Raw genomic sequence first — 126,467 nt, 5'->3', positions numbered from 1 at the left:
AATTATCATTTGCAAGCTCATGCAACTTGGAGTCGCGGACCTGTCCCCATCCTGGTCCCAAGACAATACAACAACGACAGGTAATGTAGGATGCATTTGGCCTTCTTATTTGTTGTCTGTCAAGGGATGTTTTAACTTGTTTGGTACAGGAGGGGCAATCTCACATGGAGTTATAGGTAACTGGTCCCATGGTACATAGGTGACGCGTCGCGTAATGAACTCACCTTAACCTGTGGCAGTGTCTTATTTTAAAAGTTGAAATAGTTGAAATATTTGCCCAACAAATGTTTGCCGGATTTTCTGCTCTCAGCTTATTGTTATAGGTGCGCGAAAATATTTATGTGGGTAGGCCTATAAGGTCATTGGTAGCCTATAGCCTAGTTCTAGGGCTAACCTTGAAAATCGATTAGCATACTATTGACTTAAACGATATGGGAACAAATGGAAATAGTAACGTCGCCAAATCGTACACTTGTGACATGAAGGTGAGAAGTGTCTCTGGATTGGATTTGCTTTGATGTCCCCCTCCACGCTGCTGTAGACTAGAGCTAACAGGTGGTTGAGCCAAGGGTGAGCTTTGCATCGCAAAGTCAACACCTTTTTCAGTCGGAATTTTGACCAGAACGTGACCTCAATAAATCATCGTTTCTCGCCTGAGATTCGTGTTTCCATGGCAATGAGCGGCTTTGATCTCCGGAAAAAGGCCACTGAGACATAGGTGAGTAGAAGTTGCTTTGGCACGTGCTTTTCAACCCGGTTAAAAATGCAATTGGCAACTTTTCCAGAGAAAAATGCCACTTATAAACTTGACTATGGACCATGGATATAGGTCTAAATGGTTTCATAACATGAAATTGTTTATTTACTAATAAGTTTATATTCCAATGGAATGTTTTTTTTAATGAATAACCATTTTTACAAAAATATCATTGCATTCACAACTAAAGTCTTACCCAAGCTGAGACCATTGTGTAGAGATTGTTTTGGAGTCTGTGAGAGCTGGTATGGTATATCTACAGCCTCTATTGAGTACCTGGATAGATAAATAATAAATGTCATAGCATTCTCATCTCTAATTGTAAATGAACAGATAGAGGAAAAGCCCACTTGTGACACCGGTGTAGTGAATTCAATAGTTAGCCCAAATGGGATTCGAACCTGTCACTGTCAGTCCAGTAACACCCTCAGGCCTCTACAGTGTCTTCAGAAAGTATTCACACCCCTCGACTTTTTTCACATGTTCTTGTGTTACAGCCTGAATTTAAAATGGATTAAATAGAGATTTTGTGTCACTGGCCTACCCCATTCTGCTTTTAGAACATTTATTAACATTCCCTCCGTCATAATCACCAAACGTCCTGCCCACCGGCACACTAAATTGAAATTTCCTTTGATTTAACTTCTGGCTTCTCATGGACTGTTTTTGTGCAACACAAATGGGCTACAATAGGGAGCAACGCTAGTGTATTACATACACCCGCGTTGCTAAAAGCAGTTTTGATCCCACCATTCCATGTGATGGTGTTCGTTTGTTATATTTATTAGATGCGAATGTCAAGCGAACATCGAACTTCAAGACAACTTCACAGCAGTGTTGTTCATAAATCAGCATCCATGGGGACAACACACTGGTTGTTATCCTAAATTAACACAGGGGGGAGACAAAACTCTACAAGGATCAGAAAAGCATTCTATCTTTGAGTTTTGTTTCTTCAATAATGTGCATAGGTTGAATGAGCCTGTATGTATGGCTGCGTTTACAAAGGCAGCCCAATTTTGATCTTTTGCACAATTACTGGCAAAAGAGCTGATCTGATTGGACAAAAAAACAATTTGTGAAAAAAGATCATAATTGAGCTGCCTGTGTAAACGCAGGCATAGGCTGGTATTTCATAGTGATTTCAGCTCATTCCAGAGCCTCAAACCAAACTGCTTTATTGGTGGTACACACATTGTAATCCCCAGCAAAATATGTCAACACCCCAGGCCATGACCCCTGTTGGCTTGAGAGCTCTTTATCCCATTAACAGTCAGTTAGAGCTGGGCAGCTCTGTGAGAAAAGTGAGGTCACTTTTAATACCGATTTCATGTCAGGTCAAAGAGCCTACATGTTGATAGTGTGATGTGCTGTGCTCTGCAGTATGAAGTTGTTGATATGATATGAGCCATTGACATCATCACACTTTGTATAGTATCCTCTTTGCTTTATGAGCTTGAAGAATCACATGATAAGTAAATTATTCTTGTGAAATAAGGGCATTTAAAAATGTATTTTAGTGAAAATGATTGAAGTTAGTAATTGCATTAAATGTCAGTTGCATCTGGTATTGGGCTGTGCTCCAATCAGGAAGGAGGCTGGACTCTCTGGCTCTCCTTTCTACTGCTTTGAGTTTTGTTATGAATGGCGTGTATCTCACACGTGTCAACAGCTTGACACCATGTCTTCCTTTGTGCTCCAATTTACTGCAGCACAACAGAGTCTGTTGGGTTAGAAGAGGGTCCCCCCGGTCTATAACAGAGGGAAATAGAGGGGAAAGGGTACCTGTCCCCTCTCTCTCTGGTTCTCTTTCTCATGCTAATGCACTGCTGGACCTGGGGCACCATCTGCCCTCCCTGAGGGCTGGGGCCCCAACCACTCCAGACGGGCCCTTTTTGTTGCTGTGAGTCCAGGCAGAACCTGCCTGCAGGTAACTATACATCAGGTGACTGAGACAGGGGGGCGCTCTAAAACTGAAGAGAGGACAGCCAACTCGCGTGCATGCCCCTGTTCTAAGGGCAACAGTTTTCCTTTCATTCACTGCTTTGCTTTATGATTTTGTAGTGCAGAGCCGTGCGGGAGCCATTCACCGTCCGTCCTCATCCATTTTATGTGAAGTAGCATAGTAGCTACTAGGAAACACTGGAGTGGCATCTAGTTGCAGAGCACTAAATGCTCAGCATTGTTGAAATAATCTTTTTGGTATGTTTCATAGATAAATCATGTTAGTACTATCATTTGGATGGGTCAGCTGTAATGATCTATTCTATCACTATATCGTAGCTATGTCCAGTGTCATGGCTTGCTACTGCTTTGACTGGTCAAAATGAGATAGATGTTTATATTATGTTCATGCTCACACTCAAAGAAGACATTCAAAGCTTTCGTGGCCAATTTGTCCAAATCAATTTATTTAAGTGATTACCTTAACTTTTCCCCATCTCCTCTATTTCATTTCCTGTCGTTGGTGTGTGTCGTTGGTGTGTCTCGTTGGTGTGTGCCGTTGGTGTGTGCCGTTGGTGTGTGCCGTTGGTGTGTCTCGTTGGTGTGTGTCGTTGGTGCGTGTCGTTGGTGCGTGTCGTTGGTGCGTGTCGTTGGTGCGTGCCGTTGGTGCGTGCCGTTGGTGCGTGCCGTTATTGCGTCTCGTTGGTGCGTCTCGTTGGTGCGTGTCGTTGGTGCGTCTCGTTGGTGCGTGTCGTTGGTGCGTGCCGTTGGTGCGTCTCGTTGGTGCGTGTCTTTGGTGCGTGTCGTTGGTGCGTCTCGTTGGTGCGTGTCGTTGGTGCGTGTCGTTGGTGCGTCTCGTTGGTGCGTGTCGTTGGTGCGTGTCGTTGGTGCGTGTCGTTGGTGCGTCTCGTTGGTGCGTCCCGTTGGTGCGTGTCGTTGGTGCGTCTCGTTGGTGCGTCTCAAACGTCTCGTTGGTGCGTGTCGTTGGTGCGTCTCGTTGGTGCGTGTCGTTGGTGCGTCTCGTTGGTGCGTGTCGTTGGTGCGTGTCGTTGGTGCGTGTCGTTGGTGCATCTCGTTGGTGCATCTCGTTGGTGCGTGTCGTTGGTGCGTGTCGTTGGTGCGTGCCGTTGGTGCGTCTCGTTGGTGCGTCTCGTTGGTGCGTGTCGTTGGTGCGTGTCGTTGGTGCGTCTCGTTGGTGCGTGTCGTTGGTGCGTGTCGTTGGTGCGTCTCGTTGGTGCGTCTCGTTGGTGCGTGTCGTTGGTGCGTCTCGTTGGTGCGTGTCGTTGGTGCGTCTCGTTGGTGCGTCTCGTTGGTGCGTCTCGTTGGTGCGTGTCGTTGATGCGTCTCGTTGGTGCGTGTCGTTGGTGCGTTTCGTTGGTGCGTCTCGTTGGTGCGTGTCGTTGGTGCGTGTCGTTGGTGCATCTCGTTGGTGCATCTCGTTGGTGCGTGTCGTTGGTGCGTGTCGTTGGTGCGTGCCGTTGGTGCGTGCCGTTGGTGCGTCTCGTTGGTGCGTCTCGTTGGTGCGTCTCGTTGGTGCGTCTCGTTGGTGCGTCTCGTTGGTGCGTCTCGCTGGTGCGTGTCGTTGGTGCGTCTCGTTGGTGCGTGCCGTTGGTGCGTGCCGTTGGTGCGTCTCGTTGGTGCGTCTCGTTGGTGCGTGCCGTTGGTGCGTCTCGTTGGTGCGTGTCGTTGGTGCGTCTCGTTGGTGCGTGTCGTTGGTGCGTGTCGTTGGTGCGTGTCGTTGGTGCGTCTCGTTGGTGCGTGTCGTTGGTGCGTCTCGTTGGTGCGTGTCGTTGGTGCGTGTCGTTGGTGCGTCTCGTTGGTGCGTCTCGTTGGTGCGTGTCGTTGGTGCGTCTCATTGGTGCGTGTCGTTGGTGCGTCTCGTTGGTGCGTGCCGTTGGTGCGTCTCATTGGTGCGTGTCGTTGGTGCGTCTCATTGGTGCGTGCCGTTGGTGCGTATCGTTGGTGCGTGCCGTTGGTGCGTCTCGTTGGTGCGTGTCGTTGGTGCGTGTCGTTGGTGCGTGTCGTTGGTGCGTCTCGTTGGTGCGTGTCGTTGGTGCGTCTCATTGGTGCGTGTCGTTGGTGCGTCTCATTGGTGCGTGCCATTGGTGCGTCTCGTTGGTGCGTGCTGTTGGTGCGTCTCGTTGGTGCGTGCCGTTGGTGCGTCTCATTGGTGCGTGTCGTTGGTGCGTGTCGTTGGTGCGTCTCGTTGGTGCGTGTCGTTGGTGCGTCTCGTTGGTGCGTGCCGTTGGTGCGTCTCGTTGGTGCGTGTCGTTGGTGCGTCTCGTTGGTGCGTGTCGTTGGTGCGTCTCGTTGGTGCGTGCCGTTGGTGCGTCTCGTTGGTGCGTGCCGTTGGTGCGTCTCGTTGGTGCGTGTCGTTGGTGCATATAGTTGGCGTCTCTCTCTTCCATTTCTTGTTCGTGTGTCTCCACCTCTTGTCCCGTCTCTGTGAGGGCAGTGCTCCAGCAGGTGCGGCAGAGAGAGAGCGTCTCTGAGAGAAAGGTCCCAGCTGGCAACATTAATTAATCACCCCTCTGTTGATCAGCCTCTGATTGGGGATGTTGGTCACACTCTGTCACTGTCTCACTTTGAACTTCCTCAAGCTTATGTGCTGTGTTATGTTAGTCCTCATGCTTTTGCTGTTTGGAAAAAAGATTTGAACATATTAACACAAAATCTGCACAACATTAGACTCAATCTTTTGTTTCTCTGTATGCTATTCTGTTGGATTGTGCTTGAGAGACAAATATAAATATATTATGTTAGAAAAAATGATAATGAATTATGACAGATCATGACCAATCTAGATGGTGTGCGTTTTCATAGGGAGCTCCTGTGTATTTGTTTAAGCAGGCCTCCAGACCAGATGGACAGGCCTCCAGACCAGATGGACAGGCCTCCAGACCAGATGGACAGGCCTCCAGACCAGATGGACAGGCCTCCAGACCAGATGGACAGGCCTCCAGACCAGATGGACAGGCCTCCAGACCAGATGGAACCAGTGAACTTGTTATTGTACCCATGCACAGCTCTATGGCGAGCAGATTATGCATTGCCGTTGGATCTGAAAGCATTGCCATGTTCATTTGCAAAACTTCCATTGAAAAAGTTGCTGCTGGCTGCATTGAGAGTTAGTTATTGAACTGGCTTACCATAAGGAAACAAGGCAGCTTCAGTGAAAGCACACAATAGGCCAGCTGTCAAGGGGAGGGGCTTCCTTAGGCCAGATCCATCATGGATAGGGCCTTGGTGTTGGGCCCTGTGTGCTGATAGGTGCACCGTATGAATTTATGCACCTCTATGCTAGCAGGCACACCACGGGCTGATTAATATTGACACACGGCTTGATTGAGGGCAGGCAAGTGAGCAGCGGGGTGGAGGGGTGCAGCTGGGTACATTCAACACATAAATGAAGGCTTGAGAAAAGAGACAGGGAGGAGCATCTTATAGTGTAGTATTTCATTCTTAAGTCTAGTCTTCAACTCAGCAGAGTTTGTAATATGAGGATACACATCTGGAGATGAATGTCTCTCCTATCATAGTTACTGCCTCTAGAGATATGGTACTGTTTGCTGATGTAATGAAATAATGGCATAGGCCTATATATTGGAAACCTACAGTACCATCGGAAAGTATTCAGACCCCTTGACTTTTTCCACATTTTGCGAGGTTACAGCCTTATTTTGAAATTTATTACATAAAAAAAAAAAACATCAATCAAATCATATCAGGTGTCATGCTTACAGTGAAATGCTTACTTACAAGCCCTTAACCAACAATGCAGTTTTAATAAAAAATACTTAAAAAAAATAATTAAAAGTAACAAATAATTATTTTTATTTTTATTTTTATTTCACCTTTATTTAACCAGGTAGGCCAGTTGAGAACAAGTTCTCATTTACAACTGCGACCTGGCCAAGATAAAGAAAAGCAGTGCGACAAAAACAACAACACAGAGTTACACATGGGATAAACAAACGTACAGTCAATAATACAATAGAAAAATCTGTATATAGTGCGTGAAAATTAAGTTTGGAAGGAGAGTTTAAAGTCTAGCCAGACACCTAGGTATTTATAGTTGTCCACATATTCTTTGTCAGAACCGTCCAGAGTAGTGATGCTAGCCGGGCGGGCAGGTGTGGGCAGCGATCGGTTGAAGAGCATGCATTTAGTTTTACTAGCATTTAAGAGCAGTTGGAGGCCACGGAAGGAGTGTTGTTGAAGCTCGTTTGGAGGTTCGTTAACACAGTGTCCAAAGAAGGGCCAGATGTATACAGAATGGCGTCGTCTGCGTAGAGGTGGATCAAAGAATCACCCGCAGCAGTAAAATAACAATAGCGAGGCTATATACAGGGGGTACCGGTACAGAGTCAATGTGCGGGGGCACCGGTTAGTCAAGGTAATTGAGGTAATATGTACATGTAGGTAGAGTTATTAAAGTGACTATGCATAGATAATAACAGAGAGTAGCAACAGCGTAAAAGGGGGGGAAATGCAAATAGTCTGGGTAGCCATTTGATTAGATGTTCAGGAGTCTTATGGCTTGGGGGTGGAAGCTGTTTAGAAGCCTCTTGGACCTAGACTTGGCGCTCCGGTACTGCTTGCTGTGCGGTAGCAGAGAGAACAGTCTATGACTAGGGTGGCTGGAGTCTTTGACAATTTTATGGCCTTCCTCTGACACCGCCTGGTATAGAGGTCCTGGATGGCAGGAAGCTTGGCCCCAGTGATTTACTGGACCGTACGCATTACCCTCTGTAGTGCTTTGCGGTCGGAGGCAGAGCAGTTGCCATGCCAGGCAGTGATGCAACCCGTCAGGATGCTCTCGATGGTGCAGCTGTAGAACCTTTTGAGGATCTGAGGACCCATGCCAAATCTTTTCAGTCTCCTGAGGGGAATAGGTTTTGTCGTGCCCTCTTCACGACTGTCTTGGTGTGCTTGGACCATGTTAGTTTGTTGGTGATGTGGACGCCAAAGAACTTGAAGCTCTCAACCTGCTCCACTACAGCCCCGTCGATGAAAATGGGGGACGTGCTCAAGTCCTCCTTTTCCTCTAGTCCACAATCATCTCCTTTGTCTTGATCACGTTGAGGGAGAGATTGTTGTCCTTGCACAACACAGTCAGGTCTCTGACCTCTTCCCTAGGCTGTCTCATCATTGTTGGTGATCAGGCCTACCACTGTTGTGTCATCTGCAAACTTAATAATGGTGTTGGAGTCGTGCCTGGCCATGCAGTCTTGAGTGAACAGGGAGTACAGGAGGGGACAAAGCATGCACCCCTGAGGGGCCCCAGTGTTGAGGATCAGCGTGGCGGATGTGTTGTTACCTACCCTTACCACCAGGGGGCGGCCCGTCAGGAAGTCCAGGATCCAGTTGCAGAGGGAGGTGTTTAGTCCCAGGGTCCCTAACTTAGTGATGAGCTTTGAGGGCACTATGGTGTTGAACGCTGAGCTGTAGTCAATGAATAGCATTCTCACATAGGTGTTCCTTTTGTCCAGATGTGAAAGGGCAGTGTGGAGTGCAATAGAGATTGCATCATCTGTGGATCTTTTTGGGTGGTATGCAAATTGGAGTGGGTCTAGGGTTTTTGGGATAATGGTGTTGATTTGAGCCATAACCAGCCTTTGAAAGCACTTCATGGCTACAGACGTGAGTGCTACGGGTTGGTAGTCGTTTAGGAAGGTTACCTTTGTGTTCTTGGGCACAGGGACTATTTTGGTCTGCTTGAAACATGTTGGTATTACAGACTCAGACAGGGAGAGGTTGAAAATGTCAGTGAAGACACTTGTCAGTTGGTCAGTGCATGCTTGGAGTACACGTCCTGGTAATCCGTCTGGCCAGGCGGCCTTGTGAATGTTGACCTGTTTAAAGGTCTTACTCACATCGGCTGCGGAGAGCGTGATCACACAGTCGTCTGGAACTGCCGATGCTCTCATGCATGTTGGAGTGTTACTTAACTCGACGCGAGCAAAGAAGTAATTTAGCTTGTCTGGTAGGCTCGTGTCACTGGGCAGCTCTCGGCTGTGCTTCCCTTTGTAGTCTGTAATAGTTTGCAAGCCCTGCCACATCCTACGAGCGTCAGAGCCGGTGTAGTACGATTCGATCTTAGTCCTGTGTTGACGCTTTGCCTGTTTGATGGTTCGTTGGAGGGCACACAATACCCATATTGACAAAGCAAAAACTGGTTTCTAGAAATTGTTGCTAATATATATATTTAAAAAAAAAAAGGAAATATAACATTTACATAAGTATTCAGACCCTTTACTCGACTACAGCCTTGAGTCTTCTTGGGTATGACGCTACATGCTTGGCACACCTGTTTTTGGGGAGGTTGGATTGGGAGCGTCGCAACACAGCTATTTTAAGGTCTCTCCAGAGATGTTTGATCGGGTTCAAGTCCAGGCTCTGGTTGGGCCACTCAAGGACATTCCGAGACTTGTCCCGAAGCCACTCCTCTTGGCTGTGTGCTTAGTGCCGTGATCTTTTGCCCCAGTCTGAGGTCCTGAGCGCTCTGTAGCAACTTTTCATCAAGGATCTCTCTGTATTTTACTCCGTTCATCTTTCCCTCGATCCTGACTAGTCTTCCAGTCCCTGCCGCTGAAAAACATCCCCACAGCTTGATGCTGCCACCACCATGCTTCACCGTAGGGATGGTAACAGGTTTCCTACAGATGTGATGCCTGGCATTGAGGTCAAATAGTTCAATCTTGGTTTCATCAGACCAGAGAATCTTGTTTCCCATGGCCTGAGAGTCTTTAGGGGCCTTTTGGCAAACTCCAAGTGGCCTGTCATGTGCCATTTACTGAGGAGTGGCTTCCGTCTGGCTACTCTACCATAAAGGCCTGATTGGGGGAGTGCTGCAGAGATGGTTGTCCTTCTGGAAGGTTCTCCCATCTCGACAGAGGAACTCTAGAACTCTGTCAGAGTGACCATCGGGTTCTTGGTCACCTCCCTGACCAAGGCCCTTCTCCCCCGATTGCTCAATTTTGCCAGGTGGCCAGCTCTCGGAAGAGTCTTGGTGGTTCCAAACTTCTTCCATTTAAGAATGATGGAGGCCACTGTGTTCTTGGGGACCTTCAATGCTGCAAAAATGTTTTGGTACCCTTCCCCAGATCTGTGCCTGGACACAATCCTGTGTCGGAGCTCTACGGGCAATTCCTTTGACTTCATGGCTTGGTTTTTGCACTGACATGCACTGTCAACTGTAGGACCTTATTTAGACAGGTGTGTGCCTTTCAAATTCATGTCCAATCAATTGAATTTACCAAAGATGGACTCCAATCAAGTTGTAGAAACATTTCAAGGATGATCAATGGAAACAGGATGCACCTGAGCTCAATTTTGAGTCTCATAGCAAAGGGGCTGAATACATATGTAAATAATGTATTTCTGTTTTGGTGTTTTCATAAATTTGCAGAAAATGTCTACAAACGTTTTTTTGTCATTATGGGGTATTGTGTGTAGATTGATGAGGATTTTTAAAAATCAATTAAACAATAAGGCTGTGATGTAACACAATGTGGAAAAAGTCAAAGGGTCTGAATCCTTTGCAAAGGCGCTGTATCTCCAAAGTATATTACATTTTCAGAGCAGAGAAATTAAACACAGTAACAACAACAACAACAACAACAAATATCACACTTATTCATAATTGCATGCTCTTCAGTAGAATGTATTTTTCTTATTATTATACATTTTTTGTACTGTATTTCCCCAATTTTGTGATATCCAATTACAATCTTGTCTCATCACTACAACAATGGGCCCGGGAGAGGTCAAGTCATGTGTCCTCCGACACATGACGCACCAAACAACACTTCTTAACACCCGCCCGCTTAACCCGGAAGTCCACTGCCCAAATGTGTCAGCGGAAACACTTTTCAACTGACAACTGAAGTCAGCCTTCAGGTCCCTGGCCCACCACAAGGAGTCACTAGAGCACAATGAGCCAAGTAAACCTAACCCGGACAACATTGGGCTAATTGTGCGCTGCCCTTTGGGACTCACAGTCGTGGCACAGCCTGGGATCAAACCTGGGTCTGTAGTGTGGTCTCAAGCAATGAGATGCATTGCGTTAGTCCACTGCGCCACTCTGGAGGCCCAGTAGAATATCTTTTGACATAGTTTGATTTCAGTTGTTGAATATGTAAACTATGGATGCTATAATGATAGTGGTGCCGTCAACTAGGTTATACATCTACTGTATTTAAGCAGTCCGATTGTGGCATATGTGCTCAATAGTCTTTTGACAGAGATAATAGTTTTTAGTTGGTCTATATTACTGTCTGTTTTGTGTTTGCTGTCACAATGCCAGACAAATCCTAAACATCTGTTCAACATGTATGGAGAGTGTCTCTCTAAACAGTAATTCTGCAGCTGGATTATGAAAATGGATGTTTTCAACCGTCTTATTTGAATCAGTTTGGAGGGTATTTCATCTTTAGACATCAGATGTACAAGAGAGCAGATCAAGAAGCAGTTCATGTTTTCTGTTTAGAGATGGATGTCCAATCACATACTTGTCAGAGGGGATTTCAGTTTGCAGTTCTTCTCATAATGCCACATATGGTGTTGACGTGACATAGTGCTCTCTCTCTCTCTCTCTCTCTCTCTCTCTCTCTCTCTCTCTCTCTCTCTCTCTCTCTCTCTCTCTCTCTCTCTCTCTCTCTCTCTCTCTCTCTCTCTCTCTCTCTCTCTCTCTCTCTCTCTCTCTCTCTCTCTCTCTCTCTCTCTCTCTCTCTCTCTCTCTCTCTCTCTCTCTCTCTCTCTCTCTCATACACACACACACACACACACACACTCACTCACACAGTTGCATACACACCCCTCCCCCCGGGTCCCAAGTGTCCACTCAACAACTCCCCCATCCCTACTTTACATTCAAAGGTGCGTCTCATAACCACCCTCTGAGCAGCACTTGAGATCTCCTTGTTGAACGAACCGTATTGCAGTAGGATATGCAACTACCCACCACACCAGTGATCCATTTCTAATACATTGTTTGGTACTAGGCTTGACTGATGTCTGCTCTGGCTGATGAAGTAGACTTTGTCTGTTACTGACAACAAACTACGTTCAAAGCTGCCTGGTTAGACTTTGAAAAGGTAATATGCACTAGAATCTCGTCTACTTATGTCACCAAAGGCCAAATATTCCCCTTGAATAGAATGACATGAAATTAAAAGGTCCCCATTGTTTTATGAGAAACATTGTCTTAGTCTAAAGCTGGATTTACACTCAATTCAGTTTGCAAGGTGGATTATGATGTTGATGATTGCCTAGAGTTATTGCTTGAGAATTTCCTTTGCAAGTAGAGGGAACAGCAACGAGTGACCAGGGTACATTAGAATTGGGGGGAAATCTTATGAGGCGTCCTGCCTAGGCTGTAGTTAGCATTCTCCTCTATGCCTTCCATAAAAGACAGAACAGAGGACTGGTGGTGTGAGTCCCCAGGGCCTGGAGCGGTGGGCAGAAGGACAGCTCTGTTGACTCTGGTAACGTTGGGCTGGCTGAATTATTCGGGCATCACAGCGGGCAGCCTTGTGAAGAGCAGGTGTTATCTCCATCACTAAACTCCAGGACCATGCAGGAGAAGCTCATCCCTCTCCTAGTCTCTAGGCCTCATTGTAGGCATATGTACAGTTGAAGTCGGAAGTTTACATACACCTTAGCCAAATACATTTAAACTCAGTTTTTCAACAATTCCTGACGTTTAATCCTAGTAAAAAGTCCATGTCTTAGGTCAGTTAGGATCACCACTTTATTTTAATAATGTGAAATGTCAGAATAATAGTAGAGAGAATGATTTATTTCAGCTTTTATTTCTTTCATCACATTCCCAGTGGGTCAGAAGTTTGCATAGACTCAATTAGTATTTGGTAGCATTGCCTTTAAATTGCTTAATTTGGGTCAAAAGTTTCGGGTAGCCTTCCACAAGTTTCCCACTATAAGTTGGGTGAATTTTGGCCCATTCCTCCTGACAGAGCTGGTATAACTGAGTCAGGTTTGTAGGCCTCCTTGCTTGCACACGCTTTTTCAGTTCTGCCCACAGAATTTCTATAGGATTGAGGTCAGGGCTTTGTGTTTGCCACTCCAATACCTTGACTTTGTTGTCCTTAAGCCATTTTGCCACAACTTTGGAAGTATGCTTGGGGTCATTGTCCATTTGGCAGTCCCATTTGCGACCAAGCTTTAACTTCCTGACTGATGTCTTGAGATGTTGCTTCAATATATCCACATAATCTTCCTCCCACATGATGCCATCTACTTTGTGAAGTGTACCAGTCCCTCCTGCAGCAAAGCACCCCCACAACATGATGCTGCCACCCCCGTAATTCACGGTTGGGATGGTGTTCTTCAGCTTGCAAGCCTCCCTGTAACGGCTGTCGAAGTCGTTCTCCTCCTCAGACGAGGAGGAGCATGGATCGGACCAACACGCAGAGTGGAAAGTGGTCATTATTTAATGAACGTAAAACAGAACACTTACACATACAAAAACAACAAACGTGACAAAACCGAAAACAGTCCCGTGTGGTAACGAACACTGACACGAGAACAAACACCCACAAAACACACGTGAAACCCAGGCTGCCTAAGTATGATTCTCAATCAGGGACAACGATTGACAGCTGTCTCTGATTGAGAATCATACCCGGCCGAACACAAACATCCCAACATAGAAAATCAAACATAGACAAACCCACCCCAACTCACGCCCTGACCAACTAAATAAATACAAGAAAAGGAAAAACAGGTCAGGAACGTGACACTCCCCCTTTTTCCTCCAAACATAACGATGGTAATTATGGCCAAACAGTTCTATTTTTGTTTCATCAGACCAGAGGACATTTCTCCAAAAAGTACGATCTTTGTCCCCATGTGCAGTTGCAAACTGTAGTCTGGCTTTGTTATGGCGGTTTTGTAGCAGTGGCTTCTTCCTTGCTGAGCGTCCTTTCAGGTTATGTCGATATAGGACTCGTTTTACTGTGGATATAGATACTTTTGTACCTGTTTCCTCAAGCATCTTCACAAGGTCCTTTGCTGTTGTTCTGGGATTGATTTGCACTTTCCACTCCAAAGTACGTTCATCTCTAGGAGACCGAACGCATCTCCTTCCTGAGCGGTATGACGGCTGCGTGGTCCCATGGTGTTTAAACTTGCGTACTATTGTTTGTACAGATGAACGTGGTACCTTCAGGCATTTGGAAATTGCTCCCAAAGATGAACCAGACTTGTGGAGGTCTACAATTTTTTTTCTGAGGTTTTGGCTGATTTCTTTTCATTTTCCCATGATGTCAAGCAAAGAGGCACTGAGTTTGAAGGTAAGCCTTGAAATACATCCACAGGTACACCTCCAATTGACTCAAATGATGTCAATTAGCCTATCAGAAGCTTCTAAAGCCATGACATAATTTTCTGGAATTTTCCAAGCTGTTTAAAGGCACAGTCAACTTAGTGTATGTAAACTTCTGACCCACTGGAATTGTGATACAGTGAATTATAAGTGAAATAATCTGTCTGTAAACAATTGACGGAAAAATCACTTGTGTCATGCACAAAGTAGATGTCCTAACCGACGTAGGAGATTGCCTAAGGCTGTGCTTCATTAACATTAATTAATTCTCTCTCATTAAGCTGTAATTTTGCTCCATATTGTTGAGTTTACACCTTTATTCAGATATTCTGACTGTATGTCTTAAGGCCTGGTTTTGCCCAAGTGTAAAGTTCTCACCTGTTGCCCAGAGAGAGTAAGACATGCAACGTGGGAAGTAAGGATACAAATATGGAAGGGTTTTTCTGCAGTTGTGAATTGTTAATAAAAGTAACTTGTGTGAAACATTACTCCAAAAAGCCCTCAGATATATCAATCAAATGTATTTATAAAGCCCTTTTTACATCAGCAGATGTCACAAAGTGCTTATACAGATACTTAGCCTAAAACACCAAAGACCAAGCAATGCAGATGTAGAAGCTCAAAGTGACAAAAAACTTATCATGAAGTATCAGGTTTTCTATTGAAGATAAGATGTATTCCTTTTAGTTTGTGCACTTTAATGTGGATGTGTACATATAGAAAGAATATTACATGGAGTTTTTGGATAATTTAGGGATGACAGTGCTTTCAGAAAGTAGTCACAACCCTTGACCTGTTCCACATTTTGTTGTGTTACAGCCTGAATATAAAATGGATTACATTGAGATGTTGTGTCACTGGCCTACACACACAATACCCCATAATGTCACAAGGAATGACGCTGGAGAGACGAAGCAGGTATGGGGAGTAAAACATTTCATAAATAACAGACATGGAAGGAGACAGGAACAGCGTCAGCAAACTAATACTAAAGAATAAAACAATACAATGCAGCAGCAGGGAACAGAGCTGGGAACTGACACATATAGGAGAGGAAATGAACAGGTGATGAGTGAGTCCAGGTGAGTCCAGCAGCAGGGAACAGACACATATAGGAGAGGAAATAAACAGGTGATGAGTGAGTCCAGGTGAGTCCAGCAGCAGGGAACAGAGCTGGGAACTGACACATATAGGAGAGGAAATGAACAGGTGATGAGTGAGTCCAGGTGAGTCCAGCAGCGGGGAACAGAGCTGGGAACTGACACATATAGGAGAGGAAATAAACAGGTGATGAGTGAGTCCAGGTGAGTCCAGCAGCGGGGAACAGAGCTGGGAACTGACACATATAGGAGAGGAAATGAACAGGTGATGAGTGAGTCCAGGTGAGTCCAGCAGCAGGGAACAGAGCTGGGAACTGACACATATAGGAGAGGAAATAAACAGGTGATGAGTGAGTCCAGGTGAGTCCAGCAGCGGGGAACAGAGCTGGGAACTGACACATATAGGAGAGGAAATGAACAGGTGATGAGTGAGTCCAGGTGAGTCCAGCAGCGGGGAACAGAGCTGGGAACTGACACATATAGGAGAGGAAATGAACAGGTGATGAGTGAGTCCAGGTGAGTCCAGCAGCAGGGAACAGAGCTGGGAACTGACACATATAGGAGAGGAAATAAACAGGTGATGAGTGAGTCCAGGTGAGTCCAGCAGCGGGGAACAGAGCTGGGAACTGACACATATAGGAGAGGAAATAAACAGGTGATGAGTGAGTCCAGGTGAGTCCAGCAGCGGGGAACAGAGCTGGGAACTGACACATATAGGAGAGGAAATAAACAGGTGATGAGTGAGTCCAGGTGAGTCCAGCAGCGGGGAACAGAGCTGGGAACTGACACATATAGGAGAGGAAATAAACAGGTGATGAGTGAGTCCAGGTGAGTCCAGCAGCAGGGAACAGAGCTGGGAACTGACACATATAGGAGAGGAAATAAACAGGTGATGGGTGAGTCCAGGTGAGTCCAGCAGCGGGGAACAGAGCTGGGAACTGACACATATAGGAGAGGAAATAAACAGGTGATGAGTGAGTCCAGGTGAGTCCAGCAGCGGGGAACAGAGCTGGGAACTGACACATATAGGAGAGGAAATAAACAGGTGATGAGTGAGTCCAGGTGAGTCCAGCAGCGGGGAACAGAGCTGGGAACTGACAAATATAGGAGAGGAAATAAACAGGTGATGAGTGAGTCCAGGTGAGTCCAGCAGCGGGGAACAGAGCTGGGAACTGACACATATAGGAGAGGTAATAAACAGGTGATGAGTGAGTCCAGGTGAGTCCAATAAAGCTGATGCATGTAACGAGGGAAGGCAGGTGTATTTAATAGATGGCAGGAGTGCGTGATGCAGGGCAACCTGGCGCCCTCAAGCACCAGGGGCAGGGAAGAGCGGGAGCAGACGTGACACATAATGTCAGGACTAAAAATTTGCTTAACAAGTCACATAATAAGTTGCATGGACTCACTCTGTGTGCAATAATAGCATGTAACATGGATTATTTTTATGACTACCTCATCTCTGTACCCCACACATTCAATTATCTGTAAGGTCCATCAGTCGAGCAGTGAATTTCAAACACAGATTCAACCACAAAGACCAGGGAGGTTTTCCATCGCCTCGCGAAGAAGGGCACCTATTGGTAGATGGGCAAAAAAAATGTAAGCAGACATTGAATATCCCTTTGAGCATGGTGAAGTTATTAATTACGCTTTAGATGGTGAATCAATACACCCAGTCACTACAAAGACACAGGCACCTTTCTTGACTCTATTGCCAGTGAGGAAGGAAACTGCTCAGGGATTTCACAAAAGGGCCAATGAAGAGTTTAAAACAATTAAAGAGTTTAATGGCTGTGATAGGAGAAAACTGAGGATGGATCAACAACATTTTAGTTACTCCACAATACTAACGTAAATGGCAGAGTGAAAAGAAGGGAGCCTGTACAGAATAAAGGTACACTGCATTCTGAAATTATTCAGACCTCTTCACTTTTTTTTTGTTACCTTACAGCCTTATTCTTAAATTGATTAAGTTATGTTTTTTTCTCATCAATCTACACACAATACCCCATAATGACAAGTGAAAACAGTTCTTTTTTTTCAAATATATAAAAAAATAAAATGAAAGATCACGTTTACATACGTATTCAGACCCTTTGCTCAGTACTTTATTGAAACACCTTTGGCAGCGATTACAGCATCGAGACTTCATGTGTATGACACTACAAGCTTGGCACACCTTTATTTGGGGAGTTTCTCCCATTCATCTCTGCAGATCTTCTCAAGCTCTGTGAGGTTGGATGGGGAGCGTCGCTGCACAGCTATTTTCAGGTCTCTCCAGAGATGTTCAATCGGGTTCAAGTCCGGGTTCTGGCTAGGCCACTCAAAGACATTCAGAGACTTGTCCCGAAGCCACTCCTGCGTTGTCTTGGCTATGTGATTAGCGTCACTGTCCTGTTGGAAGGTGAACCTTGGCCGCATTCTAAGGTCCTGAGCACTCTGGAGCAGGTTTTCATCAAGGATCCCTCTGTACTTTGCTCCGTTCATCTTTCCCTCGATCCTGACTAGTCTCCCAGTCCCTGCCGCTGAAAAACATCCCCACAGCATGATGCTGCCACTGCCATGCTTCACCATAGGGATGGTGCTAGGTTTCCTCCAGATGTGACACTTGGCATTCAGGCCAAAGAGTTCAATCTTGGTTTCATTTGATTTCTCATGGTCTGAGAGTCCTTTAGGTGCCTTTTGGCAAACTCCAAGCGGGCTGTTAGTTGCCTTTTTACTGAGGAGTGGCTTCCGTCTGGCCAATTTTAGAATTAGGCTGTAACATAACAACATTTAGAAAATGTGAAGGGGTCTGAATACTTTCCGACTGCACTGTATTCCAAAAAATGCATCCTGTTTTCAACATGGCACTACATTAATACTGCAAAAACATTTTCTGACTTTTTGTCCTGAATTCAAAGTATTATGTTTGCAGCAAATCCATTACAACACATTACTGAGTACCACTCTCCATATTTTGAAGCATAGTGGTGGCTACATCATGTTATGGGTATGCTTGTAATCGTTAAGGATTGGGGAGTTTTTCAGTTTTTCAAAACACAAGGCCAAATATACACTGGAGTTGCTTACCAAGACGACACTAAATGTTCCTGAGTGGCCTAGTTACAGTTTTGATTTATATCAGCTTGAAAATCTAGGACAAGACTTGAAAATGGCTGTCTAGCAATGATCAACAACCAACTTGACAGAGTGTGAAGAATTTAAAAAATTTGCAAATATTTAACAATGTTTAAAATGTGCAAATATTTAACAACCCAGATGTGCAAAGCTCTTAGGGACTTACCCAGAAAAGACTCACAGTTGTAATCGCTGCCAAAGGTGATTCTAATATGTATTGACTCAGGGGTGTGACTACTTATGTAAATGAGATATTTGTGTAGTTCATTTTCAAGAAATTAGCATACATTTCCACAAACACGTTTTCACATTCACTATGGGGTATTGTGTGTAGATGGGTGAGAAAAACAATCCATTTAATCCTTTTTGAATTCAGGCTGTAACACAACAAGATGTGGAAATACTTTCTGAAGAGCTGACCTCATTTGACGCTTCGTGTGTAATCTCTTCAATACCCATACACACTGACAGAGGATATTTTGGTTCCCCTGCTAGTGACCATGGCTGCAGCATGGGTATCAGTCACATGTCAGCGTGACAACATTGTCTGTTACTGTAGATGGGTAAACCCAGACCACAGTTTGGGGATTTAATATGTAGTGTTAAAATACAGTATTAAAGCTTTAAAGACAAACTACTAAAATGTTATCCCCTATAATCTACTGTATAGACTATAGACTGATGGCTCCAGCCCTGACTGCCACTGACCACACCCTTCAGACCAGCTGGCCCGTAAAGTACAGCTTCTAGATATAGCATACAGTGTGTATATAGAGTAGATTGTATATAGAGTATGTCCATTATTGATATAGTCAATACTATTTATATTTAGTTATTATAGTCATTTTGTTATAGTTAATATACTGTAGTTTCTACATCAATTGGATAGATCCAAACATTTCACATTCAGTCTTTCTCACACCCCACCAACCACCTCCCCTCTCAGATCTGTGCTTCGGTCAGCCTTATATTTGGGTGAGTGGAGAAGTACCTTTATCAGTTGTGTCTCTATGATTGACTCCAAAATGGTTGTGAGATGGAGCTGAATGTCATATTGCTGTCACCAAACCACCCATTTACTCATCCTGGGTTAGACCAGTGAAACATTGACTCAAATCACACCGTGTAATGTATGAATTTTCCTGTCTCACTCGATTGAACCTATAATTGGCAGGGCCCAGTTTTTCAAAAGTTATCTATCTGGATTTCGGCTATCGGGTAGGATTAAATGCATAAAATAGTATTAATAGAACTGGAGTCCCCATTCAAGTCAGTGATTTGTCTGTTCTATGCAATCTATTTCTATCCGATAGTCGAAATCCTATCCGATAGTCGAAAACCATATAACTTTTGAAAAACTGGGCCCAGGTTATCATTATGTCCTACCTCATTAAACACATTTTAGACTGAACCATAATAAGTTGATTTACCACATTGAGATATTTAATTAAGCGGAAAGGCCGTGGGGGGGGGGGGGGGGGGGGGTATAGGGACAATATACCACGACTAAGGGCTGATCTTTCGCAAGGTGCAGCACGGAGTGCCTGGACAGCCCCGAGCCGTGGTATATTGGCCATATACCACAAACCCCAGAGGTGCCTTATTGCTATTATAAACTGGTTACCAACGTAATTAGAGCAGTAAAAATAAATGTTTTGTCATACCAATGGTATACGGTCTGATATACCATGGCTGTTCAGCCAATCAGCATTCAGGGCTTTAACCACCCAGTTTATAATTATAAATACTGTATATGTGTAAAGATCGATGCTGGAGACGAGAAGCAAGTACAGGGAGTGAAAATTTACTGGAAAATGGACATCAAACCAAAACAACAACAGCGCCTGGACAGGGGGAACAAAATGACATAACGACAATAATGCTGACACGGGGAACCAGCTGAGGAACAGACAGATATAGAAGGGCAATCAACAAAGTAATGGAGCCCAGGTGAGTCCAATATTGCGCAGCTGCATGTAATGATGGCGACAGGTGTACGTAATGAAGGGCAGCTTGGCGCCCTCAAGCGCCAGGGAGCGGGAGCAGGCGTGACAATATATTGGTTTCCTGACTTCTACACATCACACTTCCATCTAGGTCTAATAGGCTGCGTTTACACAGGCAGCCCAATTCTGATCTTTTTTCCACTAATTGATCTTTTGACCAATCACATCAGTTCTTTTCACGTCAGATCTTTTTTTAGAGCTGTTCTGATTAGTCAAAAGACCAATTAGTGGGGAAAAGATCAGAATTGGTCTGCCTGTGTAAACGCAGCCATACAGCCTCTGGCATGGATCCTATGAGGAAGAGGGGAGTGAGCCAACCCTGTATTATCTGTGTAAAGCATTCCACTGAGAGCTAAAAGAGGATCAAGGGTTTCAGTGATATCTAACCAACCCATCTATCTAACCGGCCATGGCGGAAACACAAAGCTCCACTCCACCTAAAGATAGAAGAGTCTTTATTATGTGGGGAAACTAGTCCTCCCGCCCATTCAAATACAACCTGTCACCCTCTCATGCAAATACCTGGTCTCAGCAGTCCTTCCCAGCTCCCCCATCCCCTGCAGCCATGCAAATTAGACAGGTTTAGCATTTAGGAGGGGCCTGCCCTGTGCAGGGGAGGGCCTCAGACAATAGCCTTCCTCCAACCTACTGGGGAGTTAGTATGAGTGTGGATGTGGCCCAGCCAGTAATGACACAGTGTTTGCGTCTCATGGTTAAAACATGGGGCTCTGTTAAAGGAGTCCCCCGTCCTCCTGCTGGGCCGACAGGCTGGGGTAATGTTGTAATCATATCAGTCTGAAGACATGCACACGCTACTATCTGTAACTATGTGATTTGTGCCACGTACATAGTACATTCAAAGTTAGAATAATATGTACACAGCCCCTTGTTCTGCAATACTAACATAGGTCTGGCTGTTAAAACCTTGACCCCTTTATCACACGTCTGTGTATTACGTTTGTGTAGGAATGATCATGTCTGTATCTGAAATGGTTCAATGTTAAGTCTGAAAGTCTGAGAATGAAGTACAGTGCGTGCTGACTCCACTTGGCAGAGGGCACAGGCAGTAGATTACCCTACCCATTAAGCTGTAGATAGTAGTAACCTGCAATACATTAAACCCACTATGCTCCTCATTAATTGTACTTCCCATCATTCTCCTTTCCTGTAGAGGCTATAAGAAGGTTAGACACTTGGGACCTGATGATCTGCCGGCCTGCACTATTACCCCATTACAATCTACTGCTACAAAATTCTTCATCGTGGAACATACGTACAGCCCTTAGCCGTGGTATATTGGCCATATACCACAAACCCCCGAGGTGCCTTATTGCTATTATAAACTGGTTACCAATGTAATTAGAGCAGTAAAATACATTATTTGTCATACCCGTGGTATACAGTCTGATATACCACGCCTGTCAGCCAATCAGCATTCAGGGCTCGAATCACCAAGTTTATAATATATTATACTACACTAAACTATACTACAGAGTATTATGTATTATGTAGAAACATTGAAAAAACAACTACAACATATTATTGAACAATTCAATAACAGATTCATAGTGTAGCCTAAATATGACCATCAAATTTTCATTGCTTTTTAGAATACTGTAATAGTATTTTGTCCCAGCAAAGTTAATAATCCAGAGTGATTGCGTTTTACATAACATAAGCAGGCTTTGTTAGCAGAGCTCCTCCTCCAGAATAACTGGGGAAATCCTTGAGTACCCCGCAGCGAGGGTTGATATTTTCACACACACCATCGCAGAGCAGGTTTTTCCCCGGACAGCTAAATATAGGTCCCTGTGGATCAGAGTGTCACGCCCTGACCTTAGTATTCTTTGTTTTCTTTATTATTTTGGTTAGGTCAGGGTGTGACGAGGGTAGTATGTGTTGTTTTTGTCTTGTCTAGGGTTTTGTATGTCTAGGTGTGTGTGTCTAGTCTAGACATATGTAGGTCTATGGTGGCCTGGATTGGTTCCCAATCAGAGGCAGCTGTTTATTGTTGTCTCTGATTGGGGATCCTATTTAGGTTGCCATTTGCCAGTTTAGGTTTGTGGGTTATTGTCTATGTGAAGTTGCATGTCTGCACTCATTGTTTATAGCGTTCACGTTAGTTTGTTTAGTGTTCTTCGTGTTCAGTCTTCTTCTATTAAAAATATGTATTCACATCACGCTGCGCTTTGGTCTCCTCACTACAACGAACGTGACACAGAGGGAGGCTAGTGCCTGGGGTAGAGGTAGTGGGAGTATAGTGCTGTACCACAGCAGTGTCTTGCTTTCCACCAGCAGCACTATATACCCAACAGGCAAATTTCAATTATTGCTCACATAATTGTCACTGCATTACCCCTGTAACACATATTTAATAGTCCTATCACGGTACAGGCTCTTGTATTTAAGCAGCGGTGCAGTGCTTCCTCAGCATCCATTACACTACATTATACTAAACTATACTATACTACACTATACTATAATATACTATACTACACTATACTACGCTACAGTATACTATACTACACTACACCACAATATTACTCCAAACTACACTGCACTACACTGTAAAAAACTGCACTGCACTATACCACACTACACTAACCTTCACTATACTACACTACACTAAACTTCACGGCACTAAACTTCACTGTACGATACTACACCACACCAAACTAGACTACACTACACTACACTGCACTATACTACACTACAATACACTGCACTACACTATAGTACACTACACTATAAGTGATAATGCCCGAGAAGCCGGTGTTTGGAGGATATATTGGCTAGGGTGTTGTTAGGACCGAGACAAAGTCAGAGGTTGTTCAGAGGAGCTAGCCAACAACACAGCTAACACAATCACTTCAAACTGAAGTTAGAAAGACTGCAAACTAACTGCACTTTGTTTCATTTGACCTTTTTTCAATTGACGTTTCTTTGTATATTTCCATAAAAATGATGCCAGCTTATTCATGATTTCGACTGGTTGAGAAACGCTACCTGCCTGTCTGTCTCGTCCCGATTCCCGACACGTTCATTACTATGGGACAACTGGAGATTGAATTTAAATTTTGAAATAATGTTGCAAATGTCAGAGAGACAGAAAGCAAGGTTTATACAAATCTCTGCTGTTGAAAATGAAATGTTAGTCTAAAAGAAATGTGAGATAATGTCTAAATGCTTTTTATAGTGGAGATCAAGTTTATAAATTGGCTGGGCTGATGAGACAGTGGATTGCGCAGTCAGATGAAACAGAGTAAATAGGCATTTTAACGTCATAGATTTAGCAGGTGGTAACTTGTGCAATAAACACTGTCTGGAATGGGATTTTAACCAATCAGTATTCAGGATTAGAACCACCCATTGTATAATACACTGCACTGCACTACACTACTGTCACGTTCTGACCTTAGTTCCTTTTTTATGTCTTTGGGTTAGTTTGGTCAGGGCGTGAGTTGGGGTGGGTAGTCTATGTTCTTTTTTCTATGTTATTGTATTTCTGTGTTTGGCCTGGTATGGTTTTCAATCAGAGGCAGCTGTCGATCATTGTCTCTGATTGAGAATCATACTTAGGTAGCCTGTTTTCCCGATTTTGGTTGTGGGTGTTTATTTTCTGTGTCTGTGTTTCACCATACAGAACTGTTTCGGTTGTTTGTTCGTGTTTTTTTTGTTATTTTTGTTCCGTGTTCATGTTGATTTATTTAAAATCTAATTATGGACACTTACCACGCTGCACACACTTACCACGCTGCACATGTAGAATCCTCTGTGGAAATGGTTTTAAATTTAACCAAAATGTTTCTACCTGGAACAAAGCAGGGTTCTTCAAAGGGTTATCCTATGGGGACAGCCGAAAAAACTTTTAGATTCTAGATAGCACCTTTTTTTCTAAGTGTGTACATTACCCTACACTACACCACACTATAATACAACCCTTCTGATGCTAATATGCTTGCCTGGTGAGCAGAAGCAGCGGAGGGTTACCATAACAACCTGTGGTTTTAGCTATTGGCAGATTCAGGATTGGGTAGGTTACCTAGGGGTTAAGAGAGTTGGGCCAGTAACTGAAAGGTCGATGGTTTGAATCCCTGAGCCGACTAGGTGAAAAATCTGCCAATGTGCCCCCGAGCAAGGCACTTAACCCTAATTGCTCCTGTAAGATGCCCTGGATAAGAGCGTCTGCTAAATGACTAAAATGTAAAAATGTAACTTTCTAAATGTCATTCGTTACTGTCCAAAATTGTAATTAGTAATGTAACTTTTTGATTACCCAAACTCAGTAACGTAATCTGATTACTTTCAGTTATTTTTGGATAACTTTCCCCTTAAGAGGTATTAGAAGAAGACAAAAAGGATCCATCAAACACATTTGGTGTGTCGTCATAGTAGTCTCTGACTTGCGGTCAGACTCACTCAGGTGGAACAAACCTAAACTTGCGGCTTTTTTTCAATGCTGAATTAAATGTAATTGAGAAAACAGAACAATGTCAATGTTTTTTTTCTGAGTTTAAATTTTTTATTTATTTATTTTTTCACCTTTATTTAACTAGGTAGGCTAGTTGAGAACAAGTTCTCATTTGCAACTGCGACTTGGCCAAGATAAAGCATAGCAATTCGACACACAACACAGAGTTACACATGGAATAAACAAAACATACAGTCAATAATACAGTAGAAAAATAAGTCTATATACAATGTGAGCAAATGAGGTGAGATAAGGGAGGTAAAGGCAAAAAAAGGCCATGGTGGCGAGGTAAATACAATATAGCAAGTAAAATACTGGAATGGTAGATTTGCAGTGGAAGAATGTGCAAAGTAGAAATAGAAATAATGGGGTGCAAAGGAGCAAAATAAATAAATAAATACAGTAGGGGAAGAGGTAGTTGTTTGGGCTAAATTATAGATGGGCTATGTACAGGTGCAGTAATCTGTGAGCTCCTCTGACAGCTGGTGCTTAAAGCTAGTGAGGGAGATAAGTGTTTCCAGCTTCAGAGATTTTTGCAGTTCGTTCCAGTCATTGGCAGCAGAGAACTGGAAGGAAAGACGACCAAAGGAGGAATTGGCTTTGGGGGTGACCAGTGAGATATACCTGCTGGAGCGCGTGCTACGAGTGGGTGCTGCTATGGTGACCAGTGAGCTGTGATACGGCGGGTCTTTACCTAGCAGAGACATGTAAATAACCTGTAGCCAGTGGGTTTGGAGACGAGTATGAAGCGAGGGCCAACCAACGAGAGGGTACAGGTAGCAATGGTGGGTAGTGTATGGGGCTTTGGTGACAAAACAGATGGCACTGTGATAGACTGCATCCAGTTTGTTGAGTAGAGTGTTGGAGGCTATTTTATAGATGACATCACCAAAGTCGAGGATCGGTAGGATGGTCAGTTTTACGAGGGAATGTTTGGCAGCATGAGTGAAGGATGCTTTGTTGCGATATAGGAAGCCGATTCTAGATTTCATTTTGGATTGGAGATACTTAATGTGAGTCTGGAAGGAGAGTTTACAGTCTAACCAGACACCTAGGTATTTGGAGTTGTCCACATATTCTAAGTCAGAGCCGTCCAGAGTAGTGATGCTGGACGGGCGGGCAGGTGCGGGCAGTGATCGGTTGAATAGTATGCATTTAGTTCTACTTGCGTTTAAGAGCAGTTGGAGGCCACGGAAGGAGAGTTGTATGGCATTGAAGCTTGTCTGGAGGTTAGTTAACACAGTGTCCAAAGAGGGGCCAGAAGTATACAGAATGGTGTCGTCTGCGTAAAGGTGTATCAGAGATACAAATGAATCCCATAAATAATCCTCTAGTTTGGGTGAATAGTAGAGAGAACGTACAGCATGAGGGCCAGGTTACATTGTCTCTTCACATCCTCCAGATGTTCAGGCCACTTTGCTTTTGGTGATGTTATGAGCCCCATGATGAACCCTGTTCCAGTCTAGTGTTGTTAGAGCTGTGGGCTTCTCCTCTGACTCCTCCTCTAACACGGACCCAGCGACCCCCTCACTCAGTGTTGTCATGATGTCATCCCTCATGCACTGTAGCCTGGTGACTGTGGTTTGGGCTGTTGGCAGTGTTCTGGCACTGGGTTTTTGGCTACTGTGTGGCTGCTGTTAATTTGGCAGTGGTGTCTTTACTTTAGGCAGTGGAGGTTGTGGAGGCTGCTGGCAGAGAATGCCCTGGTGACTCGTAGCTCTTGTAGAGAGGGTCAATTCCAGAGAGCTGACTAGTGCTCATTACTTACTGTAACCACAGAGGGATATTAGCTCACTACTCTGTCTCATAGAGGATATTTATAGGTTTCATTACATAAACCTGATAAGCAGCTCGGTTATGCAGATAAATCATCCCCCTGATAATGTCTGCAGCAGGCTGACCTCTAACCTGTCGGCTCCATGACCACAGCTTTCACCACTCACCTTCACCAGACGCTGTGTCTCTACTAGCACTGGTCTGCTGCTTCATCATGTCCTCAGGGCTTCGCAGATATATACCGATAGAAATTAGATGAGAGTATTACATCTCAATGGCTAGGGCCTAATACCTCACAGCATTCATGTGGCAGAATAATGGCAAATCAGTTGGATCAGGGCTGTATTGGAATCATTTAGTCATAATGGAAAATCAGTTGGGTTCTAGTTCTAGTCGGTATTAGATAGAATGTCGCAGCCCTGCCTGCCTGTGGGGAAAACAACCTGTGGTTACCTAGGTTACCCCAATTTTATTGTTGTCTGCTTGTTTTAGTCAATTACAAAACTATGTTTTTAAAAAGTACAACATGTCTAAAAATGACTTTGCCTGCCCCCGAGCATTCTCATTACTTCAAAAAACATAATATTGTAGGGCTTCCCTCATGCTTCTTTTCATGTCGGCGCTACTTCCACCTGGTACGGCAACTGCACCGCCCGCAACCGCAGGGCTCTCCTGAGGGTGGTGCGGTCTGTGCAACGCATCACTGGGGCACACTGCCTGCCCTCCAGGACACCTACAGCACCCGATGTCACAGGAAGGCCAAAAAGATCATCAAGGACAACAACCACCCGAGCCACGGCCTGGTCACACCGTTATCATCCAGAAGGAGAGGTCAGTACAAGTGCATAAAAGCTGGGACAGAGAGACTGAAAAACAGCTTGTATCTCAAGGCCATCAGACTGTTAAATAGCCATCACTAGCCAGCTTCCACCCGGTTACTCAATCCTGCACCTTAGAGGCTGCTGCCCTATGTACATAGATATGGAATCACTGGAACACTTTAATAATGGAACACTGGTCCCTTTAATATTGGAACACTGGTCACTTTAATAATGGAACACTGGTCCCATTAATAATGGAACACTGGTCCCTTTAAAAATGGAACACTGGTCCCTTTAAAAATGGAACACTGGTCCCTTTAATAATGGAACACTGGTCCCTTTAAAAATGGAACACTGGTCCCTTTAAAAATGGAACACTGGTCCCTTTAATAATGGAACACTGGTCCCTTTAATAATGGAACACTGGTCCCTTTAATAATGTGTAGCAGGTTCAAGGGTGTGGGGTTTCCACGTCACTGTTACGATCGATGAGGAAAATGAGTGAGGAGTCAGGCGCAGAGAGCAAAGGATACGGGGAAAAACCACACTTTAATGTCCAACCAGAAGTACAACTGGTAACGTCAAAACATTGGCGTAAAATCCACTCCACTACAGTACACACTGGAAATAATCCGGACAGTGAAAAACCCCATCAAACACGAAACACCTCATACAAAACAGAAGACAAGCCCGCACAAACAGAAGCGGGCTAAACGAACTTAAATAACACCACCCTAACAACCAAACAATGAACAGGTGAAAACAATTAGACAAAACCAAACGAAAAGGGAAAAAGGGATCGGTGGCAGCTAGTAGACCGGCGACGACGACCGCCGAGCGCCACCCGAACAGGAAGGGGAGCCACCTTCGGTAATGCTCGTTACAGTCACCAAGTTCAATAACCAAACACACACAAGGAGCACAACTAGAAGGCAAATGGGGAGTTTATTAGGGAGTTTTGCACACTGGGGAAAAGGGGAGAAGTCACCAACCATTTTACAGTCCACAATCTGTTCTCATTGTCCGTTCCGTTCTCCAGGGGTAATCCTAAAACTTGGGTCCTCAAGCCAAGGCTCGGGGGTGGAGCCAGCGGGCTGCAAGATATCTCCCTTCAATAACCACTCCCCTCACCTCTCCCTGCTGTCTGCCACAAATTGAACACTCGTCCATTTAAAAATGGAACGCTTGTCCCTTTAATAATGGAACACTAGTCCCTTTAATAATGGAACACTAGTCCCTTTAATAATGGAACACTGGTCACTTTAATAATGGAACACTGGTCACTTTAATAATGTCTACATACTGTTTTACTAATTTCATATGTACATACTGTATTTTACTGTATTCTATTCAATGCCACTCCACTCCTAATATTTATATTTCTTAATTCCATTCTTTTACTTTTAGATTTGTGGGTATTGTTGTGAATTGGTAGATACTACTGCACAGTTGGAGCTGGAAACACAAGCATTTCGTAACACCAGCAATAACATCTGCTAAATATGTGTATGTGAGCAATACAATTTGATTTGATTTCCTAGCAGCCACGTGAGTGAGTGCTAGCTAGCTACTAACCGGAACATTAAGCTAGCCAAGACCAACAACACAAATAATCAGACTATACTCACAAGTAGTGAGTGGAGTTACAAACAGACTATACTAAACAAGTTAAATGTCTTACCTGTTATGAAATGTTTTCCACACATAGCTACGTGTAGCCTACTTGGACACCGGGTCCCAACATTTCCCACTCTCCCACACAGAATAGTTATTTGTGGTATGATTTTATATGCTGCATATTTGGGCGGCTCTGTCTTGGCCACCACCAGGGGAGATATGTGTTGTTAATATGCTGTTAGAGCAATGCCCATATTGTCTGTCATGTGTCATGTCTTCACTGTTAGAGTGAAGAACAGTCCTCATTTTGTACGCAGTGTATACTGAGATGGTAATAGGTTTAGCACGTATTATCTTTGTAGCTAACATATTTCACAGAGCACAATATAAACAATAAATTATTGTTCTTGTTCTATATTATAACTCTGTAACTCTGCTTCCTGTTTACGAGCAGAAGCTCAAACAGGAAGTACCTATGACTCACTCTGTTGAGAAATGGTCATCAGATTTAGAGATTATGCTGCAGGACTGCTTTGCTAGTGCTGATTGGAATATGTTCCGAGACTCCAATGATAACATCAACGAGCTAACCACCTCCGTCACCGGCTTCACAAGGAAATGCGTCAGCGTTTCACTGTCCCCACAGTGAAGGTTTGCTGCTTCCCCAATCAAAAGCCATGGATTAACACTGAGTTTGGCGCTAAACTAAAGAAAATGGATACCACACACAAGGCCATCGCAGAAAACCCTGAGGCTATGGCTGAGGACAGGAACAAGTACAAGAAGTCCCTCTACGACCAGGGTCATCAAAAGGACAATATAGGAATAAAGCAGAATCATATTACACAGGCTCCGACACCTGTCACATGTGACAGGGGCTTCATTCCATTATGGATTACAAAGGAAGACCAAGCCGTGATCTTCCCAACGGTGCGTCTCCACCAGACAAACTCAAAGCATTATATGCACGCTTCGACAATAACAACACCATACCATTTGTGAGGCCCCCCACCGAACCAGAGGACTGGGTGATCTTTCTCTCTGAGGCCGACGTCAGTAAGGTCTTTAATCAGGTCAACACTCGCAAGGCCGCGGGGCTGGACAGTATTCCAGGGCGTGTTCTCAGAACATGCGTAGATCAGCAGGCAGGCACATTCACAATAATCTTCAACCTCTCCTGGTCCCAGTCTGTAATCCCAACATGTTTAAGATGACTATCATCATTCCTGTTTCCAAGAATTCTAAGGCTTCATGCCACAATAACTACCTGTATGTAGCACTCACATCTGTAATCATGAAGTGCTTTGAGAGGCTGGTTATGGCACACATCAACTCCATCATCCCAGACACCCTAGACCCACTCCACATTGCCCTCACCCACCTAGATAAGAGGAATACCTATGTGAGAATGCTGTTCATTGACTACAGCTCAGCGTTCAACACCATCTCGTCACCAAGCTTAGAACCCTGGGACTGAACACCTCCCTCTGCAACTGGATCCTGTACTTCCTGACGGGCTGACCCCAGATGGTGAGGATAGGCAACTTCACCTCCGCCGCACTGACCCTCAACACAGCGGCCCCACAGGGATGTGTGCTTAGACCCCTCCTGTACTCCCTGTTCACTAGACTGCGTGGCCACGCACGACTCCAACACCATCATCAAGTTTGCTGACGACACGATGGTGGTAGGCCTGATCACCAGCGACGATGAGACATCCTACAGGGAGGTGGTCAGTGACCTGGCAGGGCGAGCATGCCCTCATCCACATTAGCAGGGCTGCAGTGGAGTGGGATGAGAGCTTCAAGTTCCTCGAGGTCTAAATCACTAAGGACTTAAAATGGTCCACACACAGTAGTGAAGAAGGCGTGACAGCGCCTCTTCCCCCTCAGGAGGTTGAAAAAGTTTGGCATGGGACCTCAGAAAGTTCAACAGCATTGAGAGCATATTGACTGGCTGCATCACTGCTTATAATGGCAACCGCACCGCCCTCGAATGCATAGCGCTACAGAGGGTGATTCGGACAGCCTAGTACATAACTGGGGCTGAGCTCCCTGCCATCCAGGACCTCTATATCAGGCGGTGTGAAAGGATGGCCCGGAAGATTGTTGAAGACTCCAGCCACCCAAGCCATAGACTGTTTTCTCTGCTTCTGCAATCAAGTCTGATACCAACAGGCTCCTGATGTCACACCCTGATCTGTTTCACCTGTCTTTGTGATTGTCTCCACCCCCCTCCAGGTGTCGCCCATCTTCCCCATTATCCCCTGTTTATTTGTACCGATGTTCTCTGTTTGTCTGTTGCCAGTTCGTCTTGTCTGTCAAGTCAACCAGCGTTTTTGTATCAGCTCCTACTTTTCCCCAGTCTCTCTTTTTTCATCCTCCTGGGTTTGACCCTTGCCTGTACTGACCCTGAGCCCACCCGCCTGACCACTCTGCTTGACCCTGAGCCTGCCTGACCACTCTGTTTGACCCTGAGCCTGCCTGTCGTCCTGTACCGTTGCCCCTGTTGCTGTAATAAACATTGTTTCTTCGACATGGTCTGCATCGACATGGTCTGCATCGACATGGTCTGCATCGACATGGTCTTGCCCTCCAAGTCAACAAACAGATTACCGACCATTTCGAATTCCACCGCACCTTCTCCGCTATGCAATCTGGTTTCAGAGCTGGTCATGGGTGCACCTCAGCCACGTTCAAGGTCCTAAAAGATATCTTAACCGCCATCGATAAGAAACAATACTGTGCAGCCGTATTCATTGACCTGGCCAAGGCTTTCGACTCTGTCAATCACCACATCCTCATCGGCAGACTCGATAGCCTTGGTTTCTCAAATGATTGCCTCGCCTGGTTCACCAACTACTTCTCAGATAGTTCAGTGTGTCAAATCGGAGGGCCTGTTGTCCGGGCCTCTGGCAATCTCTATGGGGGTGCCACAGGGTTCAAATCTTGGGCCGACTCTCTTCTCTGTATACATCAATGATGTCGCTCTTGCTGCTGGTGATTCTCTGATCCACCTCTACGCAGACGACACCGTTCTGTATACTTCTGGCCCTTCTTTGGACACTGTGTTAACAACCTCCAGACGAGCTTCAATGCCATACAACTCTCCTTCCGTGGCCTCCAACTGCTCTTAAATACAAGTAAAACTAAATGCATGCTATTCAACCGATCACTGCCTGCACCTGCCCGCCAGTCCAGCATCACTACTCTGGACGGTTCTGACTTAGAATATGTGGACAACTACAAATACCTAGGTGTCTGGTTAGACTGTAAACTCTCCTTCCAGACTCACATCAAACATCTCCAATCCAAAGTTAAATCTAGAATTGGCTTCCTATTTCGCAACAAAGCATCCTTCACTCATGCTGCCAAACATACCCTCGTAAAACTGACCATCCTACCGATCCTCGACTTCGGCGATGTCATTTACAAAATAGCCTCCAATACACTACTCAATAAATTGGATGCAGTCTATCACAGTGCCATCCGTTTTGTCACCAAAGCCCCATACACTACCCACCACTGCGACCTGTACGCTCTCGTTGGCTGGCCCTCGCTTCATACTTGTCGCCAAACCCACTGGCTCCAGGTCATCTACAAGACCCTGCTAGGTAAAGTCCCCCCTTATCTCAGCTCGCTGGTCACCATAGCAGCACCCACCTGTAGCACGCGCTCCAGCAGGTATATCTCTCTGGTCACCCCCAAAACCAATTCCTCCTTTGGTCGCCTCTCCTTCCAGTTCTCTGCTGCAATTGACTGGAATGAACTACAAAAATCTCTGAAACTGGAAACACTTATCTCCCTCACTAGCTTTAAGCACCAGCTGTCAGAGGAGCTCACAGATTACTGCACCTGTACATAGCCCATCTATAATTTAGCCCAAACAACTACCTCTTCCCCTACTGTATTTATTTATTTATTTTGCTCCTTTGCACCCCATTATTTCTATTTCTACTTTGCACATTCTTCCACTGCAAATCTACCATTCCAGTATTTTACTTGCTATATTGTATTTACTTCGCCACCATGGCCTTTTTTTGCCTTTACTTCCCTTATCTCACCTCATTTGCTCAGATTGTATTTAGACTTATTTTTCTACTGTATTATTGACTGTATGTTTGTTTTACTCCATGTGTAACTCTGTGTTGTTGTATGTGTCGAACTGCTTTGCTTTATCTTGGCCAGGTCACAATAAATGAGAACTTGTTCTCAACTTGCCTACCTGGTTAAATAAAGATGAAAAAAAAAGAAAATCTGGGTCTTACCTTATCCTGATACCTAAACAGCTTCTATCCCAAGCCATAAGACTGCCGAATAGCTAACAAATGGCTACGCAGACTATCTGTACATATTTTAAATTGTAAATATTTTTTTATTTTTTTATATATATATTTTTTGTCTCTATGCACATTCACAGGACTTTACAGTCACGCACACTGACACTCCAACACATACATAACATGCACACACATTTATACTGACTCTACACACACACACACACACACACACACACACACATACAATCTTAATTTACACTGCTGCTACTATGTTTATCATAGATCCTGATGCCTGGTCACCTTACCCCTATACCTATCTACCTGGAACTGACCCTGTATGTAGCTACTGACCCTGGAACTGTCCCTGTATATAGCTACAGACCATGGAACTGACCCTGTATATAGCTACTGACCCTGGAACTGACCCTGTATATAGCTACAGACCATGGAACTGACCCTGTATATAGCTACTGACCCTGGAACTGACCCTGTATATAGCTACAGACCATGGAACTGACCCTGTATATAGCTACTGACCCTGGAACTGACCCTGTATATAGCTACTGACCCTGGAACTGACCCTGTATATAGCTTACTGACCCTGGAACTGACTCTGTATATAGCTTACTGACCCTGGAACTGACCCTGTATATAGCTTACTGACCCTGGAACTGACCCTGTATATAGCTTACTGACCCTGGAACTGACCCTGTATATAGCTACTGACCCTGGAACTGACCCTGTATATAGCTTACTGACCCTGGAACTGACCCTGTATATAGCTACTGACCCTGGAACTGACCCTGTATATAGCTTACTGACCCTGGAACTGACCCTGTATATAGCTACTGACCCTGGAACTGACCCTGTATATAGCTTACTGACCCTGGAACTGACCCTGTATATAGCTACTGACCCTGGAACTGACCCTGTATATAGCTACTGACCCTGGAACTGACCCTGTATATAGCTACTGACCCTGGAACTGACCCTGTATATAGCTACTGACCCTGGAACTGACCCTGTATATAGCTACTGACCCTGGAACTGACCCTGTATATAGCTTACTGACCCTGGAACTGACCCTGTATATAGCTACTGACCCTGGAACTGACCCTGTATATAGCTTACTGACCCTGGAACTGACCCTGTATATAGCTACTGACCCTGGAACTGACCCTGTATATAGCTACTGACCCTGGAACTGACCCTGTATATAGCTACTGACCCTGGAACTGACCCTGTATATAGCTACTGACCCTGGAACTGACCCTGTATATAGCTACTGACCCTGGAACTGACCCTGTATATAGCTACTGACCCTGGAACTGACCCTGTATATAGCTTACTGACCCTGGAACTGACCCTGTATATAGCTACTGACCCTGGAACTGACCCTGTATATAGCTACTGACCCTGGAACTGACCCTGTATATAGCTACTGACCCTGGAACTGACCCTGTATATAGCTACTGACCCTGGAACTGACCCTGTATATAGCTACTGACCCTGGAACTGACCCTGTATATAGCTACTGACCCTGGAACTGACCCTGTATATAGCTTACTGACCCTGGAACTGACCCTGTATATAGCTTACTGACCCTGGAACTGACCCTGTATATAGCTTACTGACCCTGGAACTGACCCTGTATATAGCTTACTGACCCTGGAACTGACCCTGTATATAGCTTACTGACCCTGGAACTGACCCTGTATATAGCTTACTGACCCTGGAACTGACCCTGTATATAGCTTACTGACCCTGGAACTGACCCTGTATATAGCTACTGACCCTGGAACTGACCCTGTATATAGCTTACTGACCCTGGAACTGACCCTGTATATAGCTACTGACCCTGGAACTGACCCTGTATATAGCTTACTGACCCTGGAACTGACCCTGTATATAGCTACTGACCCTGGAACTGACCCTGTATATAGCTACTGACCCTGGAACTGACCCTGTATATAGCTACTGACCCTGGAACTGACCCTGTATATAGCTACTGACCCTGGAACTGACCCTGTATATAGCTACTGACCCTGGAACTGACCCTGTATATAGCTACTGACCCTGGAACTGACTCTGTATATAGCTACTGACCCTGGAACTGACCCTGTATATAGCTACTGACCCTGGAACTGACTCTGTATATAGCTACTGACCCTGGAACTGACCCTGTATATAGCTACTGACCCTGGAACTGACTCTGTATATAGCTACTGACCCTGGAACTGACCCTGTATATAGCTACTGACCCTGGAACTGACCCTGTATATAGCTTACTGACCCTGGAACTGACCCTGTATATAGCTTACTGACCCTGGAACTGACCCTGTATATAGCTTACTGACCCTGGAACTGACCCTGTATATAGCTTACTGACCCTGGAACTGACCCTGTATATAGCTTACTGACCCTGGAACTGACCCTGTATATAGCTACTGACCCTGGAACTGACCCTGTATATAGCTTACTGACCCTGGAACTGACCCTGTATATAGCTTACTGACCCTGGAACTGACCCTGTATATAGCTACTGACCCTGGAACTGACTCTGTATATAGCTACTGACCCTGGAACTGACCCTGTATATAGCTACTGACCCTGGAACTGACCCTGTATATAGCTTACTGACCCTGGAACTGACCCTGTATATAGCTACTGACCCTGGAACTGACCCTGTATATAGCTTACTGACCCTGGAACTGACCCTGTATATAGCTTACTGACCCTGGAACTGACCCTGTATATAGCTTACTGACCCTGGAACTGACCCTGTATATAGCTTACTGACCCTGGAACTGACCCTGTATATAGCTTACTGACCCTGGAACTGACCCTGTATATAGCTACTGACCCTGGAACTGACCCTGTATATAGCTACTGACCCTGGAACTGACCCTGTATATAGCTACTGACCCTGGAACTGACCCTGTATATAGCTTATTACTGTTTCCTGTTCTTTTTATTTCTTATTGTTTTTCTTCTACATTATGTTATTTTTAATACTACATTGACATTGATTACTGCATTGTTGGGTTTAGAGCTGACAGGAAAGGCATTTCACTGTACTTGTGCACGTGACATTAAAACTTGAAACTTTAGTTCATCATGGAAAACTCTTTGTTTGCTTCCATGCTGTCCCCTTTGTCTTCTAACTGTTTCATCACCAGTCATCTCTCAAAGGTACCCAACTCCTCATGCAATGTACTGCTAATGTTTCCCCCATAGACTTACCCTCTCTTAGACTGTAAGTCAGTTAACCACATCTCACTTTGGTCAAAATCATTGTAATGCATCACAGTACTGTCTGTCATGTCTGCCTGTCTGTCTGTCCTGTCTGCCTGTCTGTCTGTCCTGTCTGTCCTGTCTGTCTGTCTGTCCTGTCTGTCTTTCATTACCACAGGCTCAGTGCTGGGTTTGGTTACAGCTAGCTATAGGAGGTGACTATGAGGAGAGAGAGTGATGAGAGCTTACTAATTGGATCAATGAGAGTATAATTACTTTGGTTTCAGGCACAATCAACTGAGTGGGGCTTGTCCTGCATATACCGTAATGAAAGTATTTTTTGCTGTCTCTCGCAGTTTCTCTAGGAGTTATATTATCTGTGTTATTATTATAATTCACAGTGGCTGTACGGTTTTCACCTTTGTCCCCACAGTATACAGTAAGTATCAACAAAACATGTATATGCCTGGTAGTTGAGAGCAAGATTGTTTTATTTCCTGCTGTTAGTACATGTAAATTCAGTTTCAGTTTAGTTTGATAGGTTTTTCTTCTTCTTGACTTCTGCTTTTAGTTTTAAAATAGCCTTCATTGAGACTGTAGGGGGACAGACTAAACCCCCTTCATCTCTCTGCCTCAGTGCACTAAAAGAAATGACTGCATGGTACTGTCAAATATAAATCAAACATGGGTTCTGGTATTCTCAGATTCTCTCAGGATTAAGCAGCTCTCTTTTAGTCTTTCTAAACAGCTCATTGTAAAACAGAACCTAGTCAGTTAGTTTAGTATTAGGTAATAACATAACCAGGATATAAGAGTTGCAAATGATGTCACCAGTGTTTTGCCTGTGTTTGTGTATCTCAGTGTTAGTAGGATGAATGGGCTCATTCTCCATAGAAAGCTCTCAGCTATTTGCCTTAATTATCTACAAAAATCAATCACCAAGGTCTTAGAAACAAAGCAGACTTTGAAAATAAATGCTCTTCTCAATATATTTAGAGTCCCTTTTGGTAAGTCATGGATATAGGTATGGATCAATCCTTCCGCAGCCTATGTGTTGTCAGGATTTGGCCAGGATTGTTCAGGTTTTGGTCACTAGATGTCCCCATTGCACCTTTTTTGAACCTTTTGTTTTTTCCTTGCTCTAATTATTGTTTGCACCTGTGTGTCGTTCCCTTGTTGGTATTTAAACCCTGTGTGTTCCTCAGTTCTTTGCTCAGTGTTTGTATGTTAGCACCCAGCCCCAGCCTTGTTGTGAACATATATTTATCTTATTGGATTTTCCAGAGGTTCTCTGGTTTAGTTCTTGTGTATTTTTTATTAGTCTTTTGAGGTTTGTTTTTTCCCTGCTGTTTTTACCACTTTGTGGAGTTTCTTTGTATTTTGGAGGATATCCATTTTTTGCCTCTTGGCTTTATTTTGGACGTTGTGGATTTATATTCTTTGCCTGAAGATCTTGTTCTTTTATTAAACCACCATCTCTAGTACTGCTGAGTCTGCCTCATCTTCTGGGTTCTGCCGACTATTAGTGACTGTTTCTCACACCGGGTCCTGACATGTGTGACATCATATTGTGAAGTCAAATATAAACCTCAGCCTATTTTACCATGCAGTGGTTTTGTTTTCTAGAATCATTATTCTTCATTCTTACGAGACAACTCAACATTTCTGGGATTCTGATATTAAAATATTTGGACAAAATCATAATTTCTCCTTCACGCCCAAAATAATGAGAATAAATGACAAGGCGATCCCCTAAATAGGTTCTATTATGTCCCACTAGTGGGGGTTTCCGTAAGGATCAGAAGGTGGAGAGGTGCCTCTCCATGGCTCTGTCCTCCATTTGAGTGAACATTTGAGTGAACATTTGAGTGAACACTGTCAAAGAACAGGTTCATATTCACCAACGAGGAATCAACATTACATGGGTTGTCACGACAACCAGCCATAATTCAGAATGCCTCAGTTAGGTCTCCACCTCAGGCAGAAGAACTAGCCTTGAGATCTGAGCAGATGCTGAGACAGCCAGCCAATCACAGGTGAGCAAGGGGAAAAAGATGACATCATAGGCAAATTAGGGCAAATTAAGTGAGTCTGTGGTTTGTCGTCACCGCCCCTCCAGGAAGCCAGAGAGGGATAAATAGCAGCTGTATCACATTCAAGGATACTCGCACTGCTCCCAGGGCAGGTCTGATGGTTTTGACTAGCAGAAGTGTTTTTTCGTAGGATGTTAGGAGAACTTACACAGCAGGTTAAGAGAATTAACGTGGCAGGTTAGGAGACGTAGGTTAAGGTTAGGAAACATTTTAGGGTTAGGGTTAGCTAAAATGCCAAAATGATCCCTAACTTGACTCAAAAATATCTAGCTACAACCACACCTGCCCTGAGAACAGTGTTGGTTTCCACTAATGTGATTTCGCTAAATGGCATCCATCCATCAGAGTCTAGTTAAGCTTCCACCACCCTCAACAAAACACCAAATGATGGAATTTCTCGTGGAAGAATGATGTCGCATCCCTCCAATAGAGTTCTAGACACTTGTAGAATCTATGCCAAGGTCCATTGAAGCTGTTCTGGTGGTGGCCCAACACCCTATTAAGACACTTTGTTTTTGTTGGTGTTTCCTTTATTTCCAGTTGTACCTATAGATGTAGGATCTTAATTTGAGCCAGTTTGCTACAGCAGGAAAATAATCCTGCAGCAACTTGAAATATGAATTATTATTGATTGTAAATATTGACATTTTTGTAGGGGTTTATACATTTTTCGTTAGGGAAAATCAAGTCTGAAATGTCTAAGTGGAAATTACAAACTACAGAAGCCTTTTTCAACCTCAAATACACTACACATTTTACATTTCCTGCATTGCAATAAAGTTCTCCTGCAACTGGGTGATCAAATTAAGATCCTGCATATGTACCTCTGTCTAGGGGACAACTACAGTCCACTATGGTTATATTCCACCACAAGACTGGCAGGGTCCAGGAACTGTAAAACAAACAGTCAACACATTTATGCAGCATGATATTGAGACCATTTGAAATGCAACCTGATATTGTGGAACTATTATCAACTGAGTGTTAATCAATGAAGGTCTAATTCCTGTCATGAGAAAGGTAGGTAGGTGTATATAGGTACTGTAACTGCATATTATGTTTCTGTTACGCCTTGATAACATTTGAACATTTTAAGTGTAATAGACAGATTAAAGTAAAAACTAGCAAAATAAGAAAGAGGAAAATATTTTAGCCATTCAGACTTGAGAGTGTTAGGAAAAAAAGATAGATATGGAAATATAATCCAACCTTCCTCCTCTCTCGCTGAGCTGGTTTGGTCTGTCAAACAAAAGACCAACTCTGTCTGCCTCTCTCCCTCTCTGCCTCCTCCCCCAGAGCTGCTGCCTTCATTAACATGTACCCTCCCAGCCAATGGGCTGAGCAGGGCGGATGACATCATGGGCTAGGGAACAGTAAGCAGCCAGTGAAGAATCCAGCCTGCCAAACAAGACTGAGTTTGGGGTCAGGAAACCGGTCTGACAAGAGAATGGCAATCCTGCACGTAAACTGTCAATAGGACTGTATATTTGAGGATGAACCTACCAGAACACTGGATCCAAAGTCGACACACCGAACAAGAGAATGTCAAGACATATTTCAGGTAATCTCTTGTCTGTGTTTGCAATAGAGGATGTGGATGGCAGAGGGAGGGGGGTGCTTTGTAGCCTTCTTTCTCTTCCTCCCTGCATTCTGCCCTGCTGGAGAGGAGGAGGAGGAGGGGGAGGCAGCAGCTGTGTTGATCTACCTATCACTGTGAGAGGGAGAGAGAGAGAGAGAGCGAGAGAGAGAGAGGGAGAGAGAGAGAGAGAGAGAGGGAGAGAGAGAGAGAGAGAGAGAGAGAGAGAGAGAGAGAGAGGATGCCTGCATCAGTGGATTGGCTTTAAATGTCGTTACTGGCCAGCACAATGTTATCAACCCCCGTCCCCTCCATCCTTCCCTGGATTTTATGGACCCCCTGTGTTTCACAAAAAGCATCTTTGTTGATGTGAGAGTCTGAATCATTGGCGTTTGTCAGGGCCGTGTGTGTATGTGTATGTGCGTGTGGGCGCGAGCCAGCCCTGTAGCAGAGCAGCAGCTGCAGTGGTAACACAGTAACAAAAAGAGGCAATGCTATTTTGGGTGGTGAGGTGTGAGACGGATGGCGGATGGATCTGGGGTGTAGATGCTGGGGATAGATGGGGAGTGATGGATCTGGGGTGTAGATGCTGGGGATAGATGGGGAGTGATGGATCTGGGGTGTGGGTGCTGGGGATAGATGGGGAGTGATGGATCTGGGGTGTAAATGCTGGGGATAGATGGGGAGTGATGGATCTGGGGTGTAGATGCTGGGGATAGATGGGGAGTGATGGATCTGGGGTGTAGATGCTGGGGATAGATGGGGAGTGATGGATCTGGGGTGTAGATGCTGGGGATAGATGGGGAGTGATGGATCTGGGGTGTAGATGCTGGGGATAGATGGGGAGTGATGGATGGTTATTATGTGCACAGGGACAGCCCTTTGTTATCAATGGGATGCTGCCTCTGGACCCACTTTATTTAGGGAGGTTTTTAAAGAGATGATATATGTTGTTTCTCTCTCCACATTCAGACACAGAGAGCAGTGGCTCTGTCTGTCTCCTGGTTTAAACATGGATGTGTGGAGCGCTTTCATGGCTGCCCTGCCAGCTGGGAGATATACAGCGTCTAGTCACCTGACTGAGATGAGGATGGGGGCGGGGAGGAAGTGTGGGTGGGGGCTGCTCCTGTGGGAGCTGAGTTATCCTGCCTCAGCCTCACTGAGGGAGGGAGGGGTATTGGGTCGGTCAGTCATCCAACCATTCTATCCATCACACTGGGCTACTGTTCATTTACACGCTGGCGTCAGAGCAGGATAGAGTAGGGCTGAGAGGACGAGTGAGAGATTCCACCTCTTCCTAGTAGCACAGTCATCCCCATGTTTGTGTGAAGCACAGCCTTCTGGGAAACCTGTTCCCTGTAGGAGAAGAATGCTGGGAAGGTGTCTGGGTGATGGCGGAGATGGGAAGGTGTCTGGGTGATGGCGGAGCTGGGAAGGTGTCTGGGTGATGGCGGAGCTGGGAAGGTGTCTGGGTGATGGCGGAGCTGGGAAGGTGTCTGGGTGATGGCGGAGCTGGGAAGGTGTCTGGGTGATGGCGGAGATGGGAAGGTGTCTGGGTGATGGCGGAGATGGGAAGGTGTCTGGGTGATGGCGGAGCTGGGAAGGTGTCTGGGTGATGGCGGAGCTGGGAAGGTGTCTGGGTGATGGCGGAGCTGGGAAGGTGTCTGGGTGATGGCGGAGCTGGGAAGGTGTCTGGGTGATGGCGGAGCTGGGAAGGTGTCTGGGTGATGGCGGAGCTGGGAAGGTGTCTGGGTGATGGCGGAGCTGGGAAGGTGTCTGGGTGATGGCGGAGCTGGGAAGGTGTCTGGGTGATGGCGGAGCTGGGAAGAGGAGGATGTGGGAATGGAGAAGGAGTAATAGAATGAGGGAAGGTGCTGTTCCCTGTGCGTGTGGGATGTGGTGTGTGTGGGTGCGTGTGTTGAGCTGTGGTGTTGATACAGACATCAGGAGTGTTATATCTATTAATATCCACCCATCCAGCCCAACACCTGCTCCATCTCTCTCAACTCTTCACTCACAACAATGGCACAGAACTAAAACAGCCTCTAGACCTTACATTTCCTCATTGTTGTTATTTTCTATCAGCATGGCCCATAAAATTAGGAACCACTTTAGCTATTGAGAGGATCCTGTGTGTGTAAGAGGTGCAAGGCCTCTCATTGCATATAAACATAGATCCAGCTCCCCATTCTAATTCCCTCTATTTTATTTTAATCTGTCAATGTAGAGCCATAGAAACATTGTGATTATAACAGCAGTTTATTAACAGTATTATCTAGTCTAGTGGAATTGAAGACCTGTTATATCATGACGGTCCTCAGGTTGTTGCTGGGTGACAGACAGAGACAAACAAACAGACAGACAGACAGACAGACAGACAGACAGACAGACAGACAGACAGACAGACAGACAGACAGACAGGCAGACAGGCAGACAGGCAGACAGGCAGACAGGCAGACAGACAGACAGACAGACAGACTGACTGTGTTTTTGGCATGTAGCAGAGGGAGGAAAGACAGGAAGAGATGCTGTGTGTAATAGTCCTTCAGAGAAGATGTGTGTTTCTTGTCTGTCTGGAGTCACATTGTCTGATCCAAGATCAGAAGTTGGCTCTGTCACATCGTTCACTGTGTTGGCAGTCTGGAACACTGGGCCTTATAGGACACATGCATTATCTATGGATGCACCAGCTCTCTCTCTGCTCATACAGATAGACTTATGAGGTTAGGGTTTTATTCCCACCTGCCTGACTATAATGGGCATTATTGAAGAGAACTAAAGGTTAAAGGGCTGTGAGTATGAAAAATGAGCTACGCTGAACCCTTGATTACATACAATACCTGTAGGCAATATATTAATGGATTTGTACCCTGTTCTGACTGATTATAGTTGCCTGTTAAGACCCATCGGCTCTAGTAAGTCAGTGCTTTATATTCCACCCTAGTCCTGAAGCCATGGCTATTCATTTTCTGTTGGACTGGTGGAGATCTGGATAATCAAGACCACCGGTTTCCTCATCCAAACAGTGATGAGGGGTGTGTGCTCGCTCGCGCGCGCGTGTATGTGTGTGTGTGTGTGTGTGTGTGTGTGTGTGTGTGTGTGTGTGTGTGTGTGTGTGTGTGTGTGTGTGTGTGTGTGTGTGTGTGTGTGTGTGTGTGTGTGACAGTGAGGGAGAGGTGGGGGCGTCATAATTGATGTGTAGAACTGAGAGGGGTGCTGCTGAGGCTTATCCCCACAGGAGGGAGGCCGTGTAGAGAGGGGCTTGATAAGGAAATGGATGGATGACCAGACCAAGGAGAGGAGAGGAGAGGAGAGGAGAGGAGAGGAGAGGAGAGGAGAGGAGAGGAGAGGAGAGGAGAGGAGAGGAGAGGAGAGGAGAGGAGAGGAGAGGAGAGGAGAGGAGAGGAGAGGAGAGGAGAGGAGAGAGGACATTAGAGGAGAGGAGACGACAGGAGAGGCGAGAGGACAGTATAAGAGAGAGGAGAGGACAGCAGAGGCGAGAGGACAGTAGAGGAGAGGAGAGAGGACAGTGGAGGAGAGGACGGTAGAGGAGATGAGAGGAGAGTAGAGGACAGTAGAGGAGAGGAGAGAGGACAGTGGAGGAGAGGACGGTAGAGGAGATGAGAGGAGAGTAGAGGACAGTAGAGGAGATGAGAGGACAGTAGAGGAGAGGAGAAAGGACAGTAGAGGAGATGAGAGGACAGTAGAGGAGAGGAGAAAGGACAGTAGAGGAGATGAGAGGACAGTAGAGGAGAGGAGAGAGGACAGTAGAGGAGATGAGAGGACAGTAGAGGAGAGGAGAAAGGACAGTAGAGGAGATGAGAGGACAGTAGAGGAGAGGAGAGAGGACAGTGGAGGAGAGGACGGTAGAGGAGATGAGAGGACAGTAGAGGAGATGAGAGGAGAGTAGAGGAGAGGAGAGGAGAGAGAAGAGGACAGAAGAAGAGAGAGGACAATAGAGGAGAGGAGAAAGGACAGTAGAGGAGAGGACAGTAGAGGAGAGGACAGTAGACGAGAGGATAGGAAAGTAGAGGGGAAGACAGTAGAGGACAGGGTAGAAATGAGGGCAGTAGAGGAGAGAGGACAGTAGAGGAGAGGAGAGAGGACAGTAGAGGAGAGGAGAGAGGACAGTGGAGGAGAGGAGAAGAGGAGAGGAGAAAGGAGACAACAGTAGAGCAGAAAGACAGCAGAGGAGAGGATAGGAGAGGAGAGGAGAGGACAGTAGAGGAGAGGAGAGGACAGTAGAGGAGAGGAGAGAGGACAGCAGAGGAGAGGAGAGAGGACAGCAGAGGAGAGGATAGGAGAGGAGAGGACAGTAGAGGAGAGAGGAGAGGACAGTAGAGGAGAGGAGAGAGGAGACAACAGTAGAGCAGAAAGACAGCAGAGGAGAGGATAGGAGAGGAGAGGACAGTAGAGGAGAGAGGAGAGGACAGTAGAGGAGAGGAGAGAGGAGAAGAGGAGAGGAGAAAGGAGACAACAGTAGAGCAGAAAGACAATAGAAGAGAGGACAGCGGACATTAAAGAGAGGACATTAAAGGAGAGGAGAGGACAGTAGAGGAGAGGAGAGGACATTAAAGGAGAGGAGAGGACAGTAGAGGAGAGGAGAGGACAGTAGAGGAGAGGAGAGGACATTAAAGGAGAGGAGAGGACAGTAGAGGAGAGGAGAGGACAGGACAGTAGAGGAGAGGAGAGGACATTAAAGGAGAGGAGAGGACAGTAGAGGAGAGGAGAGGACATTAAAGGAGAGGACAGTAGAGTAGAGGAGAAAAGACAGTAGAGGAGAGGAGTCCACTGACTGTCAATGCTTTGTGCTCAAACCCAGCTCAGTACTCACTGAGCAGCAGTAACAATCTCCACCCAAATAAACATAACATCTCCTGACAACAGACTATCAAGGCCCACTGTTGCAGCTGAACACAAAGGTCCACTCTCTGGCTCAGGTTGCAACGCCTGGGATTGGATAAGGAGGTTGCAGGACACCTTTTCACTTTTCACAACACTTCCAGCGTGCAGTTCCATGGGTCTCACCCTCATTGACACCTCACACCTTCAGGCCTGACTGTCCACATTAACCACATACTGTTTGCTCCTCATGTGTCACAGCTATTTCAGTAGCCCCTGGCTGCAACCATCACATAGACAACACATAGAACATATACAAACTAGTGGTCAGTTATTTAAAAAAGATATATATATATATTTCACCTTTATTTAACCAGGTAGGCCAGTTGAGAACAAGTTCTCATTTACAACTGCGACCTGGCCAAGGTAAAGCAAAGCAGTGCGGCACAAACAACACAGAGTTACACATGGGATAGACAAACATACAGTCAATAACACAATAGAAAAGTCTATATACAGTATGTGCAAATGTAGTAAGATTAGGGAGGAAAGGCAATAAATAGGCCATAGTGGCGAAATAATTACAATTTAGCATTAACACTGGAGTGATAGATGTGCAGAAGATGATGTGTAAGTAAAGATACTGGGGTGCAAAGGAGAAAAAAAATAACAATATGGGGATGAGGTAGTTGGGCGGGCTATTTACAGATGGGCTGTGTTAAGGTGCAATGATCGGTAAGCTGCTCTGACAGTTGATGCTTAAAATTAGTGAGGGAGATATGTCTCCAGCTTCAGTGATTTTTGCAATTTATTCCAGTCATTTGCAGCAGAGAACGGGGGAAGGCGGCCAAAGGAGGAGTTGGCTTTGGGGATGACCAGTGAAATATACCTGCTGGAGCGCGTGCTACAGGTGGGTGTTGCTATGGTGACCAGCGAGCTGATATGAGGTGGGGCTTTACCTAGCAAAGACTTATAGATGACCTGGAGCCAGTGGGTTTGGCGACGAATATGTAGCGAGAGCCAGCCAACGAGAGCATACAGGTCGCAGTGGTGGGTAGTATATGGGGCTTTGGCGACAAAACGGATGGCACTGTGATAGACTACATCCAATTTGCTGAGTAGAGTATTGGAGGCTATTTTGTAAATGACATCGCTGAAGTCAAGGATCGGTAGGATAGTCAGTTTTACGAGGGTATGTTTGGCAGCATAAGTGAAGGAGGCTTTGTTGCGAAATAGGAAGCCGATTCTAGATTTAATTTTGGATTGGAGATGCTTAATGTGAGTCTGGAAGGAGAGTTTACAGTCTAACCAGACACCTAGGTATTTGTAGTTGTCCACATATTCTAAGTCAGAACCGTCCAGAGTAGTGATGCTAGACAGGCGGGCGGGTGTGGGCAGCGATCAGTTGAAGAACACGCATTTAGTTTTACTTGCATTTAAGAGCAGTTGGAGGCCACGGAAGGAGAGTTGTATGGCATTGAAGCTCGTCTGGAGCTTTGTTAACACAGTGTCCAAAGAAGGGCCAGAAGTATACAGAATGGTGTCGTGTGCGTAGAGGTGGATCAGAGAATCACCAGCAGCAAGAGCGACTTCATTGATGTATACAGAGAAGAGAGTCGGCCCGAGAATTGAACCCTGTGGCATCCCCATAGAGACTGCCAGAGGTGCAGATAACAGGCCCGCCGATTTGACACACTGAACTCTATCTGAGAGGTAGTTGGTGAGGCAGTCATTTGAGAATCCAAGGCTGTTGAGTCTGCCCACAAGAATGCGGCGATTGACAGATTCGAAAGCCTTGGCCAGGTCAATGAAGACGGCTGCACAGTACTGTCTTTATCGATGGCGGTTATGATATTGTTTAGGACCTTGAGCGTGGCTGAGGTGCATCCATGACCAGCTCTGAAACCAGATTGCATAGGGGAGAAGGTACGGTGGCATTCGAAATGGTCGGTGATCTGTTTGTTAACTTGGCTTTCGAAGACTTTATAAAGGCAGGGTAGGATAGATATTGGTCTGTAACAGTTTGGGTCTAGTGTCTCCCCCTTTGAAGAGGGGGATGAAGGCGGCAGCTTTCCAATCTTTGAGGCTCTCAGACGATATGAAAGAGAGGTTGAACAGGCTAGTAATAGGGGTTGCAACAATTGCGGCGGATAATTTTAGAAAGAGAGGGTCCAGATTGTCTAGCCCAGATGATTTGTAGGGGTCCAGATTTTGCAGCTCTTTCAGAACATCAGCTATCTAGATTTGGGTGAAGGAGATGTGGGGGAGACTTGGGCAAGTTGCTGTGGGGAGCGCAGAGCTGTTGGCCGGGGTAGGGGTAGCCAGGTGGAAAGCATGCCATACGTAGAAAAATGCATATTGAAATTCTCAATTATTGTAGATTTATCAGTGGTGACAGTGTTTCCTAGCCTAAGTGGAGTGGGCAGCTGGGAGGAGGTGCTCTTATTCTCCATGGACTTTACAGTGTCCCAGAACTTTTTGGAGTTTGTGCTACAGGATGCAAATTTCTGTTTGTGAAAGCTAGCCTTTGTTTTCCTATCTGCCTGTGTATATTGGTTCCCAACTTCCCTGAGAAGTTATATATCGCGGGGGCTATTCGATGCTCATGCAGAACGCCACAGGATGTTTTTGTGCTGGTCAAGGGCAGTCAAGTCTGGTGTGAACCAAGGGCTATATCTGTTCTTAGTTCTACATTTTTTTATTGGGCATGCTTATTTAAGATGGTGAGGAAAATACTTTTAAAGACTAACCAGGCATCCTCTACTGACGGAATGAGGTCAATATCCTTCCAGGATACCCTGGCCAGGTCGATTAGAAAGGTCTTCTCGCTGAAGTGTTTTAGGGAGCGTTTGACAGTGATGAGGGGTGGTCGTTTGACCTCGGACCCATTACGGACGCAGGCAATGAGGCAGTGATCGCTGAGATCCTGGTTGAAGACAGCAGAGGTGTATTTAGAGGACAGGTTGGTCAGGATGATATCTATGAGGGTGCCCGTGTTTACGGATTTAGGGTTGTACCTGGTAGTTTCCTTATATTATATTAGCTTGCGGTAGTCTATTCATAAACATACAAAGGCTTGTCCCAGCTAGCCAACAGGTTAGTTGTGGCCTGGCTGCTTGTCCAGTCAGTCACTGCTGTTTGTGTTGACTGTGTGTGCTGTACTACCTCAGGACAGGTCAGGATGGGGGTTGGTTGGTGTGTGTAACCCAACGCATGGGGCTTATCTTACATCACCTCAGCCAACTCCTAACAAAAGCTCCAGAAGACCAAGCGCCTTGTCTCTGCCTGCAGCTTGTCAGCTGGCCACCAGAAATGTGATATTACATACAAATAGACCTCCATTCGTCCGTCTACTTAGGATAGTAATTGGTCTTTGAACACTTTGGGCTCTATTTTAACAAACCTAACACAATGGTCAATCTAAGTGCAGGAGGTAGCGCTATAGGTTCAGTAGGGTGTTAGAAATATTTTTGCTATTGACACTGTCACAGTTATCATCGCACTTGCTGCCGTTGGCACGAAAGGGCTGGGTTTTGATGAATAAACACGTTGTGGATGTGTCGAGGCTTGGCCCCTCACTGGCCAATCAGAACGAGCTCCATGTGTCACGTTCCTGACCTGTTTTCTCTTGTTTTGTATTTATTTAGTATGGTCAGGGCGTGAGTTGGGTGGGTTGTCTATGTGTTGTTTTCTATGTTGGGGTTTTGTGCGTTCGGCCTGGTATGATTCTCAATCAGAGGCTGCTGTCAATCGTTGTCCCTGATTGAGAATCATACTTAGGCAGCCGGGGTTCACGTGTGTGTTTGTGGGTGTTTGTCTTCCGTGTCAGTATTCGTGCCACACGGGACTGTTTTCGGTTGGATTCTATTTGTTAATTTGTTTCATTGTAGTGTTCAGTTAATTTTATAATAAATTATGGACACTTTCCACTGGGAAAAAACATTAGTGTTATATGTTTCTAAATACAAAGTATACAGGCACCAAAAGCACACTAGGCTATTCTTGTTCCATGTTCATATGGTTCATATGGTCAGTGTGCATCACAGCTGGATAGGCTGCGTTTCCACTGTCTAAACTCATGCCATAACCAACTGCATTATGCTAAAACCAGCTATTGCTTGGTCTTAAATATCCCTCTCAGTGCTGCCTGAAATCAGCACCATGAATCATGCTTTTAACACACCTCAAATACTTCCACACCGCCTATCTGAGCGCAAGCCAGCTGATATAAGACACGTAATTGCCGAACATGGCGTTAGGGCTGGAAAATGCCAGTGCCGCCTTAACACCAGCCGAAAACTAGAGCCCTTTGGTGCAGACGACCGCTGGGCAATGTGCTCTGCCAGAGTGGAGGAGGGAAGTATTGGTGTATGCTTTGGTCCGAGTGTAGTAGTAAAGTGGCCTAGTCTTAAGAAGTGTGCCTACTCCAGTGTTATAATGTAGTGTGTGGAGCTGTAGTGCTGCAGTGCTGTCAGAGCCACGTCTATGTACTGGATTAGCATGGAGGCCTGAGAGCCATCTGGCCATTTTGCCTGAGAGAGGGGGAGGTGGGGTGAGGAGGGGGAACACTCACACACTTACACATTGAAATATGTAAATATGTAATATCCTCTGTAGCTCCGTTGATAGAGCTTGGCGCTTGGAATGCCAGGATAGTGGTTTAGATTCCCTGGACCACCCGTACGTAAAATGTATGCACGCATGAATGTAAGTTGCTTTGGATAAAAGCGTCCGCTAAATCGCACATATTATTATTATTACTTTCAAATCCTCAATGTTCACTTTCAGGGTTAGATTTAGAGTTTCAGCAGGGCTCCCTGAAAATAGCTCATTGATCATCTGAAACTAACACTGTTATGAGACAGACTTCTCCAACAGGTCAGTGGAGCCTGAGACAGACAGACAGACAGACAGACAGACAGACAGACAGACAGACAGACAGACAGACAGACAGACAGACAGACAGACAGACAGACAGACAGACAGACAGACAGAGACAGACAGACAGACAGACAGACAGACAGACAGACAGACAGACAGACAGACAGACAGACAGACAGACAGACAGACAGACAGACAGACAGACAGACAGACAGAGCAGAGCAGAGCAGAGCAGAGCGGTCCCTGAAGCTGTCTGTCTGTCTGTGGACGATGCTCAAACTAAACTCTGACGATGATGGTTACTACAGGACTCTTTTAGGAAGCACTCTTCCTCTGGGCCTGTTGTTCAGAAGGAGCATATGTCTCTTGGCCTATAGTCAGACACCTGAACCCAGATAGAACATATCAAAGAGCCACAGGTCTGGGTTCGTGGTATGTGAGCAGAGTGTACAAGAGTTTTGTCCACATGCCAAATAGCTAGGTCTGTTTTATCAATCAACACACACACTATGGGGGTTGGGGTTGCTATGGTGAAACGAGCACCATAGCCAATTGTATAGGCAATCCCACAATACTATGTAGATTCACAGTGTGCTAAGAACACTCCATCATTTGTAGAATCTTTGAAAACCAAAGAATAACCCACTCCTCAAAGAGGCACCATATGGCCATAGTCGAATACACGCAAGCATACATGCATGCCTGCACACACACACACATGCACACGTGCACACACACACATACACACACACACATACACACACTCAATGTATACCTCTGTGTATTTTGGATCTCAGTAAGTACAAGCCTCCTCCCCAAACAGCTGTGTTTGTGTGATTACCAGTATCACGAGTCTACAGTGTTACTCATGGACAGATAACACTACTGACCCAGAAGAAATGCCAGGAATGATTATTGTTGTATTATTGTTGAACGGTCATTGGGTGTAGAGACAATACTTATACTAACACTCACACTTGACTTTTTCCCCTCCCTCCCAGCACCAGTAGTGGTGTGTGGGTAAAATCACTGAGGAAGCCAAGCCAAGCCTGTAAAAAAGCCATATTACAACCTATGTTGGGGGGTGTTTTGCTGCACCAGGACAACCCACAGTTGAGCTCAGCTCAACGCTGATTGGCTAATTCTTTATCATTTTCTTATCAAGGGAGGCCAAACGCTTGCTGGCATCAATCAATCAAATGCTACGGCGGCAACATGTTCTACTCTTTTGATCCAGACAGCATCAGATATATGGGCTACACATACTGAGACAGAGGGGTGCTGTTTCACTGTCCAGACAGCATCAGATATATGGGCTACACATACTGAGACAGAGGGGTGCTGTTTCACTGTCCAGACAGCATCAGATATATGGGCTACACATACTGAGACAGAGGGGTGCTGTTTCACTGTCCAGACAGCATCAGATATATGGGCTACACATACTGAGACAGAGGGGTGCTGTTTCACTGTCCAGACAGCATCAGATATATGGGCTACACATACTGAGACAGAGGGGTGCTGTTTCACTGTCCAGACAGCATCAGATATATGGGCTATACATACTGAGACAGAGGGGTGCTGTTTCACTGTCCAGACAGCATCAGATATATGGGCTACACATACTGAGACAGAGGGGTGCTGTTTCACTGTCCAGACAGCATCAGATACATGGGCTACAAATACTGAGACAGAGGGGTGCTGTTTCACTGTCCAGACAGCATCAGATATATGGGCTACAAATACTGAGACAGAGGGGTGCTGTTTCACTGTCCAGACAGCATCAGATATATGGGCTACACATACTGAGACAGAGGGGTGCTGTTTCACTGTCCAGACAGCATCAGATATATGGGTTACACATACTGAGACAGAGGGGTGCTGTTTCACTGTCCAGACAGCATCAGATATATGGGCTACACATACTGAGACAGAGGGGTGCTGTTTCACTGTCCAGACAGCATCAGATATATGGGCTACACATACTGAGACAGAAGGGTGCTGTTTCACTGTCCAGACAGCATCAGATATATGGGCTACACATACTGAGACAGAGGGGTGCTGTTTCACTGTCCAGACAGCATCAGATATATGGGCTACACATACTGAGACAGAGGGGTGCTGTTTCACTGTCCAGACAGCATCAGATATATGAGCTACACATACTGAGACAGAGGGGTGCTGTTTCACTGTCCAGACAGCATCAGATATATGGGCTACACATACTGAGACAGAAGGGTGCTGTTTCACTGTCCAGACAGCATCAGATATATGGGCTACACATACTGAGACAGAGGGGTGCTGTTTCACTGTCCAGACAGCATCAGATATATGGGCTACACATACTGAGACAGAGGGGTGCTGTTTCACTGTCCAGACAGCATCAGATATATGGGCTACACATACTGAGACAGAGGGGTGCTGTTTCACTGTCCAGACAGCATCAGATATATGGGCTACACATACTGAGACAGAGGGGTGCTGTTTCACTGTCCAGACAGCATCAGATATATGGGCTACACATACTGAGACAGAAGGGTGCTGTTGCCCTCGCTCGGATGGTTTCTCTGGTGAGATTCAGCCACTTGTGAATTGACAGAAAAATCTGAAAACACAGAGAGAAATTAAAGATACATTTTTAAATGTATTTATTGTTCAAATATTTGGAAAAGCCTGGCTTCCCTTTGGCAACCATGAATAAACGCCACAGATTACCACTGACTTTGCCCATAGTTAATTTATTCCTACTAGTACTGACTTTGCTGATGGCTATGTACTTACTATGACTGAGATACAGTTGAAGTCGGAAGTTTACATACACTTAGGTTGGAGTCATTAAAACTTGTTTTTCAACCACTCCACAAATTTCTTGTTAACAAACTATAGTTTTGGCAAGTCGGTTAGGACATCTACTTTGTGCATGACACAAGTAATTTTTCCAACAATTGTTTACAGACAGATTATTTCACTTATAATTCACTGTATCACAATTCCAGTGGGTCAGAAGTTTACATACACTAAGTTGACTGTGCCTTTAAACAGCTTGGAAAATTCCAGAAAATTATGTCATGGCTTTAAAAGCTTCTGATAGGCTAATTGACATCATTTGAGTCAGTTGGAGGTGTACCTGTGGATGTATTTCAAGGCCTACCTTCAAACTCAGTGCCTCTTTGCTTGACACCATGGGAAATCAATCACAGAACAACAGCAAAGGACCTTGTGAAGATGCTGGAGGAAACAGGTACAAAAGTATCTATATCCACAGTAAAACGAGTCCTATATCGACATAACCTGAAAGGCCGCTCAGCAAGGAAGAAGCCACTGCTCCAAAACCGCCATAAAAAAGCCAGGCTACGGTTTGCAACTGCACATAGGGACAAAGATCGTACTTTTTAGAGAAATGTCCTATGGTCTGATGAAACAAAAATAGAACTGTTTGGCCGTAATGACCATCGTTATGTTTGGAGGAGAAAGGGGGAGGCTTGCAAGCCAAAGAACACCATCCCAACCTTGAAGCACGGGGGTGGCAGCATCATGTTGTGGGGGTGCTTTCTGCAGGTACGACTGGTGCACTTCACAAAATAGATGGCATCATGAGGCAGGAAAATTATGTGGATATATTAAATCAACATCTCAAGACATCATTCAGGAAGTTAAAGCTTGGTTGCAAATGGGTCTTCCAAATGGACAATGACCCCAAGCATACTTCCAAAGTTGTGGCAAAATGGCTTAAGGACAACAAAGTCAAGGTATTGGAGTGGCCATCACAAAGCCCTGACCTCAATCCTATAGAAAATATGTGGACAGAACTGAAAAAGCGTGTGCGAGCAAGGAGGTCTACAAACCTGACTCAGTTACACCAACTCTGTCAGGAGGAATGGGCCAAAATTCACCCAACTTATATGTGGGAAGCTTGTGGAAGGCTACCCGAAATATTTGACCCAAGTTAAACAATTTAAAGGCAATGCTACCAAATACTAATTGAGTGTATGTAAACTTCTGACCCACTGGGAATGTGATGAAAGAAATAAAAGCTGAAATAAATCATTCTCTCTACTATTATTCTGACATTTCACATTCTTAAAATAAAGTGGTGATCCTAACTGACCTAAGACAGGGAATTTTTACTTGGATTAAATGTCAGGAATTGTGAATAGCTGAGTTTAAATGTATTTGGCTAAGGTGTATGTAAACTTCTGACTTCAACTGTATGTGATTGTCCCACCTAGCTATCTTAAGATGAATGCAATAACTGTAAGTTTAGCAGACACTCTCTGGATAAGATCATCTGCTAAATTACTAAACTTTTTTTTTAAATTGTATACCTTTTGGTTAATTTTGCATCAGAGAAGCAAGTGCAAGACTTCTAGATGGTCAGCAGGTTAGGGATATCGCTATGCCCTTAAGGGAAGAGTTAATTGCACACATACTTACACACTCTCGCACACACACTAGATACTCACACACACTCGCACACACACTATCTTGCACGTGCACAAACACACACACACAGACGCACACGCCACATCCCACCTGTCACCTGTTCTTAGCTGCTGTTGAACTGTGGCTCATTGTGAACCTAATGGGCGTCTAGTGGCTGTAAGCAGAGCAGGCTCAGTATCCCAGCAGCACCTGGAGGAGGAGGAGGTTGGGACTCTGGAAGGAAGGGAGGTGAAGCTTATAGAGACAAAGGCTTATTCGGTATATGAGTCGGAGGAAAAGACAAATCAGAATCACATGGAGTCAATTATCTGTTGATTTTCAAGGAGAACTCCAGACAGCAAGAAATAAGCTTCATCTAAGAGCATACTTGTTTGTGTACATTTCCCTCTAATATTACCGTATCTCTGCTGTCACTGCACTGTGTTCCTAATTAACTAACATAATGCCTGACTGTCAGTTAAAAAAAATAAAACTATACCCTAATCAAAACTTAGATCAGCTATGATATAGCTGCCCTCAGTGGATCAGTGTGAACCTCTAGATCTCTATCTTGTGACTGGTCCCTCTATTGCCCTTGTCTCTGTCAAAGAGAGTCCTTGTTGTCAGTTCAACCCAGGATGGTTTTCTCTCTGTAGGTTCAAGTGAAGAGGGGGGTCAAATTATATTTTCATTCCTTCCATGACATCTGCGGAACAACTCTCAGAGGCTGCCTGGTTTCCATGGTGACCTTGAAAGGGAAATCACGCGAGATGTGAGTGTTTGAGCTGTAAAGAGAAGACATCTGCTGTGGTTTTGCATGTGTGTGGTGGTCTGCTCTCTGCTGTGGGCCCTCCTCTGTGCTGGGAGGAGAGAACGTGGGGAGGGAAGCCTGTTGTTTTGACACGGCTGCTTATAATTTATAGGCTTTCAACTAATGTGTGAAGAGAGCCAACAACTACAGGTTAAAGCATACTGCCTAATGGAAAATAAACCTGGAAAATATCTTGCAGCTCTCACAAAACCAATACATGCTAAACCAGTTATAATTTTAAAAGATAAAGATACAAAAGTGGTAATTGGAAACAACAACGAGATCAATTACAATTTTAAAAAATGTACATTTATATTAATCATAAAACAACAGTGGTATGGATCCTACAGCCTTCTGAGACTCAACAACCCTGAAGCAATTATCAGCAGACAAACAATTATCACTAAAAACAGAGATCACCCAAAATAAATATGAGACACTGTTAAAACATTTGCACAGAGAAAAGCACCAGGAATGGATGGCTTTCCCATACAATTATATTCAACATTTTGGGACAAAGTAGCCCACCTATTTACACAAATGACAACACACATGACACTCAATTCAGTACTTCCTAGTTCCATGTATCAAGTAGTTATCTAGAGAGTCCCCTGCTGATTATAAGTTTAATAAATTGTGACAATAAAATAATAACAAAGTCTTACCAGACTTGATACAAATCAATCAAACAGGGTTTATTAAAAATAGACACTTACAAACAAATGCAAGAACATGTTTCAGTTTAATACAATGCTCAAAAAAACAAGATATAGATTCATCAATAATGGCTGTTGATGCCGAAAGGCGTTAGACCATCTTGAATGGCCTTTTCTTTTCAAAACTTTGGAATCTTTTAACTTTCCAGTTGAAATAATACATTATCTGACGAAATCACTTTAGAAAGGGGCACAAGACGGGGATGTCCCCTCTCCCCCTCCTGTTTGCACTGGTAATTGAACTGCTTGCAGAAGAATAAGACAATACCCAAATGTAACAGGTATCAGTATTGGTAAACATTTATATAAACTAAACTTATTTGCAGATGATTTTTCAATATTGGTCAGGAATAGATCACATGCACATTTGTGGCCTGCTGGAGGTCATTTTGCAGGGCTCTGGCAGTGCTACTCCTTGCACAAAGGCGGAGGTAGCGGTCCTGCTGCTGGGTTGTTGCCCTCCTACGGCCTCCTCCACGTCTCCTGATGTACTGGCCTGTCTCCTGGTAGCGCCTCCATGCTCTGGACACTACGCTGACAGACACAGCAAACCTTCTTGCCACAGCTCGCATTGATGTGCCATCCTGGATGAGCTGCACTACCTGAGCCACTTGTGTGGGTTGTAGACTCCGTCTCATGCTACCACTAGAGTGAGAGCACCGCCAGCATTCAAAAGTGACCAAAACATCAGCCAGGAAGCATAGGAACTGAGAAGTGGTCTGTGGTCACCACCTGCAGAATCACTCCTTTATTGGGGGTGTCTTGCTAATTGCCTATAATTTCCACCTTTTGTCTATTCCATTTGCACAACAGCATGTGCAATTTATTGTCAATCAGTGTTGCTTCCTAAGTGGACAGTTTGATTTCACAGAAGTGTGATTGACTTGGAGTTACATTGTGTTGTTTAAGTGTTCCCTTTATTTTTTTGAGCAGTGTATATTTATGTTAGCTCACCACCAAATACAAAAAAGGACAGACATTTTTCACAGCACAGGTAGCATGCACAAAGCCAACCTAACTAACCAAGAACCAACCAAACTAACCAAGAAACAACTTCATCAGATGACAGTCTTATAACATGTTATACAATAAATCTATGTTTTGTTCGAAAAATGTGCATATTTGAGGTATAAATCAGTTTTACATTGCAGCTACCATCACAGCTACCGTCACAAATAGGACCGAAGCAGCCAGAGTAATTACAGACACCAACGTCAAATACCTAAATACTCATCATAAAACATTTCTGAAAAATCGATGGTGTATAGCAAATTAAAGACAAACATCTTGTGAATCCAGCCAATATTTCCGATTTTTTAAGTGTTTTACAGCGAAAACACAATATAGCATTATATTAGCTTACTACAATAGCCTACCACACTACCGCATTCATTCATCAAGGCACGTTAGCGATAGCAATAGGCACGTTAGCGATAGCGAATAAACCAGCAAAAGATATATAATTTTTGACTAACCTTGATAAGCTTCATCAGATGACAGTCCTATAACATCAGGTTATACATACACTTATGTTTTGTTCGAAAATGTGCATATTTAGAGCTAAAATCAGTGGTTATACATTGTGCTAACGTAGCATCTTTTTCCCAGAATGTGCGGATATTTTTATGGCACTCAACTATTCTGACCAAATAACTATACATAAACGTTACTAAAAAATACATGTTGTATAGGAAATGATAGATACACTAGTTCTTAATGCAATCGCCGTGTTAGAATTCTAAAAATAACTTAATTACGACATCCAGCTTAGGTATAGCGAGAGAGTACCCAAAATCTGGGCGCAAACGACTATTTCACATGTTCGACAGATATATGAAATAGCATCATAAAATGGGTCCTACTTTTGATGATCTTTCATCAGAATGTTGTACAAGGGGTCCTTTGTCGGGAACAATCGTTGTTTGGATTTAGAATGTCCTCTTCTCCAGTCAATTAGCACGGAAAGCTAGCAAAGTGGAGCTAAGCTCTCCTTCCTGAACAAAGGCACACAACGCAACACGCCTAACGTCCCGAATAAATTTCAATAATCTAATAAAACTATATTGAAAAAACATACTTTATGATGATATTGTCACATGTATCAAATAAAATCAAAGCCGGAGATATTAGTCGTCCATAACGACAGCTTATCAGAAGGCAAATTCAGGTCCCTTCACGCGCTCTCCAGAAAACAGGAAACTGGTGACACGTCATGCCGAGAGCTATTATTCGACCCCAGATCAAGTTACACACTCCATTTCTTCTCTCACTGCTTGTCGACATCTAGTGGAAGACGTATGAAGTGCATGTATTCTAATAAATATCAAGGACCTTTATAGGCAGGCCGTAGAACAGAGCATCGATTTCAGATTTTCCACTTCCTGTCAGGAAGTTTGCTGCAAAATGAGTTCTGTTTTACTGACAGATATCATTCAAACGGTTTTAGAAACTAGAGAGTGTTTTCTATCCAATAGTAATAATAATATGCATATTGTACGAGCAAGAATTGAGTACGAGGCCGTTTGAAATGGGCACCTTTTATCCGGCTACTCAATACTGGCCCTGCAGCCCAAACAGGTTAATAAGTGACAACAAACAACAAGTATATAAAGATCATTTTATCCCATTACTCAACAATATGAAAGCAGATCTAATTAAATTGAATAATCTTCCCATAAATCTTACAGGTGGAATAACCCTCTTAGGAATGGCATGGCTGCCAAAGTTTTTGTATTTATTTTAGATAATACCAATTACCACACTTAAGACATTCTTTAAAAAAGTATACTTGGCCATAACAAACTGTATATGGGCAAATAAAATTAATAGAATAATAAGGAAAGTCTGAGGGTGGTCTGAGGGTGGTTTTAACCTTCCAAACTTGGAATTGTATCAATTCACTACCCAAGGCTTTTACTTGCGACAAATAGTTAAATGCACTAAAGAGGAACAGCCAAAGAGCAGTGCATAACTGTCCTTCATGGATATATTAATAGTTTATAGAAGAGGAATGTGAAACCATCCCCAGTAATATCTCTGAGACTAGGTGGGCCATGCAGGCAGTAGTCATTGGTGTGTGTGCTGACTCTCTGTGGGGTTTTTGACAACGTGTACATTATTATTTCTGTCAAGATGTCATATTCTAATGTGGCAACCGTGATGCTAGGCCAGCCGAGCAAGACGAAGAAGGCCAATTTAATAAGACATGTTAGGCTCAGCAGCTCAATTCCTCACATCCCCATTTCTACTTTTCTGCCTTTTTTCACAGCTTGTGGTCTTAAGTGAGCATCATGGGATCATTTTAGACATAAACAATTGAAAAAAGACAGTTGTTTGTTGCTTGCCCCTGTATATTTAAAAAAATGTTGGATGGGATCAGAGAAACTGGAGATGCTCCTTTTAGGGGCAGTGCATTAACACAGTACAGAGTACACTGCCTGCCTGTCTGCCTGCCTGTCAGTCTGCAGAGCGACTCTGCCCCTAAATAGGTCAGTGTTTTATACTACAGACAGTGAAGGATAAGGAATGTCTTGGCGCCCGTGAAACGTCCATCTTTAGTGGTCTGACCACTCGGCAGTCCTGGAGCCATCCATTAGTCAGGTGACTAGCAGGGGACCACACCCTTGCGGGAGGGAAAGGAAAGGAACTTCCTGCAGTTAACCTGATGATGACATCATGCATGTACTCCAGAGATATAGTTAACTAACAATGCACATGCTTTTACTTTATATATACGGCACAGGAGGTTGGTGGCACCTTAATTGTGGAGGATAGGCTCATGGTAATGGCTGGAGCGGAATCGGTGGAATGGTATCCAATACATCAAACACATGGCTTGCATGTGCCATTGCATTATCATGCCATTCCATGATCTCCGCTCCAGACATTATTATGGGCCGTCCTCCCCTCAGCAGCCTCCACTGATATACGTATCCTTTCACTTCTAGTGCATTGATTCTAGCTCCCAGTGCTGACAGTATAGTGAATTGTACGTTCCCTGATGAATAGATAGAGTACTCATGGCATCATAGAGTCTGCTTTATGTTACAGAGCCCAATGCCTGAGGTTGTTAACATAAATCATCAAATTCATGAATATGCCCTATGGCCTTCAAAGTGGTGTAGCCTTTATGACGGGTTCCTTGTAGAGTACCATGAGGTGTCATTGATGAAGCCCTGTCGTCCTGTCTCTGTGGAGGAATACTGGGATGCATTCATACGTCTTGTTTAAATGAGCTGCGTGCTGAAGCCTCTGAACATCCTCTGATTTGTTGATGCAAGCACTGATTGTTCATTCCACCTTGTCTGCGAACCAGATTGGGACCTGATTGGTCTGTGTTTTTACTGTAGTGGTCATATCTGGCCCGCGTCTGGGTTTTGTATAATTATATATATACATACAGTACCAGTAAAACGTTTGGACACACCTACTCACTCCAGGGGTTTTCTTTATTTTTACTATTTTCTACATTGTAGAATAATAGTGAAGACAACAAAACTATGAAATAACACATATGGAATCATGTAGTAACCAAAAAAGTGTTTATCAAAAGTAGCCACCCTTTGCCTTGATGACAGCTTTGCACACGCTTGGCATTCTCTCAACCAGCTTTCCCTGGAATGCTTTTCCAACAGTCTTGAAGGAGTTCCCACATATGCTGAGCACTTGTTGGCTGGTTTTCCTTCCCTCTGTGGTCCAACTAATCCCAAACCATCTCAATTGGGTTGAGGTCAGGTGATTGTGGAGGCCAGGTCATCTGATGCAGCACTCCATCACTCTGCTTCTTGGTCAAATAGCCCTTACACAGCCTGGAGGTATACATTGGGTCATTGTCATGTTGAAAAACAAATGATAGTCCCACTAAGGGCAAACCAGATGGGATGGCATATCGCTACAGAATGCTGTGGTAGTCATGCTGATTAAGTGTGCCTTGAATTCTAAATAAATCACTGACAGTGTCACCAGCAAAGCACCCCCACACCATCACACCTCCTCCTCCATGCTTCACAGTGGGAACCACACATGCAGAGATCATCCGTTCACCTATACAGCGTCTCACAAAGACACGGTGGTTGGAACCAAAAGTCTCAACTCATCAGACCAAAGGACAGATTTCCACCGGTCTAATGTCCATTGCTCGTTGTTTCTTGGCCCAAGCAAATCTCTTCTTCTTATTGGTGTCTTTTAGTAGTTGTTTCTTTGCAGCACTTCAACAATGAAGGCCTGATTCACACAGTCTCCTCTGAACAGTTGATGTTGAGATGAGTCTGTTACTTGAACTCTGTTAAGCATTTATTTGGGCTGCAATCTGAGGTGCAGTTAATTGCCAATTTCTGAAGCTGGTAACTCTAATGAACGTATCCTCTGCAGCAGAGGTAACTCTGGGTCTGTCACGACTTCCACCGAAGGTGGCTCCTCTCCCTGTTCGGGTGGTGCTCGGTGGTCGTCGTCCCCGGCCTACTAGCTGCCACCGAACCATTTTTCCTTTTCATTTGTGTCTGTCTGTTTTGTTTACACCTGTGTCCTATTAGTTAATTTCGGTGGGTTTATTAACCTCCGCTGCCTGCTACTTCTTTGTGCGGGATTATTTACTGTTGTTGCTCTGTTAGGGGTGCGTGTTTGCGCCACCGGGTTTTTTTTCTCATGGTCGTTGTACCGTTTGGACTGTAATTAGGAGTAGAGGTTTTTCCTCCTTGTGTTACGTTACTTCCCTGTGTGTGGCGACTTCGTTGGGTGTGTTTCCCCACCTGTTGTTGTTGTGTTGGGACTTCCAATAAACGATTGTGCTACTGGGACTTCCTTGCTCTCCTGCCCCTGACTCCTGCACCTACCTCTTCTTAGGAGGCACCTAACAGCGTCTTCTTTTCCTGTGGCAGTCCTCATGAGAGCCAGTTTCTTCATAGCTCTTGATGGTTTTTGCGACTGCACTTGAAGAAACTTGCAATATTCTTGAAATTTTCCAGATTGACTGACCTTCATGTCTTAAAGTAATGTCAATAATGTCAGTCCGTTCCACTCCGACATCGCTCGTCCATATGTATATAGTCTTAATTCATTCCTACTTAGATTTGTGTGTATTGAGTATATGTTCTGTAGTTTGTTAGATATTACTTGTTAGATATTACTGCACTGTTGGATTTAGAAGCACAAGCATTTCGCCACACCCGCAATAACATCTGCGAATCATTTGTATGTGACCAATACAATTTGATTTGTTTTGATTTAATGATGGCCTGTCATTTCTCTTTGCTTATTTGATCTGTTCTTGCCATAATATGGACTTGGTCTTTTACCAAAAATACCAACCCTACCTTGTCACAACACTACTGATTGGTTCAAACACATTAAGAAGGAAAGAAATTCCACAAATTAACTTTTAACAAGGCACACCTGTTAACTTATTCATGAAGCTGATTGAGAGCATGCCAATAGTGTGCATAGCTGTCATCAAGGCAAAGGGTGGCTACTTTGAAGAATCTCAAATATAAATCTATTTTGATTTATTTAACACTTTTTTGGTTACTACATGATTCCATATGTGTTATTTCATAGCGTTGATGTCTTCACTATTATTCTACAATGTAGAAAATAGTAGAAATATAGAAAACCCCTGGAATGTGTAGGTGTGTCCAAACGTTTTACTGGTACTGTATGTATATATATAATTATACAAAACCCAGACGCTGGCCAGATATGACCACTACAGTAAAAACACAGACCAATCAGGTCCCTATCTGGTTCGCAGACAAGGTGGAATGAACAATCAGTGCTTGCATCAACAAATCAGAGGATGTTCAGAGGCTTTTGACTGGTACTGTATATATATATATACAGTGCATTCGGAAAGTATTCAGACCCCTTGACTTTTTCCACAATTTGTTACGGTAGAGCCATATTCTTAAATGGATTAAATATTTTTTTTTTCATCAACCTACTGACCTACCTAATGACAAAGCAAGACAGGTTTTTAGTCATTTTTTCAAATGTATAAAAAAATAAAACTGAAAATGTCACATTTACATAATTAGTCAGACCCTTTACTCAGTACTTTGTTGAAGCACATTTATCAGTGATTACAGCCTCGCGCCTTCTTGGGTATGACGCTATAAGCTTGGCACACCTGTATTCAGGGACTTTCTCCCATTCTTCTCTTCAGATCCTCTCAAGCTCTGTCAGGTTGGATGGGGAGCGTCACTGCACAGCTATTTTCAGGTATCTCCAGAGATCTACAGACAATTCCTTCGACCTCATGGCTTGAGACCTTATATAGGCAGGTGTGTGCCTTTCCAAATCCAAATGTCCAATCAATTGAATTTACCACAGATGGACTCCAATCAAGTTGTAGAAACTTATCAAGGATGATCAATGGAAATAGGATGCACCTGAGTCTCATAGCAAAGGGTATTTTAGTTTTTATTTCTTTTTTGCAAACATTTCTAAAAACCTGTTTTCGCTTTGCCAAATACAGGTGTGCCAAGCTTGTAGCATCACACCCAAGAAGACTCAAGGCTGTAATCACTGCCGAAAGTGCTTCAACAAAGTACTGATTAAAGGATGCACCTAAGTCTCATAGCAAAGGGTCTGAATACTTATGTAAATAAGGTATTCATATTTTTTTTATTTTCTTTATTTTTACATTTCTAAAAACCTGTTTTCATTTTGCCAAATACAGGTGTGCCAAGCTTGTAGCATCATACCCAAGAAAACTCGAGGCTGTAATCGCTGCCAAAAGTGCTGAGTAAAGGGTCTATGTAAATGTCATATTTCAGTTTTTTTCACGACTGGGCAGGGGTGCAGCCATGGGTGGGCCTAGGAGGGCATAGGCCCACCCACTTGGGAGCCAGGCCAACCCATTGGGGAGCCATGCTTGGCCAATCAGAATACATTTTTCCCCAGAAAAGGGCTTTATTACAGACAAAAATACCAAATCTGAACCTACACTGTATATACAAAAGTATGTGGACACCCCTTCAAATAAGTGGATTTGGCTATTTCAACCACACCAGTTGCTGACAGTTGTATAAAATTGAGCACATAGCCATGCAATCTCCATAGACAAACTGGCAGTGGAATGACCTTACTGAAGAGCTCAGTGACTTTCAACGAGGCACCGTCATAGGATGCCACCTTTCCAACACGTTATTTGGTCAAATTTATTTACACACAGCGCGTAAACATCGTCTGTCCTCGGTTGCAACACTCAGTACCAAGTTCCAAACTGCCTCTGTAAGCAACATCAGCAAAATAACTGTTAGTCGGGAGCTTCATCAAATGGGTTTCCATGGCCGAGGATCCACACACAAGCCTAAGATCACCATGAGCAATGCCAAGCGTCAGCTGGAGTGGTGTAAAGCTCTCCACCATTGGACTCTGGAGAATGAATCACGCTTCACCATCTGGCAGTCCAACGGTTGATTCAGGGTTTGGCGGATGCCAGGTGAACGCTACCTACCCCAATGCATAGTGCCAACTGTAAAGTTTGGTGGAGGAGGAATAATGGTCTGGGGATGTTTTTCATGGTTCGAGGTAGGCCCCTTAGTTCCAGTGAAGGGAAATCTTGATGCTACAACATACAATGACATTCTAGATGGTTCTGTGCTTCCAACTTTGTGGCAACACTTTGCGGAAGGCCCTTTCCTGTTTCAGCCTGATAATGCCCCCGTGTACAAAGCCAGGTCCATATAGAAATGGTTTGTCGAGATCGGTGTAGAATAACTTGACTGGCCTGCATAGAGCCCTGACCTCAATCAACCCCATCGAATACCTTTGGGATGAATTGAAACGCTGACTGCGAGCCAGGCCTAATAGCCCAACATCAGTGCCTGACCTCACTAATGATCTTGTGGCTGAATGGAAGCAAGTCCCCACAGCAATATTCCAACATCTAGTGGAAAGCCTTCCCAGAAGAGTGGCGGCTGTTATAGCAGCAAAGGGGGGAACCAACTCCATATTAATGCCCATGATTTTTGAATGACATGTTTGACGAGCAGGTGTCCACATACCTTTGGACATGTAGTGTATCATAGATGTATGTTTCACAAGTTTGGATAGCACAGTACAGTACATTAAGTAGAGCATATTAGTACAGTACAATACAGTACAGTACAGTACAGTAAAGTAGAGTATAGTAGAGAAGAGTAGAGTCGAGTATACCCTACTTTACTGTACTGTACTGAACTCTACTGTAATGTACTGAACTTTACTGCACTGTACTGAACTCTACCCTACTATACTCTGCTGTGCTGTGCTGTATTGTACTGCACTCTACTGTGCTCTACTGTGCTCTGCTGTGCTGGGCTGTGATGTCCAAACGTGTGAAATATGAGGATAATGAAATTCATAATTATGTAATACAGATCAGAGCCTATGATGTAATTCCGTACTGTAATTCCGTTACCGGATGTGAATCCACTTCCCTTTACTGTATTTCAATAACCAAAATAGATTTGTTCAAACTCAAGGTGACATATTTAAGCTTAAGTATAAGTTGAATTGATTTGCACCAAGGAAAACAAGTGTTTAACAACAATACAGATAAAAACACATTTAAAAAATAAGCAGTGTGCAGGTGGGGTTGGAAGCCAAAGGGCTTATATGAAAACCACATCACAAAAAAACGATATATACAATACATAAGTACACAAATAAAAAAGGTTTGTTAAAACAGATAAAATAATGATAAATGTAGCACAGTACATGTCATAGCTGAAACCCCATTCTTTCTGCAGACATCTTTGAATCTTAATTCAGAGCAGATATTAAACTGTTACTGTAATTCCGTTACTTAAGTTTGCCTCTGCACAGTTCTTTCACTAAATTTGTTTTTGTAAATGTTTCAGTGGAACTTGTTAAAAGTAGTCCTCGTGCATAGAGTTGAATGGTTTGTTAAACTTTTTAGTCAATGGCTTTTGTTTGGCCTACATTTTAAAGTGGAATTGCCCTCATGTTAGGTTAGAGAAATCAGTAGATATTTTCTGATCAAAGATACCAACTAGCATTAGCCACTCAACACCAGCTGATTTTGTTGGGCTGGGAAATACAAACTAAGTTCAATTCACTTCAAAGCTTAATTTCAGTATTTTAGCATTACTCTAAGCTATTCCCTGATGGTGTGCAGGATAACCAGACTGCAGGGCGGTAGACAGACCCTCCCGTAGTCTGTAAAAGTGAATCTAATGACATCTCACTCCTCGTGGGGAGACTAACACAATCAAACAGAAGCCCTCATATGCTTTCAGGTATATCCAGGAAAACTGCATATAAAAAAAGGTATATCCAGAAAAAGTCACCAATACCTAAACAAGTGCAGGAGGAAGCTTTGTGTTGACTGTTTCAGTCCTCCAGGAACACGGCTACTTTAGTGTATTATCACTGAAAACGCCTGAGGATGTAACAAACTCGCCATAAACACCTACATATAGGCTTCTAATCAACACATATATACACACACTAACACACACACCCGTTTGTTTACTATCGTTGTGGGGACCAAACAATTGATTCCCATTCAAAATCCTATTTTCCCTAACCCTTAACCAAACCCTGACGCTAATTCTAACTCTAGCCCTCACTGAATTCATCTTGTTTTACTATCCTTGTGAGGACCTCTGGTAAAACCAAAAACACACACACAGATATTTGATGTCTCAAAAGCTCCTTCTACCTCTATATATGAGAGATTTCCCATGGTCCGGGAGTAAATCCTGTGCTGCCTGCTGGTCTTTGTCCACTAATGTAGGTCTCCAGTCTGAGAGGCTGTGTGCCGGGCCCTGATTCAGAGACTGTTGGACTCTACATCACATGATGGGCCTCAGGGCGAGGCTATGAAAAGATCCTAAGATGGAGGATGGAGGGATTGAGGATGAAAGAGGGGATGAGAGATATGAACATGTACCCCAGCTCTCTCTCTCTCTCTCTGTCTCTCTTTATCCCGTTGTGATTTCACAGTCGAACAAAGCATTTGGACATCAATAGCACAATTCCAGCACCATATGGATCATTAGCTCGCATCCTTCTAACAGCCTGAGAAAAATGTGCTGTCATATTGAAGGTTGCTCTTCATTGACTTTTACTAGTTTACATTGAAGAGGGAATTACCGTAATCTGTTGCTGTTTTCTCATCATCTTAATCTGTAGTGCACAGGGTTGACCCTAACCTTCACTTAACCACATTTATCCTCTCTGAGCCTTTCAGATGACTTTCCCATCTTCATCTGAGTGCCCTCTCCACATTACCTAAATAGGCCAATGTTCCTGATGAAGTTGGAATCCCTAACTCGGGGGCTGCTTTACTGCAAGCTGCAAGTCTGGCTCACTGTTCTGTATGCTGCTTCTATACCTACAGGGCCCACTGTTTCCTATGCAGAGCATGCTCTCGTCAATCTCATTATATTACCCTGGTCCTGGTGCTCCAGGAGAGGGCTCCCTAAAGCCTGCAGCTGGAATAATAATGGAACAGAGCAGCAGAGAAAAACAAGAACCTCTACCCTAACTGGGCACTACCCTAACTGGGCACTACCCCAACTGGGCACTACCCTAACTGGTCCCTACCCTAACTGGGCACTACCCTAACTGGGCACTACCCTAACTGGGCACTACCCCAACTGGGCACTACCCTAACTGGTCCCTACCCTAACAGGGCACTACCCTAACAGGGCACTACCCTAACTGGGCACTACCCTAACTGGTCACTACCCTTACTAGTCCCTACCCTAACTGGGCACTACCCTAACTGGGCACTACCCTAACTGGGCACTACCCTAACTGGTCACTACCCTAACTGGGCACTACCCTTACTGGGCACTACCCTAACTGGGCACTACCCTTACTGGGCACTACCCTTACTGGGCACTACCCCAACTGGGCACTACCCTAACTGGGCACTACCCTAACTGGGCACTACCCTTACTGGGCACTACCCCAACTGGGCACTACCCTAACTGTCCCCTACCCTTACTGGGCACTACCCTAACTGGGCACTACCCTAACTGGGCACTACCCTTACTGGGCACTACCCTAACTGGTCACTACCCTTACTGGGCACTACCCTAACTGGGCACTACCCTAACTGGTCACTACCCTAACTGGTCCCTACCCTTACTGGGCACTACCCTAACTGGGCACTACCCCAACTGGGCACTACCCTAACTGGGCACTACCCTAACTGGTCACTACCCTAACTGGTCCCTACCCTTACTGGGCACTACCCTAACTGGGCACTACCCTAACTGGTCACTACCCTAACTGTCCCTACCCTAACTGGTCACTACCCTTACTGGGCACTACCCCAACTGGTCACTACCCTAACTGGTCCCTACCCTAACTGGGCACTACCCTAACTGGTCACTACCCTAACTGGTCCCTACCCTAACTGGGCACTACCCTAACTGGTCACTACCCTAACTGGTCACTACCCTAACTGGGCACTACCCTAACTGGGCACTACCCTAACTGGTCACTACCCTAACTGGTCCCTACCCTAACTGGGCACTACCCTAACTGGGCACTACCCTAACTGGTCCCTACCCTAACTGGGCACTACCCTAACTGGTCACTACCCTAACTGGGCACTACCCTAACTGGGCACTACCCTAACTGGGCACTACCCTAACTGGTCCCTACCCTAACTGGGCACTACCCCAACTGGTCACTACCCTAACTGGTCCCTACCCTAACTGGGCACTACCCTAACTGGTCACTACCCTAACTGGTCCCTACCCTTACTGGGCACTACCCTAACTGGGCACTACCCCAACTGGGCACTACCCTAACTGGGCACTACCCTAACTGGTCACTACCCTAACTGGTCCCTACCCTTACTGGGCACTACCCTAACTGGGCACTACCCTAACTGGTCACTACCCTAACTGTCCCTACCCTAACTGGTCACTACCCTTACTGGGCACTACCCCAACTGGTCACTACCCTAACTGGTCCCTACCCTAACTGGGCACTACCCTAACTGGTCACTACCCTAACTGGTCCCTACCCTAACTGGGCACTACCCTAACTGGTCACTACCCTAACTGGTCACTACCCTAACTGGGCACTACCCTAACTGGGCACTACCCTAACTGGTCACTACCCTAACTGGTCCCTACCCTAACTGGGCACTACCCTAACTGGGCACTACCCTAACTGGTCCCTACCCTAACTGGGCACTACCCTAACTGGTCACTACCCTAACTGGGCACTACCCTAACTGGGCACTACCCTAACTGGGCACTACCCTAACTGGTCCCTACCCTAACTGGGCACTACCCCAACTGGTCACTACCCTAACTGGTCCCTACCCTAACTGGGCACTACCCTAACTGGTCACTACCCTAACTGGTCACTACCCTAACTGGGCACTACCCTAACTGGGCACTACCCTAACTGGTCCCTACCCTAACTGGGCACTACCCCAACTGGGCACTACCCCAACTGGGCACTACCCTAACTGGGCACTACCCTAACTGGGCACTACCCTAACTGGTCACTACCCTAACTGGTCCCTACCCTAACTGGTCCCTACCCTAACTGGGCACTACCCTTACTGGGCACTACCCTAACTGGGCACTACCCTTACTGGGCACTACCCTTACTGGGCACTACCCTTACTGGGCACTACCCTAACTGGGCACTACCCTAACTGGGCACTACCCTAACTGGTCACTACCCTTACTGCAACCGAGGAGACATGCCTTGAACACACATTCTAAATCGCTGGCCCAAATGCCTCACATATTGACATTTAGGACAGAGATGCCTGAGAGAATGTTGTGTGAAATGTAACATACACCATAGTGTAATGGAACACAATGTAACAGACACCGGAATTGTGAGCTATGTTCCTGAAACATGTAGTGCCATAAACATTGATTGATTTGAATGTCAGTGTTTCTATATCTGGGAGTGTCTGTCTGAACTGAGGCTGGGCTGAATCTCGGATTATCATGTTACACAGGCAGAATACTATAAATAAGCTTCAAAATACAGTATAAACTGCAGTAGTTCATGATGTTACATGAGAATATGTGTCAATCAGGGATGCAAGGGTTTGACTATGCTGAGGACTAGATATTCTGTTTACAGATGATGCCAGATGAAGTCAGATGTGTACTGGTGGATTTATCTCCTCCTGTATGAATGTAAGTCGATGGGCTGCAGTCTATATACTGTACACTTTCTTGTCAGTTTCTCTCCATCAGTTTGGCAGACAATTGGAACAGCATCTCAGCAAAGATGTTTAATCTACTTAGTGCAGAGCTTCTGTTGAATGTAGTCATTTAGATTTAAACATGGTTTTGTAGCTAGATGTTTTCCAGGCTGTGAGTCTTGGGATTGGAAAGTTTTTTCTTTGGCACACGGCAGATCTAAAACATTACACAGAGTAGTTCCTGAACACAGAGGCCTTCCTTCAAGAAAAAGATTAGGAATCAGAGAGTGGAACTATGACAGGAAATTGTAGGTTTATGTAGAGACAGATTATGGGATATTGTGCCCCCCTGGAGCTCAGAGAGAGCTCTTCTTGTGACCCATGGGGATTTAAACACGCTGGCTAGAGGCTGCTCATGCCTCTACTGACAGCAAACATTACACAGTGAGGGGGAGAGAGACAGCCGTTCAAAGGCTTTATCTTGTGGCGTTATGTTGAACTCCTGATGAAGTCTAAGGCAACTCATATGTGTTACAGCATTTGTACTCACGTTCAAAACCATTACCAACGTTCCTCACATTTCTTGATTCAGTTATTGAGATTGAAAATCCGTCTCTAAATGGGGGCTGGATGTTGATGGATGTTGGATGTTGATGGATGTTGGTGGATGTTGGATGTTGATGGATGTTGGTGGATATTGGATGTTGATGGATGTTGATGGATGTTGATGGATGTTGGATGTTGATGGATGCTGATGGATGTTGGATGCTGATGGATGTTGGATGTTGATGGATGCTGATGGATGTTGGATGCTGATGGATGTTGGACGTTGATGGATGCTGATGGATGTTGGATGTTGGTGGATATTGGATGTTGATGGATGTTGGATGTTGATGGATGTTGGTGGATATTGGATGTTGATGGATGTTGATGGATGTTGATGGATGTTGGATGTTGATGGATGTTGGTGGATATTGGATGTTGATGGATGTTGGTGGATATTGGATGTTGATGGATGTTGGTGGATGTTGATGGATGTTGATGGATGTTGTTGGATGTTGATGGATGTTGATGGCTGTTGGATGTTGATGGATGCTGATGGATGTTGGATGCTGATGGATGTTGGACGTTGATGGATGCTGATGGATGTTGGATGTTGTTGGATGCTGATGGATGCTGATGGATGTTGGATGTTGATGGATGTTGGACGTTGATGGATGTTGATGGATGTTGGACATTGATGGATGTTGGATGTTGATGGATGCTGATGGATGTTGGATGTTGATGGATGTTGGACGTTGATGGATGTTGATATGTTGTAAGCCTGCAGTGTGCAGAGGGAGTTGTGGACCTGTAGGCAAGGCTCTCTTCTCCTTTTCCAGTTTGATCCTAAGAATCTCTTAATTCATGTTTTATTATAGCACCATGCTAAACTTCCCTCTCTCTTGTTTTTCTTTCTTCCTAGGAGATTGTGAGTGTCACTAAAGATGTCCGATAGAGTCGATATTGAAGAGAAACCGCCAGCCCCTCCCTTGAGAATGAACAGTAGTCCCCGAGACTCTTCAACAGTGAATCACGGCTCCAAACCTCTCCCAATGGCTCCTGAGGAGAAGAACAAGAAGGTCCGCCTGCGCTCCATCTTCCCTGGAGGAGACAAGAGTGAGCAGACAGCTGCATATCACACTTTAATGTAGAACTAGAGTCCTGCATGAGCTTGTCCTGACCTCATGACCTAAACAGGAAAAACAAGACCTGGAGTTGTTTTGAGTTTCCAGGAAAACTGTGTGCCCGAGACATCACCACTGGCTCACGAGGTCCATTGACAACAAGGAACCCGTTGATCAGTGATAGAGTAACATCACAATTTTATGAGGGTTAGGAGCCCTCTCTAAGTTATGCAATTTCAGAAAGGGGTATTGTATTTATATTTAGCTCCACCCTTGGCAAAGAGTGAAACAATCGGAGTTATATCAAAGTTGCTAGAGACATATAATCCGTGTAAAGACAGTTCTTGTTCTAAAAATATTTTTATTCTCTGCTCAGGAATAATACGACACTGATTTGAAAATGTATCTCTTTAAAAGGTCGGTGTACTATGTATCAGAACTAGATCTGAATGTTCTTTTTGTTTTCTCCCGTGCAGCGAACAAGAAGAAGGAGAAGGAGCGTCCTGAGATCTCCCTGCCCTCAGACTTTGAGCACACCATCCATGTTGGCTTTGATGCTGTTACAGGGGAGTTCACTGTACGTACATCTTTGACAGATCAACGTTCCAGTAAATATATTTCAACGTTATACGGTACATCACAGACAAGGAAGGTGTACAGTGAAGGTTTTGAGTATACCCTTAAATGGCCCATATTACCACTGCGTGTTAAAAATAACCAAGACATGAACATTTGTGCCATGGTAGCTATGAAGTCACAGAGTGGATCTGACCTCTGACCTATGACCTGTGACCTCTCTCCCCCAGGGCATCCCAGAGCAGTGGGCGCGGCTCCTTCAGACCTCCAACATCACCAAGCTGGAGCAGAAGAAGAACCCTCAGGCCGTGCTGGACGTGCTCAAGTTCTACGACTCCAAAGAGACAGTCAACAACCAGAAATACATGAGCTTCACCTCCGGAGGTATGAACACACAAACACCAGATGCTGCTGTCTGTGTTTCAGATCATCTCTCTGCCTTACATTTCTGAATAATTGAGTTAGTGGAAATATGCTGCTGTGGTGAGCAAAAGCTTTGAATATTTATTGAAGAGTCTACAGTACATGCGGTCAGATCCACTCTGTGACCTCATAGCTACCACGGCACACTTTTTCATGTCTTGGTTATATTTAACTGTCAGTGTGTTGTCATCTTGGTTATATTTAACTGTCAGTGTGTTGTCCTCTTGGTTATATTTAACTGTCAGTGTGTTGTCCTCTTGGTTATATTTAACTGTGTCATCTTGTTTATATTTAATCGTCAGTGTGTTGTCATCTTGGTTATATTTAACTGTCAGTGTGTTGTCCTCTTGGTTATATTTAACTGTCAGTGTGTTGTCCTCTTGGTTATATTTAACTGTCAGTGTGTTGTCCTCTTGGTTATATTTAACTGTCAGTGTGTTGTCATCTTGGTTATGTTTAACTGTCAGTGTGTTGTCCTCTTGGTTATATTTAACTGTCAGTGTGTTGTCATCTTGGTTATATTTAACTGTCAGTGTGTTGTCATCTTGGTTATATTTAACTGTCAGTGTGTTGTCCTCTTGGTTATATTTAACTGTCAGTGTGTTGTCATCTTGGTTATGTTTAACTGTCAGTGTGTTGTCCTCTTGGTTATATTTAACTGTCAGTGTGTTGTCCTCTTGGTTATATTTAACTGTCAGTGTGTTGTCATCTTGGTTATATTTAACTGTCAGTGTGTTGTCATCTTGGTTATATTTAACTGTCAGTGTGTTGTCATCTTGGTTATGTTTAACTGTCCGTGTGTTGTCCTCTTGGTTATATTTAACTGTCAGTGTGTTGTCCTCTTGGTTATATTTAACTGTCAGTGTGTTGTCATCTTGGTTATATTTAACTGTCAGTGTGTTGTCATCTTGGTTGTATTTAACTGTCAGTGTATTGTCATCTTGGTTGTATTTAACTGTCAGTGTGTTGTCATCTTGGTTGTATTTAACTGTCAGTGTGTTGTCATCTTGGTTGTATTTAACTGTCAGTGTGTTGTCCTCTTGGTTATATTTAACTGTCAGTGTGTTGTCCTCTTGGTTATATTTAACTGTCAGTGTGTTGTCCTCTTGGTTATATTTAACTGGCAGTGTGTTGTCATCTTGGTTATATTTAACTGGCAGTATGTTGTCATATTGGTTATATTTAACTGTCAGTGTGTTGTCATCTTGGTTGTATTTAACTGTCAGTGTGTTGTTGTCATCTTGCTTATTTAACTGTCAGTGTGTTGTCATCTTGGTTATATTTAACTGTCAGTGTGTTGTCATCTTGGTTATATTTAACTGTCAGTGTGTTGTCATCTTGGTTATATTTAACTGTCAGTGTGTTGTCATCTTGGTTATATTTAACTGTCAGTGTGTTGTCCTCTTGGTTATATTTAACTGTCAGTGTGGTGTCATCTTGGTTATATTTAACTGTCAGTGTGTTGTCATCTTGGTTGTATTTAACTGTCAGTGTGTTGTTCTTTTGGTTATATTTAACTGTCAGTGTGTTGTCAACTTGGTTGTATTTAACTGTCAGTGTGTTGTTGTTAATGTAAGAGAATGAGACGTCTGGCAATGATTCCTTTCTCTTTCAGACAAGTCAGCACAGGGATACATAGCAGCCAACACTCTGGTAAGTGCTACTTCATTTCAAACATGTTCTTTTCCTCTTAACAACTCATTAGCATTTATTGAAAGAGAAACAAATATGAGCGTATACTCTGTGTAGTGCTCTCTTGTCAGCTGTAGTGTGCTCTGGAGTTTTAGTTAGCACTGTAAGCCAGACTGCGTGTTCTCGCTGGGTCCATTAACATGACCTCATATGACTGTCTCAGAGTCTAACCGTCCCTTTTGGGAATCAGCCAAATGACTGTCTCTGGGCTGTGTCGCTGTCAGAGTAATGTTTCATCGGTGGACTGAGAGAGAAGACTCTCAGAGGTCGTGTGCACTCAACTGCATTCACTCTTTCTGTCTGTTGGTACTTTACCTCTGGCTTGGGTGTGAAGAGTTGGCACACAGAGGCCTTTTCTCTATGATGGTTTTGTTATGTCTGGAGATGGCTCGTTTTCCCAGGCGGTGGCGCCGGCCTGCTGACTCCCAGCACTCTGATGGTCCTGATGAAGTGTTGATAGAGCAGGTGACACACCTCTCAATAAGGAGCTGGTTCAGAACCAGGCAGTAGGTACCACTCCTCTCAATAAGGAACTGGTTCAGAACCAGACAGTAGGTACCACTCCTCTCAATAAGGAGCTGGTTCAGAACCAGGTAGTAGGTACCACTCCTCTCAATAAGGAGCTGGTTCAGAACCAGGCAGTAGGTACCACTCCTCTCAATAAGGAGCTGGTTCAGAACCAGGCAGTAGGTACCACTCCTCTCAATAAGGAACTGGTTCAGAACCAGGCAGTAGGTACCATTCCTCTCAATAAGGAGCTGGTTCAGAACCAGGCAGTAGGTACCACTCCTCTCAATAAGGAGCTGGTTCAGAACCAGGCAGTAGGTACCACTCCTCTCAATAAGGAACTGGTTAAGAACAAGGCAGGAGGTACCACTCCTCTCAATAAGGGGCTGGTTCAGAACCAGGCAGTAGGTACCACTCCTCTCAATAAGGGGCTGGTTCAGAACCAGGTAGTAGGTACCACTCCTCTCAATAAGGAGCTGGTTCAGAACCAGGTAGTAGGTACCACTCCTCTCAATAAGGAGCTGGTTCAGAACCAGGCAGTAGGTACCACTCCTCTCAATAAGGAACTGGTTAAGAACAAGGCAGTAGGTACCACTCCTCTCAATAAGGAACTGGTTCAGAACCAGACAGTAGGTACCACTCCTCTCAATAAGGAACTGGTTCAGAACCAGACAGTAGGTACCACTCCTCTCAATAAGGAACTGGTTCAGAACCAGACAGTAGGTACCACTCCTCTCAATAAGGAACTAGTTCAGAACCAGACAGTAGGTACCACTCCTCTCAATAAGAAACTGGTTCAGAACCAGACAGTAGGTACCACTCCTCTCAATAAGGAGCTGGTTCAGAACCAAACAGTAGGTACCACTCCTCTCAATAAGGGGCTGGTTCAGAACCAGGTAGTAGGTACCACTCCTCTCAATAAGGGGCTGGTTCAGAACCAGGTAGTAGGTACCACTCCTCTCAATAAGGGGCTGGTTCAGAACCAGGTAGTAGGTACCACACCTCTCAATCGGTCAGCACTCTGATAAACTGTATGTATCAAATCAAAGTTTATTTGTTGCTTGAACAGGATACAACAGGTCCTACAAACTGTTTCTCAACAATGCAGTGTTCAAATACCAGGTCAGATTTCAACAGATAGAAAGGAATTTTCAACAAATCTAAGAATAAATACTCACAAGGAGTAAAACACACAAGAATGTACACTGTGTACAAGGTCGCTACCAGTATCATATCCATGTGCAGGGTAACAGTGGTAGGTACCATATGATGGCATTAAGTCAATGTGCAGGGTAACAGTGGTAGGTACCATATGATGGCATTAAGTCAATGTGCAGGGTAACAGTGGTAGGTACCATATGATGGCATTAAGTCAATGTGCAGGGTAACAGTGGTAGGTACCATATGATGGCATTAAGTCAATGTGCAGGGTAACAGTGGTAGGTACCATATGATGGCATTAAGTCAATGTGCAGGGTAACAGTGGTAGGTACCATATGATGGCATTAAGTCAATGTGCAGGGTAACAGTGGTAGGTACCATATGATGGCATTAAGTCAATGTGCAGGGTAACAGTGGTAGGTACCATATGATGGCATTAAGTCAATGTGCAGGGTAACAGTGGTAGGTACCATATGATGGCATTAAGTCAATGTGCAGGGTAACAGTGGTAGGTACCATATGATGGCATTAAGTCAATGTGCAGGGTAACAGTGGTAGGTACCATATGATGGCATTAAGTCAATGTGCAGGGTAACAGTGGTAGGTACCATATGATGGCATTAAGTCAATGTGCAGGGTAACAGTGGTAGGTACCATATGATGGCATTAAGTCAATGTGCAGGGTAACAGTGGTAGGTACCATATGATGGCATTAAGTCAGTGTGCAGGGTAACAGTGGTAGGTACCATATGATGGCATTAAGTCAATGTGCAGGGTAACAGTGGTAGGTACCATATGATGGCATTAAGTCAATGTGCAGGATAACAGTGGTAGGTACCATATGATGGCATTAAGTCAATGTGCAGGGTAACAGTGGTAGGTACCATATGATGGCATTAAGTCAATGTGCAGGGTAACAGTGGTAGGTACCATATGATGGCATTAAGTCAATGTGCAGGGTAACAGTGGTAGGTACCATACGATGGCATTAAGTCAATGTGCAGGGTAACAGTGGTAGGTACCATATGATGGCATTAAGTCAATGTGCAGGGTAACAGTGGTAGGTACCATACGATGGCATTAAGTCAATGTGCAGGGTAACAGTGGTAGGTACCATATGATGGCATTAAGTCAATGTGCAGGGTAACAGTGGTAGGTACCATATGATGGCATTAAGTCAATGTGCAGGGTAACAGTGGTAGGTACCATATGATGGCATTAAGTCAATGTGCAGGGTAACAGTGGTAGGTACCATATGATGGCATTAAGTCAATGTGCAGGGTAACAGTGGTAGGTACCATATGATGGCATTAAGTCAATGTGCAGGGTAACAGTGGTAGGTACCATATGATGGCATTAAGTCAATGTGCAGGGTAACAGTGGTAGGTACCATATGATGGCATTAAGTCAATGTGCAGGGTAACAGTGGTAGGTACCATATGATGGCATTAAGTCAGTGTGCAGGGTAACAGTGGTAGGTACCATATGATGGCATTAAGTCAATGTGCAGGGTAACAGTGGTAGGTACCATATGATGGCATTAAGTCAATGTGCAGGGTAACAGTGGTAGGTACCATATGATGGCATTAAGTCAATGTGCAGGGTAACAGTGGTAGGTACCATATGATGGCATTAAGTCAATGTGCAGGGTAACAGTGGTAGGTACCATATGATGGCATTAAGTCAATGTGCAGGGTAACAGTGGTAGGTACCATATGATGGCATTAAGTCAATGTGCAGGGTAACAGTGGTAGGTACCATATGATGGCATTAAGTCAATGTGCAGGGTAACAGTGGTAGGTACCATATGATGGCATTAAGTCAATGTGCAGGGTAACAGTGGTAGGTACCATACGATGGCATTAAGTCAGTGTGCAGGGTAACAGTGGTAGGTACCATATGATGGCATTAAGTCAATGTGCAGGGTAACAGTGGTAGGTACCATATGATGGCATTAAGTCAATGTGCAGGGTAACAGTGGTAGGTACCATACGATGGCATTAAGTCAATGTGCAGGGTAACAGTGGTAGGTACCATATGATGGCATTAAGTCAATGTGCAGGGTAACAGTGGTAGGTACCATATGATGGCATTAAGTCAATGTGCAGGTTAACAGTGGTAGGTACCATATGATGGCATTAAGTCAGTGTGCAGGGTAACAGTGGTAGGTACCATACAATGGCATTAAGTCAGTGTGCAGGGTAGCAGTGGTAGGTACCATATGATGGCATTAAGTCAGTGTGCAGAAACAAAATGTTCTGCCACTAATATCACTAGTGAACACCTTGCCATCTCTACGTCAGAAGCTAGGGATTGTCATCAGCAGGAAGTCCGCAAAACATCATTTGTGTCTCATCACCCATGAAAATCTCTCCTCAGTTGATATGTGAGGATCCATTCATCTGTAGTGGTCCCCTGTTCTCTACTCTCCCCATCTCTCTGTAGTGGTCCCCTGTCCTCTACTCTCCCCATCTCTCTGTAGTGGTCCCCTGTTCTCTACTCTCCCCATCTCTCTGTAGTGGTCCCCTGTCCTCTACTCTCCCCATCTATCTGTAATGGTCCCCTGTCCTCTACTCTCCCCATCTCTCTGTAGTGGTCCCCTGTTCTCTACTTTCCCCATCTCTCTGTAGTGGTCCCCTGTCCTCTACTCTCCCCATCTCTCTGTAGTGGTCCCCTGTCCTCTACTCTCCCCATCTCTCTGTAGGGGTCCCCTTGTCCTCTATTCTCCCCATCTTTCTGTAGTGGTCCCCTGTCCTCTACTCTCCCCATCTCTCTGTAGTGGTCCCCTGTCCTCTACTCTCCCCATCTCTCTGTAGGGGTCCCCTGTCCTCTACTCTCCCCATCTCTCTGTAGTGGTCCCCTGTCCTCTACTCTCCCCATCTCTCTGTAGTGGTCCCCTGTCCTCTACTCTCCCCATCTCTCTGTAGGGGTCCCCTTGTCCTCTATTCTCCCCATCTTTCTGTAGTGGTCCCCTGTCCTCTACTCTCCCCATCTCTCTGTAGTGGTCCCCTGTCCTCTACTCTCCCCATCTCTCTGTAGTGGTCCCCTGTCCTCTACTCTCCCCATCTCTCTGTAATGGTCCCCTGTCCTCTACTCTCCCCATCTCTCTGTAATGGTCCCCTGTCTACTTTCCCCATCTCTCTGTAGTGGTCCCCTGTCCTCTACTCTCCCCATCTCTCTGTAATGGTCCCCTGTCCTCTACTCTCCCCATCTCTCTGTAATGGTCCCCTGTCTACTTTCCCCATCTCTCTGTAGTGGTCCCCTGTCCTCTACTCTCCCCATCTCTCTGTAATGGTCCCCTGTCCTCTACTCTCCCCATCTCTCTGTAGTTGTCCCCTGTCCTCTACTCTCCCCATCTCTCTGTTGTGGTCCCCTGTCCTCTACTCTCCCCATCTCTCTGTAGTGCCCCCCTGTTCTCTACTCTCCCCATCTCTCTGTAGTGGTCCCCTCTCCTCTACTCTCCCCATCTCTCTGTAGTGGTCCCCTGTCCTCTACTCTCCCCATCTCTCTGTAGTGGTCCCCTGTCCTCTACTCTCCCCATCTCTCTGTAGTGGTCCCCTGTCCTCTACTCTCCCCATCTCTCTGTAGTGGTCCCCTGTCCTCTACTCTCCCCATCTCTCTGTAGTGGTCCCCTGTTCTCTACTCTCCCCATCTCTCTGTAGTGGTCCCCTGTTCTCTACTCTCCCCATCTCTCTGTAGTGGTCCCCTGTTCTCTACTCTCCCCATCTCTCTGTAGTGGTCCCCTGTCCTCTACTCTCCCCATCTCTCTGTAATGGTCCCCTGTCCTCTACTCTCCCCATCTCTCTGTAATGGTCCCCTGTCCTCTACTCTCCCCATCTCTCTGTAGTGGTCCCCTGTCCTCTACTCTCCCCATCTCTCTGTAGTGGTCCCCTGTCCTCTACTCTCCCCATCTCTCTGTAATGGTCCCCTGTCCTCTACTCTCCCCATCTCTCTGTAGTGGTCCCCTGTCCTCTACTCTCCCCATCTCTCTGTAGGGGTCCCCTTGTCCTCTATTCTCCCCATCTTTCTGTAGTGGTCCCCTGTCCTCTACTCTCCCCATCTCTCTGTAGTGGTCCCCTGTCCTCTACTCTCCCCATCTCTCTGTAATGGTCCCCTGTCCTCTACTCTCCCCATCTCTCTGTAGTTGTCCCCTGTCCTCTACTCTCCCCATCTCTCTGTAGTTGTCCCCTGTCCTCTACTCTCCCCATCTCTCTGTAGTGGTCCCCTGTCCTCTACTCTCCCCATCTCTCTGTAGTTGTCCCCTGTCCTCTACTCTCCCCATCTTTCTGTAGTGGTCCCCTGTCCTCTACTCTCCCCATCTTTCTGTAGTGGTCCCCTGTCCTCTACTCTCCCCATCTTTCTGTAGTGGTCCCCTGTCCTCTACTCTCCCCATCTCTCAGTAGTTGTCCCCTGTCCTCTACTCTCCCCATCTCTCTGTAGTGGTCCCCTGTCCTCTACTCTCCCCATCTTTCTGTAGTGGTCCCCTGTCCTCTACTCTCCCCATCTCTCTGTAATGGTCCCCTGTCCTCTACTCTCCCCATCTCTCTGTAGTGGTCCCCTGTCCTCTACTCTCCCCATCTCTCTGTAGGGGTCCCCTTGTCCTCTATTCTCCCCATCTTTCTGTAGTGGTCCCCTGTCCTCTACTCTCCCCATCTCTCTGTAGTGGTCCCCTGTCCTCTACTCTCCCCATCTCTCTGTAATGGTCCCCTGTCCTCTACTCTCCCCATCTCTCTGTAGTTGTCCCCTGTCCTCTACTCTCCCCATCTCTCTGTAGTTGTCCCCTGTCCTCTACTCTCCCCATCTCTCTGTAGTGGTCCCCTGTCCTCTACTCTCCCCATCTCTCTGTAGTTGTCCCCTGTCCTCTACTCTCCCCATCTTTCTGTAGTGGTCCCCTGTCCTCTACTCTCCCCATCTTTCTGTAGTGGTCCCCTGTCCTCTACTCTCCCCATCTTTCTGTAGTGGTCCCCTGTCCTCTACTCTCCCCATCTCTCAGTAGTTGTCCCCTGTCCTCTACTCTCCCCATCTCTCTGTAGTGGTCCCCTGTCCTCTACTCTCCCCATCTTTCTGTAGTGGTCCCCTGTCCTCTACTCTCCCCATCTCTCTGTAATGGTCCCCTGTCCTCTACTCTCCCCATCTCTCTGTAGTGGTCCCCTGTCCTCTACTCTCCCCATCTCTCTGTAGTGGTCCCCTGTCCTCTACTCTCCCCATCTCTCTGTAGTGGTCCCCTGTTCTCTACTCTCCCCATCTCTCTGTAGTGGTCCCCTGTCCTCTACTCTCCCCATCTCTCTGTAGTGGTCCCCTGTCCTCTACTCTCCCCATCTCTCTGTAATGGTCCCCTTGTCCTCTACTCTCCCCATCTCTCTATAGTCCATTGTTCTGTAATGTTGTGTGGGTCTGTGTTCAGTAAATCCTTCCATTTTCAACCTTCACATTCAGAACCGACTGCTGTCGTCTGGGCCTCCTGTCAGCCATAGAACCTGCAGTGCATTATTTGACAAGGTAACTCCTCCATATTCCTTTCCACATGCCTCTACATTGGCTGAACAATAAATGGAACCATGTTGAACTCCTAATGTTGTTGATGCTGGGTATGCCCAGATATGCAGGCTCTATTGGATGGACATGAACATGACTTACCATCTGCCAAATGTTTGAGATATTAGAGACCGCTTCACTCTCTTTTAAGTGTAATGGTTTCTCTATTTCACCACTTGTCGTAAGCAGCTCCTTAAACAATTCCAAATGGCCCATGTTTAAAACTGTCAGGGCTGAGCGCTTGCCTAAGAGGGCTATTATGATCTTCAAAATCCTGCATGTCTGAACACGTGTTCTTCACTTCCTTCCTCACAGAGCCAATATGTCCCTGCTTTAGATCTGACTGCATGGCCCAGTAGAAACGTGCTATCTCGCGCTGCTTATCATTAGCCAGCTAGCCTCTCATCTCCACTGCCTTCTCCGGCTCTGTGTATGCTGTGAATCTGGGGCTGTCTTCAGAACACTGACCCCTATTATCCCTCATGGTACCGCTTAAACCAAATCAACTTCCACTGCTAAGCAAAGAGCTGCTGGCTTGGCACCAATAGCCCGCAGCTAATCACCACTACTGCTATGCTGTGCTGTTTTGGATATGTTTTACCATCTACGTTACATGTTTAGGCTAGGGATGGATGAAATCTATCCCACTGTACAGTCCAAGTGGTCACCCGGATGCTGGTGTTTATGATGGAGTACAGGAGAGAGTGACTGGCTTTGCATAGCACTCTGATCCACCATCAGAATGGGTGTGTGACGTACTGTACGGCTGCTTTTAGTGGCTCTGGTTGGAGTTTGAGTGTTGGGTCAGGGGTTGGTTTGCTTGGCTCTCCAGGTCCAACTGTATGCTGTAAAATGCTGTTCTATGAGCTGTCACTGAAACACATCACGACAGAGAATGTTAGCCATGTTCTAGCTGTTAGGGATCTATACCTCAGCCCATATGATCAGAAGCCTTTCTAGTACTGTAGCTTTCTTGTTCAAGGCCCGTATCCACAAAGGGTCTCAAAGTAGGAGTGCTGATCTAGGGTCAGTTTTGCCTTTTAGATAATTATAAATCATATTATATGGACAGATCCTAGATTTGTGGATAGGGGCCCAGGTTTAATCAAGTGGATCATGTTGGATAACTATATTCCTGATTACACTGTGGAATAAATGTAATATTTATGTTTTACCCTATCTTATTTCACAGCTGAGCACCCTGTTGTAATGGTATGGTCTTAGGAGGTGTCTATTGTCAGCATGGACGTGCCTTATTACATGGAACATTAGGAGTCCCTGGACAAACCATTTACAGTAATAAAGGTGACGCAGCTGTCCCAGCGTTTCAGATTGTCACAGTCCAATGTACTACAGACCTCCTCACTGACACCTTGTTTTACACCTCAGAGTGCAAAGACATCCACAGAGCCCCCTATAGCACTCCCTGTGTCAGAGGAGGAGGAGGAGGAGGAGGACGAAGAGGAGGAGGATGACGATGATAACGATGAGCTACCACCCGTCATCGCACCTCGACCTGAGCACACTAAATCTGTGAGTCACCCTGAGGTTATGAACAATGATTTAACACAATGTTACAGATCTAAGACTTAGGAAGACTAACAGTCTAATCACCTCAATAACTCAACTCAGTACAGAGTTGTACAGTATGCTTGTTGTCCTGCCCCTCTCTGACTGGGTCCTGCCCCTCTCTGACTGTGTCCTGCCCCTCTCTGACTGTGTCCTGCCCCTCTCTGACTGTGTCCTGCCCCTCTCTGACTGTGTCCTGCCCCTCTCTGACTGTGTCCTGCCCCTCTCTGACTGTGTCCTGCCCCTCTCTGACTGTGTCCTGCCCCTCTCTGACTGTGTCCTGCCCCTCTCTGACTGTGTCCTGCCCCTCTCTGACTGTGTCCTGCCCCTCTCTGACTGTGTCCTGCCCCTCTCTGACTGGGTCCTGCCCCTCTCTGACTGTGTCCTGCCCCTCTCTGACTGGGTCATGCCCCTCTCTGACTGTGTCCTGCTCCTCTCTGACTGTGTCCTGCCCCTCTCTGACTGTGTCCTGCCCCTCTCTGACTGGGTCATGCCCCTCTCTGACTGGGTCATGCCCCTCTCTGACTGTGTCCTGCCCCTCTCTGACTGTGTCCTGCCCCTCTCTGACTGTGTCCTGCCCCTCTCTGACTGTGTCCTGCCCCTCTCTGACTGTGTCCTGCACCTCTCTGACTGTGTCCTGCCCCTCTCTGACTGTGTCCTGCCCCTCTCTGACTGTGTCCTGCCCCTCTCTGACTGGGTCATGCCCCTCTCTGACTGTGTCCTGCCCCTCTCTGACTGTGTCCTGCCCCTCTCTGACTGTGTCCTGCCCCTCTCTGACTGTGTCCTGCCCCTCTCTGACTGGGTCATGCCCCTCTCTGACTGTGTCCTGCCCCTCTCTGACTGTGTCCTGCCCCTCTCTGACTGTGTCCTGCCCCTCTCTGACTGTGTCCTGCCCCTCTCTGACTGTGTCCTGCCCCTCTCTGACTGTGTCCTGCCCCTCTCTGACTGGGTCCTGCCCCTCTCTGACTGTGTCCTGCCCCTCTCTGACTGGGTCATGCCCCTCTCTGACTGTGTCCTGCTCCTCTCTGACTGTGTCCTGCCCCTCTCTGACTGTGTCCTGCCCCTCTCTGACTGGGTCATGCCCCTCTCTGACTGGGTCATGCCCCTCTCTGACTGTGTCCTGCCCCTCTCTGACTGTGTCCTGCCCCTCTCTGACTGTGTCCTGCCCCTCTCTGACTGTGTCCTGCCCCTCTCTGACTGTGTCCTGCACCTCTCTGACTGTGTCCTGCCCCTCTCTGACTGTGTCCTGCCCCTCTCTGACTGTGTCCTGCCCCTCTCTGACTGTGTCCTGCTCCTCTCTGACTGTGTCCTGCCCCTCTCTGACTGGGTCATGCCCCTCTCTGACTGTGTCCTGCCCCTCTCTGACTGGGTCATGCCCCTCTCTGACTGTGTCCTGCCCTTCTCTGACTGGGTCATGCCCCTCTCTGACTGTGTCCTGCCCCTCTCTGACTGGGTCATGCCCCTCTCTGACTGTGTCCTGCCCCTCTCTGACTGGGTCATGCCCCTCTCTGACTGGGTCATGCCCCGCTCTGACTGTGTCCTGCCCCTCTCTGACTGGGTCATGCCCCTCTCTGACTGTGTCCTGCCCCTCTCTGACTGTGACTGTCATGCCCCTCTCTGACTGTGTCCTGCCCCTCTCTGACTGGGTCATGCCCCTCTCTGACTGTGTCCTGCTCCTCTCTGACTGTGTCCTGCTCTTCTCTGACTGTGTCCTGCTCCTCTCTGACTGTGTCCTGCCCCTCTCTGACTGGGTCATGCCCCTCTCTGACTGTGTCCTGCCCCTCTCTGACTGGGTCATGCCCCTCTCTGACGGTGTCCTGCTCCTCTCTGACTGTGTCCTGCTCCTCTCTGACTGTGTCCTGCCAATCTCTCTGACTGGGTCCTGCCCCTCTCTGACTGGGTCCTGCCCCTCTCTGACTGTGTCCTGCCCCTCTCTGACTGTGTCCTGCCCTTCTCTGACTGTGTCCTGCCCCTCTCTGACTGGGTCATGCCCCTCTCTGACTGTGTCCTGCCCCTCTCTGACTGTGTCCTGCCCCTCTCTGACTGGGTCATGCCCCTCTCTGACTGTGTCCTGCCCCTCTCTGACTGTGTCCTGCCCCTCTCTGACTGTGTCCTACCCCTCTCTGACTGTGTCCTGCCCCTCTCTGACTGTGTCCTGCCCCTCTCTGACTGTGTCCTGCCCCTCTCTGACTGGGTCCTGCCCCTCTCTGACTGTGTCCTGCCCCTCTCTGACTGGGTCATGCCCCTCTCTGACTGTGTCCTGCTCCTCTCTGACTGTGTCCTGCCCCTCTCTGACTGTGTCCTGCCCCTCTCTGACTGGGTCATGCCCCTCTCTGACTGTGTCCTGCCCCTCTCTGACTGTGTCCTGCCCCTCTCTGACTGTGTCCTGCCCCTCTCTGACTGTGTCCTGCCCCTCTCTGACTGTGTCCTGCACCTCTCTGACTGTGTCCTGCCCCTCTCTGACTGTGTCCTGCCCCTCTCTGACTGTGTCCTGCCCCTCTCTGACTGTGTCCTGCTCCTCTCTGACTGTGTCCTGCCAATCTCTCTGACTGGGTCATGCCACTCTCTGACTGGGTCATGCCCCTCTCTGACTGTGTCCTGCCCCTCTCTGACTGGGTCATGCCCCTCTCTGACTGTGTCCTGCTCCTTTCTGACTGTGACTGTGTCCTGCTCCTCTCTGACTGTGTCCTGCTCCTCTCTGACTGTGACTGTGTCCTGCTCCTCTCTGACTGTGTCCTGCCCTTCTCTGACTGGGTCATGCCCCTCTCTGACTGTGTCCTGCCCCTCTCTGACTGGGTCATGCCCCTCTCTGACTGTGTCCTGCCCCTCTCTGACTGGGTCATGCCCCTCTCTGACTGGGTCATGCCCCGCTCTGACTGTGTCCTGCCCCTCTCTGACTGGGTCATGCCCCTCTCTGACTGTGTCCTGCCCCTCTCTGACTGTGTCCTGCCCCTCTCTGACTGTGACTGTCATGCCCCTCTCTGACTGTGTCCTGCCCCTCTCTGACTGGGTCATGCCCCTCTCTGACTGTGTCCTGCTCCTCTCTGACTGTGTCCTGCTCCTCTCTGACTGTGTCCTGCTCCTCTCTGACTGTGTCCTGCCCCTCTCTGACTGGGTCATGCCCCTCTCTGACTGTGTCCTGCCCCTCTCTGACTGGGTCATGCCCCTCTCTGACGGTGTCCTGCTCCTCTCTGACTGTGTCCTGCTCCTCTCTGACTGTGTCCTGCCAATCTCTCTGACTGGGTCATGCCACTCTCTGACTGGGTCATGCCCCTCTCTGACTGTGTCCTGCCCCTCTCTGACTGGGTCATGCCCCTCTCTGACTGTGTCCTGCTCCTTTCTGACTGTGACTGTGTCCTGCTCCTCTCTGACTGTGTCCTGCTCCTCTCTGACTGTGACTGTGTCCTGCTCCTCTCTGTGTCCTGAACCTCTCTGACTGTGTCCTGAACCTCTCTGACTGTGACTGTGTCCTGCTCCTCTCTGACTGTGACTGTGTCCCGCGCCTCTCCTGACAGATCTACACCCGCTCTGTCATCGAACCCTTGGCGCCTCCCGCCCCTGTGAAGGAGGTCACAACCCCACCGGAGTCCCAGGTCCAGCCGGAGAACACGTCCAGCACTCTGTACCGCCACACCGATCGGCAGAGGAAGAAGTCCAAGATGACAGACGAGGAGATTCTGGAGCGACTGAGTATGTTGTCTCTCTGTGGATCTATGGAGCATGGAGAGTCCCATAGAGATTGTGCTGTGACTGTACTGTGATGTGTCCAGACTTCTCAGCTCTAAACCCATCCTACCGCAGTGATTAGTGTGGGCTGCTCACTAAGCCACAGATTACAGCCTTAGGACGGCCAAGCGCCCCTCTATAGTCAGAGTACTGCTCTCTCTGCAGTGTCCTCTCTGCAGTGTCCTCTCTGCAGTGTCCTCTCTGCAGTGTCCTCTCTGCAAAACAGAGTGCCCCTGACCAAAACATCAGCAGTGCTCTACTGTGCAGGACAACCTCCCAGCATGCAGCAGTGTATTTGGCTTCAGTACGAGGCCCCACAGCAGGCGACATCCCTGAATGGCGTGGGCAGAGGAGCGTGTGTGTAATGCAGGGTTGCCCTCTCCATGGCCGTGCTGTGTGTGTGTGTGTGTGTGTGTGTGTGTGTGTGTGTGTGTGTGTGTGTGTGTGTGTGTGTGTGTGTGTGTGTGTGTGTGTGTGTGTGTGTGTGTGTGTGTGTGTGTGTGTGTGTGTGCGAGTGCGTGTGCGTGCGTGCGTGCGCGCGCGTGTGTGTGTGTGTGCGTGTGCGTGTGTGTGTGTGTGTATGCATGCCTCAGTCTGACCTAGAGACACTCTCCACTAATCACCTCTCTCTGTTCTCCCAGGGAGCATTGTGAGTGTGGGGGACCCCAAAAAGAAGTACACACGCTTTGAGAAAATAGGACAAGGGTAAGTCCACCTTCAATCCAAATCCACCAGCTACTTACTGCCTCTTATTGGAACAAAGTAGTCTTTGGTAGTCAGCCCAACTGAGAGAAAGACAGACAACGCCTCACTCAGGAGTGACCAGAGACAGAGATGAGAAAAAGAAAGAGGTTGAAGGGTCTGAGAGATAAATAGAAAGGAACTTTATTCAGACATGGCTGCAGGCCAGATGAGCTCAGCCTGCTCTCTCTCTCTCTCTCTCTCTCTCTCTCTCTCTCTCTCTCTCTCTCTCTCTCTCTCTCTCTCTCTCTCTCTCTCTCTCTCTCTCTCTCTTTCTCTCTCTCTCTCTCTCTTTCTCTGATTCTCTCTCTCACTCTTTCTCCCTCCTTCTCTCTCTCTCTCTCTCTCTCTGATTCTCTCTCTCACTCTTTCTCCCTCCTTCTCTCTCTCTCTCTCTCCTTCTCTCTCTCTCTCGCTCTCTCTGATTCTCTCTCTCACTCTTTATCCCTCCTTCTCTCTCTCTCTCTCTCCTTCTCTCTCTCTCTCGCTCTCTCTGATTCTCTCTCTCACTCTTTATCCCTCCTTCTCTCTCTCTCTCTCTCTGATTCTCTCTCTCACTCTTTCTCCCTCCTTCTCTCTCTCTCTCTCTCCTTCTCTCTCTCTCTCGCTCTCTCTGATTCTCTTTCTCACTCTTTCGCCCTCATTCTCTCTCTCTCTCTGATTCTCTCTCACACTCTTTCTCCCTCCTTCTCTCTCTCTCTCTCCCTCTCTCTCTCTCTCACTCTGTGATTCAAACTCTCTCTCTCTCTCTCTCTCTCTCTCTCTCTCTCTCTCTCTCTCTCTCTCTCTCTCTCTCTCTCTCTCTCTCTCTCTCTCTCTCTCTCTCTCGCTCTCGCTCTCTCTCTGGGGGGGCTGGGGTGAGCTTAGCCCTGACATCACCACTCCCTCCACATCAGACCTGAACACAACAACAGCAGCAGCCAGCTTCCTCCAGCACTGTCTGCTTAGCTTAACACACCCCTAAGGGCTCCCCTGATCAATGTGGGTGATAACGACAGACAATCTGCACACACTGTCTATAAATTAAAACAGCTGTGCACAAGGATATGAACACTAAACTGTGGTTTCTCACAGACCTCTCTGATTAAACCCACAGGGAAATGTTACCTGAGGATGAGAGCAGTTAACAAATCCTGAGCTCAGTGACCTTAGCCACCTCACACTCCATCACCTCTGGAGATCACATGAGAAGCTTCCTGATGAGTCAATGATCAGTGTGGATTGGTTCCACAGCTACCTAACAACAGAGCATTACCTGGCCGGCTGCAGCGCATCAGTGGCTGGGTCGGGATACGCTGCAGGAACACTCATTCATTATTCATACACACTCACAATACAATGGTGTAGCCTGATGGTCTCAGGGAGGGAGGGAGAGAGGGAGGGAGGGAGAATAAAGAAGAGAGAGGGCAAGGAGAACAGAGTGAGGGACAGACGTGAGAGAGATGTGTGACTTGACTAAATCTCTGGAGTGTGACTTGTAAAATGAGTCTTCCACTTCATTCTGTATAAGGTCAATCTGTGAGAACTCATTATCAAAATGAAGCCATTCTGCTGCAGCAAAACAGACTGTAGTCAAAAAGACTTCTGGGGTGTTATGAGAATGGGAAGGTTTAGTGATGGATACAGGGAAGGCATGGGTTACTGGTAAAGTTAATGCAGTGGAAACTAGGCTCAAGGTCAGGGTGTGGAACCAAACAGTAAACCAGACTCCTGGCAGGGGACTCTATCTGTTCCTGGTTACAGCATTCACCATGGATCTGTGTTATGTTCCTTCAGCATTCACCATGGGTCTGTGTTATGTTCCTTCAGCATTCATCATGGGTCTGTGTTATGTTCCTTCAGCATTCACCATGGGTCTGTGTTATGTTCCTGGTTACAGCATTCACCATGGATCTGTGTTATGTTCCTTCAGCATTCACCATGGGTCTGTGTTATGTTCCTTCAGCATTCACCATGGGTCTGTGTTATGTTCCTTCAGCATTCACCATGGGTCTGTGTTATGTTCCTTCAGCATTCACCATGGGTCTGTGTTATGTTCCTTCAGCATTCATCATGGGTCTGTGTTATGTTCCTTCAGCATTCACCATGGGTCTGTGTTATGTTCCTTCAGCATTCACCATGGGTCTGTGTTATGTTCCTTCAGCATTCATCATGGGTCTGTGTTATGTTCCTTCAGCATTCACCATGGGTCTGTGTTATGTTCCTGGTTACAGCATTCACCATGGGTCTGTGTTATGTTCCTGGTTATAGCATTCACCACGGGTCTGTGTTATGTTCCTTCAACATTCACCATGGTCTCTGTGTTATGTTCCTGGTTACAGCATTCACCATGGGTCTGTGTTATGTTCCTGGTTACAGCATTCACCATGGGTCTGTGTTATGTTCCTGGTTACAGCATTCACCATGGGTCTGTGTTATGTTCCTGGTTATAGCATTCATCATGGGTCTGTGTTATGTTCCTGGTTACAGCATTCATCATGGGTCTGTGTTATGTTCCTGGTTACAGCATTCATCATGGGTCTGTGTTATGTTCCTGGTTACAGCATTCATCATGGGTCTGTGTTATGTTCCTGGTTACAGCATTCACCATGGGTCTGTGTTATGTTCCTGGTTACAGCATTCACCATGGGTCTGTGTTACGTTCCTGGTTACAGCATTCATCATGGGTCTGTGTTATGTTCCTGGTTACAGCATTCACCATGGGTCTGTGTTATGTTCCTGGTTACAGTATTCACCATGGGTCTGTGTTATGTTCCTGGTTACAGCATTCACCATGGGTCTGTGTTATGTTCCTGGTTACAGCATTCATCATGGGTCTGTGTTATGTTCCTGGTTACAGCATTCACCATGGGTCTGTGTTACGTTCCTGGTTACAGCATTCATCATGGGTCTGTGTTATGTTCCTGGTTACAGCATTCATCATGGGTCTGTGTTATGTTCCTGGTTACAGCATTCACCATGGGTCTGTGTTATGTTCCTGGTTACAGCATTCATCATGGGTCTGTGTTATGTTCCTGGTTACATCATTCATCATGGGTCTGTGCTATGTTCCTGGTTACAGCATTCATCATGGGTCTGTGTTATGTTCCTGGTTACAGCATTCACCATGGGTCTGTGTTATGTTCCTGGTTACAGCATTCACCATGGGTCTGTGTTATGTTCCTGGTTACAGCATTCACCATGGGTCTGTGTTATGTTCCTGGTTACAGCATTCACCATGGGTCTGTGTTACGTTCCTGGTTACAGCATTCATCATGGGTCTGTGTTATGTTCCTGGTTACAGCATTCGTCATGGGTCTGTGTTATGTTCCTGGTTACAGCATTCACCATGGGTCTGTGTTATGTTCCTGGTTACAGCATTCATCATGGGTCTGTGTTATGTTCCTGGTTACATCATTCATCATGGGTCTGTGCTATGTTCCTGGTTACAGCATTCATCATGGGTCTGTGTTATGTTCCTGGTTACAGCATTCATCATGGGTCTGTGTTATGTTGCTGGTTACAGCATTCATCATGGGTCTGTGTTATGTTCCTGGTTACAGCATTCATCATGGGTCTGTGTTATGTTCCTGGTTACAGCATTCACCATGGGTCTGTGTTATGTTCCTGGTTACAGCATTCACCATGGGTCTGTGTTATGTTCCTGGTTACATCATTCATCATGGGTCTGTGTTATGTTCCTGGTTACAGCATTCCTCATGGGTCTGTGTTATGTTCCTGGTTACATCATTCATCATGGGTCTGTGTTATGTTCCTGGTTACATCATTCCTCATGGGTCTGTGTTATGTTCCTGGTTACAGCATTCATCATGGGTCTGTGTTATGTTCCTGGTTACAGCATTCACCATGGGTCTGTGTTATGTTCCTGGTTACAGCATTCATCATGGGTCTGTGTTATGTTCCTGGTTACAGCATTCATCTTGGGTCTGTGTTATGTTCCTGGTTACAGCATTCATTATGGGTCTGTGTTATGTTCCTGATTACAGCATTCATCATTGGTCTGTGTTATGTTCCTGGTTACAGCATTCACCATGGGTCTGTGTTATGTTCCTGATTACAGCATTCACCATGCGTCTGTGTTATGTTCCTGGTTACAGCATTCACCATGGGTCTGTGTTATGTTCCTGGTTACAGCATTCACCATGGGTCTGTGTTATGTTCCTGATTACAGCATTCACCATGCGTCTGTGTTATGTTCCTGGTTACAGCATTCACCATGGGTCTGTGTTATGTTCCTGGTTACAGCATTCACCATGGGTCTGTGTTATGTTCCTGGTTACAGCATTCATCATGGGTCTGTTATGTTCCTGGTTACAGCATTCACCATGCGTCTGTGTTATGTTCCTGGTTACAGCATTCCTCATGGGTCTGTGTTATGTTCCTGGTTACAGCATTCCTCATGGGTCTGTGTTATGTTCCTGGTTACAGCATTCACCATGGGTCTGTGTTATGTTCCTGGTTACAGCATTCACCATGGGTCTGTGTTATGTTCCTGGTTACAGCATTCACCATGGGTCTGTGTTATGTTCCTGGTTACAGCATTCACCATGCGTCTGTGTTATGTTCCTGGTTACAGCATTCCTCATGGGTCTGTGTTATGTTCCTGGTTACAGCATTCCTCATGGGTCTGTGTTATGTTCCTGGTTACAGCATTCACCATGGGTCTGTGTTATGTTCCTGGTTACAGCATTCACCATGGGTCTGTGTTACGTTCCTGGTTACATCATTCCTCATGGGTCTGTGTTATGTTCCTGGTTACAGCATTCACCATGGGTCTGTGTTATGTTCCTGGTTACATCATTCATCATGGGTCTGTGTTATGTTCCTGGTTACATCATTCATCATGGGTCTGTGTTATGTTCCTGGTTACAGCATTCCTCATGGGTCTATGTTATGTTCCTGGTTACAGCATTCACCATGGGTCTGTGTTATCATCCTGGTTACAGCATTCACCATGGGTCTGTGTTATGTTCCTGGTTACAGCATTCATCATGGGTCTGTTATGTTCCTGGTTACAGCATTCATCATGGGTCTGTTATGTTCCTGGTTACATCATTCATCATGGGTCTGTGTTATGTTCCTGGTTACAGCATTCATCATGGGTCTGTGTTATGTTCCTGGTTACAGCATTCCTCATGGGTCTGTGTTATGTTCCTGACTACAGCATTCATCATGGGTCTGTGTTATGTTCCCTTGGAGCTCATACAGAAATGGAAGCATCATAAAACAAAGAGACGTTCAGTCAGGTTTAAACCTGACACTGTCCCAGGATGTACCCGGGCTGGTGCCTGTGGTTTCTTGCCCAAAGGCAGATTGCAAGGTGGTTGAATACAGAAGCATGTCTCTGCCCTCTAGCATTCAGAGGTTTACAATGTCAGGGCAGAGAGGGGGACAGGTTACTGTACCCCAGCCAAGCTTTTCTTCTTTTTACATTGTAGTCATTTAGCAGATGCTCTCATCCAGAGCGTTAAGTACCTTGCTCAAGGGCACATTGACAGGTGTTTCACCTAGTCAGCTTGGGGATTCAAACTAGCGACCTTTCAGTTACTGGCATAATGCTCTTAACCACTAGGCTACCTGCCTTCAATTTACTGTAATCTGTGTCTGTCTAATTAAAATGATGCTCAGGCTACTGTAGAGGGACTATCAGATCTGTGATTCCCCTGGAGCCCCAACACCCCAGTGGCACAGGGATCACAATAACACACCATTTACAGTACATATACTGTACATGGGACAGAACAGACACTTTGCAAGGAATCATATTGTACATGTTAAAAAGGGTACTTCAAACACACTGTACACTTGGTGGGTTCATATGCCAGTCATGAACTGTATGCATTACAGACTTGGTACTGTACACACAAGTCATAGACTAAACACATCACAGAGTGGTGAGCACCCCACACACTCTCCACATGTAACTTAGACACACCACACACTCACAGCAGAATGAGCTCCTGACATTCTCTACATATGCAAGTGATATAATGTGCACATTATAGACTGTAGGGTCTTAAATCATGCAAGACATTTATAGATAAAAGAGAGGAAAGGTCATCTTATTGACATGGTAATTACTCCTATTAGTTATTACTGACCCAGGGACACTAGTGCTGCCTTTTCCAACGGCCAATGGTCAATGCTGCCCTCTGGTGGCCAAATGAAATGGTTCTTGATCATTTATGAATGGAAGCCATAAAACTGCTTGTATTCAAATACATTCTGTAATTGTTTCTTTGAAGGAAATTCTTGTGTTAATAAAAAAATTGGCAAATGTCCTCCAGGCTCTTGAGAGTTGGCATAACGCTAATATTATGGAGATAGGTACCGTGGAGAGACAGGTGAGAGTTGGCATAACGCTAATATTATGGAGATAGATACCGTGGAGAGACAGGTGAGAGTTGGCATAACGCTAATATTATGGAGATAGGTACCGTGGAGAGACAGGTGAGAGTTGGCATAACGCTAATATTATGGAGATAGGTACCGTGGAGAGACAGGTGAGAGTTGGCATAACGCTAATATTATGGAGATAGGTACCGTGGAGAGACAGGTGAGAGTTGGCATAATGCTAATATTATGGAGATAGGTACCGTGGAGAGACAGGTGAGAGTTGGCATAACGCTAATATTATGGAGATAGGTACCGTGGAGAGACAGGTGAGAGTTGGCATAACGCTAATATTATGGAGATAGGTACCGTGGAGAGACAGGTGCTGGAAGGAGCAAACAAGAAAGGCCTTTTACTGTACTTGTGGACATGACAATAAAAACTAGAAACATGAAACTTTGAGAGCTTGGGTGATCTGTTCTAACTCCTTGCATGAGGACTTGTTTCTATGTGGAACTAATGCGTTATTCTCTTGTTTCCTCAGGGCATCTGGCACTGTGTACACAGCCATTGACATTGCTACTGGCCAGGAGGTAAACTAACTTGACTACCACAGTCACTTCAGAAAATCATCCACATCTTACGTCTATCTGTCACCCTACTGATAGCCTTCTCTTCTGGCACATTAACTGTGTAATGTATCAGAGCACTGAAGACACCGTGTTGTGTCCTGTTTATGGTTGTTCCTCTGTCAGGTGGCCATCAAGCAGATGAACCTCCAACAGCAGCCTAAGAAGGAGCTGATCATCAACGAGATCCTGGTTATGAGGGAAAACAAAAACCCCAACATAGTCAACTACCTGGACAGGTGAGGCTCACACACTTACTGTGGTTGCTGATGGGGAGAACCACACGTATAACAGCTACTGTAAATATGACCATCTCATGCAATGACTATACTTCATCTCTCTCTCCTCTGTCTGTAGTTACCTGGTAGGGACTAGTATACTTCATCTCTCTCTCCTCTGTCTGTAGTTACCTGGTAGGGACTAGTATACTTCATCTCTCTCTCCTCTGTCTGTAGTTACCTGGTAGGGACTAGTATACTTCGTCTCTCTCTCCTCTGTCTGTAGTTACCTGGTAGGGACTAGTATACTTCATCTCTCTCTCCTCTGTCTGTAGTTACCTGGTAGGGACTAGTATACTTCATCTCTCTCTCCTCTGTCTGTAGTTACCTGGTAGGGACTAGTATACTTCGTCTCTCTCTCCTCTGTCTGTAGTTACCTGGTAGGGACTAGTATACTTCATCTCTCTCTCCTCTGTCTGTAGTTACCTGGTAGGGACTAGTATACTTCATCTCTCTCTCCTCTGTCTGTAGTTACCTGGTAGGGACTAGTATACTTCGTCTCTCTCTCCTCTGTCTGTAGTTACCTGGTAGGGACTAGTATACTTCGTCTCTCTCTCCTCTGTCTGTAGTTACCTGGTAGGGACTAGTATACTCCATCTCTCTCTCCTCTGTCTGTAGTTACCTGGTAGGGACTAGTATACTTCATCTCTCTCTCCTCTGTCTGTAGTTACCTGGTAGGGACTAGTATACTTCTTCTCTCTCTCCTCTGTCTGTAGTTACCTGGTAGGGACTAGTATACTTCATCTCTCTCTCCTCTGTCTGTAGTTACCTGGTAGGGACTAGTATACTTCATCTCTCTCTCCTCTGTCTGTAGTTACCTGGTAGGGACTAGTATACTTCGTCTCTCTCTCCTCTGTCTGTAGTTACCTGGTAGGGACTAGTATACTTCATCTCTCTCTCCTCTGTCTGTAGTTACCTGGTAGGGACTAGTATACTTCATCTCTCTCTCCTCTGTCTGTAGTTACCTGGTAGGGACTAGTATACTTCATCTCTCTCTCCTCTGTCTGTAGTTACCTGGTAGGGACTAGTATACTCCATCTCTCTCTCCTCTGTCTGTAGTTACCTGGTAGGGACTAGTATACTTCATCTCTCTCTCCTCTGTCTGTAGTTACCTGGTAGGGACTAGTATACTTCTTCTCTCTCTCCTCTGTCTGTAGTTACCTGGTAGGGACTAGTATACTTCATCTCTCTCTCCTCTGTCTATAGTTACCTGGTAGGGACTAGTATACTTCATCTCTCTCTCCTCTGTCTGTAGTTACCTGGTAGGGACTAGTATACTTCGTCTCTCTCTCCTCTGTCTGTAGTTACCTGGTAGGGACTAGTATACTTCATCTCTCTCTCCTCTGTCTGTAGTTACCTGGTAGGGACTAGTATACTTCATCTCTCTCTCCTCTGTCTGTAGTTACCTGGTAGGGACTAGTATACTTCATCTCTCTCTCCTCTGTCTGTAGTTACCTGGTAGGGACTAGTATACTTCATCTCTCTCTCCTCTGTCTGTAGTTACCTGGTAGGGACTAGTATACTTCATCTCTCTCTCCTCTGTCTGTAGTTACCTGGTAGGGACTAGTATACTTCATCTCTCTCTCCTCTGTCTGTAGTTACCTGGTAGGGACTAGTATACTTCATCTCTGTCTCCTCTGTCTGTAGTTACCTGGTAGGGACTAGTATACTTCATCTCTCTCTCCTCTGTCTGTAGTTACCTGGTAGGGACTAGTATACTTCATCTCTCTCTCCTCTGTCTGTAGTTACCTGGTAGGGACTAGTATACTTCATCTCTCTCTCCTCTGTCTGTAGTTACCTGGTAGGGACTAGTATACTTCATCTCTCTCTCCTCTGTCTGTAGTTACCTGGTAGGGACTAGTATACTTCATCTCTCTCTCCTCTGTCTGTAGTTACCTGGTAGGGACTAGTATACTTCATCTCTCTCTCCTCTGTCTGTAGTTACCTGGTAGGGACTAGTATACTTCATCTCTCTCTCCTCTGTCTGTAGTTACCTGGTAGGGACTAGTATACTTCATCTCTCTCTCCTCTGTCTGTAGTTACCTGGTAGGGACTAGTATACTTCATCTCTCTCTCCTCTGTCTGTAGTTACCTGGTAGGGACTAGTATACTTCATCTCTCTCTCCTCTGTCTGTAGTTACCTGGTAGGGACTAGTATACTTCATCTCTCTCTCCTCTGTCTGTAGTTACCTGGTAGGGACTAGTATACTTCATCTCTCTCTCCTCTGTCTGTAGTTACCTGGTAGGGACTAGTATACTTCATCTCTCTCTCCTCTGTCTGTAGTTACCTGGTAGGGACTAGTATACTTCATCTCTCTCTCCTCTGTCTGTAGTTACCTGGTAGGGACTAGTATACTTCGTCTCTCTCTCCTCTGTCTGTAGTTACCTGGTAGGGACTAGTATACTTCGTCTCTCTCTCCTCTGTCTGTAGTTACCTGGTAGGGACTAGTATACTTCGTCTCTCTCTCCTCTGTCTGTAGTTACCTGGTAGGGACTAGTATACTTCGTCTCTCTCTCCTCTGTCTGTAGTTACCTGGTAGGGACTAGTATACTTCGTCTCTCTCTCCTCTGTCTGTAGTTACCTGGTAGGGACTAGTATACTTCATCTCTCTCTCCTCTGTCTGTAGTTACCTGGTAGGGACTAGTATACTTCGTCTCTCTCTCCTCTGTCTGTAGTTACCTGGTAGGGACTAGTATACTTCATCTCTCTCTCCTCTGTCTGTAGTTACCTGGTAGGGACTAGTATACTTCGTCTCTCTCTCCTCTGTCTGTAGTTACCTGGTAGGGACTAGTATACTTCGTCTCTCTCTCCTCTGTCTGTAGTTACCTGGTAGGGACTAGTATACTTCATCTCTCTCTCCTCTGTCTGTAGTTACCTGGTAGGGACTAGTATACTTCGTCTCTCTCTCCTCTGTCTGTAGTTACCTGGTAGGGACTAGTATACTTCATCTCTCTCTCCTCTGTCTGTAGTTACCTGGTAGGGACTAGTATACTTCGTCTCTCTCTCCTCTGTCTGTAGTTACCTGGTAGGGACTAGTATACTTCATCTCTCTCTCCTCTGTCTGTAGTTACCTGGTAGGGACTAGTATACTTCATCTCTCTCTCCTCTGTCTGTAGTTACCTGGTAGGGACTAGTATACTTCATCTCTCTCTCCTCTGTCTGTAGTTACCTGGTAGGGACTAGTATACTTCGTCTCTCTCTCCTCTGTCTGTAGTTACCTGGTAGGGACTAGTATACTTCGTCTCTCTCTCCTCTGTCTGTAGTTACCTGGTAGGGACTAGTATACTTCATCTCTCTCTCCTCTGTCTGTAGTTACCTGGTAGGGACTAGTATACTTCGTCTCTCTCTCCTCTGTCTGTAGTTACCTGGTAGGGACTAGTATACTTCGTCTCTCTCTCCTCTGTCTGTAGTTACCTGGTAGGGACTAGTATACTTCATCTCTTTCTCCTCTGTCTGTAGTTACCTGGTAGGGTATAGTATACTTCGTCTCTCTCTCCTCTGTCTGTAGTTACCTGGTAGGGACTAGTATACTTCATCTCTCTCTCCTCTGTCTGTAGTTACCTGGTAGGGACTAGTATACTTCATCTCTCTCTCCTCTGTCTGTAGTTACCTGGTAGGGACTAGTATACTTCGTCTCTCTCTCCTCTGTCTGTAGTTACCTGGTAGGGACTAGTATACTTCATCTCTCTCTCCTCTGTCTGTAGTTACCTGGTAGGGACTAGTATACTTCGTCTCTCTCTCCTCTGTCTGTAGTTACCTGGTAGGGACTAGTATACTTCGTCTCTCTCTCCTCTGTCTGTAGTTACCTGGTAGGGACTAGTATACTTCATCTCTCTCTCCTCTGTCTGTAGTTACCTGGTAGGGACTAGTATACTTCGTCTCTCTCTCCTCTGTCTGTAGTTACCTGGTAGGGACTAGTATACTTCATCTCTCTCTCCTCTGTCTGTAGTTACCTGGTAGGGACTAGTATACTTCATCTCTCTCTCCTCTGTCTGTAGTTACCTGGTAGGGACTAGTACACTTCATCTCTCTCTCCTCTGTCTGTAGTTACCTGGTAGGGACTAGTATACTTCATCTCTCTCTCCTCTGTCTGTAGTTACCTGGTAGGGACTAGTACACTTCATCTCTCTCTCCTCTGTCTGTAGTTACCTGGTAGGGACTAGTATACTTCATCTCTCTCTCCTCTGTCTGTAGTTACCTGGTAGGGACTAGTATACTTCATCTCTCTCTCCTCTGTCTGTAGTTACCTGGTAGGGACTAGTATACTTCATCTCTCTCTCCTCTGTCTGTAGTTACCTGGTAGGGACTAGTATACTTCATCTCTCTCTCCTCTGTCTGTAGTTACCTGGTAGGGACTAGTATACTTCATCTCTCTCTCCTCTGTCTGTAGTTACCTGGTAGGGACTAGTATACTTCATCTCTCTCTCCTCTGTCTGTAGTTACCTGGTAGGGACTAGTATACTTCGTCTCTCTCTCCTCTGTCTGTAGTTACCTGGTAGGGACTAGTATACTTCATCTCTCTCTCCTCTGTCTGTAGTTACCTGGTAGGGACTAGTATACTTCATCTCTCTCTCCTCTGTCTGTAGTTACCTGGTAGGGACTAGTATACTTCATCTCTCTCTCCTCTGTCTGTAGTTACCTGGTAGGGACTAGTATACTTCATCTCTCTCTCCTCTGTCTGTAGTTACCTGGTAGGGACTAGTATACTTCATCTCTCTCTCCTCTGTCTGTAGTTACCTGGTAGGGACTAGTATACTTCATCTCTCTCTCCTCTGTCTGTAGTTACCTGGTAGGGACTAGTATACTTCATCTCTCTCTCCTCTGTCTGTAGTTACCTGGTAGGGACTAGTATACTTCGTCTCTCTCTCCTCTGTCTGTAGTTACCTGGTAGGGACTAGTATACTTCGTCTCTCTCTCCTCTGTCTGTAGTTACCTGGTAGGGACTAGTATACTTCATCTCTCTCTCCTCTGTCTGTAGTTACCTGGTAGGGACTAGTATACTTCGTCTCTCTCTCCTCTGTCTGTAGTTACCTGGTAGGGACTAGTATACTTCATCTCTCTCTCCTCTGTCTGTAGTTACCTGGTAGGGACTAGTATACTTCATCTCTCTCTCCTCTGTCTGTAGTTACCTGGTAGGGACTAGTATACTTCATCTCTCTCTCCTCTGTCTGTAGTTACCTGGTAGGGACTAGTATACTTCATCTCTCTCTCCTCTGTCTGTAGTTACCTGGTAGGGACTAGTATACTTCATCTCTCTCTCCTCTGTCTGTAGTTACCTGGTAGGGACTAGTATACTTCATCTCTCTCTCCTCTGTCTGTAGTTACCTGGTAGGGACTAGTATACTTCATCTCTCTCTCCTCTGTCTGTAGTTACCTGGTAGGGACTAGTATACTTCATCTCTCTCTCCTCTGTCTGTAGTTACCTGGTAGGGACTAGTATACTTCATCTCTCTCTCCTCTGTCTGTAGTTACCTGGTAGGGACTAGTATACTTCATCTCTCTCTCCTCTGTCTGTAGTTACCTGGTAGGGACTAGTATACTTCATCTCTCTCTCCTCTGTCTGTAGTTACCTGGTAGGGACTAGTATACTTCATCTCTCTCTCCTCTGTCTGTAGTTACCTGGTAGGGACTAGTATACTTCATCTCTCTCTCCTCTGTCTGTAGTTACCTGGTAGGGACTAGTATACTTCATCTCTCTCTCCTCTGTCTGTAGTTACCTGGTAGGGACTAGTATACTTCATCTCTCTCTCCTCTGTCTGTAGTTACCTGGTAGGGACTAGTATACTTCATCTCTCTCTCCTCTGTCTGTAGTTACCTGGTAGGGACTAGTATACTTCATCTCTCTCTCCTCTGTCTGTAGTTACCTGGTAGGGACTAGTATACTTCGTCTCTCTCTCCTCTGTCTGTAGTTACCTGGTAGGGACTAGTATACTTCGTCTCTCTCTCCTCTGTCTGTAGTTACCTGGTAGGGACTAGTATACTTCGTCTCTCTCTCCTCTGTCTGTAGTTACCTGGTAGGGACTAGTATACTTCGTCTCTCTCTCCTCTGTCTGTAGTTACCTGGTAGGGACTAGTATACTTCGTCTCTCTCTCCTCTGTCTGTAGTTACCTGGTAGGGACTAGTATACTTCGTCTCTCTCTCCTCTGTCTGTAGTTACCTGGTAGGGACTAGTATACTTCGTCTCTCTCTCCTCTGTCTGTAGTTACCTGGTAGGGACTAGTATACTTCGTCTCTCTCTCCTCTGTCTGTAGTTACCTGGTAGGGACTAGTATACTTCGTCTCTCTCTCCTCTGTCTGTAGTTACCTGGTAGGGACTAGTATACTTCGTCTCTCTCTCCTCTGTCTGTAGTTACCTGGTAGGGACTAGTATACTTCGTCTCTCTCTCCTCTGTCTGTAGTTACCTGGTAGGGACTAGTATACTTCGTCTCTCTCTCCTCTGTCTGTAGTTACCTGGTAGGGACTAGTATACTTCGTCTCTCTCTCCTCTGTCTGTAGTTACCTGGTAGGGACTAGTATACTTCATCTCTCTCTCCTCTGTCTGTAGTTACCTGGTAGGGACTAGTATACTTCATCTCTCTCTCCTCTGTCTGTAGTTACCTGGTAGGGACTAGTATACTTCATCTCTCTCTCCTCTGTCTGTAGTTACCTGGTAGGGACTAGTATACTTCATCTCTCTCTCCTCTGTCTGTAGTTACCTGGTAGGGACTAGTATACTTCATCTCTCTCTCCTCTGTCTGTAGTTACCTGGTAGGGACTAGTATACTTCATCTCTCTCTCCTCTGTCTGTAGTTACCTGGTAGGGACTAGTATACTTCATCTCTCTCTCCTCTGTCTGTAGTTACCTGGTAGGGACTAGTATACTTCGTCTCTCTCTCCTCTGTCTGTAGTTACCTGGTAGGGACTAGTATACTTCGTCTCTCTCTCCTCTGTCTGTAGTTACCTGGTAGGGACTAGTATACTTCATCTCTCTCTCCTCTGTCTGTAGTTACCTGGTAGGGACTAGTATACTTCGTCTCTCTCTCCTCTGTCTGTAGTTACCTGGTAGGGACTAGTATACTTCGTCTCTCTCTCCTCTGTCTGTAGTTACCTGGTAGGGACTAGTATACTTCGTCTCTCTCTCCTCTGTCTGTAGTTACCTGGTAGGGACTAGTATACTGCATCTCTCTCTCCTCTGTCTGTAGTTACCTGGTAGGGACTAGTATACTTCGTCTCTCTCTCCTCTGTCTGTAGTTACCTGGTAGGGACTAGTATACTTCATCTCTCTCTCCTCTGTCTGTAGTTACCTGGTAGGGACTAGTATACTTCATCTCTCTCTCCTCTGTCTGTAGTTACCTGGTAGGGACTAGTATACTTCATCTCTCTCTCCTCTGTCTGTAGTTACCTGGTAGGGACTAGTATACTTCGTCTCTCTCTCCTCTGTCTGTAGTTACCTGGTAGGGACTAGTATACTTCATCTCTCTCTCCTCTGTCTGTAGTTACCTGGTAGGGACTAGTATACTTCATCTCTCTCTCCTCTGTCTGTAGTTACCTGGTAGGGACTAGTATACTTCGTCTCTCTCTCCTCTGTCTGTAGTTACCTGGTAGGGACTAGTATACTTCATCTCTCTCTCCTCTGTCTGTAGTTACCTGGTAGGGACTAGTATACTTCGTCTCTCTCTCCTCTGTCTGTAGTTACCTGGTAGGGACTAGTATACTTCGTCTCTCTCTCCTCTGTCTGTAGTTACCTGGTAGGGACTAGTATACTTCGTCTCTCTCTCCTCTGTCTGTAGTTACCTGGTAGGGACTAGTATACTTCGTCTCTCTCTCCTCTGTCTGTAGTTACCTGGTAGGGACTAGTATACTTCGTCTCTCTCTCCTCTGTCTGTAGTTACCTGGTAGGGACTAGTATACTTCATCTCTCTCTCCTCTGTCTGTAGTTACCTGGTAGGGACTAGTATACTTCATCTCTCTCTCCTCTGTCTGTAGTTACCTGGTAGGGACTAGTATACTTCATCTCTCTCTCCTCTGTCTGTAGTTACCTGGTAGGGACTAGTATACTTCGTCTCTCTCTCCTCTGTCTGTAGTTACCTGGTAGGGACTAGTATACTTCGTCTCTCTCTCCTCTGTCTGTAGTTACCTGGTAGGGACTAGTATACTTCGTCTCTCTCTCCTCTGTCTGTAGTTACCTGGTAGGGACTAGTATACTTCATCTCTCTCTCCTCTGTCTGTAGTTACCTGGTAGGGACTAGTATACTTCGTCTCTCTCTCCTCTGTCTGTAGTTACCTGGTAGGGACTAGTATACTTCGTCTCTCTCTCCTCTGTCTGTAGTTACCTGGTAGGGACTAGTATACTTCATCTCTCTCTCCTCTGTCTGTAGTTACCTGGTAGGGACTAGTATACTTCATCTCTCTCTCCTCTGTCTGTAGTTACCTGGTAGGGACTAGTATACTTCATCTCTCTCTCCTCTGTCTGTAGTTACCTGGTAGGGACTAGTATACTTCGTCTCTCTCTCCTCTGTCTGTAGTTACCTGGTAGGGACTAGTATACTTCATCTCTCTCTCCTCTGTCTGTAGTTACCTGGTAGGGACTAGTATACTTCATCTCTCTCTCCTCTGTCTGTAGTTACCTGGTAGGGACTAGTATACTTCATCTCTCTCTCCTCTGTCTGTAGTTACCTGGTAGGGACTAGTATACTTCATCTCTCTCTCCTCTGTCTGTAGTTACCTGGTAGGGACTAGTATACTTCGTCTCTCTCTCCTCTGTCTGTAGTTACCTGGTAGGGACTAGTATACTTCGTCTCTCTCTCCTCTGTCTGTAGTTACCTGGTAGGGACTAGTATACTTCATCTCTCTCTCCTCTGTCTGTAGTTACCTGGTAGGGACTAGTATACTTCGTCTCTCTCTCCTCTGTCTGTAGTTACCTGGTAGGGACTAGTATACTTCGTCTCTCTCTCCTCTGTCTGTAGTTACCTGGTAGGGACTAGTATACTTCATCTCTCTCTCCTCTGTCTGTAGTTACCTGGTAGGGACTAGTATACTTCATCTCTCTCTCCTCTGTCTGTAGTTACCTGGTAGGGACTAGTATACTTCATCTCTCTCTCCTCTGTCTGTAGTTACCTGGTAGGGACTAGTATACTTCGTCTCTCTCTCCTCTGTCTGTAGTTACCTGGTAGGGACTAGTATACTTCATCTCTCTCTCCTCTGTCTGTAGTTACCTGGTAGGGACTAGTATACTTCATCTCTCTCTCCTCTGTCTGTAGTTACCTGGTAGGGACTAGTATACTTCATCTCTCTCTCCTCTGTCTGTAGTTACCTGGTAGGGACTAGTATACTTCATCTCTCTCTCCTCTGTCTGTAGTTACCTGGTAGGGACTAGTATACTTCATCTCTCTCTCCTCTGTCTGTAGTTACCTGGTAGGGACTAGTATACTTCATCTCTCTCTCCTCTGTCTGTAGTTACCTGGTAGGGACTAGTATACTTCATCTCTCTCTCCTCTGTCTGTAGTTACCTGGTAGGGACTAGTATACTTCATCTCTCTCTCCTCTGTCTGTAGTTACCTGGTAGGGACTAGTATACTTCATCTCTCTCTCCTCTGTCTGTAGTTACCTGGTAGGGACTAGTATACTTCGTCTCTCTCTCCTCTGTCTGTAGTTACCTGGTAGGGACTAGTATACTTCATCTCTCTCTCCTCTGTCTGTAGTTACCTGGTAGGGACTAGTATACTTCGTCTCTCTCTCCTCTGTCTGTAGTTACCTGGTAGGGACTAGTATACTTCGTCTCTCTCTCCTCTGTCTGTAGTTACCTGGTAGGGACTAGTATACTTCATCTCTCTCTCCTCTGTCTGTAGTTACCTGGTAGGGACTAGTATACTTCATCTCTCTCTCCTCTGTCTGTAGTTACCTGGTAGGGACTAGTATACTTCATCTCTCTCTCCTCTGTCTGTAGTTACCTGGTAGGGACTAGTATACTTCATCTCTCTCTCCTCTGTCTGTAGTTACCTGGTAGGGACTAGTATACTTCATCTCTCTCTCCTCTGTCTGTAGTTACCTGGTAGGGACTAGTATACTTCGTCTCTCTCTCCTCTGTCTGTAGTTACCTGGTAGGGACTAGTATACTTCGTCTCTCTCTCCTCTGTCTGTAGTTACCTGGTAGGGACTAGTATACTTCATCTCTCTCTCCTCTGTCTGTAGTTACCTGGTAGGGACTAGTATACTTCGTCTCTCTCTCCTCTGTCTGTAGTTACCTGGTAGGGACTAGTATACTTCGTCTCTCTCTCCTCTGTCTGTAGTTACCTGGTAGGGACTAGTATACTTCGTCTCTCTCTCCTCTGTCTGTAGTTACCTGGTAGGGACTAGTATACTTCGTCTCTCTCTCCTCTGTCTGTAGTTACCTGGTAGGGACTAGTATACTTCATCTCTCTCTCCTCTGTCTGTAGTTACCTGGTAGGGACTAGTATACTTCGTCTCTCTCTCCTCTGTCTGTAGTTACCTGGTAGGGACTAGTATACTTCGTCTCTCTCTCCTCTGTCTGTAGTTACCTGGTAGGGACTAGTATACTTCGTCTCTCTCTCCTCTGTCTGTAGTTACCTGGTAGGGACTAGTATACTTCATCTCTCTCTCCTCTGTCTGTAGTTACCTGGTAGGGACTAGTATACTTCATCTCTCTCTCCTCTGTCTGTAGTTACCTGGTAGGGACTAGTATACTTCATCTCTCTCTCCTCTGTCTGTAGTTACCTGGTAGGGACTAGTATACTTCATCTCTCTCTCCTCTGTCTGTAGTTACCTGGTAGGGACTAGTATACTTCATCTCTCTCTCCTCTGTCTGTAGTTACCTGGTAGGGACTAGTATACTTCATCTCTCTCTCCTCTGTCTGTAGTTACCTGGTAGGGACTAGTATACTTCATCTCTCTCTCCTCTGTCTGTAGTTACCTGGTAGGGACTAGTATACTTCATCTCTCTCTCCTCTGTCTGTAGTTACCTGGTAGGGACTAGTATACTTCGTCTCTCTCTCCTCTGTCTGTAGTTACCTGGTAGGGACTAGTATACTTCATCTCTCTCTCCTCTGTCTGTAGTTACCTGGTAGGGACTAGTATACTTCGTCTCTCTCTCCTCTGTCTGTAGTTACCTGGTAGGGACTAGTATACTTCATCTCTCTCTCCTCTGTCTGTAGTTACCTGGTATGGACTAGTATACTTCGTCTCTCTCTCCTCTGTCTGTAGTTACCTGGTAGGGACTAGTATACTTCGTCTCTCTCTCCTCTGTCTGTAGTTACCTGGTAGGGACTAGTATACTTCATCTCTCTCTCCTCTGTCTGTAGTTACCTGGTAGGGACTAGTATACTTCGTCTCTCTCTCCTCTGTCTGTAGTTACCTGGTAGGGACTAGTATACTTCATCTCTCTCTCCTCTGTCTGTAGTTACCTGGTAGGGACTAGTAAACTTCATCTCTCTCTCCTCTGTCTGTAGTTACCTGGTAGGGACTAGTATACTTCGTCTCTCTCTCCTCTGTCTGTAGTTACCTGGTAGGGACTAGTATACTTCATCTCTCTCTCCTCTGTCTGTAGTTACCTGGTAGGGACTAGTATACTTCGTCTCTCTCTCCTCTGTCTGTAGTTACCTGGTAGGGACTAGTATACTTCATCTCTCTCTCCTCTGTCTGTAGTTACCTGGTAGGGACTAGTATACTTCATCTCTCTCTCCTCTGTCTGTAGTTACCTGGTAGGGACTAGTATACTTCATCTCTCTCTCCTCTGTCTGTAGTTACCTGGTAGGGACTAGTATACTTCGTCTCTCTCTCCTCTGTCTGTAGTTACCTGGTAGGGACTAGTATACTTCGTCTCTCTCTCCTCTGTCTGTAGTTACCTGGTAGGGACTAGTATACTTCGTCTCTCTCTCCTCTGTCTGTAGTTACCTGGTAGGGACTAGTATACTTCGTCTCTCTCTCCTCTGTCTGTAGTTACCTGGTAGGGACTAGTATACTTCGTCTCTCTCTCCTCTGTCTGTAGTTACCTGGTAGGGACTAGTATACTTCGTCTCTCTCTCCTCTGTCTCTAGTTACCTGGTAGGGACTAGTATACTTCGTCTCTCTCTCCTCTGTCTGTAGTTACCTGGTAGGGACTAGTATACTTCGTCTCTCTCTCCTCTGTCTGTAGTTACCTGGTAGGGACTAGTATACTTCATCTCTCTCTCCTCTGTCTGTAGTTACCTGGTAGGGACTAGTATACTTCGTCTCTCTCTCCTCTGTCTGTAGTTACCTGGTAGGGACTAGTATACTTCATCTCTCTCTCCTCTGTCTGTAGTTACCTGGTAGGGACTAGTATACTTCATCTCTCTCTCCTCTGTCTGTAGTTACCTGGTAGGGACTAGTATACTTCATCTCTCTCTCCTCTGTCTGTAGTTACCTGGTAGGGACTAGTATACTTCATCTCTCTCTCCTCTGTCTGTAGTTACCTGGTAGGGACTAGTATACTTCATCTCTTTCTCCTCTGTCTGTAGTTACCTGGTAGGGACTAGTATACTTCATCTCTCTCTCCTCTGTCTGTAGTTACCTGGTAGGGACTAGTATACTTCATCTCTCTCTCCTCTGTCTGTAGTTACCTGGTAGGGACTAGTATACTTCATCTCTCTCTCCTCTGTCTGTAATTACCTGGTAGGGACTAGTATACTTCATCTCTCTCTCCTCTGTCTGTAGTTACCTGGTAGGGACTAGTATACTTCGTCTCTCTCTCCTCTGTCTGTAGTTACCTGGTAGGGACTAGTATACTTCGTCTCTCTCTCCTCTGTCTGTAGTTACCTGGTAGGGACTAGTATACTTCGTCTCTCTCTCCTCTGTCTGTAGTTACCTGGTAGGGACTAGTATACTTCATCTCTCTCTCCTCTGTCTGTAGTTACCTGGTAGGGACTAGTATACTTCATCTCTCTCTCCTCTGTCTGTAGTTACCTGGTAGGGACTAGTATACTTCATCTCTCTCTCCTCTGTCTGTAGTTACCTGGTAGGGACTAGTATACTTCATCTCTCTCTCCTCTGTCTGTAGTTACCTGGTAGGGACTAGTATACTTCGTCTCTCTCTCCTCTGTCTGTAGTTACCTGGTAGGGACTAGTATACTTCGTCTCTCTCTCCTCTGTCTGTAGTTACCTGGTTATTGACTAGTATACTTCGTCTCTCTCTCCTCTGTCTGTAGTTACCTGGTAGGGACTAGTATACTTCATCTCTCTCTCCTCTGTCTGTAGTTACCTGGTAGGGACTAGTATACTTCATCTCTCTCTCCTCTGTCTGTAGTTACCTGGTAGGGACTAGTATACTTCATCTCTCTCTCCTCTGTCTGTAGTTACCTGGTAGGGACTAGTATACTTCATCTCTCTCTCCTCTGTCTGTAGTTACCTGGTAGGGACTAGTATACTTCATCTCTCTCTCCTCTGTCTGTAGTTACCTGGTAGGGACTAGTATACTTCGTCTCTCTCTCCTCTGTCTGTAGTTACCTGGTAGGGACTAGTATACTTCATCTCTCTCTCCTCTGTCTGTAGTTACCTGGTAGGGACTAGTATACTTCATCTCTCTCTCCTCTGTCTGTAGTTACCTGGTAGGGACTAGTATACTTCATCTCTCTCTCCTCTGTCTGTAGTTACCTGGTAGGGACTAGTATACTTCATCTCTCTCTCCTCTGTCTGTAGTTACCTGGTAGGGACTAGTATACTTCGTCTCTCTCTCCTCTGTGTGTAGTTACCTGGTAGGGACTAGTATACTTCATCTCTCTCTCCTCTGTCTGTAGTTACCTGGTAGGGACTAGTATACTTCATCTCTCTCTCCTCTGTCTGTAGTTACCTGGTAGGGACTAGTATACTTCATCTCTCTCTCCTCTGTCTGTAGTTACCTGGTAGGGACTAGTATACTTCGTCTCTCTCTCCTCTGTCTGTAGTTACCTGGTAGGGACTAGTATACTTCGTCTCTCTCTCCTCTGTCTGTAGTTACCTGGTAGGGACTAGTATACTTCGTCTCTCTCTCCTCTGTCTGTAGTTACCTGGTAGGGACTAGTATACTTCATCTCTCTCTCCTCTGTCTGTAGTTACCTGGTAGGGACTAGTATACTTCATCTCTCTCTCCTCTGTCTGTAGTTACCTGGTAGGGACTAGTATACTTCATCTCTCTCTCCTCTGTCTGTAGTTACCTGGTAGGGACTAGTATACTTCGTCTCTCTCTCCTCTGTCTGTAGTTACCTGGTAGGGACTAGTATACTTCGTCTCTCTCTCCTCTGTCTGTAGTTACCTGGTAGGGACTAGTATACTTCATCTCTCTCTCCTCTGTCTGTAGTTACCTGGTAGGGACTAGTATACTTCATCTCTCTCTCCTCTGTCTGTAGTTACCTGGTAGGGACTAGTATACTTCATCTCTCTCTCCTCTGTCTGTAGTTACCTGGTAGGGACTAGTATACTTCATCTCTCTCTCCTCTGTCTGTAGTTACCTGGTAGGGACTAGTATACTTCATCTCTCTCTCCTCTGTCTGTAGTTACCTGGTAGGGACTAGTATACTTCATCTCTCTCTCCTCTGTCTGTAGTTACCTGGTAGGGACTAGTATACTTCGTCTCTCTCTCCTCTGTCTGTAGTTACCTGGTAGGGACTAGTATACTTCGTCTCTCTCTCCTCTGTCTGTAGTTACCTGGTAGGGACTAGTATACTTCGTCTCTCTCTCCTCTGTCTGTAGTTACCTGGTAGGGACTAGTATACTTCGTCTCTCTATCCTCTGTCTGTAGTTACCTGGTAGGGACTAGTATACTTCGTCTCTCTCTCCTCTGTCTGTAGTTACCTGGTAGGGACTAGTATACTTCGTCTCTCTCTCCTCTGTCTGTAGTTACCTGGTAGGGACTAGTATACTTCATCTCTCTCTCCTCTGTCTGTAGTTACCTGGTAGGGACTAGTATACTTCGTCTCTCTCTCCTCTGTCTGTAGTTACCTGGTAGGGACTAGTATACTTCATCTCTCTCTCCTCTGTCTGTAGTTACCTGGTAGGGACTAGTATACTTCATCTCTCTCTCCTCTGTCTGTAGTTACCTGGTAGGGACTAGTATACTTCATCTCTCTCTCCTCTGTCTGTAGTTACCTGGTAGGGACTAGTATACTTCGTCTCTCTCTCCTCTGTCTGTAGTTACCTGGTAGGGACTAGTATACTTCGTCTCTCTCTCCTCTGTCTGTAGTTACCTGGTAGGGACTAGTATACTTCATCTCTCTCTCCTCTGTCTGTAGTTACCTGGTAGGGACTAGTATACTTCGTCTCTCTCTCCTCTGTCTGTAGTTACCTGGTAGGGACTAGTATACTTCGTCTCTCTCTCCTCTGTCTGTAGTTACCTGGTAGGGACTAGTATACTTCGTCTCTCTCTCCTCTGTCTGTAGTTACCTGGTATGGACTAGTATACTTCTTCTCTCTCTCCTCTGTCTGTAGTTACCTGGTAGGGACTAGTATACTTCATCTCTCTCTCCTCTGTCTGTAGTTACCTGGTAGGGACTAGTATACTTCATCTCTCTCTCCTCTGTCTGTAGTTACCTGGTAGGGACTAGTATACTTCGTCTCTCTCTCCTCTGTCTGTAGTTACCTGGTAGGGACTAGTATACTTCATCTCTCTCTCCTCTGTCTGTAGTTACCTGGTAGGGACTAGTATACTTCATCTCTCTCTCCTCTGTCTGTAGTTACCTGGTAGGGACTAGTATACTTCATCTCTCTCTCCTCTGTCTGTAGTTACCTGGTAGGGACTAGTATACTTCATCTCTCTCTCCTCTGTCTGTAGTTACCTGGTAGGGACTAGTATACTTCATCTCTCTCTCCTCTGTCTGTAGTTACCTGGTAGGGACTAGTATACTTCATCTCTCTCTCCTCTGTCTGTAGTTACCTGGTAGGGACTAGTATACTTCATCTCTCTCTCCTCTGTCTGTAGTTACCTGGTAGGGACTAGTATACTTCATCTCTCTCTCCTCTGTCTGTAATTACCTGGTAGGGACTAGTATACTTCATCTCTCTCTCCTCTGTCTGTAGTTACCTGGTAGGGACTAGTATACTTCGTCTCTCTCTCCTCTGTCTGTAGTTACCTGGTAGGGACTAGTATACTTCGTCTCTCTCTCCTCTGTCTGTAGTTACCTGGTAGGGACTAGTATACTTCGTCTCTCTCTCCTCTGTCTGTAGTTACCTGGTAGGGACTAGTATACTTCATCTCTCTCTCCTCTGTCTGTAGTTACCTGGTAGGGACTAGTATACTTCATCTCTCTCTCCTCTGTCTGTAGTTACCTGGTAGGGACTAGTATACTTCATCTCTCTCTCCTCTGTCTGTAGTTACCTGGTAGGGACTAGTATACTTCATCTCTCTCTCCTCTGTCTGTAGTTACCTGGTAGGGACTAGTATACTTCGTCTCTCTCTCCTCTGTCTGTAGTTACCTGGTAGGGACTAGTATACTTCGTCTCTCTCTCCTCTGTCTGTAGTTACCTGGTAGGGACTAGTATACTTCGTCTCTCTCTCCTCTGTCTGTAGTTACCTGGTAGGGACTAGTATACTTCATCTCTCTCTCCTCTGTCTGTAGTTACCTGGTAGGGACTAGTATACTTCATCTCTCTCTCCTCTGTCTGTAGTTACCTGGTAGGGACTAGTATACTTCATCTCTCTCTCCTCTGTCTGTAGTTACCTGGTAGGGACTAGTATACTTCATCTCTCTCTCCTCTGTCTGTAGTTACCTGGTAGGGACTAGTATACTTCGTCTCTCTCTCCTCTGTCTGTAGTTACCTGGTAGGGACTAGTATACTTCATCTCTCTCTCCTCTGTCTGTAGTTACCTGGTAGGGACTAGTATACTTCATCTCTCTCTCCTCTGTCTGTAGTTACCTGGTAGGGACTAGTATACTTCATCTCTCTCTCCTCTGTCTGTAGTTACCTGGTAGGGACTAGTATACTTCATCTCTCTCTCCTCTGTCTGTAGTTACCTGGTAGGGACTAGTATACTTCATCTCTCTCTCCTCTGTCTGTAGTTACCTGGTAGGGACTAGTATACTTCATCTCTCTCTCCTCTGTCTGTAGTTACCTGGTAGGGACTAGTATACTTCATCTCTCTCTCCTCTGTCTGTAGTTACCTGGTAGGGACTAGTATACTTCATCTCTCTCTCCTCTGTCTGTAGTTACCTGGTAGGGGATGAGCTATGGGTGGTGATGGAATACCTGGCTGGAGGTTCACTGACTGACGTGGTGACTGAGACCTGCATGGACGAGGGCCAGATCGCTGCAGTCTGCAGAGAAGTAAGACATTTAATGAGCCCTACATTAGACATTTAATGAGCCCAACATTAGACATTTTATGAGCCCTACATTAGACATTTTATGAGCCCTATATTAAACATTTTATGAGCCCTATATTAAACATTTTATGAGCCCTACATTAGACATTTTATGAGCCCTACATTATACATTTAATGAGCCCAACATTAGACATTTTATGAGCCCTATATTAGACATTTTATGAGCCCTACATTAGACATTTAATGAGCCCTACATTAGACATTTTATGAGCCCTATATTAAACATTTTATCAGCCCTACATTAGACATTTTATGAGCTCTACATTAGACATTTTATGAGCCCTACATTAGACATTTTATGAGCCCAAGCCCAAAAAAGCCAAAATAATTGTGGCGTTATCCAGTACATAGCCTGTATGATATATAGGCTACTGCACATTATTTACGACAGAAAAACATAAAAGCCCATAGATGTAGCTAGCTATACTCAGCAAAAAAAGAAACGTCCTTTTTTCAGGACCCTGTCTTTCAAAGATAATTAGTGAAAATCCAAATAACTTCACAGATCTTCATTGTAAAGGGTTTAAACACTGTTTCCCATGCTTGTTCAATGAACCATGAACAATTAATGAACATGCACCTGTGGAACGGTCGTTAAGACACTAACAGCTTACAGATGGTAGGCAATTAAGGTCACAGTTATGAAAACTTAGGACACCAAAGAGGCCTTTCTACTGACTCTGAAAAACTCCAAAAGAAAGATGCCCAGGGTCCCTGCTCATCTGCGTGAACGTGCCTTAGGCATGCTGCAAGGTGGCATGAGGACTGCAATGTGGCCAGGGCAATAAATTGAAATGTCCGTACTGTGAGACGCCTAAGACAGCGCTACAGGGAGACAGGACGGACAGCAGATCGACCTTGCAGTGGCAGACCATGTGTAACAACACCTGCACAGGATCGGTACATCCAAACATCACACCTGTGAGACAGGTACAGGATGGCAACAACAACTGCCCGAGTTACACCAGGAACGCACAATCCCTCCATCAGTGCTCAGACTGTCCGCAATAGGCTGAGAGAGGCTGAACTGAGGGCTTGTAGGCCTGTTGCAAGGCAGGTCCTCACCAGACATCCCCGGCAACAACGTCGACTATGGGCACAAACCCGCCGTCGCTGGACCAGGCAGGACTGGTAAAAAGTGCTCTTCACTGACGAGTCACGGTTTTGTCTCAGCAGGGACGGATTTGCGTTTATCGTCGAAGGACTGAGCGTTACACAGAGGCCTGTACTCTGGAGCGGGATCGATTTGGAGGTGGAGGGTCCGTCATGGTCTGGGGAGGTGTGTCACAGCATCATCGGACTGAGCTTGTTGTCATTGCAGGCAATCTCAATGCTGTGCGTTACAGGGAAGACATCCTCCTCCCTCATGTGGTACCCTTCCTGCAGGCTCATCCTGACATGACCCTCCAGCATGACAATGTCACCAGCCATACTGCTCGTTCTGTGCGTGATTTCCTGCAAGACAGGAATGTCAGTGTTCTGCCATGGCCAGTGAAGAGCCTGGATCTCAATCCCATTGAGCACGTCTGTGACCTGTTGGATCGGAGGGTGAGGGCTAGAGCCATTCCCCCCAGAAAGGTCCGGGAACTTGCAGGTGCCTTGGTGGAAGAGTGGGGTAACATCTCACAGCAAGAACTGGCAAATCTGGTGCAGTCCATGAGGAGGAGATGCACTGCAGTACTTAATGCAGCTAGTGGCCACACCAGATACTGACTGTTACTTTTGATTTTGACCCCCCCTTTGTTCAGGGACACATTATTCCATTTCTGTTAGTCACATGTCTGTGGAACATGTCCAGTTTATGTCTCCGTTGTTGAATCACATGTTAAGTTTGCTGAAAATGAACGCAGTTGACAGTGAGAGGACGTTTCTTTTTTTGCTGAGTTTATATGCTCCTGGGTAAATGAATGAAACTAGATCCAGTAGGCTTATCTTTTTGAGTCTGGACTATTACTGTACTGTATTGTATTATACTGTATTATATAAACTGGAATTACGCACATCAGTCAAACCATGATAAAGCAGAAGAGAACATGTGATTCTGGGTCTGCACATGCGGCCTACAAAGTTACAAGTATAGGCTAGCGAATTTGATTTTAATTTTGAAATATAATAGGGCCTATTTGTATAATTAGTAGACTGACGCATATACAGTTGAAGTCAGAAGTTTACATACACCTTAGACAAATACATTTAAACTCAGTTTTTCACAATTGCTGACATTTAATCCGAATAAAAATTCCCTGTTTTAGGTCAGTTAGGATCACCACTTTATTTTAAGAATGTGAAATGTCAGAATAATAGTGGAGAGAATGATTTATTTCAGCTCTTATTTCTTTCAGAAAGTTTACATACACCCAATTAGTACTTGGTAGTACTTGGTAGCATTGCCTTTAAATTGTTTAACTCGGGTCAAACATTTCGGGTAGCCTTCCACAAGCTTCCCACAATAAATTGGGTGAATTTTGGCGCATTCCTCCTGATAGAGCTGGTGTAACTGAGTCAGGCCATTTTGACACAACTTTGGAAGTGTGCTTGGGGTCATTGTCCATTTGGAAGACCCATTTGCAACCAAGCTTTAACTTCCTGACTGATGTCTTGAGATGTTGCTTCAATATATCCACATAATTTTCCTGCCTCATGATGCTATCTATTTTGTGAAGTTCACCAGTCCCTCTTGCAGCAAAGCACCGCCACAACATGATGCTGCCACCCCCGTGCTTCACGGTTGGGATGGTGTTCTTTGGCTTGCAAGCCTCCCTCTTTTTCCTCCAATCCTAACGATGGTCATTATGGCCAAACAGTTCTACTTTTGTTTCATCAGACCAGTGGACATTTCTCCAAAAAGTACGATCTTTGTCCCCATGTGCGTGCAGCTGCAAACCGTAGTCTTGCTTTTTCTGGCGGTTTTGGAGCAGTGGCTTCTTCCTTGCTGAGCAGCCTTTCAGGTTATGTAGATATAGGACTCGTTTTACTGTTTACTTTTGTACCTTTTCCTCTAGCATCTTCACAAGGTCCTTCGCTGTTGTTCTGGGATTGATTTGCACTTTTCGCACCAAAGTACGTTCATCTCTAGGAGACAGAACGCGTCTCCTTCCTGAGCGGTATGATGGCTGCATGGTCCCATGGTGTTTATACTTGCACACTATTGTTTGTACCGATGAACATGGTACATTTAGGCATTTGGAAATTTCTCTCAAGGATGTACCAGACTTGTGGAGGTCTACAAACTTTTTCTGAGGTCTTGGCGGATTTCTTTCGATTTTCCCATGATGTCAAGCAAAGAGTTTGAAGGTAGGCCTTGAAATACATCCACAGGTACACCTCCAGTTGACTCAAATGATGTCAATTAGCCTATCAGAAGCTTCTAAAGCCATGACATCATTTTCTGGAGTAACTGCTATAGCCTACCGGCATCACGGGTTCGCTCTTCTTTTAAACTACCAGTGAGTTCTATTGGCTGTTGTATTTAACATTCAGCAAGCAAGAGCATGCGTCCCTCTTCAAATAGTCTACCGGTGTAATAAATGCTAACTTTTTTTTCTCCATCAAGCTATTCTACGCTGGCTCTTCCTGCATTGGACTCCAAGAGCTAAGGAGAGTTTTATAAAGAGAGAAGACGGAGGTGCGTGCATATTGCGCAAGAGACAGAGGCTAGAAGTTAGAAGCTCATTATGCATAACCCATCATTAATTAGCTGAAAGAGGTAGGCTAGGACAAATACAGTATATCAATCTTTAAACAGGATTATCTATTTTGGATGCAATTTGAATGGAATTGATGGAGAGAGAGACTGCTCACACATGCTCTGATTTAAAGCATCCATATTCGAGTGATAGGCTGTTTTAAAAGTCTGCAGCTGCAATTAAATATGGTGAACCCCGAAAGCCAGAAGGAGATGTGTAAATTAGACACGCATTTGGACCTTACAGTAGCATAGGCTATGCTGCAGCCAATGTAGGTCTACCTGTCACAAGAAATAAAGTCACCATGGTGAGATGCTAGGTCTACCTGTCACAAGAAATAAAGTCACCATGGTGAGATGCTAGGTCTACCTGTCACAAGAAATAAAGTCACCATGATGAGATGCTAGGTCTACCTGTCACAAGAAATAAAGTCACCATGGTGAGATGCTAGGTCTACCTGTCACAAGAAATAAAGTCACCATGGTGAGATGCTAGGTCTACCTGTCACAAGAAATAAAGTCACCATGGTGAGATGCTAGGTCTACCTGTCACAAGAAATAAAGTCACCATGATGAGATGCTAGGTCTACCTGTCACAAGAAATAAAGTCACCATGGTGAGATGCTAGGTCTACCTGTCACAAGAAATAAAGTCACCATGGTGAGATGCTAGGTCTACCTGTCACAAGAAATAAAGTCACCATGGTGAGATGCTAGGTCTACCTGTCACAATAAATAAAGTCACCATGGTGAGATGCTAGGTCTACCTGTCACAAGAAATAAAGTCACCATGATGCGATGCTAGGTCTACCTGTCACAATAAATAAAGTCACCATGGTGAGATGCTAGGTCTACCTGTCACAAGAAATAAAGTCACCATGGTGAGATGCTAGGTCTACCTGTCACAAGAAATAAAGTCACCATGGTGAGAGAGGTCTACATGTATTGTGAAGTGCTCCATACTGAGATGAGCTGTCCCACCCTGAGCATTGATTCATCATGCAGAGGCCATAGAGAAGCAAGATTTAGACATTGCATGTAATTTAACAGTTCCATTTCACGCCATGCTGTTCATATAAATAACTTATTATAATTGACCGGTTTCTCAACATTATTTATCCCGGGAAAAGGGTGTGGTTTTGGGCTGTGAATCTCGGTAAGTCTCAGTAACCGTGTTTCTGCAATTCAACCCTAGTTACCACCCCTCAGTGACAGACCTCTGCTGTCAACCCCTTACCAGTTACCACCCCTCAGTGGCAGTCCTCTGCTGTCAACCCCTTACCAGTTACTACCCCTCAGTGGCAGTCCTCTACTGTCAACCCCTTACCACTTACCACCCCTCAGTGACAGTCCTCTGCTGTCAACCCCTTACCAGTTACCACCCCTCAGTGGCAGTCCTCTGCTGTCAACCCCTTACCAGTTACCACCCCTCAGTGACAGACCTCTACTGTCAACCCCTTACCACTTACCACCCCTCAGTGGCAGTCCTCTGCTGTCAACCCCTTACCAGTTACCACCCCTCAGTGACAGACCTCTGCTGTCAACCCCTTACCAGTTACCACCCCTCAGTGGCAGTCCTCTGCTGTCAACCCCTTACCAGTTACCACCCCTCAGTGGCAGTCCTCTGCTGTCAACCCCTTACCAGTTACTACCCCTCAGTGGCAGTCCTCTACTGTCAACCCCTTACCACTTACCACCCCTCAGTGACAGACCTCTGCTGTCAACCCCTTACCAGTTACATACCCTCAGAGGCAGTCCTCTACTGTCAACCCCTTACCACTTACCACCCCTCAGTGACAGACCTCTACTGTCAACCCCTTACCAGTTACTACCCCTCAGTGGCAGTCCTCTACTGTCAACCCCTTACCACTTACCACCCCTCAGTGGCAGTCCTCTACTGTCTACCCCCTACCAGTTACTACCCCTCAGTGGCAGTCCTCTACTGCCATCCCCTTACCAGTTACTACCCCTCAGTGACAGTCCTCTTTTGTCAACACCTCACCAGTTACCTCAACGTGATCAAGACAAAGGAGCTGATCGTGGACTACAGGAAAAGGAAGGCCGAGCACACCCCCATTCACATCGTCGGGGCTATAATGGAGGGGGTTGAGAGCTTCCACATTACCAACAAACTATCATGGTCCAAACACAGGGCACGACAATGCCTATTCTCCCTCAGGAGACTGAAAAGATTTGGCATGGGTCCTTAGATCCTCAAAAGGTTCTACAGCTGCACCATCGAGAGCATCCTGACTGGTTGCATCACTGCCTGGTATGGCAACTGCTCGGCCTCTGACCGCACGGCACTACAGAGGGTAGTGCGTACGGCCCAGTACATCACCGGGGCCAAGCTTCCTGCCATCCAGGACCTCTATACCTATGTCAGAGGAAGGCCCTAAAAATCCAGCCACCCTAGTCATAGACTGTTCTCTCTGCTACCGCACGGCAAGCGGTACCGGAGCACCAAGTCTAGGTCCAAGAGGCTTCTAAACAGCTTCTACCCCCAAGCTATAAGACTCCTCAACATCTAATCAAATGGCTTTTACAGACTATTTGCATTGCCCCCACCCCCCACTTACGCTGCTGCTAACCGGTGCCCCCGCACATTGAGTCTGTACCGGTACCCCCTGTATAAAGCCTCGCTATTGTTATTTTACTACTGCTCTTTAATTATTTGTTACTTTTATTAATTTGTAGGTATTTTCTTAAAACTGCATTGTTGGTTAAGGGCTTGTAAGTAAGCATTTCACTGTAAGGTGTTGTTGTATTCGGCGCATGTGACAAATAAAATTAGATTTGATTTGGAACCTCTGCCTTCTCCACTGTAATCTCTGTCTTCTCCACTGTAACCTCTGTCTGCTCCTCTGTAAACTCTCCCGTCTCCACTGTAACCTCTGTCTTCGCCACTGTAAGTTCTGCCTTCTCCACTGTAAACTCTCCCATCTCCACTGTAATCTCTGTCTTCGCCACTGTAAGTTCTGCCTTCTCCACTGTAAACTCTCCCGTCTCCACTGTAACCTCTGTCTTCGCCACTGTAAGTTCTGCCTTCTCCACTGTAAACTCTCCCGTCTCCACTGTAACCTCTGTCTTCGCCACTGTAACCTCTGTCTTCGCCACTGTAAGTTCTGCCTTCTCCACTGTAAACTCTCCCGTCTCCACTGTAACCTCTGTCTTCGCCACTGTAAGTTCTGCCTTCTCCACTGTAAACTCTCCCGTCTCCACTGTAACCTCTGTCTTCGCCACTGTAAGTTCTGCCTTCTCCACTGTAAACTCTCCCGTCTCCACTGTAACCTCTGTCTTCTCCACTGTAACCTCTGTCTTCTCCACTGTAACCTCTGTCTTCTCCACTGTAACCTCTGTCTTCTCCACTGTAACCTCCCCCATCTCAACTGTAACCTCTGTCTTCTCCACTGTTCATATTAAATATCAATCAATCAATCAAATGTATTTATAAAGCCCTTCTTACATCAGCTGATATCTCAAAGTACTGTACAGAAACCCAGCCTAAAACCCCAAACAGCAAGCAATGCAGGTGTAGAAGCACGGTGGCTAGGAAAAACTCCCTAGAAAGGCCAGAACCTAGGAAGAAACCTAGAGAGGAACCAGGCTATGAGGGGTGGCCAGTCCTCTTCTGGCTGTGCCGGGTGGAGATTATAACAGAACATGGCCAAGATGTTCAAATGTTCATAGATGACCAGCAGGGTCAAATAATAATAATCCTAGTGGTTTTTTAGGGTGCAACAGGTCAGCACCTCAGGAATATATGTCAGTTGGCTTTTCATAGCCAATCATTCAGAGTATCTCTACCGCTCCTGCTGTCTCTAGAGAGTTGAAAACAGCAGGTCTGGGACAGGTAACACGTGCGGTGAACAGGTCAGAGTTCCATAGCCGCAGGCAGAACAGTTGAAACTGGAGCAGCAGCACGGCCAGGTGGACTGGGGACAGCAAGGAGTCATCAGGCCAGGTAGTCCTGAGGCATGGTCCTAGGGCTCAGCTCCTCAGAGAGAGAGAGAGAGAGAGAAAGAGAGAGAGAGCAAATTAGAGAGAGCATACTTAAATTCACACAGGACACCGGATAAGACAGGAGAAATACTCCAGATATAACAGACTGACCCTAGCCCCCCGACACATAAACTACTGCAGCATAAATACTGAAGGCTGAGACAGGAGGGGTTGGGAGACACTGTGTCCCCGTCCGACGATACCCCCGGACAGGGCCAAACAGGCAGGATATAACCCCACCCACTTTGTCATAGCACAGCCCCCACACCACTAGAGGGATATATTCAACCACCAACTTACCATTCTGAGACAAGGCCGAGTATAGCCCACAAAGATCTCTGCCACGGCACAACCCAAAGAGGAAGATCACGTCAGTGACTCAACCCACTCAAGTGACGCACCCCTCCTACGGATGGCATGGAAGAGCACCAGTAAGCCAGTGACTCAGCCCCTGTAATAGTGTTAGAGGCAGAGAATCCCAGTGGAGAGAGGGGAACCGGCCAGGCAGAGACAGAAAGGGCGGTTCGTTACTCCAGTGCCTTTCCGTTCACCTTCACACTCCTGAGCCAGACTACACTCAATCATAGGACCTACTGAAGAGATGAGTCTTCAGTAAAGACTTAAAGGTTGAGACCAAGTCTGCATCTCTCACATGGATAGGCAGACCATTCCATAAAAATGGAGCTCTATAGAAGAAAGCCCTGCCTCCAGCTGTTTGCTTAGAAATTCTAGGGACAGTAAGGAGGCCTGCGTCTTGTGACCATAGCATACGTGTAGGTATGTACGGCAGGACCAAATCGGAAAGATAGGTAGGAGCAAGTCCATGTAATGCTTTGTAGGTTAGCAGTAAAACCTTGAAATCAGCCCTTGCCTTAACAGGAAGCCAGTGTAGAAAGGCAAGCACTGGAGTAATATGATTTTAAAAAATCGTTCTAGTCAGGATTCTAGCAGCCGTATTTAGCACTAACTGAAGTTTATTTAGTGCTTTATCCTGGTAGCCGGAAAGTAGAGCATTGCAGTAGTCTAACCTAGAAGTAACAAAAGCATGGATACATTTTTCTGCATCAATTTTGGACAGAAAATGTCAGATTTTTGCAATGTTACGCAGATGGAAAAAGCTGTCCTTGAAACAATCTTGATATGTTCGTCAAAAGAGAGATCAGGGTCCAGAGTAACGGAGAGGTCCTTCACAGTTTTATTTGAGACGACTGTACAACCATCAAGATTAATTGTCAGGGCCTCCCGGGTGGCGCAGTGGTCTAGGGCACTGCATCGCAGTGCTAACTGCGCCACCAGAGTCTCTGGGTTCGCGCCCAGGCTCTGTCGCAGCCGGCCGCGACCGGGAGGTCCGTGGGGCGACGCACAATTGGCATAGCGTCGTCCGGGTTAGGGAGGGTTTGGCCGGTAGGGATATCCTTGTCTCATCGCGCTCCAGCGACTCCTGTGGCGGGCCGGGCGCAGTGCGCGCCAACCAAGGGGGCCAGGTACACGGTGTTTCCTCCGACACATTGGTGCGGCTGGCTTCCGGGTTGGAGGCGCGCTGTGTTAAGAAGCAGTACGGCTGGTTGGGTTGTGCTTCGGAGGACGCATGGCTTTCGACCTTCGTCTCTCCCGAGCCCGTACGGGAGTTGTAGCGATGAGACAAGGTAGTAATTACTAGCGATTGGATACCACGAAAATTGGGGAGAAAATGGGATAAAATAAAAAAAAAAAAAAAAAAAAAAAAAAGATTAATTGTCAGATTCAACAGAAGATCTCTTTGTTTCTTGGGACCTAAAACAAGCATCTCTGTTTTGTCCGAGTTTAAAAGTAGAAAGTTTGCAGCCATCCACTTCCTTATGTCTGAAACACAGGCTTCCAGGGAGGGCAATTTTGGGGCTTCACCATGTTTCATCGAAATGTACAGCTGTGAGTCGTCCGCATAGCAGTGAAAGTTAACATTATGTTTCCGAATGACACCACCAAGAGGTAAAATATATGGTGAAAACAATAGTGGTCCTAAAATGGAGCCTTGAGGAACACCGGAATGTACAGTTGATTTGTCGGAGGACAAACCATCCACAGAGACAAACTGATATCTTTCCGATAGATAAGATCTAAACCAGGCCAAAACTTGTCCGTGTAGACCAATTTGGGTTTCCAATCTCTCCAAAAGAATGTGGTGATCGATGGTATCAAAAGCAGCACTAAGGTCTAGGAGCACAAGGACAGATGCAGAGCCTCAGTCTGACGCCATTAAAAGGTCATTTGCCACCTTCACAAGTGCAGTCTCAGTGCTATGATGGGGTCTAAAACCAGACTGAAGCATTTTATATACATTGTTTGTCTTCAGGAAGGCAGTGAGTGGCCGTGCAACAGCTTTTTCTAAAATCTTTGAGAGGAATGGGAGATTCAATATAGGCCGATAGTTTTGGTACACATCCAGTGGATAGAGAGCCGTTTATTATGTTCAACATAGGAGGGCCAAGCACAGGAAGCAGCTCTTTCAGTAGTTTAGTTGGAATAGGGTCCAGTATGCAGCTTGAAGGATTAGAGGCCATGATTATTTTCATCAATGTGTCAAGAGATATAGTACTAAAAACTTGGTTCAGAGATCAAGGCTGTTGTGGTTATTTTAAAGATCTTAATTGGGAGAAATGTGTCTGTGTCTCCACTCTCTACAGTGTCTGCAGGCTCTGGACTTCCTGCACTCCAACCAGGTGATCCACAGAGACATCAAGAGTGACAACATCCTGCTGGGCATGGACGGCTCGGTCAAGCTCAGTAAGTCACCTCACCAGTAGGGGACAGGCAGGGACCAGGGTGGAATGATGCAGTCAATGGTATGTTGGTGGACAGAGTGATGTGGAAATGGATGGGATTGGGGGAAAGAGTCATGTGGGAATGAGTGGAGTTGAAACCAATGTCTGACGTGTTTCTCTCTCCCTGCAGCCGACTTTGGGTTCTGTGCCCAGATCACCCCAGAGCAGAACAAGCGAAGCACCATGGTGGGCACGCCCTATTGGATGGCACCCGAGGTCGTGACCCGTAAGGCCTACGGGCCCAAGGTGGACATCTGGTCCCTGGGTATCATGGCTATAGAGATGGTGGAGGGAGAACCTCCCTACCTGAATGAGAACCCTCTCAGGGTAAGACTGAAACACACCATCTACACTACACACACATCCAGGGATATACTATTTGATCAGTAACTGATTGGCCCTCTCCACCCCTCTTTCCATCTCCTCAGGCCCTGTACCTAATCGCCACCAACGGGACTCCAGAGCTGCAGAACCCTGAGCGTCTGACCTCCGTGTTCAGAGACTTCCTCAACCGCTGCCTGGAGATGGACGTGGACCGCAGAGGCTCAGCCAAGGAGCTCCTCCAGGTACACAACAACCCCACCCTGACCACCAAAACATAACCTATGTAAACCTGACCACTCTAACATAACCCAAAGCTGACCACTAACATAACCCTAACCTAAACCTGACTACTCTAACATAACCCTAACCTAAACCCGACTACTCTAACATAACCCTAACCTAAACCTGACTACACTAACATAACCCTAACCTAAACCTGACCACTCTAACATAACCCTAACCTAAACCTGACCACTCTAACATAACCCTAACCTAAACCTGACGACTCTAACATAAGCCTAACCTAATGTAGCATGTGTAAAAGAAACACCTGAAACTAGATTCCCTATATACTGGTCTTGATGAGAATAAAAAAATATGTTGGAGGAGGTTCTCTTCTGCACTGTTCAACCAATCCAGTAACTGTGGAGGAGGAGTTAAGATGTAGGGTCTCCTTTTTGTTAACGTCCAAAAGAGGAAGTTGCGTCACAAGCTCTCTTTCCATTTCCACTGAAAACCAGAACATCCAGTTGTTGGGGATTCGGCAGAGGCTAAAATAACCCAAACCTGACCACTCTAACATAACCCAACCCTGACCACTCTAACATAACCCAACCCTGACCACTCTAACATAACCCAACCCTGACCACTCTAACATAACCCAACCCTGACCACTCTAACATAACCCAACCCTGACCACTCTAAAATAACCCAACCCTGACCACTCTAACATAACCCAACCCTGACCACTCTAACATAACCCAACCCTGACCACTCTAACATAACCCAACCCTGACCACTCTAACATAACCTAAACCTGACCACTCTAACATAACCCAACCCTGACCACTCTAACATAACCCTAACCTAAACCTGACCACTCTAACATAACCCAACCCTGACCACTCTAACATAACCCAACCCTGACCACTCTAACATAACCCAACCCTGACCACTCTAACATAACCCAACCCTGACCACTCTAACATAACCCAACCCTGACCACTCTAACATAACCCAACCCTGACCACTCTAACATAACCCAACCCTGACCACTCTAACATAACCCAACCCTGACCACTCTAACATAACCCAACCCTGACCACTCTAACATAACCCGAACCTGACCACTCTAACATAACCCAACCCTGACCACTCTAACATAACCCAACCCTGACCACTCTAACATAACCCAACCCTGACCACTCTAACATAACCCGAACCTGACCACTCTAACATAACCCAACCCTGACCACTCTAACATAACCCAAACCTGACCACTCTAACATAACCCAACCCTGACCACTCTAACAAAGCCCAACCCTGACCACTCTAACATAACCCAACCCTGACCACTCTAACATAACCCTAACCTAAACCTGACCACTCTAACATAACCCAACCCTGACCACTCTAACATAACCCAACCCTGACCACTCTAACATAACCCTAATCTGACCACTCTAACATAACCCTAACCTAAACCTGACCACTCTAACATAACCCAACCCTGACCACTCTAACATAACCCTAACCTAAACCTGACCACTCTAACATAACCCAACCCTGACCACTCTAACATAACCTAAACCTGACCACTCTAACATAACCCTAACCCTAACCTAAACCTGACCACTCTAACATAACCTAAACCTGACCACTCTAACATAACCCTAACCTAAACCTGACTACTCTAACATAACCCTAACCTAAACCTGACCACTCTAACATAACCCTAACCTAAACCTGACCACTCTAACATAACCCTAACCTAAACCTGACCACTCTAACATAACCCTAACCTAAACCTGACCACTCTAACATAACCCTAACCTAAACCTGACCACTCTAACATAACCCTAACCTAAACCTGACCACTCTAACATAACCCAAATCTGACCACTCTAACATAACCCTAACCTAAATCTGACCACTCTAGCATAACCCTAACCTAAATCTTACCACTCTAGCATAACCCTAACCTAAATCTGGCCTGATTGATTGCTTTCATTTTACTCCTGCGACTCTTTCATACTCTTGTTTGTGGCAACATCGTTTTTTCCCGTTAACGTTACCACAGGATGTTTGTAATGACCTGTCAAACACACCCCGGTAATGGCTGAAATGGGCTCAATGGAATACATTGTCTTTCCGTTGCATCCATAAGATTGCTAAAGCTTTGTCTGGGATTTAACACATCAGATAGACATTTACATCATAAGAAAGATAACTTTATTTTGAGGGGTATACATTTTTTGTGGAATTGAAAAAAGTAATAATTAAAAATATATTCATATATGCAAATATACCCTGTGTATGTACGCAAATTAGGCACATATAATTTTCTATATTTTAACACAAAATATAAAGAAATACCTGATACCATTAGAATATGTATATATGAGTGCATTGTAAAAGAAACGGGAAACAGCATTTTTATACATGACCCTAAGCATGCTGGGATGTTAATTGGTTAATTAACTCAGGAACCACACTTGTGTGGAATCACCTGCTTTAATATACTTAGTATCCTTCATTTACTCATGTGTTTTCTTTATTCTGGCAGTTACGTGTACAGTTCTAACCTTAAATCACAGTCTGTACATGCAGGGTTGCAGAGCATTCCCCTCATCACTATTCTTCTCTTGTGTTCCTTGCAGCATTCATTCCTGAAGTTAGCCAAGCCCCTGTCCAGCCTGAGCCCTCTGATTGTAGCAGCCAAGGAGGCCATAAAAAACAGCAGCCGCTAGAGGGCGCCATGTGTCCACACACAGAGCTGGACCCTGCTCCATGGTGTTGTGTGACAGACTGACAGCACAAGGACAGACCAGTAACCAACCCCCCTGCTGCCTCATACAGGGGATGGACAGCTGGCCTGCAGGGCCTCTCAGCGGTGGGACGCTGCTGCTGAACCGCCTGCCGCCTCCTCCTCTAGTTCTCCACAGCATTCTGTACATGTGGAGCAGTCTGTCAGACGTCTGTTAGCGTGTGCGTAAGCGTGTGTTCATAAGAGTGTGTGCAGTAGCAGCCTGTGTGAAGTAGCGTGTGTGCATAAGCGTGTGTTTGTCCTGTGAGGGGAGTAGAGGCTCCTAAACTAAATACTAAAAATAGAAAATAGGGAAAAAAAGAAAAAAGCTCCTTTTCAAAAGGGAGAGATCCAGGAAGAGAGGCAGAAAGTAACAGCACTGAGATAATGTGATTCCTTCCTTGTCTGTCCAGCAATCGCCTTGGTTCCCTTTCCCTTTCCATCAGGCATCTCCTGCAGTGAACATTTTATATGAGACAGATTTGGGGACTCTGGACCCAGTATATGCCTGCATGACTTTGGCTCCATG

The 126,467-nt window shown here is 45.6% G+C and overlaps 1 protein-coding gene across 1 annotated transcript; it reads left to right on the top strand.

Moving 5' to 3' along the window:
- The first annotated feature begins 40,000 nt into the window (after positions 1 to 40,000).
- Positions 40,001 to 126,043, top strand: LOC120021523 (serine/threonine-protein kinase PAK 3-like). Its single transcript, XM_038965314.1, has 15 exons — positions 40,001 to 40,129; positions 71,422 to 71,615; positions 72,100 to 72,200; positions 72,430 to 72,583; positions 74,238 to 74,275; positions 82,907 to 83,050; positions 86,602 to 86,776; positions 87,454 to 87,517; positions 94,431 to 94,479; positions 94,642 to 94,754; positions 111,926 to 112,043; positions 122,452 to 122,551; positions 122,720 to 122,916; positions 123,018 to 123,155; positions 125,793 to 126,043. The coding sequence occupies exons 2-15, from the start codon at positions 71,444 to 71,446 to the stop codon at positions 125,880 to 125,882; spliced, it is 1,653 nt and encodes a 550-aa protein (XP_038821242.1). The 5' UTR covers positions 40,001 to 40,129; positions 71,422 to 71,443; the 3' UTR covers positions 125,883 to 126,043.
- The last annotated feature ends 424 nt before the right edge of the window (positions 126,044 to 126,467 follow it).

Source organism: Salvelinus namaycush, chromosome 26 (assembly GCF_016432855.1).
Source record: "Salvelinus namaycush isolate Seneca chromosome 26, SaNama_1.0, whole genome shotgun sequence".
Taxonomy (NCBI): domain Eukaryota; kingdom Metazoa; phylum Chordata; class Actinopteri; order Salmoniformes; family Salmonidae; genus Salvelinus; species Salvelinus namaycush.
The sequence above is the reverse complement of the archived record's forward strand: the minus strand, read 5'-3'. Positions and strand labels throughout refer to the sequence as shown.

What these genes read in the sequence shown, in the direction of transcription:
- LOC120021523 (XM_038965314.1), top strand. Translation starts at nt 71,444, where the DNA reads ATGTCCGATAGAGTCGATATTGAAGAGAAACCGCCAGCCCCTCCCTTG. An exon ending in CATGAGCTTCACCTCCGGAG is followed by an intron (nt 72,584 to 74,237) that starts GTATGAACACAC and finishes TTTCTCTTTCAG; the next exon opens with ACAAGTCAGCACAGGGATAC. An exon ending in GACCTGAGCACACTAAATCT is followed by an intron (nt 83,051 to 86,601) that starts GTGAGTCACCCT and finishes CTCTCCTGACAG; the next exon opens with ATCTACACCCGCTCTGTCAT.